This window comes from Platalea leucorodia (assembly GCF_965183815.1).
Source record: "Platalea leucorodia genome assembly, chromosome: 3".
Classification (NCBI taxonomy): domain Eukaryota; kingdom Metazoa; phylum Chordata; class Aves; order Pelecaniformes; family Threskiornithidae; genus Platalea; species Platalea leucorodia.
This window is the reverse complement of record NC_138825.1, coordinates 84,087,799-84,231,977: the sequence shown is the minus strand read 5'-3', so window position 1 is coordinate 84,231,977 and position 144,179 is coordinate 84,087,799. Positions and strand designations below refer to the sequence as shown.

General features: G+C 38.2%; 1 protein-coding gene across 2 annotated transcripts; it reads left to right on the top strand.

Moving 5' to 3' along the window:
• Positions 1-33,159: 33,159 nt before the first annotated feature.
• FUT9 (fucosyltransferase 9) lies at positions 33,160-138,283 on the top strand (the record flags this gene model as incomplete). 2 transcript variants are annotated; one of them, XM_082305455.1, is made up of 2 exons in its annotated part: positions 33,160-33,304; positions 137,196-138,283. In XM_082305455.1, 2 exons carry the CDS (start codon positions 33,160-33,162, stop codon positions 138,281-138,283), a joined length of 1,233 nt encoding a protein of 410 aa, XP_082161581.1. The 2 variants fall into 2 exon arrangements, with proteins under 2 accessions (XP_082161581.1, XP_082161582.1); XM_082305456.1 differs by lacking the exon at positions 33,160-33,304 and adding an exon at positions 112,773-112,840.
• Between the last annotated feature and the right edge of the window lie 5,896 nt (positions 138,284-144,179).

Here is a 144,179-nt window from a genome sequence, read left to right as displayed (position 1 = left end):
TCTTGTCTAACATTTACCTACATCACCCTTCATTTACTGTCTAGGAGTCCAATTAATTTTAAAAAGTCCAATTTTGTCTTCATTCATCTGTTCCTTATCATTTCTGTGCAAAAATTCAGGTCTGTATGAAATACCACATCCTTGATTTTAAACAAGTTAAGCATGCAGTTATAATTACTGATGTGCACGCTGGGTTTCTGAATGTGAAAATGATCATCATCCATTTGCATGTGCAATTATCCATTCTGCATATACCATCTGCAGGTGAAGGTTTCACAGACCACAGTGGTAATTTCACATGCAAATTAGACAGGTGACTACACTTGCATGTTTCACATGTAATTACTTGCCTAAGACACCTAAAAATCAAGACATAAAATAACTATTTATAATAAAGGTGACAAATGAATCCATCAATCTGAGGAAATTCTAATAATGATGTAACATTGTGAAATATTATGTGGCATATTATTATTGCATTTAGCAGCTATGCTATAGCTGCTGCCTTGCAAGTGAATAATGCAGAACTTTGTAGCAGATCTGTGGATGGATTAACACTTTTGAAGAAATAGTAGCTGATAAACAGACGGCTCTGATGCAAAGTTTGACTTCTTAAAAGCAGTTGAGGTTATGTCATGTGAAAGATCCAAGTTGAGAGCACAGGTTCAGTTTTAGGGGAGGGAGCTTTAACCTCTTGCTGAGTTGCGGAAGAGTTAAAGTTGTTGTGTTTAATCCACTGCAGAAGATGTTGATGGGCTTGGGCTAAGCTTAAATATGTGGCTGTTAGATCACTGACTCTTCACTGTTCAAGATGTCTGTATGGGAAGCTTAAGTCTCACACAAAGATCAATGACATAGATACTAATACCCAGAAGTGAGTGAGGTGAAATAATGGTTTTCATCCTCACTCAGAAGAATTACTTGAATTTCTATTCAGAAAAGAATGTCTTCACCAGTACCTGCAAAAGCAGCATGAAGAGAAAGGATTAACAGAGATGCCTCTGTGCTTTGCTGAAGGAATGGGAGTTTCTCCAAGGTGAACTCATCAGAGAAATTAGTTTCTTTCACTAAAATCCAGGGCTAATTTGATTAAGATTTGGAATTTGGGGTATGTATGGTTCCATTCATTTGAAACAACCTGTTCAAATTGTTAGTCCATTTGTGAGTGTGAGAATTCCTGCCTTACAGATAAGTTTTTTGTAAAGCATTTCATATTGAGCATTTGTATTTCAGTCAAATTATAACGTGCATTTCAACATTTTCTTTTCCATAATAAAAGTCTTTGACTTTCCAGAACTTCGTGACTTCTTTTGTTAGAGGCCAGTATGGTGTATGTTTTTGCTGACACCAAATTTATCCTTGTCAGAGTGTTTTAATTTTTCTGTGGCAAAAGGCTGGCTCGTTTTTGGAATATGGAGAAGCATATTGTGAAGATGGTCATTTTCATTTACTATCACTTTCATTATATGACTGTAAAGATTTCTTATGTTTTATGTAAGATGCAAAGAAATACAATTGTTTAGAGGATAAGATATGCAAAAAGTATCTGCTGCCAGCAACATTGCATTAGCAGTTTAGAAACACATAACTTCATGAAAGTTCAGCAGTGCAAGAGAATGTGTCAGGGCATCAGAAATTAATCCTCTGTACTGTTCAGTTATTAAAATAGTTCCTGGCAGAGTTTTGGCTCAGATCAACTATATAAATCCTAAGCAGCCCTTAGACATAATCTGGAGTAAGCAAAGTCCAAAGACCATTTGCCCTGTTTCAGTACCGTGGGTGCTGGCCACCCACAGATACCCTCCGAGCTACCCAGCAAGCCTCAGTAACACAGACATAGCCTAAGCTGCTGGTGCTCCTGAAAACTGAATTATGCTCTTGAGTTATTGAGTAGTAATGCTTTTATAGCACGAATAGTCTAAGGGTATGAGAGAGACAGGGTTTATAAGGAGAGGCAGTATTTTCTATCAGACCAATTCATGCAGTGGTGAAAAAAAAAGGGATACATTTGGGGCTCAGAATGCCTTAAAGCAGGCATTTTTGCAAATTTATTGACTGACCAGTGTCAAAAAGAAAAAAAAAAAAAAGATAGAACAATAAAACAATAACAATGCTTAAGAAGAAATACAGAAAAAAAAGAAAACAAACATGAGTTCATCTATTGATAGTCTGTCCTTGTCTATTCTGCTGCCTTACAGTGTACTCATCTTTGTGATATATGACAGCCTTGTTTTAATTTGTCAAGAAAGATGACTACAAAATAGAGGTATGGAACTACGTCAATCTGGGTCACCAAGTCCAGTCATCACTTTGTCAGGTAATCCCTTTCTTAAATATATCCCTTTTAAAACTGATTATGCTTCTTGCTTCCCCTTTTCCTGTCATTAAAGTGTGTTTCAGAAACCTGCTCCTCTGAAGCTTAGAAACTTGCTCCTAAATTCTACCCCAAATTGATTGATTGACCATTTTTGACACATTTGTCTTGTGCTAGCATAGCCTAAAATGCTTTTACCTTCCCCAAGTTGGTGGCTGACCTTCTTTTGTACTTGTAGAGAACAACCATATCTGGTAGTATTTTGCTCGCCTAAATAATCCAGACTTTTATAATTTTCCTTCTTGTAAGAAATAAATTAATTTCCCTGATTATCTCACAGCCCATTGCTGTGTCTTCTGAAGTTTAAAATAATCTTTGTTAAATATGGGGACCGGAATTGTGTATGCTGTGTCCGAGGAAGTCCTACTGCTGTCTCTATTGGTGTCTTACTTGTCTCTCCTGGAAAAACCTGACCTGCTGCATCTTGCAACTTCAGTTGTCTTTTTTTTTTTTTTTCATGACCACATCACATCAGTGACTCATAGTCATCTTGTGATTACTAATACACTCAGTGTATTATACATCTGTCGTGTTGTTTATTCATTCTCCGAGTCTTTTCCCAGGAGGAGAAGCATGTCCAGAGATGTGTTAGGCTTTAGTGGCATTTTCTTTTTTTGTTTTGGCCTTTGTTCTATGGTACATGTTCCTGCATATTTTTGTAATTGCAGTCTTAATTTTTCCGTTTGGATGAAAATGATATTGATGATTGTTGGTAGTTTCTGAAGAGTCAATCCAAAGTCTTAGACCAACCTTTAAGTTTCGTCCTACAGATAGAAAAAATGTGTTCCTGGTGCAAAGTGTTGAAGTACACTTGTCGACCATGGTCTTATCCTAATATTCTGTCGTGGCCATTTTAGGTACTTCGGCACAAAAGAAAAATTTGGCACCAAATTCTTGAAGATATAGACAGAGATCTAGCATCAAATACTGTATAGCCCACACAAAAGCTATAAGCTGCTCACAGAAGCCTTTATTAGTACAGAAAATAACCTACAGTATTTCATACCACCTGTGATTAACAGTAAAGACTTCATACCTTGTACCCCAATACACCTATATTGCCCTGATACGAACAAGAGAAGAGTAATGCATAAATAACTACAGTTAAATCATTCTGAAACAAAGGTCTTCGGTCTCTTTGGTGAGAGTTGATACAATTGGTCCTGCTTAAACAGGTAGCTCATTGATTTCAGCATGAGTGAGGGTAGAGAAAGGACACTGTTATCCACAGAGAAGAAGGGTGGCAGTTCTTGTGTTAACAGACAGAGAAGCCAAATGCTCTGAGCTCCTGGAACTTAAACTGAGGAGAGAAAAAAGGTCAGTTCGATATTTTTTTAATCTAAACCCCTCTTTTCAAGGAATATAAAGGAAAGTCATCTTTTCAGATGACTATCAGTTCTGGGGAAAAACATGAACTTTGATATTGGTAATGAGCATATCTAAGCACAGAGTTCTCAACATATTTTTAAATGATGATTTTTAAGTTGTTTCTTCCCAGACAGAAGAAAATCACTCAGAAATTCAAAACAAGTTAAAAATATGCAAAATAGTGAAAAAATACAATGATATGCAAACATAAGAAGAGATTATTTTAAAAATAATTAATAAAAAAAAATATGTAAAATACCTTGATGGGTTTGTTTTAAATATTGGGTGAATTATGCAGCCTGTTTTCTTGTTTTGTTAATGAAGCATGAGGACCTAAAATATATTTAGTGTTTCATGAATATGCAATGAAACATTAAATATATGCAATGAGGTTTGGCGGTGTGAACTTTCCTGAAAACTTACCAACCTGAACACTTAAAAATACTTTGAATTCACCAAGAAGTCAAACACAGGTGCTGATCAGCTAGTCTCTCTGCCTCGAGGCAGGATTTCTAGTGGCTTTTGTTCATTTGGTCAGGCAATGCAGAAGAACAGCCACTACAGATGAAGGAGTTCATGACCTCAGTCAAACAATGTCTTGACCAAATAGCAGATAGAGGCGTTCAAAGGTTCCGCAAATACACTGATAGGCTGGTAGAACTGAGTTGGAGTAATTATTACTATAAAACACAATTGCTTGTTTTGCAGCTGCCACCCAAAATAGGGCCTTTAGTGTGCTCAGCGAGTTTGAAAACATTTTTCAGCTCTGTTAAATGCCACCTTATTTATAAAAGATCAGTCATAAGTAGAATTAGACTAACCATAAAACACTGTAAAATGGAAGCAATTTTGCCAGACAGAAAAAAGAAAAAAAAAATCAACCTGCTTCATCATCTTGGAGCTCTTCCTTTACTTGGAAATATGATCAACCCAAAGAATGGACACAGGAGCTGCTTTTTGCGCCTGTCACTGTGTCAGCTCAATGCAGCACGGGGTCCGTCCCACGCTCGCTTTTAAGAATGGTCGGAAAATGATCTGGCCTCACCCTCTCTCACTAGTAAAACTGTAATCAAATCCTTTCAACAGTAAGTATTTTTAAGTCATAGCAACTATATTTCAAACTACTGCTGGTAGCAGTGTTGTAATTAGGGCTCTGAGTCATATCAGGGCTCTGTGTGGCCCCACTCCTGGAAAGAGGATGCGCTTCTGCTGCTGAAGTGTGCAGACTGCCTTGTTATTCCACGCTCCTGTCAATTGCTGTTCACACTGAAATCGTAGGCTGCAAACTGCAAGAGCTAAAAGGCAGATATTCGTCCTACTTCATTACGCTGCTGGAAGGGAGGCACAGCTTTTTAAGGAGAGCTGGAATGGGGAGCAGTAATCCTATCATCTGTCCCGCCCAAATTCCTCTGGGCACATATACCAGGGCTGGAGATGTGATGCTACGCAAGACAGTGTGATTACTTAGTTGACTTGGTTACAGGTAGAAAGCTGCCAGAAGCAGCTGCTTAAATGCCTCAGATCGTGCACTCCAGCTCCAAGTCCAGTGTCCACCATTAGACAAGTTGTTTTTCTTGGTGGTGCCAAGAGTTCCATCTGACTTGGGAAGATCTCAGGGTTTTTCCTCTAGTGTCCAAGTCAGAAGAGCAAATTGCATGGGTTTTGGCAAATATCTAATTTTTTATTATTATTATTTTTTTACTTTCAGATTTTAAGATTCTCCAGGTCAGCAAAAGTGAAGACAGTAAGAGTAAACAAAAAAGGTGGAGGCAGTATGTCTAAGCCCCAGTCTGTGAAAACATACACTTGTACTTGCCACTTCCTTCATTCAGAATAAAAAAGGACTTACAACTTAAAAAAAGGAACCAGCCTGAAGCCACAGTTACCCACTCTGTCGCAAACCTAACTAGTGTTTCCAAGCACATATTAAAAGTACAGAGACTGCAGCCTGAGATGAATACCAAGCATGTCCAAGGGATTAATGCAAAACCTGCCGAGTGTCACAGTTCAGGCCTGAAGCTGATCTTTGGTAGCCCTCTGAGGTTTGTATTGCTAAAGTAGACCAATTTTTATAGCAAATGGCAAACAGATAAGGAAATGTGACTAGCATTCAGAAAAGATCACTACTAACATTCAGCATACAGTGTCACCAATAATTATTTAAAACACCAGAAGTTTAACTTTTTTTATTCTTAAGTGTGCTGTGGTAGCACTAGAACTGTCAGTCAGGTATTAGGGTACCCGTGTACAAGCAGCTGCGCAACTTGTAATCAAAGGATGTTCTTTGCTGTATAGAGAAAATACATACAACAAGCTGACTGGATAACAGTAAGAAAACGATGATGGCATTGTAAGCTGTGGTTGCAGCTTTTTGCAAATTGTATTACGTCTTATCAGACAAGCATAATTTCTAATAACAAAAAAGGTATCTTCCTGTCCAAATCCCATTAGAAGATGATAGATGAAAAATAGTTAGCTGGTTTCTCTTGCATTCAAGGAGAATTTCAGGTTGTTCCTTTTTGTGTTATTGAAAGTTAGGTTTCTTGACAAATACGAAATTTTGGCAGAAGCTGATATGAAAAGTATTCGAGTGAAACCTTTAGTGCTTTCTTTTTCTGAACAGCCAGGGCAAATGATCCTCTTTGCATTTCTTGAAACCATTTTAGCTAAATTTAAAGCCAACTCAGGTCTCCCAAATTCAAACTCTGAAGATCCAGTGGAGGAGGAAATACCAAACAGTACTTGTAGACTGAATGAATTATCAGCAAAGAGCCTGATCCCGTAAAATGTTCAGTGACATTGATTCCTGTTTAAATCACAGTAAGCTGTGATTGTTCAGTGTAATTGGCCCCAGGTGTCTAAGGCACAAGATTGCCCTTTGGAATGAAATATTCCCATCCTTGTTAGCACTAGTGTAATGCTAGAAAGTTGTGTAATTCCATAACAGCTTCATTTTATGTACAACGGGAAGAAAAGAATGCTAAATCTTAGAAATCTATAGAGATTCAGTAATTGTGAAATTGGCTTTGGAAAAGAGTACATTTCAGGTTGGTAATATTTTTAGGAAGTGTCTATTTTCAATCTTCTTTCTTTACGCTAGTCTACCAGCATAAATTGCTGTGTCACTAGTCACCTAGAGGAATGTAGGAAAGATTTTGTTTGCTGTCCTCAAAGCTGTGAGCAAACAGGAAATATGAGACCGCTGTTTTTAATAGCATGCTACAAAATATTCTTCAATTTCTGAAATGCCTTATGTAACTTTAAAATGTTCTCATGTATGAACCCATAAACACTATAAATATTTCATTTAGCATTCCAAGTGTAAAAACACCATGATTTCCTCTGGTTAAGTAATGTATATTTGCAAGTCTGAGGGTCAGTGGTTGATGGACAGAGTATCAAAGGATTTACTTGAAAAATGTATGTGATTATATGCAGATTTCCCTGCATAATAGGAAAAATACAGTAACTTAACCAAATCACAGGAACACTCCCTTCTCATTTTCAGATATGTCATAAATCTTGCTATGGTACAGAAACTCATTAATAAGAAAAAAACCCAACCTCTATGAGCATAGCCACTCCACTTTGAATATCTGAGTTCAGATGTGATCAACAGTAAAATGAATAGTCTTTCCTTAGGAAGACTGATGTACTAAAATAATCAAGAGAATAGCAGGGTGGTATGATGATGGCATGCTTGTAAGATGTTGTTTGTACCAATCACACCTGAGATTTAATTGCTTCCATTTAAAGATATGAGGAATCTCACTGTCACTGAGGATGAAAAACATAATAATCACTAGCTGACGGCAGATCTTCAGCAGACATCTGCTGTCATAGCACCGCAGGACTCATTGGGGTATGTATTCAACTGGAAAATCTTCCCTTTGTTGTTCTATTTCACAGTTTCTGATTATGTTCTACTTTAAACCATGTTTTGGGGTAAAACAGGTACTAAAAGCAATGCAGCTTGGCTAGAATGTGTTCTGCCTGGGCTCAACACACCTGAGTCTTCTGTGTTGCTAACACGGTTGTGCAAGTCCAGTCTCTGAGGCAACTTGTTTTGTGATCGATTGCCCAATGCACCAGGCTCCACCGTGCCATACTGGCAGAGCTTCCCATTACAGCTGAGATGCAATGACTAGGACTGGAGATACGGGACAGTAGTTTTGGAAACTACTTCTATGCCAAACTCGGATGTGAATTCTGACTCTTTGAACAGTATGATGAACCGCGGCAGTTTTTTCCAGGTTCCTGGTGTATCCTGGTACCATTCATCAACTTTCCCTTTGTCCTTTGACAATGGAGTCTATATTTTTCCCCTGTAAGGAAACTTAGCGCTTCCACAGGATGCCATCTACACAGAAATGATTTCTCCTTATAGTGTGGTATATTATAGTAGTTAATTATATTGTAGCATTCAGGGACTATTAGGAAAGACATATGTCCCTCTCATGTCTAATTCAATTCTTTGCTTTCCAAAAGGTGCCAAAAGCTTGTTTCGTATAGGCAAATTATAAGAACTATGAGCTGCAGAAAAAAAAAAAAATAGAGAAAAGAAATGAAGAAATTTAGGGAAAACCAGAAAACCAAGTGAAACATGAAAAGGAAATTATACATTAGGTTTTCCACACAGTCTAAGCAGGGAAAATATACATAATGGATTATTGTGGTTCATTAAAAGCATCTTATAAGAATGACATGTATCAAACAAAGCAAGAAAATGCATACAAACATGCCTAAAAATAAAACTGGTAGACTGAGTGAATCAGTGACAAAGAAAAACTCCAAATAATGGGCAAACATGGCATTTGGATCTGAAGATGATATAGGGTATTTTATCAAGCACAAAGAATACATCTGAAAGAATGTGGAGACCAGTAAGCTTTCTGTCCAATCAGGAAAAATTGTCTGAGCATGAGCAGGATAGAACTGCATGAAATACTTGTAACTATTTAACATTATCAGTCAACAAAACCAGAGCAATAACAATGACTGCTTCCCAGCAGGTGGCAGTGAAGTTAATGTACTCTAATTCACCTCAGTATCTTTCTGCAATCTTCATAAAGATTGATAGATTTTCATACTGGAAGGTGTCCTCCTTCTCTTTCTAGAAAGTCCTTATCCAAGATCTCAAGGAATGATAGAACAAAATAGGAGCCAACAAAAAAAATTCAGGTATCGCAAAATGCTGCCACCTGACACTCTCTGGCTAAAAAGAAGGAGCCTTTTCTCTTATAAATACCAAGAAAGAAAATCGTTCAACATTAGAGAAACTTGGCTGTATTATCATTGCTTCAGAAGCCATACTTCGTGTTTTGCTGCCTAAAACTGCTGAGAACTTGAGGGTTTTTTCCCTAGTTAGTCTGCTTAATCTACTTTTCTTAAAAAGCTTTGAGATTCAGACTAATATCCACCTTTTATATTTTCAAAATCATAGGCAAAATATTTTTAACATGACTGCTGATGAAACCTCTTTAATATGGTTAGTGTGAGAAATATGGTGCAGCCCTGTGAAAGCATAGGGTGATAAATGGATGCTGTGCAGGCTTACCAGCCATCCTGATTTGTATGCAACGATTCTGTCCTCATTCTGAAACTCCTGCATTATGCCAGGGATTATGATTGTTCTGAGACTCCTGATCCCTAGGAGAGGTATGCAGAAAAATATTTAAAAGTGGTACAGTGAGGCAAAGTTGTAAAGGAACAGCTGGAGGGACCAGACATCAACAACAAAACAGGGAAAAGACAATCCCATAGGCCTTAGACAGCTAATTGAATGACATCCTCTGTCTCTAGCATTCCTGATATTCTACCATTCTTTCTTCCTTGTCTATTGCTATGTCAATGCAAATAATAACCCTCTCTTTAATAATACAGAAGAGATGTGTACTTGACTATTATAATGTTTTCTAAATCACTCTACCCTCAACATTTGTCTACTGCATCCTTGAGAATATAATGGATACTGAAAAATCCTCTTAGCTTACATGATCTGTTGTAAAGAAACGTTGTTTTTTCATTTGTGTTTGTTTAAATTTTAAAGTATTTGTTTTAAAAAATTATCTGTATGTCTCTCCCATAAATGAAATTGTTTAAATTTGAAAAGCAATTACAAATTACTGTTCTGTACTGTATGTATTAGTTCATTAATAATGGATTTCCATGTGATGCCTCCTTATTGCTTTTTTAATGGAAGAAATTCAGCCAGTTGCTTTTCTAATTGTGACTTGATTATATTCCAGTTTTTACAATAGACTCTCCTAAGCTGAAATTAAGCACAATTACCTCTCTTCAGTGTCAGATGCCCTGAAAATGTGTATCTAACTGGTACAGCAGGACGGCTGCTTGTGCATTCACACAAGAATCTGAAAGCAGCCCAGCAGAGAAATTATGAATTTGGGAGGCTATGTTTATTAGAACTGAATGCTGTGGAAAGTAACCAGGCATACTGGCAAAGAATAATATTTCAATCACAAAATAAGTCAGTGAAAAAAATCTTTTTTCAAGGTACTTTGCTGGGGAAAACAAATTGAAAAAAGCTCACAGAATTAGTCTAATTGATGGAAGAGTCTAACATTCAGTTGTCTGGAAAAAAATGGCTAAGGCTAGCTTCAAAGAAAATGCAGATAGTTGCAGAGATATACATATATTCTGACCAAAATTCTCTGCTAAAAATATTAAAATTGCAAATCAGAGTTTCTCAAAAGCTAGGAAATGACAGAAATAAGGTTTCCTGTGGAAGCCTGTGTATATATTATTCAAAGGGTTTTCCTGAAGGACCCTCCCTCATGAGCCTCCTCTTCATAGGATCAAGCAGGGATTCAGATATGCACCACAGTGCTCTCTAGCACTTAAAAGAAAAGATTAGGTGGTAGCTGCAGAAGGTTGTTCTTTTCTGTATGGGTCACCATGCAGAGAGGGACAGAAACATGCAGTTGGCAGTGTGGCAGCTATCTGTTACATGGCAAAGGAGTAGCCAGTGGTGTGATCAAAGAACTGCTCAGCTTCTGAAGGAGGGTGGTTTTGAGCTATTATCTACTCTTCTTCTCTTTAGCTTATCTTTATTCCTCTCCCCTGTTTCTTCTGTCTTTTCCTTTCTGCTCCTTTTCTAATCTCCTCCTTTCCTTTTTTATTAAACTCTCCTATCCCTTCCCACCTTCCTTGTGTCCATCCAGTTAAACGTGTTTTCTATATTTCTTCCTCATTACTCTGAGCCGATCCTAACATGGGAACTCAGTTACAGAGACTGGACCTACAGTGCTGCTGAAAAGGCAGAACCAACAATGGACATGGGAATATCCTCCTAAATGGGAATATCCTCCTAAATATCTAGGTACCAAGGCTGGACCATGCCTGGATGTTTGGGGTGGCAGGGGCAGGGCCATAGCTCAGGAGGCAACTAAGAAGCAGACTGAGGCAAGAGCATCTTCAGAGAACAGAAACAATGAGTTCTAAGAAGTCATACATAATGAAGTTCATAATATTTCAAAAGCTTATAGCTTATTCAAATTTGGAGTTTTCATAAAGTCAGGAATAAAAAAACTCATATTCTTATTACTTCAGAAATTAACCTGTCAAATGTCAAGTCCTTGCTCCATAGCACAGAGCTACCTTTAAGAAGACTTTTAAAATGTGCAAAATGATATCAGTCTTGCCCTCTGAAAATTTCCTAAGTATTTCAGCTGAAACTACCCTAAATAAAGAAACATACAAACCAGCCCACCTATAACATGAACAAAAATGTTTAAAGTTTGGCGATATTTTCAACAAATAGAAGGAGTCCTAGCCCAGAAATTACTGGGAAGCTTTAATAATTAACAGGTGTATAGTCTTGTCAATAGTTCTGAAGGGGGAAATGATCCATCACTAAGACTGACAAATGCAAAAATTACAAAAACTGTATCTATAGTATCTGCCTGTCCTGCAGGTCATGCAGGACAATGCCTAACCTGCACCCGTATCAGTACAAAACAGCATCTTTTGTTAGCTAAGTTATTTTTAAATACTAATTGATAAAGACCTTTCTGCTGTTGATGGTAAATAGTCAGTTACACTTGGATAATTCCCAGGCTCTAGAACAAAAATTTGTAGTAGGCCTTTGTATGGTCAAAATGACAAAAAAAGTACAAATGATAAAATACCAATGTATCTTTAAATTGTGTACAGCATTTGCAGACAACACTCTCATTTTTTTGATAAATATCAAAAGGATGTTATTTTTTTTTCTGCAGATTTGCCTCATAACAAGGAAGATACAGATATTACTCAACACAACAAAAATATGCTTTGGCTCACTCAAACCACTGGAACACCCCAGCAGAGGTTATTAACACATATGTTATGGTTTTGATTGGCTGTGGTCTCATAGCTCTGATCAATAAACTAATTGAGCTGTGTCAAATTAGTCTTCTGGGCTTTTACTCCTATTAGAAACAATTCATTCTCAAATTTGGAGTAAACACGTAGAGGAAACAGGCAGGGTGATGTCTTCTCTGTGAATAGCCTAGATATAATATACAGCTTCTCTCTCATCTCCCCTCATAGCTCATTCTGGAAGCATAAAGGCAATTTCTTTCCACAGTTCCCACTACCCTGATGTTGCTTAAACTCTTCCATGATTGTAGAGCAACTCTCTTTTTACCCTGCAACAGTTTTACACATGCTGTCCTGCTCTACTAGTATTCCTCACCTATTTTTCTGTGCTGAATCTTTCATTGCCTTCCTGAAGTTTTTTTCTTCAGTGCCACATTTTTCACTTTCATTTATGAAGCCTTGCAAAATGTCAGTCCTCTATTGCTTTCACCGTATGTTATTGTTCCTATACTGTGCATGTGAAATTCAAATGTGAGTATCAATAATCCTTGCATTTTGATAAAAAGGACTGGGGGAGATAATCATGTACATGAGATTTTTTTTTTTTTCTGATGGCTTTTAGTGGCGTTGAAATATCTCTGAACTGCATTTAGAAAATTTTACAGGCATCCCTGCTCCAGGACTAATGGTACCTTTTCCTTTCAGGTTCACTGTTGACTTTACAGTGTCTTGAGAGCTTTATTTCAAAACGAATTCCAGGAGACATGCACAGATTGTCAACTTCCAGTAACAGTAAAAGTAAATGCAACAACTTTAAATATGGATTTCAGGGAATCAATTCCTATATACGAGGTTGTACCTTCAGTTAGTTCAGCATCTGTCTAGGTCCTTTTTCATGCCACATACAGGTCCTGCTCACATTATCACTTCTTATAACCATGCAGAGTAAGTTTCTCTGGAGATATGCAGTCCTGTATGTACTATTGAGAAGCTCCCTTGAGAACTCGTTAGGCACCAGTGTCAGGATCTGGGTTTGTGCTTCTCTTTCTACTGATCCCCACTCATTAGTTTCATGTTTGAGGCGTCTTCTGCTGTTTTGCATCAGATGTACACAGAGAGATTTTAATTCCAAAGAATCTTGTGCAGTAGAGCAACAAAGAGATATGGGCAGATCCTCCTTAATAATCAAAATAACATCAAGATGAAAATAAAGTTTAGGAAGTACTCCATTAGCATTTTTTCTATTAACATCAAGAGGTTTTGTCCTTATCCTCAGCTAAGGCTTTAAATGTTAATTTTAATAATTACGCAGGAACACTTAACTTTTTATGCTGTCATAATGAGAGGAGACATATCACAGAATCATAGAATGCTTTGGGATGGAAGGGACCTTTAAAGGTCATCTAGTCCAACTCCCCTGCAATGGGCAGGGACATCTTCAACTAGATCAGGTTGCTCAGAGCCCCATCCAGCCTGGCCTTGAATGTTTCCAAGGATGGAGCATCTACCACCTCTCTGGGCAACCCCTTCCAGTGTTTCACCACTCTCATCGTGAAAAATTTTTTCCTTGTGTTCAGTCTAAATCTACCCTCCTTTAGTTTAAAACCATTACTCCTTGTCCTGTCGCAGCAGGCCTTGCTGAAAAGACTATCCCCATCTTTCTTGTAGGCCCCCTTTAAGCACTGAAAGGCTGCAATAAGGTCTCCCTGCAGCCTTCTCTTCTCCAGGCTGAAAAACCCCAGCTCTTTCAGCCTTTCCTCATAGGAGAGGTGTTCCATCCCTCTGATCATTTTTGTGGCCCTCCTCTGGACCCACTCCAACAGGTCCATGTCCTTCCTGTGCTGAGGACTCCAGAGCTGGATGCTGTACTCCAGGTGGGGTCTCACAAGAGCAGAGCAGAGGGGCAGAATCACCTCCCTCGACCTGCTGCCCATGCTTCTTTTGATGCAGCCCAGGATACCGTTGGCTTTCTGGGCTGTGAGAGCACATTGCTGGCTCATGTCCAGCTTTTCATCCACCAGTACCCCAAAGTCCTTCTCTGCAGGGCTGCTCTCAACCCCTTCATCCTCCAGCCTGTATTGATATCAGGGATTGCCCCAACCCATGTGCAGGACCCTGCACTTGGCCTTGTTGAATCTCATGAGGTTCACATAGGCCCACTTCTCGAGCTTGTCCAGGTCCCTCTGGATGGCATCCCAACCCTCAGGCATGTCAGCTGCACCACTCAGCTTGGTGTCATCTGCAAACTTGCTGAGGGTGCACTCGATCCCGCTGTCTATGTCATTGATGAAGATATTAAAGAGCACTGGCCCCAGTACAGACCCCTGCAGGACACCACTTGTCACTGATCTCCATCTGAACATTGAGCCATTGATCACTATCCTCTGGATGCGACCATCCAGCCAGTTTGCTATCCACTGAACAGTCCGCCCATCAAATCCATATCCTTCCAATTTAGAGAGAAAGATATTGTGGGGCACCATGTCAAAGGCCTTACACAAGTCCAGATAGATGACATCCATAGCTCTTCCCTTGTCCACTGATGTAGTCACTCCATCATAGAAGGCCACTAGGTTGGTCAGGCAGGACTTGCCCTTGCTGAAGTTGTGTTGACTGTCTTGAATCACCTCCCTATCCTCCATGTGCCTTAGTACAGCTTCCAGGAGGATCTGTTCCATGATCTTCCCAGGCACAGAAGTGAGGCTGATAGGTCGATAGTTCCCAGGGTCCTCCTTTATACGGCTTGTACTGCTGTAAGTTGTGCAAACCTTTGAGTATAAGATCATTAACACTTCAATTATTAGACATACAAGTTTTAAGGAAAGCAATTTTATTTATTTGCAAGTGTTCTTAGGATTTGGTGGTTGAAAAATACATGAAATGCTGTGACTTCGCTGGCAGCAAGGACAGTTGTTCAAATTGTAAACTTTTTTTGGAGAAGGGAGAGCACCTTTTGCACTTTGCACACTTAGGTTATGAACTTACTAGAAGTTCCTTTTAAGGCCACAGGTGGGAGGTAAAACTACTTTAATGACCATTTTTTTTTTCTCTCAGCTGCACTTTCCAGGTAAGATAAAGGTGCTATTTAGGAAATGCACTGTGGCATTTACTGCCCTGCCCATACTTAGTGATTCTTTCACTAAAGTGTTAACTGGGGCTTTTGCCAGTCAATACTACTACATTTCCTATCAACAAATAATAACCTTTAATCTGCTTTTAGAAGTGATTTAAACATGTGCTAACTGAAACTCTCACTAGCTAGAAAGACTGTGATGGGAAGGCCTCTGAATTATGCTCTGACAGAAGCACTTTTACCATGAACTGAGGACATGGGAAAAATCAATCAGCTGTCATTACTTCTTGAGAACATCCCATAATTCTTGCAAAGAACAGGTGAGTTGTCCTGTAATTGACCCAATTGATGGGAAAGGGTTCATAGGACATTTAACACAAAAAACTTTGGAATTGACCATCGAGGCATGTAAGCAGAAGCAATGAGAACATGGAAAGAATTTGTGGAGGAAACGTTTAAACTGGTGGTAAACTAAACCAGGTGGGTGCCGCTCACCCAGTTTACTCTGCATAGGAGATAGTCTTGTGGACTGGCTGTCTGAGCTACACTTTTTAGTATGTAAGCATTTTAGTAAGTATTTGCCAACACTTATCAGACTTTTCTCTTTGAGCATCTGGCAGCAGCTGATTAAAATGACTGAAAACCAGCATCTTAAAGTCAAAGTAGCATGTAATTGCTAAATAGGACATAAGATTTAGGAGTATATTAACACAACAAAGAGACCCAATGCATCTTTTTCTATATGAGCTCAGAGGGTCTGTCTATTGCTCTGGTATGGTCCAGCCTGTTTCTTTCCCTGGGCTGGGAAAACTAGGGTACTTGCTAGAGATAGCAGCCAGGTAGGAATCGATTGTGAATATTCTGTTATATATTAAACACTGAAATCAACTGATAACTAATACATCAAAGAATTTTTGAGTAATAAAATGTATATGGAATAATTCTTGGGGGGGCAAATACTTTTTGAAGAATTGAATAAAAACATGGCAAAAACGTTTAGGTTGTTAAATATTTTGTATCTAAAGAATCATGCTATATTTTCCTAAAGAACATGGTGTTTCAACATCGATATAGGTGGTAATTTCTCCCATAAATTTAGGATTAGGACCAGTCTCCATTCTTGTGTTCAATAAGTCTGTAATCAGAACCAGTGTAATGCCCAACATACTAGTCACGCCATAACTTCTGTCCCTTCTACATGTGTTCTTTATTAATGCATCAAAACTTTTCTCCTACAAACTGTTAAAAGACTGATAGTGAATAAACCATTCAAATAAACCATGCAACAGAGCACAATGTTAACTATAATAATCCATACTTGAATTTCCCTCAGGAAGAAATTCAGTCTATAAAGTTATTTGCTTTGGGAAGGATTTGGGCAACAGGCATTCTTGTTGCTTCAAACCAACGGCAGGGAGTCTGAAGCATACTGTTAACACCCTTTTGAGTAGATGTGACTACAGTTTCAATCTATTGAAATTCCTGCTGTGTTGCTTTGTATTAAATCACAATCTTTATTGGCATTTATTCATTGTAACTGTACTTTATTCATTTATTCACTTAAATGTTTATACAAAATTGAATATATAAAACTGTGGCAACATCTTTTATGAGCAACAAATAAAAATTAAGTCTGCTTGCATTGCATGTGCATATCTATTCAACAGATGCCCTGTTATTGTTTGATGGATGTCTGTGCCAGAAAAAGAGCTAGAAGCATATTCTGTTTAGTTCAGAAATAATTGGTCCTTAAAAGATTTTCAGTTTTCTATTCATCAGATACACACACATATGTATATGCATACACCCATTTTATAGTAAACATGTCATTTGTATTTGCCACTGTCAGAATTCTGATTAAAAGGAAGCACAACGGGTCAGAGTTTCCGTTGCTAAAAGTCAGTCTATTTTCGCTGCTGCCAGTCATAGCAACAGAGTAGTGCCAGTATGGGCTGACTGAGACTATGGCCAGCGTTTCTCATAATTCTGTCGAAAAAAGAGTAAGTTCTTAACTTTAAATTACTTTTTTTTCCCCTTGTAATTTTTTCCATGTCAGTCTAGGATATAGGTTTCCATTTTCTGTCAGGGAATAGAAACAGAAAAGTTTTCAAGTTCACACTCTTTATTATTCTGTTGTACTGAATTCTGCAGTAAAGTTCCCAGGATTGGTGTCAGTGAGACGGGAATAAGCCACCAAATTCTACTTGATGGGCCAGAGACTAGTTTCCCATGTGTGTGTTCTCAAAGAATCAGAGGTCACAGATATGCTGTCCCATTTTGAAAATATGTATATATAAGCAGTCAGAATGATATTCGTTCTCAAGTGAGAGGGACTCGGCCCACTACAAGCATCACTAAACATTCCCAAAAGGCATGGTTGGTTGCACCAACAGCAGGATGCCTTTTATTCTGCCAGCCAATGTTTCAAACTGGCCACTGGAGAGAGAGAGCATATTATATCTCCAATAATGAGACACATGAATTGTTTCTCTGCATGCAACTCCAGAGCCTTTTCTCTTACTTCTGTCCTCTGGAAGGATGTGTCTGGGAATTGTTTCTAGCACAATGCCTCTTTGTATCTGCAGAACTCTGGTCCCTCATCAGAATAGAGATGGTACAGGTACAGCAATTATCTCGGGTTTTAAATGCTGAGCTTAAAAGAGAATTTCAAGGTGGGGGCAGGATTCAAGAATCAAGAAAAGGGTTTTTGGTCAAACAGCTGCCTCTTCAGGCACTTAATTTTGAAATTGCCCTATGGGAGTCACTTAAAGACCCTCCTTTTTTTCAGCAAAACCCCTATGGCACTTAATTACTTAATTCTTGGCCACAGTTAACAGTTCTGTGTCTGTTTTGTGCCTAAAATGCTGTGGGACACACAAGTACCTTTACTCTTCCTTAGCTGTGGGGTTCTGATCTAGGGCATATGCTGCAACCACATGGAATAAACCCACAGGAGGAGATATCCCTGACCACTCGAGAGTCAACACATTTACTTTGCACTGACCTTGAGCCAGGGACAGTATGCATGAATTTGAGCATTGGCTTGGAATAAATATTTAAAATATTTATATAAATAAGAATGACATAATCACCAGAGACTAATATTAGTATGTCACACAGTCCTATAGCTTGATAGTGAAAATGGGATGGCAAATGGGGGACTGAAACTTCCACCTGCTCTATGAGTGGTTTAGCCCTTTACAAAAAGGTACTGACTTCAGTACCTAAACCCAGGAAAGAGTTAATGAGTGCACAAAGGTGTGTCTACCCGGTTTGGACTTAGGCATCTGTCTCACAAAGAAGGGGGCTTTAAGCCAAGTTCTTCACTTCAGCAACTCCTCCTAATTGCCTTAGAAGTTCTGTACACTGGGTTTTGTGAATCCTGTTCTGAGGTACCTTCCCAGTCATTAAAGTATTTCTTTAATCATTGTGTGGAAAATGTACTTACCTAACTTGTGGCTGGGGATGCTGCTAAGTAGAACTGAAGAGGTAGTTTGGCTCACTGCTGTACTGAGCCAAAATTCCCAGTGTAAGTAAGTCCAAGCCTCTGAGATTATCACTAAGTGGGGAAAAAGTCTTCTTTAAAATAGTATCATCTCATGCAGTAATTTCAGACTGATGGAACTAATTCTGAGAATTATAAATTACTCAAAGTAATGGTGATAAGGACTTAAGTGGCAACTAGAAGCAAGTTACAGACTCATATTTTAGGGACACTAGGGACCGCTAAGCTCATCTAGTCTGACCTGCTGCCTAGTGCAGGGCAAAGAATTTCTTCTAATAGTTCCTGCAATGAACAGAAATATTCTTCCCTACAGTGCAAGTTAACATTACTCAGTCCCTTAGCTTGTAGCTGAGCAAGAACGTAGCCCTTAAAAGAAGATCCAGTTTTGATTTAAACACTTCAAGCTTGAATAAACACTTTTCCAAATATAAAGAAAAAACAAAGAAAATACAGAGAAAACCAAGTCTACACATATTGCTTCTCACTGGAAGATAAAGAAACAGTAAGGACAGTGGTTTTGTGAATTACAAAATTGTGAGTTGCACAAGAAGCTGTACAAGTCCAGTCTCAGCCAAAGATGTATTTCTTTGTTTATTTCATTTCCTTTATTCTTCTATACATCACTGAGGTTTTAAAGTAGGTTAATCTGGAGGCTGAAAGGGTTTTCCTAGTGATTCCAGTCAATATAGCTTTGGACATATTCCAAAACCACTGCAACTAATAGAAATCTTTCATTGTCTTAGACATGTTTTGGAGCCAACTCAATGTCTAAAACATGCTCTAAAATATTGACCCACACAATGGGCTATAAGATGAACCCTCTATGACGAACTTTACACTTACCAATCACTAAGTATTAAAGTTAAGTGGCATCTTGAAACTCAATTTATATCCTACAAAAAATAAAGGAGAAAACCTTAACCTGAGTGCATGATAGGTAACTTTGAAAAAAGAAGCTTCCTTCTGCTGCCACTTATACTGAAAGAAATAAGAAAAGAAAATGCTAAGATAATCAAAGACTGATCATAAAATGGATCAACATCTATTGCAAATATATATATATGTAATACATATAGCAGCTGAATCTGAACTAATAATGGAGTGCATTTTATATTAGCAATTCAATGTCTCTCAGAAGATACAGTGGATAGGCTTTTGTCACAAAGAGACAGTCCTGAGACTGTTTCAGAAGACCAATTGGTCTATTGAACTGATGTAATGTGAGGTTACATGTCCAAAGGATCAAAAATAACACTCAGAGAAAAGTGCCAAGGTGATTTGACTCCCTCCTGGAATTTGTTCCAATGAGCTGAGAATAAATGGAGTTTCAAAAGCTTGGAGATAGCCTAACAAAATCTAAGTACATTCAAGAAGCTGTTGACTTCTTTTTTACCAAAGCTTAAGGCTCACTTCTCAACTACCATATTGCACCCCTGTGCAACCTCCCTCATCAATGGTCTGTGGTAGGATAGAGGGAAACTTCTATCCAGTGACTTTTCTCTATCACTCTAGTTTCAATCAGCATGAATAATCCAATATAGAAGGAAAAATAATTGGTATTAGGCTCAGGGCCATCTATCCCCGATTACCTCCTCTATGGAGTGGTTTAGGACCCAAATTACAAATGTTTCAGTCTCAAAATAATCACTGGTCTCCCTGATCAGAAAAATTGCCACCCTCCCCCATCACCATCCTTGGCTTTTGGTGCGTCATAATTGTTAATGGTAGCTCAAAAGCTGTCATGGAGTATATTTATGGTAATTTCAAATTAAGCAAAAAGTCATTTGCAAGGCTATATCCTGAGTTGGGAGCCACCCAACAAGCTCGTAGGAAATGCTAAGGAGAGAGCATCAAACTTCAGACAAGCTTGAAAAAATTTAAGCCTGATGATATTTTGTATCAGAAATGCCTCATGGTTTGGCTCTTAAGCAGAGTAGAGCTGACCTAAGTTGTTCCGGTGTGGAGCAATGTGGACCTTCAGTTACTGCATCATTGTTCTGTGGTAAAATGATGTCTTCTGTTGAGTAAAGGGATTTGGTTGGTAACAGAAAACAGTACAATGAGCAGAAGATCCACAGGAGAGCTCACAAAGAGCAGATAACGTTAGATGAATGTAGATAACAGCCTTCTTTCTTTGATAAAAACAACAGTTCGCATTTTTTAAATGTGCCAGAAAACATTCTTTCACTATTGTCAACCAGGAACCTAGGCTATTTTCATTAAGGCTTCATTTCTAGTATGAATATTTTTGTTAAAATATGTTACATGAAGGGAAGAAAATGTTATTTTCCATCCTCAAAAAAACCCAAGAAATTCTTAAGATGTGCCTCCAGTCCCTCCTATGAACAGATTTAACAGATGCACGCTGAGTGGTTGTCTCAGACTTCCAGATCTTCTGTACTTAGTTTTGCAACCGATTCCTAAGGAATTAAAGTTAAATAATTTCTTAATTATCACTGATTACTTTAAATCATGTTTTATTACTACCATGTATACCAAAATATTATTTTACAGTTGCATGTCTTTAAAGATGGCCTTCTGTTATTCATGTGTAAAGTGTAAAAAATAAGTACTTTTTAACATTCCTGTGTGCTTTCTGCAATATCTGTTCATTACTCAAGAGCAGCACGTTACATGAATTGTATGCTGTTACAGCATAAGACGGTTTACAGTCAATGCCATCAGCTGGAAAGTGTTTGATCCCAGCTCAATGGTTTGCTAGGGATTGTGTGATCCTCAGGGGTTTTGCAGGCTTGCAAGATTTGAAATACATAGACATTTTACAGAGTGCTTTGTGGTGCCTGCTGAGTGGTTTCCCGCAGGTTGTATCAATTCACCACACTAATCAAGTGATGGCAATAAACAAGAGTCATTTAATTACTATTAAAGACCACTTTCTGCCTCTGGATATAGATAGGTAACTGCCAGTGCCTTTAAAAGGAGGTGCTGATGTGAGCCTGAGCCTAGAATCTAATTCTATGCAGTTTGGTTTTACTCTCTTGCTTGATGGTTTGGCTGGAAGTCCAAAGACCTAGATCATGTTTTCAGGTGTCTTTCTCTGGCTGCAGCAAAACTGCTTTATCAAAATGCTCCACCAGCATGCTCGTGGCCTTATCTCCCAAATGCAGACATTTTCCAGTACTGGAGTACCCTCAGCATACTGGAGGTGAACATCAAAAAGAAAACTACTTCACTCCACATGCAGCCTTGGACAAGACTACGCCTGGAAACATTGATGCTGCAGACCCACTAAATCACAGCCTGCAAGGTAAGGACACCACTTCAGGGCACATGTTGCTTGGTTTCCCTCTTCTAAAATTTCGCAGTGCTGGCAGAGTTTGCTATTACTATTATACACTATTACTGTGGTCCACATGCAAACATGGAGCCAGAGCCTGCCCACACCATGCCGAACAGGGGACCACCCAGATGTCCTGGCATGGCTTATATTCCTCCCTGCAAGTTGCCTGGCAAAGACCCTCTTCCTCTCAGCCTCATGGTCCAATTTGCAATTATGTATTAATTTATAGCAGAGTGATCATTAACCAATCAACAGAGTCATTCCTTTGAGTAGTGAATTTAGACCGAGACTAAAAAAAAAAAAAAAAAAATCAGTCTAGCTGATGAGAAAATTATTCATATATATATATGAATATATATCTATACCCATAGAAAATTATTCAACACTAAAAATGAAAATGTTGGAAAGCTGATTATTCCTTTAGAATTTCAAACCATATGGGATTTGATGACTGGTACAACCCAAAGAGTGCTGAAGCTGTATCTTTACCATGATTAGAACAGCCGGCTGAGGAACACACCTTTTTGCTCCTCACCACTAGCAGCAGCCAGGTTGTAGCTCGGTCTCCAAAGCCTAGATTCACCTCATCTAATTTTAGATTCACAGATGAGGTAACTAGTATGTCCCTGTAGCCAAGAAAATGCAGTATCACCACGGCTAGTAACAGTCTACAGGCTTTTTAATAACTGCAAGGAATCAGGATGGGGCTTTTCAGACTCTCCTTGTCTGGACTTGGAAGTTTTGTTTCAGCTTGCTTAGTTGAAACTGCAATTGCCTAATGATCAGGTGGACATTACTTATTTTATTTTAGCCTTACTTAGCTTTGTATAACTTTGTGCTGCAGCACCTATTGCTGTTGTAATGTGAATATATTTCCTGTAATAGATACTGGTTACAGGTAGCTATTCTGGTAGTTAATCTGTGTAGTATGAATTATGTATGACTCCTGAATAGCAATATGGTGTAGTGCAATACAAGTGCAGGATGCTAGCAGGGGCCACAGAAGCGTGGGCCCAAGCCCAGAGGCTTCAGGGCTGTACACAATTTGCCCATTATTAGCTACTGAGCACTAAAGGAATGCAGCTGCTGAAGCTGGGTGAAACTGATTTTAGGAGTCACCAAGAGAACAAGGGAACAAGCATCTGACACGTCATACACACTATATAGAATAAATTCAAAAGTAATTTGAAATTGCAGGTCCGTGAAGAAAGAGCTCAATGTAGACTTTGGTAGAAAGCTAAAATAGCCCCAAGTGTACTGTCAGGTGAGGAGGAAGAAGCCATCATCATTCTCCTCCTGTCAAAGGCCTTGAGATGCTGAGTATTGCAGTAACCGGAGTATTGAAGTAAAGGGGAAAAGTAAAGAATGATGTACAATGACTGGAGAAAAAATGAAAGGTAAGTAAGAACAAAGAAATGTTGTAAATATTCAACCCAAGACATATGGGGACTGATTTATAAAAGTGCTGACTGCTCACATCTGCAAGTGAAGTGTACTTGAGCTGTGTCTTAGATATGCAAAGTGCTATAGCAATCCTAAGTACTCTGAAAATAAGTCCACCAGGGGTCATATTTCTAAATATATTTGGGCACCAAAAATTGCAAAAATCATGGCTACAGGGATTTTCAAAAGGACCTGAGAAATTAGGTGCCTAACACCCATGAGGAGGTATTAACATCTCCTTACGCTAATGATCTCCTCGGACTAATTTGCCTACCTGCACTTTTAAGGTTTCAGAAAATCTGTCTCTGAGTATCTGAAAGTTGGCAGCCTAAATGAACTGATATTTTTGACAGCATTTGTCTAAGTCACTCTGTGCCTCAGTTCCTTTTGTTTAAAAAAGATAATAATACTGTCTTGTGTCACAGGGCTGTCAGGAAGATACTTCGAACGAAAGGCTTTGAAACATTCAGAAACAAGGGTGAGAAAGCTATTGAAACATCTTAGCATCTGATCATGTGCAGGTTTACCCCACAGTGCAGTGTGTGGATAATGTAGACAAAACACAGCTCAAGCAAAACTAGTCAGGAGACTCACACTTGTTAAGAGAATTTTGAGGGATGGGATCTGTGCTTTTCTTTTTTCTTTTTTTTTTTTTAAGAATGTGTGATTACAATTAAAACGAATTATTAGAAAATATACAGACATCCTTAAGAAATTCTTCCAAATTTCACACCATCATCTGAGCCAAAGAGTGACTTCAGCACCTCAAGAGACCCACCATCAGGTCTGCTATCCTGATTCACAATCTACTTAGTGTATCAAACAGAAGTTTAAAAGGCAACTTGATCATGGTTCATAAGGACCCAGAGGACAAGATTTCTGATATTTGGGACACTTTAATTTGACAGACAACAGCATAACAAGGTTCAGTTTCTGGATAAGCTGCAGACAGAAAAGTACAAATTAGGAAGAAGAAACAAATTTTAGCAAGGAGGGTAATTAATCATTTTTGGTACAGCTTACTAAGGGAAGAGGCAAATTTATCATAACTAAGTCTTTAATTCAATATTGAATGCTTTTAAAAAAGGATAGGATGCAAATAATAAATTTTGGTGCTAGCTAGCAAGAGGGAAGAAAAACTCCTACCTGCCATCCAGACTAAGGCAGTGTCATGTCCTCTGGACTTAAAATGAATGTATCTATACTCAGCTGCCTTTCATGATGAACCAAAGATGGGCACATACCATAAGATGTACAGCATGAAGTCACTGAACTAAACATGCAGCAGCTATCTTTGGGGCATGTAGTGTGCCTTTTTTTTTCCCAGGAAAATTAACGACAGGTAATTATTAGGTACGATTTTTATAACATCATATATCTGCACTGCTTCTTAATGAATTGTGCTGGTTTTGGCTGGGATAGAGTTAATTTTCTTCGCAGTAGCTAGTATGGGGTTATGGTTTGGACTTGTGCTGGACACAGTGCTGATAACACAGGGATGTTTTAGTTATTGCTGAGCAGTGCTTACACAGAGTCAAGGCCTTTTCTGCTTTTCACATCATCCCACCAGCGAGTGGGCTCGGGGTGCACAAGAAGTTGGGAGGGGACACGGCTGGGACAGCTCACCCCAACTGACCAAAGGGATATTGCACACCATATCACCTCATACTCAGCATATATAAAGCTGGGGGAAGAAGAAGGAAGGGGGGGGATGTTTGGAGCGATGGCGTTTTTCTTCCCAAGTAACCATTATGCTTGATGGAGCCCTGCTTTCCTGGAGATGGCTGAACACCTGCCTGCCGATGAGAAGTAGTGAATGAATTCCTTATTTTGCTTTGCTTGCAAGCATGGCTTTTGCTTTACCTATTAAACTGTCTTTATCTCAACCCACGAGTGTTCTCACTTTTACCCTTCTGATTCTCTCCCCATCCCGCTGGGGGGGGAGTGAGCAAGCAGCTGTGTGGTGCTTAGTTGCCGGCTGGAGTTAAACCACAACATGAATATAAATTAAAATACTGTCCGGGACTTCTACTCTATTGTAAATTAAATAATAAACAGATCAAAGAAGAAGGAAAGAGTAACTACATTATAATGTGAAAATTGTTTACATTCAGGCATATGCAATGCCTTTTCTGTTTTTTGCTTTTGTTGTTATTTGCTTGCATTTGCTTTCAATGTCTTTATTTCAAAATAAATGAAGGTTTTGCATGTTCCAGAGACTATATTCCTCATCAAGGGTAATATAGATGATAAGAATAGATTTTGTAACTGTTTTTTTCCCCAACATTAAACATAAAAAAATACATAAATAAATGTATGCCATTAGTTTTGAAGGGGCTGTATCCATTTGTATCAACCATGAATTTACATCCTAATTTGTATGTTCCTACAGTTCAATACTTCTTAAAAGATAGCTAGAAAGCCTTGACAGAGAACAAGCCACTTTATATTGGACACTCAGTCTGGCACATGTTAGCCAGTTAAGAGTGATCATGATTTGAGATTTCAGTAGCAACTGAAAAAAGGAGCAGAGAAATTTCTTGTCATAGCCACTTTGAAACTCTCACGTTTCAAAAAAAATCGCATATCCATTGTTTTTTCTCTGAATAAAATTCCAGAGAGGAATTTATATAAATTCAGGCAGTAGCATCTAGACTCTGATTTGTAATAGATTATTCAGTTAGGCATTTAGAAAAAACATGACAGGACCTAATCTTGCCACTTATTATTCATGCTGCAAAGAGTCATGTTGCAGTCACATGACCCAGGTTCATCAGACACAGTATTTATATATTCAATATTATTCAAATAAAGGGGAGGTAATAAACTGGAGGTGGGGTGGGAGTACTGCTTCTTTTCCAAATCCATCAGCTAGCTTTGAAAGAGATGTTTCCTCTGTCCACAGACCTTGTCTTTCTTATGTCCCTAGACCATCACAGCCACAACAGTAATTACTCAAATTAATACTTTTTAATTTTAAAATATTTAAAATCTCATTTCTAACAAATAATCTTAAACCAATTTATAGCACTAGTCAATACCATGACTCATGCCTCAGATTAAAATAGTAATATATTTTAATACTGCCTTTCTGACTATAATCTGGAATATTCCGATTAATCTTTTGGTTTTGGATTTAGTACTAGCTGCTTGGTTTCTGCAAAGTGTTTTCTCAGAAGAGTGAATTAAACTGGACTTTATGAATATTGACATCCAGTGTGATTAATCATGTTCTGAATGCACCAATGGAGTTCTGGAGTTTGTTTGTACTCAAAATATGTTAATTACTGTATGGATTTTGCTCAAGTGGAACTTCATAGCAACAATTGTAATCACTATCCTACTTGTTCTTCAATCTTATGCCCTCACCAAAAAGCTGAAACTTTTCCAAATGTACTTTCTTAGAAGTTTCAATCTGTTAGATACAAGTGAGTTTTGTGACTATTGTTTCTCTAATGACTCATAAAGTATATGAATGATTTTATGTATTTAACTTCAACCAGCATAAACAATTCAAAATATTTTCCTACTTGCTCTGCAAATTTGAAAAAGAAGATTTGAACATTAACTTACCATTAACTAGAAAGAAAACCTTTGACTGTATACATACTTGAGGTGGGAATTTCCAAAGCACCGAGTGGCTTTTTTCACCTCATCTCCTGCAGTCAGCACAAAAGGAGCTTCTCAAATCCCTCTGTGGACTACTAACTTTGGCTTGTCTGCATACACAAACTTCCTACTCTGTTGCGTATTTTTTCTAACATCAAAGGAGTCTGAGGCTTTTCACATCTCTCAGCTGTCTAGCCTATGTGAATACACGATTTGGAGCCGATACATGATCATTATTACTAGCTGTTATCTGGAACCATACTAGTGGATCATGACTCTGTTGTCCTACATACTGTAAAATGTGAGAACAAAAAGACGGTTTGTGACTCCAGACAGCTTATGGTCCTTCCAGACAAAAGAATGAAATCAGGAATGTTAATGAGAAGCTCAAAAAGTAGACACAGATCTATAATTAATCATTAACAGTTGTAATGGATACTGAAGAAAAACACTCAGAGAGAACAGAGGATTAACTCTCACGTGGGTGAAAAGACTTTCAAAGCTTAATATGTCCCTGAAAGGACACTGTAAAAAGGGTTACTATGGAGTTTAATGCTTTGCTTGTCTCCGTTAGTTCGATCTCATATATACAGAACCATGTTTCAAATAGAAAACATGTTCATTCTTCTAACTGTAGGCTCTGCACAACCAGACTGGCCTCTAACATGAAAAGGGTGTATTTCTATTCCCCTCAGTGTTAGCAGTAAAAATTGCCAGACAAGCTGGGACCTCAGGTATTTTCTTCCAGTAATGCACCCAATAACATTTCCAATATTCTGCCATCTGTATCAATCTGAAACTAAGCTATGCCTGCGTTGTTGACTTCTGCGGGCATAGCTTTGTGAGCCACTGACATGAAAATGTCTTCCAGAAGTTCCTGTTATAAGCCCACTTGCATTTAAAAAAAAACCAAAAACAAAACCAAAAACCCCAGAGCTTTTAGCCATTTAACTCATTTAGCTATTTAGCTTAACTCAGGAGTAATCAGATAAAGTATGCAATATATAGCTTTCACAAGTTAAGCTGCATCCTTACTAGGAAATGCTGCTATGGTGCACTACTACAGGAATGCCTTTAAACCATTGCTGGTGAAGACACGGCCATTAGTGAACAATTCTGTTGATGATACACAGAATAGGGTTTGCAGCGTAGCTGTATTGACTTGGTAGCATTAGCCAATGTTCAAAGAAATTAGTACATTCTTTCTTTCCAAAATCACCAGATTTAATATTGAATTATTAAAGAAACAAATCCGTTGATGTGTTTATGCTCCTTTTTTCCTGCATTAAGTTTCATTTTAGTACACCACTGCTGGAATATATATGAAGTATCAACGATATAATACTGGCGCACAAGATAGATAGGAGTCAAGGCAGGAGAAATCCATAATTAGATTTTTCTCAGTACATCCATCTTCATTTATCCAAGAGGCCAAAGTCATTATTATTTACTCAAGAATCTCCTTGGAGAGTAGAACTGTAAAGATTTACTGCATATTATGAGAATCTGTAAGTATACTGAAGTCCCCTAGTTCAATTATTTGTCCCTTTTACATTTGATTAAAATAGGAAGAAAGTTATACCAGTGCCCACATGTTTGGTTTCTGATGATATCTTCCTTCTAAATTGTTCCTGTAATGGAAAAGGGGTAACTGTATTTCATTTCTCCTCTCACACTTTGTTTCTTTTTTCACCAGCTGATATCAGCTTACCTGTACAGTTCTTTGTGTTTGGTATGAGAAGATGATCAAATTTGTTAAGAAATTAGTGACAGAAAGTCTTAACTAGATAAGTTGTACTTTTCACAGCTGTCCTTTGTGCTCAGTGGAGATTGAGTCTTGGATGTAGCAAAGCAAGTCTCTCTTACAAATAGTGGTACTCCAGACCAGTTTGGATTCCTGAGTGAACACCTTGCTGTATCCTGGCCTGTTAAAGCAAAACACTTTTTCAGGATCAGTCCTATGAGCCACAGTGCAAAAGCATTTAATTTTAAATTTTAAATCTGATCGTCCTGTATAACGTGAAACTGCTCTTTAGCAAAGAGCCTTACTCAATAAAAATGGCACTATGCACATGTAAACACACACACACACAAAAAAAAAAAAACAAAACCAAACCCACCCTAGTTTACCATAGATTACTTAATCTCACTTAATCTTCTTTTTTCTTGATAAAACATATTGAGCAAATAAAATATACTGTGAATAAATTAAAGCTATAATAAAGCCCACTAGCTACATTTCCACATAGAAGATATTTTAATAAGTGTTTGATTTCATTTTCTCTAAAATAAAGGCATTAGCAGGTGCTATAAATGGGCCTAAGAATGGAGACTTAAACCACTCAGATATCAGAGTTAAATGTGTTCAACCTGCCATAGAAAGTAAAAACTGAGAACATACGATTCTTTCTCAGATTCAAATATTAGTAGCATTTTATGCTATTTTCTATCTTAATCTTATCCAAAGCTTTAGCCTGTGCTGAGGTCTCACTGTACAACACAGTTGCTGTCCGGATCTAGGATACTACTCCTCATCCCACAACTCTGCAAACTGCAACGGGCCACTGCGCTCATCAAGGTCATTAAGGCTGATTGCACAGCATCAGGTACTGGCATTAGTCAATCCAGCTATAGAATCAGGGCCAAGTTTAAGGCAAGCCATAACTAACGAACATCAAGAACAGTAAGCCAAAGGATGATAGATTTTTAAATGATACAGTTAACCCCCAAGCCAACAATCAATTAGAAATAGGAAAATGCACACAGGACTCCCACGAGCACGGGTTCTGGGTCCTCTAAAATGAATGCAGGTGAAAACAGAAGCCCTGCCCCTGCAAACACTGGTGGGACTAACTTTACAGAAACTGCATCAGTAGCACTGCACACATTTCGGTACTGCATGTCAGGTTTTAGTAAGCACTTAAATGTTCTTACTTTAAAAGTATGCCTGACATAAATGTTCAGACCATGTCAGGCAAAAAAATCTTCATCTTTTTTTTCATGATTTTGATAAATATCTACTTTTGGGGTTGGGGATCTGTTTACAGAGAGGATTGTTGTATTTTGGTTTCTTTTTGTAATTTTGTTCTGTTTCTTTTGACCTTTACAATATCCCAATATCAGTCTCTATCTACATTTTTTTACTTTTAAAATGTCTATTAATATCCACATTTTCCATTATGTGAATGAAACCTTTTATCAAACTGTGCTCTCTGAAAATATTTTGGAATCTTCAGAAAACAACATACACATATTTCCAGTCTAAGGTAGCAAGCTCAGCAGCCAGCTTTTGCAAAGGCAGTTTCTGTAAGCAATGGTATAATCGCAAAAGGCTTACATTTTCTCTCCAATGAGAAAAAAATGTTTACTGGTCTCGCACAAAGGTTTTATAGAAGAGATGTAACCTCATATTGAAGAATACACCAGTTAATGTGTATTAAGTTAAGTGTTAATGTGTATTAAGTTAAGTGTTAATGTTTGTATTCTTCATAAACAAAATGCTGATATAATTTAAAAGCAGAAAATCTTGATAAATCCTTGTACATAAACAGAAATCTTTGTACATATACATAAAAAGCATGCAATAATCTGCAAGAATCTGAAGCAAGCCCTGTAATTTCCTGAAGAACTGACAAATTTCAAGAAAAATTATTTTTGTGAAGGAAAATTTTTCTGTGGGCACATATGTATGTGCTTTGATGCAGACGAAATTTGTAGTCAAAGCTAGGAGAGAGCTAAAGTCATTCATCTGAGAACAGACAGGACCTCAGCGGTTCATTTCCTATTCTGAATCTCAGACAAAAAAAATGTTTACCCTCAGTCTCCGCTTCTCAGGAATCACTCTAACTACCAGGCTACCACTACACTGGGCTCAGTTGTCCCCGCTGGAGCTGTTCATCAGCAAATACAGAGCAAGAGAAGAGCAAAAAAAAAATTAACTGTATTAAAAACTATATTAAGTATACAAAACCCCTGTATTAACTATATTTAAAAATATAACCTAATTTCTGTGCCACTCAGGCTAGGTAAGTTCTTGCTCAAAGATGTCATTATCTATGCAGAGTCCAAATCTTTCCACTGCCCAGTTTCCCTTCCCTGGCTACTTCCATCTCTCTTAATAGCCTAGAGCCCTTGCTGGAGAAGGCAGAAGAGGGATGGAGGGGGGAAAAACCAGTACAGGGGAAATAACAGAAATCTGCAAGTTAAGGAGGAGCTCAGATCTAATCCCAGGACTGAGACCAGAGAAGACAAAAACACTGAAAGATTAATTTGTTGAGAATTTCCTTGTGAGCAGGAATGGCTCAAAATGAAATACTAAGTCCTGCTCCTGCTGGCTTTACAGATGTCCAAAATTGGAGCTAATAATTTTACAATGTCCCCTCTTTCCCTTCCCTTGCCTACTGTATTTGGTGGTTGCAGGACTTGGTTGAGCCTGCAGATACCAGAGGACATCCTCTAGCCAGGGGCTGTAACCTGTCTTTTAGTACCTATTTTAGCCAATAGCTGCAGGGGAACAGAAGCAGGTCCTTAACCTTCTCTCAACAGTTTTATGAAAAAAGATGCACATCTTAGTAATTTTTCTTTTCCCCAGGGAGTTCTTACTAGCTTTGAAGAATAGTGGCACTCAGAAATACCTGCATGCCATCGGTGAGCTCACAGTGGTTTCAACCAATTCCCACTACGGTTATAGAAATATTTGTATTGCCTTTAGTGAACTTTGGGTCAGGCCTCTCTTTTGGAATAAACCTGTTAGAAGACCAGACCAATTCTCTAAGTGGCTGTAGCCCTTACAGCAAATCAGCAGTTTGAAATGTGGAGCTACGTGGAAATCTACCCAATCTCTCTCTTGCCTGGCTTCACAAGTGGGAGCTGTTGATACCTGCACAGCTCTTGGTACAAGGCAGCGCAGAAGAGCATAGTAAGTTAATAATCCACAAGCCATTCAGAAACGCCTAGGACAGAGACCCTGACACCAGGGAATCATATATCTGCATTCAGCATCTCGTAAATTGTTTACTTGGAGGACTGATGAGAAACACACAGATGAACCTCTGAAACAACTACTTGGCAGGTAAGGCTACTAATGTGCTCTAATAAATAGTGCTATGTTCTCATCATCGCTCTATCTTTTCCCCAAACGTACTCGCAGCAGTTTATCAACATTATATAATGCAGGGAGAGTTCAGAGCAAGGATAAAGAGTTGATAGCCAGCTTTTGGTGTACTTGTTTATTTGACATACTTGATTTACAGGTCTCCTGTTTACACAATGCACTTTGAGCTGTTGTTTCTTTTATTTTTAATGTTAAAATAATTGCTCTTGATCCTAAATAAACATCCGGAAAGTCCTTTAGGTTTCAGGAACAGGCTTGAAAGACTGCTTTTAGGAACTACTCCCGTGTATGGCTTATTTCTCATACAGTGAATGATTATCGTACTCGCTCTGTTTTCCTCTTGTTTACCGCCTTTTTTCCATACCACAGCACGGTTTTGTTTTCTCCTGCCGGGTGGGGGAAAAGAAAGAAAAAAGGGAAGAGCAGGATAGGCAAGCGCTATCAGCACTTTTCCCCTCGGGGTTCAGGGGAGCGAGGAAGGGGGGCTGGGGACCTCCTGCCCTTCAGAGGAGCAAGTCGCCCTTCCCGGGCGGGGGGGGGGGACGCCGCGGGGACGCGCCGGCGGGGCAGCAGCGCTCCCGCGCCCACCGGCGCTGCCTGCGCGCCCGCCGCGGCCCCGGGGGGGTTCGGGGCCGCCCTGCGGCGGAGGGCGGGGGGGGACGGCGGGGAGGACCGCGGCTCCGCGGCCGGGGGAGCGGAGGGCTGGAGGGATGGCGGGATGGATGGATAACGGGTGGAGGGATGGAGGGGTGAGCGATAGACGGATGGAAAGATGGAGGGGTGAAGGACGCAGGGATGGGAGGACGCGCGATGGAGGGATGAGGGATGGACGGAGAAAGGATGGAAGAATGAGAAAACGAGGGACGAAGGGATGAAGGGCCGAGGGACGGAGGGCTGCAGGAGCGAGCGCCCGCGCTTCCCAGCTGCTCCCCCTCCGCTGCGCGCCCCCGCTCCGCTCCCCGCCCCCCCCCCCCCGCCGCCGCGCGTGCCCGCGCCCGGGGCTGACTCTCCCTCGCATCCTCCTCCGGCGGCGGCGGCGGCGGCAGCGCCGGGGATGGGCAGCGAGAGCGCGCCCAGGAGCAGCCCGGGCCCCGCCGCTCCCCCCTGCTCCCGCGCCCGCTGCTGCTCCTGCCCCGCCGCCCCCCGCGCCCCGGGGGCAGCGCCGCCGCCGCGCTACCCGCAGCCCCCGCCTCGGACGGGTGAGTCGCCGGGCCCTGCCCCCACACCCCAAAAAGCACCTGCCGTGCATCCCCCCCGCCTCCCATCCCGAGCGGCCCCGGGGATGAGGGCCGAGGGAGGGGGGGCGGTCTCGGGGGGAGGCACTGCGCTCACGCCTGCCCCCGCCCCCGGGGGAACGGAGGATCCCGGCCCGGGCTTGCGCCCTCCCCGCGGGGGCGGAAGGTCCGCGGGGCAGCAGGGGGGTCCCCGGGGCTCCGCGGGGGCTGCGGGGGAAGGGGCTCCCGCCCTGCTGCCCCTCCCGGGCACCGCTGCCCATTCCCACGCGGGTCTGGCACACGCACAGACACCCCGAGAGCCCCGCTCCCCAACCGGGGCCAGGAGCCCCTTGACCCCTCGCCCTCCGCAGCGCCCCCCCGCCCGGGGCGGCTCGGGGGAGGGGGCAGCGCCTTAACTTTTGCAAGGGACCATGTGAAGGTGGGGTGGACCAGGCTCAGCAGAGTTGGCTACTTCCCCGGAGTCTCCACCCGGGAGGCGGGGGAGGGTCCCGGTCCCCGTCCCGGTCCTGGTCCCGGTGCCCCTCCCGGGGCCGCCGGCTGCAGCGGAGCGCGGCCCTTCCCGCGGGGGACGGGGGGGAGGCTTCGTGCAGGACTCAGCGTTCAGATGGACTTTTCTGACGCTCCCCCTTCCCCCTCAGTAAATAATTAATTAAATAAAGCTTGGGGGTGCGTGGGGGAGAAGAAGTCTGTGCTTGTTTTGCTTTCGCTGCCCAGAGCCGAGAGTGCAAATGATGGGATGCTGTGGCTGAAAAGCGTTTTCTGGTTTTTATGTGTCATGATGCACACGGTTGGTTGTAGGTAGTGTAGTAACTCTCTGTATCCCAATAGTTCCCTGTCGAAGGGTTGTTATGGCAGCAGCGCTTCTCCCTTCTTTTATTTAGCATCTCTGGCTCAGAGTCATGTTAAAGACCTGGAAATTGCCTTTAAAAAAAAAAAAGAAAAAAAGAAAAAAAAGAGCAACCTCTTGCCTTTTTGCCAAATAGCCAACAAGTACGAATGTAAGATTCACACTAAATCTTCACTCCCTTCTCCAGAAGCTGGTGCTGTGATAACACTTAAGACTGAAGGAGTCTGGGGGGAAACGGCTTCTTTTTTTCTACAATTCCTGGTTTTTGTTAAATTTTGTTGGAGTTTTTGCTTGGGTTTGCATTGGTTTTTTTTCATGTGTTTCACTTATACTTTTTCCTAGTATTCTTTCTCACTTACAGAGGACTTCTTAGTCCTGCATTACACTGGGTAAAGGGATTCAAGTGGTTCTACATACAAGTAATGCACAACAGTTGTGGGAAGGGAAAGCTTGTAATTCTGTAGATTCAGTTTTTCTGTACAAAAGGGTGATGAGTTTTTTTCTTGCAACACAGAGCAGAATCTGTGTGAGACTCATCAGAAATGTTTCATCACATCTTAACTGCCATGGCTGGTGGCAGTCTGAAACAATAAGATTTAAAGGTTATTATGGAAATAAGTTATTCTGTCACCTGTAATGGTCAGCCTGTTCTCAGTCAAACCACAAATAGTTGTAAGGGAAACGTTCTGATTCTGATTTCAGTTTAGTCAGTAGTGTTTTTTGGAAACAGTGTTTAAACCATGAAGCCTTTGATGAGGATGAATGTTAAAAACACGACATTGGTAGAGGGCTATATTATTTTGCAGTTTTTACTCTGCACTTGTATAGGTACAATTTGTTGTCTTCAACTGGACTTTGCCTGAGTGAAGGTTGAGCAGTAAATGATAAGGACAGAAGGATTTTGTCCTGGAAGCTCCTGCATTTTTATTTCCGGCAGAATATTTGCAGACTGATATTGATATTGCAGGATGAAACGTTATTGAATTGTGATATCTTGTTTCTAACTGTACATTTTGAAATAAGTTTTGCTTATCAGTAGGACAGCAACACGAGCGTGTAACTGTTCATTCAAGAATGAAAAAGTGCAGTTCCGGGATGATTCACGTGTTGAAACAGACTAGATTCAGGTTAAATAGGTGAACTAAAACAATGTAGTGTAAGTAATCCGTAACTAATTCTCATCGCTTATAATGAAAACAGGCACTCTTGTCATCTTCAAATTGGAATAGAGAGATGTTAGAAGAGAGGTGAAGAACAGCAAAATAGAGATGTTAGAAGAGAGATGAAGAACAGCAACATTTATATTTTTAACGACGAACTAAACTCTTGAATAAACCTCAGATATTTCTGAGGAAATACAAGCACATTTCTTGGTATAACTGTGGTCATGATTCTGATCCCAGCTAAATCAGTATGAGATTCTCCCCAGGCACTGCTGTGAGCAGAATCAAAGACATCTTTGCTAAACCTTTTTGAGGAACCAGGACATGAAAAAATCATTTGTATTTTTCTCCATTGCCATAGCTGGAAGGATTTATTTCATGTCTCGTATGGAATATTCCACACTTTACCCTTCCGAGCTGTATTCAAGCCTATAGTTCTTACCTGCCCAGACAGCTCAGCTGAAGTAATTCTTGTGAGAAAGAATAACGTATGTATAGCTATGGGCAGTTTTATTGGGCCCAACTAGTTAAATAATAGTCATGTTTACTGGAAAAAGCAGTTGACTTTGAGTGATATTTTCATATCTGATACCACTAAAATTTCATTTTAGGTGGTGGGAATAGCATGTTTTTTAAAATGGCATTTTTTTTTTTATGGTTATGATATGAAAGGACTAGCTGAATTTAATCAAGCTGGAGAGCAGATGTTTCCAACTTTAGTCATTTAAAAATATCCTTTGTGATTTAAAAATAACCTTAAATTGTAATGAAGAAAAGACAAATTTGGTCACTCTCAAAAGGGTTACAGCTGAAGTTACTTGATACCAATGAACCAACAGATTGGACTTATTTAACATTAGACAGAGGTAAAATGGAACAAAAAAGAAAGCTGGCAGAACCCAGGCATGATAGGAAAATACACAATATAAACCCTGAAAGACAAGTGCAAAAATTACCCAAGAGATTTCAACTTTAAGGGTCTGACTCCCTTACGGGAGTCGAATGTAAAAACCCGACTGACTTCAGTAAGCATTAATAGCTGGAGTGTGTTCTAAGAGAAGGGATGGGCAAAGATAATTTAATTAAGTACCACAAGAATTCTGACAGATAGTTGCTAAAACCAGATTGGAAATGTATGGGTTTTCTCCAGTTAGGGGGAAGTCCTGGCTCCACCGAAACTGAATTGGAGTCTTGCCATCGATTTCACTGAGGCCAAAATATCATCCTGAGAATTATGTTTCAAGTGACTTTTGAAATACATTGTATGTTATATTTAATCTGGTTTTAATTTGTGTGATATTCTATTAAAATGAGGTTACCTTTGCCAAGTTTGAGTTATTAATTAGTTATTAGCAATCATTTTCCCCATCCTTTTAATTTTTTTTAAATGTCAGTTTTTCAGAAATGGCAAGAAATACAAAATAGTCTTCCTGTAAGAGTGCACTCATAAGCTGAATAATTCAAAGCCTGTACTGTCATTGTGCAATCAAATTTTTAATATGATGCTGTCAAAGTCATAGAAAAAGAAAATCAAATGTGACATCATAGAAGACAATGTATATAGCTGACATGACATCCAAATGTTTTAATTTCCCTACTTTATATTTAGTGGTTAATGAAGATAGGCTTTTCTTTCTTTCCTCTGGGGAAGCTCCTAATACAACTTATTAAATGTTCAGAAAAAGATGATGTGTATATTTTCTTAAAAAGAGATATACCTCTTGTGAAGAAAAGTCCCTAACGTAAAGGAAATGAAATCATATAGGAGACAATTTAAAGCCTTCGCTGGGAAACATAGAACTGAGATAATTTGTAGCTAATGAGAAAATAGGTTTCCTAGAATATGGTAGGTATGATCTTGACAAAGGACAATTTATTAACTGTTCCTAACTAGGTATGTACCTCTATGTAAAAGAAGAGACTTAATGCACTTTCGCACCTCAAAAAACATAGTTATTTCTGTGGTGTCTTTCTGCTGTTTTTCGTCCTAAACTAAGTATATTTAATGCTAATGAAAAGTACCAGATTAGCAGAAATGGAAAATGAAACTCCTTTTATACCCAGCATCTGTGGAGCATAGAAAGCAGCAGTACTATGTGGTGACCCCACACTGAGCTGCCATTTCAGCCCAGCTTGGCTGGGAACTCAACATGGAAAAAACGTTTGCCCACCAAGACCTTCCAAGGTGGCTAAGGACCTCTTTGCTCCAAGTGGTCAACATAGTGAGGAAATTTGCCTGGAATGGGATTTTATTTGTTAGCCTCGGCCTCTGCCATTCTCAAAAGAACCAGCCCCAGTTGTGGCTCTGTGGGGATCTGGCTGGATCCTGCGAGGAGCTCAATATTCTCAGCACCAGTGCTTTCGAAAGTGCCGAGTGCGTTTTCAAGATCCTCTAAGAAATAGAGTGAAATAACCAGTTCATTTCACACAAGCCACAAACCAGCTTTCAAAGCACAATGATTTTCCATCACTACTGCATGTTGGCTGTATTTGAATCAGTGAACTAGAGGTGAAAGGCTCCAAAAATGTGATTACCAGTCCCCTGAGATATTTAGTCCTTCAAGGATATCTTACTGGAAAGACGTATTTGTGTTTCACAAACTGGAGCAGAGAGAAATGAATTAATAACACACAAATATTTTTATTTTGTTTTAAGAAAAACTTTCACACATTTTTTTTTTTTTATTTTGTAGAGAGACTGTTAATTCCATGTTGTCAGATATTTGGTTCTGGAGTACATATATAATCCATGAGCAAAGAGCCTCATCCTTGTTCATATTTCATTACCACATAATGCTAAATTTTTGATCTGACAGTAGACAATGATTTAACCATGCACTCCCATACTTGCCTAAATTAAAACAATCCAATACTAATGTTTGGGGTGTTGTTTTTCCCCCGCAGCAGCAGAAAAAGTCAGAAAACAAATGAAAATACAAATACAAATCTATTATTTATAATTGATTTTTATGTATTATGGCTTATTTTGTATAAATTAAACCTACTACCCTTTTGAAACAAAAAAAACCCAAAACTTAAAACTATTGTAATTGTTTTATACTACAACCTAAACCTACTATGTAAGTAAAGCTACTGAACTAAGGGAAGCTGCCAACTGAACACTGAAAATGACTGTTTAAGTGATAATCCAGCTGTTCAAAGGTCTCTTATCTTTTCTGCAGATGTCTTCTTCCTTTTAGTTTATCCAGGACAGCAATTACAGCAGTTTCAAACTGAGAAAGTGTATTAGAACTGAAACCGCAGGAAAGCCTGTTTTCCCATTCCAGTGTTAGAATAGAGGTGAGAGGCAGAGATCTATAAGGTCTAAACTTTGAAGGACATGATGACGTAACACATATACTTCCTTTAATTTTTTTTTTCATTTAGGAAATGAGTGTGGGTTTTTTAAAATATGGAATGTATTTTTTACATTTTGTATTTACCTAACACCTTTGTTATTATTTTATTTACCTAATAAAACAATTCTAGAAAATATTTTCTGCACTTTATATATCAACTTCCATCCCAAAGCATCTAGCTACATCTGTCATTTGTTCAGATTTTTAATTTGGGCATTTTAACACGACAAATGATGATTAATGTTAGACTACTTTGTGATTAGCAAGAAATGGTATCAAATTTTATATAATGCTTATATTTGACTGTTGATTAGTATACTTTAACGGTTAAGAGTGAGTGATGCTTAAACATTCTTTAAGAAAATAACTAAAAAGTATAAATCTAGTCCAAGATTAAATAGAGTCACCTAATACATGGTGTCTTTCTTACTGATTTGAACTACAATTCAAGTTGGACATTTAAACCACTTGGAATGAAATCTGTCTATATTTACAATAAAGTAATCACTAAGCGTCTTGTTTATATTTTTGTCTTTACATTTCCTCACAGTTCCTCCTGCAGCTTTTTTTCACCCATTTTCTCACCCCAGGTGGAGAAACTGGGTGGGAGTTCAAAATATTTTTAAGTAGCTTCTAAATAATTAAGCAGCATTAACTCCCTGTATATTCAAAGACTTTCTTCGGGTGAGTCACCACATCTTAGGAAGTCAGGTACCAACAGCAGTACCCAGAGCAGATTACTAACCAAGGACAGATGGATGCAGGTGGCAAGTAGACCATGCCAGACACGACAGGCTGAAGCAGGCTCATGAAGCAACAAAACCAGCTTTCTCTACTTACCAGGGTGATATTTCAGAGGTTTTTGAAATTACAAATGTCTCCTTTTGAAATGAAAGACACAAATTTGTACATCCTCAACAAACTTTAATCCCCAAATTGTTTTGGATAGACTGAAATGTAAAATATTGTAATACACGTCCCAACGTATCAGAAACAATTTGAACATTTCTTTTTTTGAGGTTTTTCTTTCAAACCAAGACTTCAGCAAAATTAGTTCCATTTTGTGAAGCATTGTGATTTCAGTGGAACTGCATATTCTGACAGAATAGGATTTCAGTGAAGTTTCTTCAGTGGCTTAAACTACAGAAAAAGACAGACCTTCCTTAAAATTAAGGTTATGCTGAATGAAGGCATCAATCCTGAAATAATTTATGTAGATGCAGAGCTTTAGGAGTACGTGTATTCCAATAAATTGGCTGATTGTGTACACCAAGTTACTCATGTGACAAGTACTCTGACTTTGTCAGAATTGAGTCCTCACTACTCTTTGGCAAAGCAGTGGAAGTCTTGGCTAAGAGGGAGAGGGCAGAACTTGACTTGAAATCCTCCATCAAAATTATTTTTCAACAGAAATAATTAATGCTTTGAAATTAGAAGTGGCATTAGTATTGGTCAATAGTAGAAGATCCCTAATGTAATTTGAAAAATGGAAAATCATAAACTTTTGAAATTAAGAATTTGAAATGAGGAATATTTTATGGTCACTATTGCTGAATATTGCATTTAAATGGAATGGGAGGACATCGAACTACATTTAGAAAGCAAGCCAGTTATTATTATTGCCTGTATTCTTATGTTTGGAATAAAATTTATGAGTTAAACAGCCAAGGCTATCAACCTAGCCTACACCAATTTTACTATTTATTTAAGCTGGCAATACAAGATTTTCACAAACTAAGTGCTTAAGACTGTTATTCAGCAGTTCTAAATACCCATAGTTTAAAGGCCAGTGTTTAAGTATAACGAAGTAAGCCTGGTCTGACACAAATGCTAATTAGTTTCTTGCAACCACCAGACTTAAAAAAGAGTTTTTAAGCAACACTGTTTAGCTGAATGGAGAAAGAAAATGCAATAATATCCAACTAATGCCATTTCAGAGCGTAGCAAACTTGCTAATTCTAGAACTTGCAATAATTAGGAGAATTTTAAGTGAGAATGCTTACCCCAAACAACATTCACCTCAACCACCTACACTAAGAGACAACTGATGTCCTATATTAAATATTAGCACTGATACTAGAGTTGCAGGTGAGGAGATCAGGGAAGGAATTAAACTTCACTTCCCAAACAGTCTCCATGCCTCCACTACAGCTGCTTACCAGCCAGCCTTGCTCTGCAGCATGCATGGGGAGCAAAGCAATGACCAGCTGCCTCCCCAGCAAAGTTTCCTGGGGGACACAGCCAAAATTCCCCATGACTTGACCTCACTGAGCCCAGATGCTCTATACCTGCCTTCCTGCACTTTCTTCCCTCCTTCCCATAGCTAGATAAACTGTGTTTCCTTAAGGCCTCATTGAGATGAAGAGTCTTCTTTCCACAGGTACCTAGGGCAGGCAAGTGCAAGCAGTTGAGAGCATTCGTATTGCTAAAGGAATCATGACAAACAAAAACATTAACAACAATAATTACATCTGGTTTTTAGGTCTTTCCAGACAAGAGAAGTTTAAGCCTTGCATGACAAGCGGTACCAAAGTCAGTGGGAAGGAATTCCAAACTGATTGCACGTTGCGGCGAAACACAGCAACATTGCTATCAAACATGGGGCTGAGAATTTTTACCCAGTTGATAATATGCAGCATAAGCCTGGGAGCAATGTAAATTTATGCAATCAATTAAATAAATAGGAAAATGGTTGATATGTGCATGTATGTATAATCTACAGTATGAATGAGTCAACTCAATTCAGTAAAAGGAAAGAAGTAGTTGACCAAAACCTGTGAACTACAGCAGTGGGTAACCAAAGAAGATACCAGCAGTCACCATTTTTTCACATTTATAAGATATGATTACAAAAAATGTGGAGACAAATGCCAGTCTTAGAAGTACAACTTGAAGCTGGGAGACTACCTGTTATTAAAATAGGTTGCTTCATCCCACATCATCTTGACACTTTCAAATAGGCCTAAATTTAATTAGCTTTCACATCACCACATTCCTCTCAATCTTGTTATGAGGCAAAACAGACTAGCTGTGGAGAGAACTCACTTTCTCAAATAATGATTTTGCGACCATATTACGCACACTGTTCATCGCTGAGGAACAAATTCTGTTTTCCTTAACACCTAAGATACACAGGGAAAAATAAATGTTATGAGTCTGTTGTGTAGTTAGTAATGAAGCACTCAGTCATATGAAAATGTAATTTTGTTTATGGGAAATTTTACAGTTTTGCCAGTTTTCTATTCTGAAAAGAACAAAAACATAAATTGAATGTTTCTACAGATTAAGAAGTTATGTTTTTCAGTCAGTAATTCTGCTTGTAGGACAATCTAGCTGTAGATAAATGTAGAAGATTGATTATGATAAAACCAAAATCATTTATTATTTTGTATGATGAAAAAAACACTGCACTGGAAAGATATTTCAGAATAGAAATGAAAGATACATCTTTTTCACTTTTTCAAAACAATTTTTTCTTGAAATTTGCACAATTCCAGGAGATGTTTTAATGTAAAAATGTCAGATTTTCTTTCATTCTCCTCTGAAAAAAATTCATGCAGCTCTAGATCTACAGGAAAGAATATGATTCCCGTTGGATACCTGCGGCTTTCTGTGTTAAGGTATATAAAGGCAACAGCCTAATCTGCTGAACAGAATCACTGTGTCTTAACCGTATAATTTTTAAAGTATATATAGACACACTTCTATAGGAATATACATACATATATACACACATACATACATATATACTGCTATTCCTCCTGGTCCACAATAGTAGCTGAGCTACTCAGGCACCCTACCTGGTTAAAATCCTCCTCCCTGAAATTCAGCTTTTTTCTTTTTTTTTTTTTTTCCCCCTAATACAGCAATTTCCTGTGGTGTATTTATGAATTTATCTCTTTTCCTGAATTTTGTTGGATTGTCCTAATTTGTAATTCTTTTTGCTTGCATTACTATGCAGATAATATTTGTTCCTTTCACTGGGTTGTTATAGAATAAGTCATTTTGATGTTTGTGCCCCATTTTTGTCAGTGCTTAATGCTGTATAATGGTTATGGATTATCTGTAGTTTTCAGGTAAGTAGAAAAAATTACTCCAGAATTATGCCTCTCTGAAGATCAGAGATGCACAGCTAGATATGGAAGCCAAGGCACTAGGTTCCCAGTCCCCATCTCCAGCCATGCCGCCTCCTACAGTACAAAATTGTTTTAGCACAGATTTTCCCCAAAATATGGAGAAAGCTTTTGATGCCATGAAGGGAAGGTAATATGTGATAATAACAGGCTATTTCAGCAGCAATGAGAAAAGGCTGGTATAGACTTGAGAGAACAGTCACTGATCAGTCTAGATAGTAAACTATGCTGTCTACTGGTATATATTTTTTTAAGCTTTTTGCAAAGTATTGTTTCAAAATAGTATTTTCCTCCGGCTTCATTACCAGCTGTTTTTCTTTCTAGTCTGTTCCCTCTTAGTCATTACTGATCTTTCCTTAAGTTCTGTGACATTTTCTTCCTGCCTTTGTTTCTTTTATTCCTCAGATTTGTTTTATTTCAGTTCTTAATTTCCAACTTTGCATCATTTCCTAAATTGTCAGTTCTTACTGAATTATTGAAAAGTTATTTCATTTATCCGAGGAAAAAAGGAGGGAATTTGAAGTTTTCAGAAACAATTATCCATGATGATTGAGGGCAAAATCCACACAGAGACTTACAGCTAAATACACTAAGGGTTTTAGGCAGCAGAAATGTGACTTGGATGTATTTGTCTGTATTAGCAATTAATTCAGCACAATAGGAGCAGACTAGTAGATCAAAGCAGCTGGTGCTGAGGTCCTTATATTTAAGGTATGTGATCGATGTGTTTTTCCATGGACTAGATTTAATCTGGTGTCTTGGACCAAATGTTACTACAGTGCATGTAGTCTGAGGCTGTTCAAAGGACCAGTTAGTTTAGATCCTTTTGTCCCCACTGCAGGTTATACTACATTGGGTACAGACTGTAAGCAGAGCTTCCCATTTACTTTGCTTCAAGAGAAATCTAGTCTGTGCACACCAAGAGTGCTTTGCAACCCAAACCAATGTATGGTAATTGGGATTCATTGCACACTCACACTACTTCTCCCAGTCATATGGCAGTGCATTCTCCTAGGCTCTGAACAGCAAATTCCACCACCACTTTGCTCTGGAGTTGCCCATTCCTAACAGTTTTTAGTCTTAAAATTTTTATTTGTGTATGTCCACAGAAGAACCTTAAGTCTTCTGAAGACTGAACAAGTTCAAGGACTGTGTAAATCTTTCATTGTGCCACACATGGACTAAGTACTGCAACCGGGTACTCATTCCTTGCGCAGCCCTGTCAGGTACTAGGCTGAAGAGTCATTCACCTCTTCTCTGTGGGCAAATAAATATTTAATTCCCTCATTCTGACCATGTAGTGACATGGTTCCTACAGGTATGGCCAGTGTTTTATCTCAGAACAGTCTCTGGGAGTAGCAGGTTGCAGTGCCACAGCCAGAGCAGGGCATCAGCAGAACTGAATGCAGACTGCCAATATTTTGGACAGCAAATCTAATCACAGTGTTATTAGGGGAGCACCAGCGCATCTCTCTTCTTTTTATGTTAAAAGAAAAGCTCTATTCCATTTCCTTTTGTCTTCCCTCCAGTTTCTACAAAGAAAAAATAAATTATGTCTACTTTGCTAACAAAATCTGAAGCCTGGACAGATAGATGCACATCCTTCAAATCCTAAGTAGGGTGCTTAACTTCAGGCTGGGTGAAATTTAAAACAGACTTTGCGATTAGCATTCCCCTCTGTATCAAGCTGCCTGTTTAGTGTCATGACTTTACATAGCTCTCTGCTCTGTGCGCAGGTTGCCCTCTACCCAGTCTGTACTTCTTACCTTCCTGGGGGATGGTGTCCAGCTCATAAACACTTAAACATGGATGCTTCATCTAATATGGGGACAAGACACCAAAAGTAAAGTAATTAATTGCTCTGCCTTGTACTACCCCAACTTCTTTTTGGATGCAACTGTCAAGCATTGCAATGTCTAACTGACAGATACTTTGTTTATAAAGACTTGTTCTCTACCCTGAGTTAGGCTTCCCGTGCAAAGCATGGAAGTTAGATGAGTAAGAGTGGGATTCAGAGAAATCAGCAAGCAGAAGGAGGAAATATAGTGGGACAGTAATACACATACAACCTACACTTTAAAGGCACCTGGGTAATCAGGCACTGGAACAGGCTGCCCAGGGAAGTGGTTGAGTCCTCATCCCTGGAGGTATTTAAAAGACAGGTAGATGTTGTACTTAGGGACATGGCTTAGTGGTGGCCTTGGTAGTGCTAGGTTAATGGTTGGACCTGATGATCTTAAAGGTCTTTTCCAACCCAAATGCTTCTATGATTCTATCTACTTTCAGCACTGGGGAAATGTCTACTGTCCCCTGAAAGTAAGCATATAAGCTAGACCTGCCTTTTCTCCAAAATAATTAGAACATGCTGCTAATTGATGCCCAAATATCCAGTAATTAGAGCACTTACCATTTAGGTGGATGACCTTTTAAAAACATCATACCCACACTTCTGACTTGGAGAAAAAAAATCACTTGCAGGCACTTTCAGGTCAGAAATGTGCCCTGACTACTGACTGAATGGTTATTTTGGGATGAAGTGAGTGACTTTCTCCTCTTGAAACTTTGCCAATTTGGATAATTGATTAAATAGCTAATGGAGGCGGAACTTAAACCTGACCCCCTTTCTTCACAGAAGAGTGGACTAACATTGGTCTGTGGAGTCAATTGCTTGCTATTTGGCTGAATAAATATTTAAAAGCAAACTGAACAGTTCCAAGTGGGGAAAATGAAAAAGTTGTCTTGCCAAATAACAAGTACATTCTGGTTAATGGGAACCTCCTGGGAGGCAGACAGTCTCAAATCTAATACTCTCGATAGATCAAATGAAGTGGGATTGTCTGTCTCCCAAGATAGAATTTATTTTACTGCAGTTTTAGAAAGTCTTGCTTCCCACCTTTTTTTTTTCTTTTTTTCTTTTTTTTTTCTTTTTTATGATTGTGATGTCTGCTTTGTCAAGCATGTTCTCATAAAACATATTGGTGCTCTCTGCAGGGTGAGACTGCTGCCTCTTGCAAGCGAGTTCGCACTCTGAGAACCTTGGCAGGGTCAGAGCTTGAGCGACCTGGCATGTGAGCACCACAAGCTTGGACATACTGGGCTGCAGTTGCGTGAGGGCTGGAAAGCGTTAGTGGTGTCTGAACACTCAACTTAGCATTGTCCAAAGTGGCAACTAAATCCCTTGATAAGCTTTATCTTTATACTTCATTTTAGGGCATTAAAAAGCAATGCTTAGGAGCCTTTAGAAATACAGGGAGGTACTAATAATAGAAACCTTCAGTAAATTTAATGTTTTATAGAAAGTGCTTAGTAACTAGCTTGGGAAACTGAAGCTCTCTCTTCTTTCACATAATAGATATAGTGCAGTGAGCGATAACATAGCTTTCCCCCACTACGTCACCACTTTGTCTCCATTTGTTGTTAGAAGGTATTCAAGTCTGTGGCAAAGGCATAAAATAAGTTAATGTCCAAGGGAGTAGAAGAATGTGTTAGTTCAGGGAACTATGCTTCAGACGAAAGTAAATATCTATCACTTTCCCATAGATACTCATTTTTGACACATTATTTACTCAAAAAGACCTTTATTTTACCAGTCCTTTGTCACTCTTCCTATTTAAGATTTTTAAGTCTTCGTAACAGCGACTTTTATCATGTTTGCTCCTGTATCACTGAAAGCAACTATGTACTAACATGATAACTCAATCTAATCTAGATCTTACATCTTATTTTATAAAGCAAACCCTTACATAGGTTTCTGTAGCACTAAAAAGTCTTTGCCGAAGTCCTTAAAAATCTGATTTATTCAAGTTGAATTAGGCATTCATACTTCCTAATGCTCCTTGAGCCATTATCAAGTCATAGGTATGATTTCAGTGAAAGCCTTAATGTTTGTGGTAAGTCTTCTCTGGTATGGATAATGGAAGACCTTTGAAATGTATTACTCCCTATTTAGACTGAAACCTGTCTGAAGCAGGAGTAAGTTGACAAGAGCATTAGTATTTCCCAGATAATTATTTTGTCAATGGCTGCAAATCTGTTGGTGGTAGGCAGGCAGTAGGCTGTCTTTCCCTATTAACTTTTTATGACCTCCTCCAACACAAAGAAAAGTGTTTTTATGCAAAAATTTTATCGAAATTGTAACAAGCTGGAAAAGATTATTTTTCTAATTATAATCTGTAATTTCACAGTTGCATGTACAATTCCTTTTGGATGAGTAGCCTGCAATTCTTTGATAGACCAATTTTGACTTGGATTCTTCTTAGACTTACAGTCCAGTGACTAGAATAAATTTATTCCACAATATCATAATCTTAAAATTATTCTTGGGTTTACATCTCTTTCTGAGTTCTGGAAAGACTAGCTTTTCTTTCTGATGCATAGATATGCCAGAATGGTCATTGTTTCCGGTTAGAGTCAAATCCTTAGCTACTGATCAGTTGCACATTAATACACCTGGGAAAGCCAACTTCAAATATTTGCATTTTGAAATCCCTGAGTTTTCTTTAAAGGCAGTGAGTGAAACTAGAGATGTGCCTCTGACTGTGACATATTTAACTCATTTAAAACACAGCTTACCCTTCAGTGTGAAGCCACCTAAAATTTTAGGTTTAAGTACAGATATGGCACTGTATTTTAATTTCTGTATTTTTTCTCTTTTTTTGTCACTAATAATCTGCACCTTTTCCTCTCATCTTCTTCTATATTTTCCCATCTTCTTTAGCTGTATTTTATCACTTAGGGTCATGATTCTACTTGTAATACTATAAGCAACCTGAATTTGTGAGCCTGGAGAGGTTCAAAATGTACTCATGGGTGGCTTTCCTCTCACCTAACTTTAGTCACCAAAAACTAAGCTAACCTTCAAGGCTTCCTCTGTAATTATGAGAGAGAAAGACATCTCCAAAGAGCAATTCATTACACTTTCTGGACATCTCTCTTAGAATGGGAAGAATTACACTGCGATAGTACTTGTCCCTCCCTCTATATAGGAGAGAGACTTCAAAGGAGCTTCAGTGAGTACCATGGAGAGTATGTCCACATTTTTTTTAAAATATGACTGTATTAGTTAAGACTATAAATTATTTTTATATAGGACTTTCAGTTTCCGATATCATCACCTATGGTTGCCTTGGACAATGTGTAGAGAGCAGGAAAGGAGCCAGATGAGCTTGCTGTGCTACCCTTGCAGTTGGGAAAGTGGAGGAGTATGGTAAAGAGATATTTGTGCTGGCAGCACAGAAACCATTGTGGGACTGGGAGGAGCACAGCTGTGTTCATGCAACGCTGCACACTGAGTTAAGAAATGCTGCTGAAACCAGCTTAATGCACTGGCACAATACCTGAATTTATATGAAATTTGTTTACAGCAAATAGACCAGTAGAATAGTCTATATATTTAGGAAGGTTCTTCCAGTTTACCACTTTCTTCCAGTTTCTTACTTGGTTTTAAACAAATCATCACAAAAATTCAACAAACTTAGAGACATCTTATACAAGCCATTTATAGAATATATGCTCTCCTGAGAAGCAGTACAATCATTTGTTTTGTCCTGCCATTTCTGTATGTATGCACATCTATATTAAGGAATATGCCAATCAGGGAAAAAGTGAGAACATCCTGATACTCATTTCTGGAGTAGTAGTAGTAATGCAACTTAATTTAATTACAGAAAAGTCCTTTAATTAATTTCTGTGAATGAATACAAACTGAATGCTAATAGACGAGTGCATACCACTAATTACGGCTAAAACAAAAGGATACACAACCTAAATTTGGCAACAAATGCTCACAGCACTATTCCAAAGAAGATTTTCTGAACCTGTTTATGACATCAATGCTTCTTTTTAGAATTGCAAAGCTATGGAGGATAAAACTGCAATCTTCTCTGAAAGCCTGCAAAGCAAGTCTGACTTTCTGTGCAGTTATTATCATTTTGCCAGCTGAATGGATGTCATTTAAATTAGACTCTGTAATATTAATGCTACATACAGTTTTGTAAGAGGAAGTATTTTGACTGAGTAGAATCAAATTTGTCTTTGCCAAAGGAAATGTCTTTCACATTGGGCTGGAGACTGCTCCCCATTTTGGTTCACTACTCTTTTTCACAAGTATGTTGTTTCACCTAAAAGTCACAAGTATGTCGTTTCAGCTACAAGTCCTTCCTTTCACCTGTATGTTGTTTCACCTAAAAGTCCTTCCAGTTTGGGAAGTTATTGAAATCTATGTGTAAGGAAATCCTAAACCAATTAAATGTAGGGGTCAACTAATTTTAGCACTGTTATTCTCAGCAGATATGAGTCAGGAGCTGATCTGCTGAGAAGGAATCGCTAGTGCCCCTTCCTGTGAGCTGTCAGGTCAGCAAGAGCATTTGAACTTTTTCTACTTCCCTAACTTACCTTTGCTCCAAGACAACAGCATGGAGACAGCAGGTTTGAGATCTTGCTCTGTCTTCTTGAAGTAGAAAGTTGATTTCAGTTCTTTCATATATACACAAGTGCCTTACTGGACTTTTGGGTTAAATGTAACAAGACACTCAAAAAAAGGATCTAAAATTGGGTTTACAGCAGCAGTATCTTTACATTCACTTTACTCTTATAAATTCACTGCTTAATTTCCCTACTGCTTATGGGCACATGAAAGGGCTGGTGATATCTAATCTCATTATTTTATGATATGTGCTGTGAATTTTTTCTCTTAATGCTCCGACTTAGAAAATTAGAGAATTGCATGAAAATCTCAAATGCCATTAGACAGAAAAAAAGAGAAAACTAGGAACATACACAGTACACTTTCTATGCAAAATCCTTTCCAGCTTTTAAGCCTACTAAATATTATTGTCTTCTCAGTTCTGTTAGTAAACAGATACTATTTAAGGTATTTAGGTTAGACTAGATGTTTCAGCCTGAAACAAATTATAAGCAAAGTATATGAGTATATGCTAATGTGAGCATTAGAACTGCTGAATCACAGACATTATAACTTTCAGCTGCCAGGGTGATGAGGGTAGGTGGAAGTTAATCAAGTTAATCGTATCTGTAAACAGAGCTGTATGATGGTGTGTTTCCAAATCCCAAGTTTCTAGACATCATGAGTGTAGATGATAGCTTCAAAATACATCCCATAACAAAACAAAACAAAAAAGGAAAACATATTTTAAAAGTATCCACATATCTTTCTTTTTTAATCACATTATTTTTGAGCCTATCTCATAGTCTCATATGGCTTGAGTTACCATTTTTGAGCTCTTTTGGCAGTTCCACAAAACAATCATCTGTACCACTGGGGCAGTTAAGATGGAGCCTGGAGACTGACAATGATCTTGAGTGAATCCACTGAAGTCAGATAAATTTTTGCTTCAAAAATGAGGCAGGAGACTTTTCTGCTTTACACATACTCTTTATATAATTTGACAAATCTCCAATTAATTTTTTTTTCTCACCCCTTTTGAGAACTATGAAGTTGTGCAGAAATAAAGGCATCTTTTTTGGCTTATAGAAGTTTTACTTCTTGTGATAATAAAACAAGGGCAGTAGGTATAAAACCACTCCACTTCTACACAGAATAGTTTTCTTGGGCTAGCAGTTAAGAAATTATCTTTTCTTAGATATAACTTGAACAATCTTAACCTTGGTGAATCTTAATCCCAATTTACCTCCCATACGTTGATGATCATATACTTAGGCAGGTAGTATTGACATCAGTGTGACTACTCACCAGTAGGAATATAAATCAGGGTGAGTAACCAGCATGGAAACCTCTAATGCTATCTTTTGCAAAGTAGTACTCCCCTTCTTGCTCATCTTCTTGCTTCACACCTAAAGTTAAGCCTTACACTTGAATCTTTGGTTAGTCTGTGTGTCTTTCTGTTACGGGATGGGGTGTGGGGAATTGGTGATGCTGACTCATTATGATTTGATGCCTTGAGCTGCCGCTTTCCCAGAGCAGCTGCTTTTTCTGTCAAACATAATGCTCTACACTAGGCCTTTGATTTTCTGCATATTTTACTTGCTCATTAGGTCTTGCTCTTTGTATATTACTGCTTCATTCATTGTACTTATTCTACTGTATGTTCCCAGTCAAGTATTTTCATCTGTGTTTTCCATTTTGTTTTTGCAGAAGTTGCTGAAAGTTTTGATCGGCATGAGTGTATGCAGGTTTAAATTCTAATTTAAGAAAATAATGGGAGAAAGGGACTGAATCACTGGGTGCTCAACTATAACAGAAATAGCAGGGTGGGGACCAGAATACTAGAGGTATACACTTTTCTGCTGCAGTTTGGACAGCTAAATCAGTATTATGAAGAGCTAAAGGTCTGCACATGAGCACATGCCATTTACTGGAAATTGTTCCTCTGACTATCGCTTTCACTTGGAAAATACTCAAGTCCTTGGCTGTGTACTGCCAACATTCATCCTGGGCCCTCCATATGGACAGAGAAGGTATTGTTTAATATCTTGTGTATCTGATGATTTCCCACTTTCACAGAAGAGATTCTTGTTTGAGTTTTGCCTAAGAAAAAAAGGTAGTAGTATTTCTGTCACTTACACTTCATGTTTACTAAGTAATTTCTTTTATCATTAATCACAATGAATTGTATCTGCGTTCTAGCTTTGTGTGCTTTTTTACTGTTTTAGGAACTTGTCACCCCATAAGTATCTGTATATTCTTAATTTATTACCAACACAAATTAAATATATTAACTACTTGATATTTTTAGAAATTTATGACATTTTCATATTTTTCCTGGTAATAATACCCACAAACAGTAATCATTTCCATTTTGAATTTTATTGCTGTACTACATTCTAGACCATGGTATTCTAAAGACTTATAAAATCAGTGATTTCATGGCAATATGAAATACAGGAATTTGCTTCTTTCTAATATTTTCAGGAAAACTTTTGATTTGTTGTATTTTATTCAGATTATTGAATTTTAGGTCACACTGTGTTTGATTTTTTTATGTTTTTTTGTTACAGTCTCATTAAAATGGGGTCTGGTTCACAGGCTCTTTTTTTTTTTTTTTTTTTCTTTTGGCAAATGGATTTTGAAAATAGAAAACCTCAATTCATTTAATGTGATACCTAACTAGTTTGTAGCCCAACAGTGTATCCTCTGCATGACTCAAGGATCACTGTGCTCTTGTCCTATTATATCTGTTGAAGGATCATCAACTGACTATGCAAATAAATATAGATTTTTAGATAGATTTCACCCTTTTACTTCTGGTACAAGACTGAGAAAGTCCTTGAAGAATTTTGAGAACTGAGTTACCATCCTTTTGTGAGCCAATTCTTATAAGATGCCACTGGATGAGATTCAGAAGGCTAATGCTGGAGACCAGACTTCAGAGTAACTTAGAAAATATTTGGTTTCAGTATGTATTTTTAAAGATTTTATCTTCTTGAATGCTAGTTGTGGTTTGCAGTCAGCATAGTTTTGCTCCAGACATCGGCAAATAGTATCAAAGGAAGCATATTTTGCTTCATACTCTTTCTTTCAGTTTAGTAGTCTTCCATTTAGGGAGCCTTGCAAACAGAATAAGTGCCAGGCCTCTAGGAAACACCTCCATAGCATCATTCTCATTGCTCTGTGTGACCCAATTGCCTTGTGGAAAGTCAGAGCATCACAGATGTGTTGGAGCATCCAGAGAACGAAACAATCCTTGATGTCCTGAAGATTTGCTACTCCTTGCTGCTTTGAAGCTGGTAGTGCTGGGTCACAGCAGCCAGCAGCAGCCAGCACAGCTCTGCTGGGTGCCCTCAAGGTCTTGTCTGCAGACACCCATCAGCTGGGGAGCTGTCATGAGGAACTCACCACAGAGATGAAGCAAAAAGTTTTAACCTCACAGTCCTTCACTAACACCATGCCAGGCTCCCAAAACAGTCTTAGAAGGTGCAGGATAGTAGATCTGCTTCTTCACAGGGACCACAGAACCAACCCTTGTATATATGCCTATTTTAAAGGAAGTGAAAAGGCCCTGGTAACACCTGTCCTCCAAGAAATCCTGACCATCTACTGTTCACACCTGTTGAATAAAATTGCTTTCTAAACTATTTTCTAATTAAGGAAATGCATTTTTCCCAAAATCAAAAGAAACCCCATCCCCAAATTCCTAGCCAAAATATTCCACAATTGGCATTTGTCATCTTTGTAAATACACTGTTTAAGGGGACTTAACTCTTGCATTCAATGATGTGATTTGATTTCTGTGTATTACAGCCATAGTATAGTTATCCATCCATTCTCCAGAACTTGCCAAGACTTGGTAAAAACAATAAATTTCAGTCCTTGAAAACTGAGATTATTGAATTAAGATTATTGTTATGACTGTGTCAAGATGTGTTCATTGGATAAAAAAAGTGTTTTTTCTTCATACAGATGTGTAGTGAATGCTAAATGAAACTGGATTATGCTGAATATACGTATATTTACTTCAAATAATATGAATCTTTGCATGCATATAATTAGATCTTTAATGCTAATTTTACATAATTGCTTGGGTATGGTCAGCATAATCTACTTTTTATCAGCACTTCAAATTTATTCTGGCTTTGATTCTTACTATCTCTTTACAGCAACAATCATTTTTATTTATTTAAGAAAGTAATTAAACTCAGTTCAGCATATATTTTTGGAGGTAGTATAAAAAGCTCTTGCTGTGATACGAAATGTAAGCCATTTGTTTTCTCGGTGAAATTATTACACTAATGATTAAGAATCCATTTTTTAACTCTAACTTTAGAAATTTCTCATTTATACAAATAACATCATTAAAAAACACGGTTTCTTATAGAGTTCCTTTTGAATGGAGATAGTTTATGCTGCTGTTCACACAGGCTGATTTCCAAGACCTTTAAACTCCACTGACTGGTCTAGAAGAAAAGCAAATACAGCTTCAGTGATTTAAAGACTAGTTTTCTTACTCTTCATTTGTCTTGAATAAGTTTTGTAAGGAGCTTTTGCTTGGGTTTTTTTGCAAGGAACAGAATTTGTAGCAACTAAAGACAAGTTTAAGATGTGACTTTTTATTTTTCAGAGCTCTGTAGGTTAACCTGGACTCCTTTTACTGTTAGTTGAATGATTATGAACATGCCTGCTCTGCCATTTTCTCAGGGAGGTAACATATCCCTGTGAACCCAGCCTGATAAAGGTTTGGTTTGGTTTGTTTGCTTTTTACAAAGATTGAAAGAAACTCAGTTAGTGAATGACAACTTTATGTCCAAGAGGATTTGTCTCTTTATAATTAAAGATTTTTATCAGTAAGAAATTACAGTGAACTTATCATTCAAAGTGGATGATTTAATGATCTTTCAATGTTGTGCTAAGATGTACGGATAAAAATATTTTTTTACTGACTAGAAATAATAGCAGCACGTAACAGAGTGAGAACATTCATTCAGAGAAGAGTCTTAAAGAAAACAATTAAAGACAGAAAAAAATGAAATAAAATAGTTTTATACTTAGCAAAGAGAGAGAAGGAATAAGAAATATTGAAGAAGACTGCAACAGCCACTGCAGATAAATTGTTGAAAACACAATGGCTGAATTACCAAAATAATTTCTAAATGTGTTTCCAGTTAGAGAAATAGAAATTGCCTTTAAAATTAGTAAGAAAGGAAAGTAGATCTATACAAAAATTGATCTGTTGTTAGCATAAATTCTAAGGGGCAAATGATTTACGAAGAGATAGGTGCCACATACCTAGCTTTCACAGCCTGGTTTCTGAAGTATACAAGTGTCCCCCAAATTCCAGCCAAAATCTCCTTCTGGGGGTAGTCCCATATTAAGTACTTGAAAAGATTGAGCTAGACTTTGCTTAAAAAAAAAAAAAATGTGTTTTATGCTAAAAGTAGGTTGTTCTTTAGGAAAACAAGGAAGTGGGCATTGTCAGGGGATGGGAGCAGATATAATTTCCAGTTAGATGCACATCTTTAGTGTCTGTAGATATGGACCAATGCCAGTTTAAAGTGAAGGCTGTTCTCTGTGCATGTACAGAGTTTGATGAGCTACAAATTCCACACCAAATTTCTGCAGGGACCTGCAGTGTGTGAAGCCTAGCTGTGCAGCTAGAAAGACCTTCCAAACTCAGGGATCCCAGGACTCAACATATTTCTCTGTTCCAGAAAATCTAAGAAATCTTGTATATTCAAATATATTTAAAGAAATCATACATAATAAATCCAAAATTAATTTGGTAAACTTCTGAAAGTAGTCAAGGACATCACTTTCTCTATTAAGAGAATTAACCAAATTTTCAGATTATATGCTACACTGTTGCTGAAGTATAGCATTACATAAAAAACTATAATTTTTGTTTGCTTGTTTCATTTTGATGACATTAACAGTGAGTGGAACTTAAATTGCACAGATGAAGTTAAGTAAGAGGTAGAGACAGTCCTCTCTCTAGAGAACTTATGTGATCTGTTAGAATCTGTTTATGCTTCGATTTAGGGATCATCATTGTCAGACAGGAGGTGGCTGATACCCAGAATTGTAATTCTTGTGTCCTGGTCATGCGCACTAGGAAAATGTTAGACTGGCTGAAGAAAGGGGCATGGGAGGGAATTCTCCAAACAAAGGGGATCGTGTTTGACCCCATGAGATTTTATCCTTTAGCTTCTTGCAACAACATCTAACTCTATAGGACTAAAGCTAGCCAAACAAATTAATGAATAATAAAAATAATTTTCACTATGTTGTGGTTTAACCCCAGCTGGCAACTAAGCACCACACAGCCACTCACTCACTCCCACCAGAGTTGGATGGGGAGAGAATCAGAAAAGTGAGAACACTCTTGGGTTGAGATAAAGACAGTTTAATAGGTAAAGCAAAAGCTGAACACACAAGCAAAGCAAAAGAAGGAATTCGTTCACTACTTCCTATCAGCACGCAGGTGTTCAGCCATCTCCAGGGAAGGAGGGCTCCATCACACATAACAGTTACTTGGGAAGACAAATGCCATCACTCCAAGCATTCCCCCCTTCCCTCTTCTGCCCCCAGCTTTATATGCTGAGCATGGCATCATATGGTATGGAATCTCCCTTTGGTCAGTTGGGGTCAGCTGTCCCAGCCGTGTCCCCTCCCAGCTTCCTGTGCACCCCCAGCCTACTTTCTGGTGGGGTGGTGTGAGAAGCAGAAAAGGCCTGGACTCTGTGTAAGCACTGCTCAGCAATAACTAAAACATGCCTGTGTTATCCCTATATATGTGCTGTTTTCAGCACAAATCCAAAACATAGCCTCATACTAGCTACTATGAAGAAAATTCACTCTGCTTCAGCCAAACCCAGCACACACTAGTTCTATTTAAAGCCAAATGTAGCAGGTGGAGAATTGTTTCTTTTTAATCCTAAATGAGCAGCCAAATTAGCTCAAGGCAGGGGCTGTGTTTGGATACTGAATTAGCAAAATAGTAATTTCTAAGTCTTGACTTATTAGCAAAGACACGTAAATTTTTTCATCCCAATTTGAGTCTTGCTGATGTTCTTAGTAGCAGGGAACAATCTGTTTAATGTCTCTTCTGCAGTTATGACATTTTCAGTCTTCCTTTTTCTGTACCTTTTTTAATGATCATAGCATTAAAAGCTAAGAAGAGGAAATATCACATCATCTAGCCTGACCCACCTTCTTTTATTGTTTGATATTCAGCTTCATTATCTCCTACCTTTAAAGGGTCAATGCTAGAGCCTGTAACCGATCACTTTTGCTTTCAGCTTGAGAAATCTGAAGCACTGTTACTGCATTCAGTTTTGTTCTGTTTTGCTGCCCTTAGTTGTCACTAGGTAAAGCTTTTCCCATTCCCAAGAAACGAAGTGCCTCCTGTGAATAGTTCCCTTATACAAGCTCCCTTTGTCTGAGGTCTTCGCACTCAGCAGAATCAGCAGCATAATAAAAATGTCAGTTTAATTTTTAGTAGGAAATGCTTGACTTTTTTAACAAGAGACGGGCACTCACTTTTGAAGCAGTCGTGAAAGAAAAACCCTTTTCGTGACCACTGGAATTAGTGGACAGGGACAGTGAGGGAGAGAGCAAAGAGTGGGAAACTGGCTTTCGTCCAAAACAAGAAAAAGCTACATTTAAGGACATAATTGAATGATTTGGCATTACTTTGAAGAATTAATGCAGCATAACTTTTTTAAATAAATAAAACCTAAGTGTATAATAATCCCATGTGAAAAATATATAAATGAACGATTGAAGTACTAATGGATGAATTTACAAATATTTTAAACTGGGAAAACAAGTGACAACACAATTGCCGCCTGGGTTTAAAACTACAAACACATGCACACAAGGCCAATTATCTACAATGAAGTAGCATTAGACAAAGAATATGAGAAAACTAAAAAAAAATTAACATCTTGTCAGCACACTGACTTCACTGCTTGCTTAATAGAAAAGGGTGTTATCAGTTTTATTTCCTTTGAGGATAGGGAAGAAACTATTATAGTGCAGAATCCCTTGTGCCTATGAGAAAAGGGCTGAAAATAGATTCAAAAATGTGTGGGAAAAGCAGGCATAATCAAAACTAGTTACTCTACAGAAACATTTCATTTTTTTTATGTCCTGGCTAATGATACATTTTACACATTTTTCTGTTTACCTAAAGGAGCTGCTAATAGTATTTTATGTAAGCACAGAAAGGAGAGAAACTGAATTATGGCTAGTTTGCAGAGAACTCAAATTCAATAATTGCTACATAAAGCATGCTTAAGCAAAGATATTCAAACCCAATAAAAAGGCACATTCCTATAAATACTAACAGTGTCTAATTAACAGAGAATCATAGCTGAATCTATGACATAACCTGAAGGTTAAATATTGTTTTGTGTGCCTAGAAACAGGCGTGGGAGGCAAAAAATAAGAGCTGTTCATCACCAAGGCACAGTGAAACTTGTCAATAACAACCTCGCAAAGGCCACAACTTTCATCACCTTTATAACCGATGGCTGCATAATGTAGGATGATTAATGTAAAGCATGCCTCCTGGGAATGGAGGTTTGTAGTTAGGATAGGTAGAAGTGACTATCAAGTGACTGGCAATATTTATCTTGTTCTAAGACATGACTTTTCCCTTTTCACGAGCAGGCCTGACATAGCTGTGTGCTCCCAAATATTGAAAGCCTGTGTGATGCCCAGACTGGAGAAGGACAAGGTCAAAACATATTTTAAGGGGTGGTCAGCACCAAAATGGGAATTTGGGTCTATGTCACCAGGGAGGCAGAGATTTTTCTGCTGGTGATTAGGGCTTTTTACAGCAAGAATAAAACTGGAGTGTTGAAGAGGTATTTAGCAGGGAATGATAAGGGGAGGGATTTGGTACGTAACGGAAAGGCACACATACCTGCAGCGCCAAACTCATCATTCCCAACGAAGCCATCTCACTTCTTATTCCCGGATGGCTTTCTACATGAGGAAGTCAAACAGAACAGCTGTCTTTATCTTGATCTGTTGTGTTATTGCCTGGGTTGCTTCCTTTGGCTGCTTTCTCCTTCTCTTGGCTTATAATATATTTTCACTGCAAAGTTCATGATACCACAGGACATATAGCACAGAAGAACGTATGACATGGAAAAGTGATTGAAGAACTGTTGGCAATGAAGTCAAACTAGCATTGGGGAGAGAATAAGCAGGGAAAATGATCCAGACAGCTGATATCTGTCTTACCTACTGCTACTGAATAAATATCTTGTTTTGATTGGAAGTGGCCAGGAAACCAACACAATCCCTCAGAGAAGGCCCACTTTGGTTGCTCTTTTCCAAAGAACAAAGACAAAGTATGAGAATACCACAAATTATTTCCACTTCTTAGCTTTTATTACAGCTTTTCAAGTGCTCAAAATATGTTGTATCTTTTTTTCAAGTTAACGCATAGTGGCTTTTTGCTTTAGCCTGTTGTAGTGTTATTGCAGCACACTGCCCTTGCTAGCAAGTACAATATAAGCTGAATACAGCATCTTTGACCCAAATTACAATTGCTCCGATTCTCTGAACAGATGGAATCACTGTTGTATATCATCATTCTGTGAAGAGAAGCTCTTGAAATAAACCAATATAATAGCAAAGTTAATCTAATAAATGTAAAAAGACCAGATAAAGTTTTCTTTAACTGCCATCCTCTCCAAAATGCCCTGAATTTTTCCTTTCCCATACTTCATAGAAGTCATCCCAAATTCGCTGGAAATGGAAGCAATCACATCTTACACAAAATTTTATAAGATATATTCCTATTCATAAATATCTCTGTACTCTATTGCCAAACTTTTGGTGATTAGCATATATTTTTAAGTTTATGAATGATAGTTCTGTTTGATTACAGCATAAAGATCAACACAAGCTAACACAAAAAATGACGTCTTTGTTACTCAATTTTCAGTCTCTTCTCCAGCAGAACACTACTGAAGGTTCTGCTTTGCTGTTGGAGAGGCAAGGAGCCAGTGGTGTAGCTCCCATGGATTTCAGTGGAGTAAGATTTCATTTTTAGAACCCAAATTCCATGTGAGGTATGTGGCATAGGAGAGGATGTGTACTCTTCAAAACCTGCAGAGCCTGTTGTCTGAGTGTAAAAAGCCTACCACTTCCCAACAATCTTTTTCTCCTTCTAAGTTTGGCAAGATTAATTTTCTGACAGATACATCTGTACTGCTTGCCTAATAATAGCAATTGTCTGTGTAATTGGGAGCATAAAAAGAGGTGGGTAAGCCTTTGAGGAAAGCTAGCTAAGCATGCAAACACTGCTTGTAATTGGTACATAAATTTAGGTGATCTAGTTGCATATGTATTTCCTGCTTAATGCTGATATTTAGAAGCTCGATACTTGCTCTGCATCCCAACTTTCCAGGCTCTAAGCGGTGATCCTTCAATGCATTTGACTTTATATAGCTTTTACGAGGCCCTACACACAAAATTGACTGTTATAAATGAAACGTTATTTCATCCATCTGCCTTTTTCCACAAATAGTAATAATAAAAAAGCAGGACAATATGGAATAGTTTGTAGATAATTCACACCGTTTTCTCTTGTGTTGTTTCAAATTTAGGCTTGAGCTCCACAGATCAAGCTTTGTCTGGGCTGTCTTCTGCATAAAATGGTTTTGAGGATAGACTTCAGTTGACTACTCATATAAAACAGATCGCTTTTCTTGTTCAAAATTCAAGTTCAAGGTCACTTCCTCCCATAATTTTCCTTCATCCTCAGCACAAAGCAAGCTTAAGTAGTTCATATACTCTGATTTCAAGTTTTTTCAAGATTTTATTTTCACCAATTAAATATATTTCATCAGTCCCTGCTGAACTAATCAACAAGTTCTTCCAACTACAGCTCATTTTTATTCTAGTGCTAACTTTACTTAGTTCTAACTTTCTGGAATTCTCTTTCTCCTTCCATCCCATTTTTCCATTAAATTAATTAATTAATTCTTCTCTGCCTTCTTATCTGTCAGTTCTTCTTCTCTCTGCTTCACATCATGTAGCTTCCATGCTCTTTCATGCTGCTTCTAATCCCTCAGATCGTGGTCATATTGACTACGTACTTCTGTCATTACTGTTTCCAGTTTATCCAGGTCATTGAATTCTGGTAAATCCCAAAGTAGAAATGATAGTGAATCCTAGTCTGCTGTTGACTGGTCACATTGTCAGAAGGGTTAATCATAGAATTATAGAATGATAGAATTGTTTAGGTTGGAAAAGTCCTTTAAGATCATGGTAACATGATTTCTGAGGCAGTGACTGCAGGTCTGGCTCCATTTCTGGGCTGCAGAGGTAAATCACTTTCTGTGGCATTTTGAAGCACATGCAAGGAACAGCAATGCTTTGATGAAGCTGAACTCAAAAAAGAGATGGTTGGTTGTTAGCCAGCAATCTAAAATTGTGTTCACACCCTTTCTTATTGAAACTGAAGCCCATGCACACCGTAGGAGATTTGAAGAGCAAATGCTAAATTAGGATGCAGTCAACATGTACGGTGACAGTGCTTATGACCGCTTTTTATTACAATTTTTTACAGGTAGCAGCAGTTACAGATTTAGCCCTCATCATTATAACTCTTGACAGTAAGTGTCCCATTTAGTTTGTGTGCAGGTTTTAAATTGAGACATTGTCAGTTGATCAATAAATGTTCCACTAACATCTCAATTATATCAATCTTCACCGCATGCAATCATGAACATAATCGCATGCACGAATACTTGCGTTGCCATTAAAATGTGTGAAAACTGGATAACTTAGAAAAATATCAGAATGCCTGGTGTTTTATTTTACTACTTTTCACAGCTAACATCATTCTAGGAGTTTGTACTCTGCAACGATTCACAGGAGATTGTTGTTTGTAGTGTATCATGGCTGTACCATTCTATATGGTTTCCATTTGATTTGAAAAATACCTTCATAGTACTTGATTGTGGCATACATTTTAATTTTCTGAGTGAATAACATATCCACAGCCTCTTTCAGAAAGATAGAATCTCATTTTAATGTTGAGAAATGTGTAGGAGAAAGGAACAAGACACATATGCAGGAATAACAATACAACTTTTTATTCATAAACTTAATAACAAAATAAAATACAAAATATGTTATAATTAATAGTATTTGACTGAGTCTTTGCAAAACCTTTTTTACAGCAAGAGGTCATGACTGAGGTCCAAAGTTATAGCCCAATTCCCAGCTGAACTAAGAAGCAGCTTGGAACCTCAATTAAGAGAAAAGTAGAAGTCTTCCTGCTTGAATTAAGGATATGATAGGTACTTAGTGTAATTCATTAACTAAACTATCAATATGTCTATTATCCTTCAGTTTAAGTATTTCTTTTATCTCCCTTTTTTACTCTGATATATTTATAAAAAGTAACCACAAGCCCTCTCACTCTCATCTTTATTAGGCCTCTTAACTTTTCTTAAAGAACAACGAGCCCTCTTCAGATCATCATAATAAGGGTTTTCACATCCTTTTCGTGACTGAATAAATTTTATCTAAATGGGAGGGATCAAAATTTCTACCAAATTTCAAAATGTGTGTGAGGGGAACTTTACCAAGGAGAATTTTATTTCCTGAGATAGAAACATTGCCTGATATAAACAGGAAAAAAAAAATCATTAATTGTTTTTCAAACTGGGACAAATATGATGGCAAGTTTCCCCTGGAAAGGATCAAACCTAAAGATGACAGACAAATAAACACAGGAGGTTTAGGTGATCATCAATTCCAGTTTTTGAAGTCCCTAGAAAGGAAAAATGAAGCCATGTCAGATGTTATATAGATGTTACAAAAGTTGCTATTACAAGGAAGCTTTTGAAGGTGCGTGTTATAAAACAGACCCCAGTACAGGTAGATAGATTTTTTCTGGGATTAGTCCTCTGAGGCTGATGTTGCTACAACTGATATGAATCAGCTAAGAAATAGGAGAAAACTGAAATAAAATTAATTTCATTCATCCAGCTAAGAATGCAGTTAAGTATAAAGGCATATCAGAGAAGATAAGGAAAAGATAAGTCAGGTAAGGAAAAGAACAGCAGTAGATTTCTAGATTTCCAGTAAATTTCTTTTCTGAAGGCAGAGTACAGAGTAATTTTGACTTTTCCTCCTACATTTTTCCCCAGTACACATTTTTACCATTTGCTTTTTGGCAGCAAATTCTGTAGCACTGAAGTTGCAGTAAACTTTTCAACACTTCTGTTCAATCCTATGGCCCACAGCAACATTATTTAATTAAACCATGGGACCCATCTGCTCTACTGTAGTAAATGATAGGTCACTCACTGTCACCAATGGGATCAGGGTCAGATTTATTATCCGTGTTTGATTGACTTGTAACTAACTGGTGAGGTCACAAAAAATGCAATCTTAGAGAGATACGTTTACCAGCATCAAATTATATTTCCAGGTATAAGAAGATGCAAAAAGGAATCTTAATCTGCCTACATATATCCCATCGATGTTATGTTTTTAAACACAGGACATAAAAAGAGAACATTTTTTTTTTTTCTGTAGTGGAGTATAGTAGACAAAAGATTTATTTTTGTATTCTTTCAGAAGAGCAGGTATTTCAGATACAGTTTTGACAAACTATAATTAATATCCATTAAAATATAAAGAGAACACAGAAGAAAAAAATGTTAATCTCTTAGAGTAGTCATCACTTTTTTCCCTGAAAAATACCTGTAAAAATAGGTTTGATCCATTACTGTCTTTTGCATTTTAAAGATTATTGCAAGTTGCAAAGAAAAAAACATGAGAAGCTGTTTGCCATATGAAAAGGAAGACAAATAAGAGTGACATGTGTTAACAAAGAAACACTGATCCACTCATTGCTGCAAGCAGGTAGCCTTTTTTCCTGAATTTTATGACATCTGCTCAAACCTTTTATTTTCAGTTTCACCAATATGCAAATCTTGAACCTTGTGGCCATTCCGGATGTTCTAGGCTGGGCACATGGCCCTGATTGCCACAAAGCTGATCTCAAGAAGTTATGTCATACCTTTGGGGGCCCTTATGATGCTGCCTGCTACTGGGAAAGATGTTGCAATTGCTCTGAGAAACACTATATTCTCTGAAATATAAAATATACAGTAATGACAGTAATACAACTAAAGTATAAAAATACCATTAAGCATGAAGTAAGAATTTTATGACAAAATTCTACTATTTATAGAGTACATGTAAAATAAAGACAAACTGAAATCAGTATCTCTTTTATACTTTCCTTTTACAAAATTGCCTGCAGCTCACTACAACCTTAGCAGAGCAAAAACTTAAAATCAGAATCTAGTGGCTTATGGTTCATGGCATTAATTAACTATTAAATAATTCTACCTCGTATTGAAAAATTAGTAAAAAAGATCATTTAGAGAAGGTATGTCGTTCAGAAGTTTTCTACTTCAACCATATATCAAAACAAACAGAACCACAAATGCTTTCTTTTCCTTCCCGGCTCTTATTTTCTACAGGAATCTGATTTTCCTATGGGGGTCTAGATGCTGCCAATCCTTATATTTTTCATATTCAGAAGCTTCCTGCACAAATAAACATTACTCCTGAAGCATATACCATAGAAAACCACTTTTGATTAAAAGCATCCCTGGTTGCAGTGCCTTTGCAGGTCACAGCAACATTGTGTGGCAAGATGAACAGTCTGTCCAGTAGGAAAATGGTGAGCTGTGGGGAATTTTGAACTCTTCTAGCTGACAAGCAGCTGCTGTATTTTACAGTGTTATTTCCAGTCTCATCAGCTACTGAATTGGATTCAAAGTTGCACTGTTTTTCTGAGTCTTTTTGTGGCCAGGGCCCAGGGTATCTAAACCGAAGTCCCAGAATGAAAACACTGATTGACAATTTTGTTCTCCTGGCAAAGGGGAACCTTTGCAAGGATGGTAAATCTTACTAAACAGAAAACAGTTCTTTTGCTGGGGCCAGTCTGAGACTGAGAAATCGACTTCTCTAGGAGGCAAGGATCGGCACAAGTTTGAGTGCCACCTTCTTTTCCAAGCGCAAATTGGATTTTCTTAACCTTTCCTTCTGTAACATAAACATTTAGACAAACAGTCAGACAAGCATTATGTGTTGTAAAACAAAACATTGCACAGTAGACACATCTTCCCCTGGGGAGAGGAATGAAAGAATAAACATGTAACAAGCATTAGTCACATTGCTTAATGCACTACTGGAAGACACTCAAATATTCATTGTGAGTATGCTATGAAGATATATATAAAGTATAATAAATGTACTATATAACTTGTCAAATAATCGTCTACTGCATTCTGAAACAGCCTGAGTTAGAATGAATTTTAAGAGTAGTTCCATGTACAGTTGAGGAAGGCAGCAAAATCTTGTCAGAAAGACAATTTTGCACTTGTCTTACTAAGCACAGGTACAAAAAGCATTCCTGATCCTTTTTTAACAGAATTCCTTAGCAGTACCTGTAATTGACAAATCAGCAAAGGCAATCTTGATTGACAAACAGTAGAGAAATACCCCGCAGAAGAGAGGCCAGGATACTGTCATCATCATCATCATTATCATCTGGCTGTTTCCTAGCAACCTTTTAGTATCATCTCAGTTTTATTTCTATTTCCATAGGGACTGAGGCAGGACCAGTTAACAACTGCAGCACATAGACACAATCCACCTAGGAACAGAGAGCAGCCAGTGCAAGATGAACTGAAGGAAATCAGAAGTTACTTCTGTGCTCAGCAGAAAGTTCTTGGAAATACTTGCTGCTACACAGGTGAAGCTTCCATCTCTGGTTGAAAGTTCATATCTACAGTCAGTCACTTGCAGTCTATAGTTTATAAGCACTACTTTTTTAGAATAGAATAGATTATTTTAGTTGGAAGGGACCTGCAATGATTATCTCATCCAACTGCCTGACCCGTTCAGGGCTGACCAAGTTAAAGCATGTTATTAAGGGCATTGTCCAAATGCCTCTTAAACACTGACAGGCTTGGGGCATTCACCACCTCTCTAGGAAGCCTGTTCCAGTGTTTGACCGCCCTCTCAGTAAAGAAATGCTTCCTAATGTCCAGTCTAAACCTCCTCTGGCACAGCTTTGAACCATTCCCACACATCCTATCACAGGATACCAGGGAGAAGAGCTCAGCACCTCCCTCTCCACTTCCCCTCCTCAGGAAGCTGTAGAAAGCTGAGGTCGTCCCTCAGCCTCCTTTTCTCCAGGCTAGACAAACCCAAAGTCCTCAGCCACTCCTCATAGGACATTCCTTCCAGCCCTTTCACCAGCTTTGTTGCCCTCCTCTGGATGCATTCAAGGACCTTCACATCCTTCTTAAATTGTGGTGCCCAGAACTGCACACAGTATTCAAGGTGAGGCCACATCAACGCTGAATACAGTGGGATAATCACCTCCTTTGACTGGCTGGTGTCGCTGTGTTTGATGCACCCCAGGATGAGGTTTGCCCTCTTGGCTGCCAGGGCACCCTGCTGACTCATATTGAGCCTGCTGCCAACCAGCACCCCCAGATCCCTTTCTGCAGGGCTGCTTTCCAGCCACTCCTCTCCCAATTTATACTTGTGCCCAGTGTTACTCCATCCTAGGTGCAGAATCCGGCATCTTGACTCATTAAATTTCATCCCATTAATCATAACCCAATGCTCCAATCTATCTAGATCCCTCTGCAAGGCCTCTTGTCCTTCAAGAGAGTCAATAGCACCTCCCAGTTTGGTATCATCAGCAAACATGCTAATGGTGCATTCAACTCCTGAATCCAGATAGTTGATAAATATATTGAACAGGACTGGCCCTAGAATTGAACCCTGAGAAACACTTGTTTGTGATACTTAATTATTCTTTAGATACAACCACTAATAAAACCTCTACTCTCTCCACTTGGCCAGAGGAGTACCCTTCCAACCTTGTACATAATGGGCGTCAGCCCATTACACAAGTGTTTCATACCTCATGTTAATTAGTACAATAGGTTATGGTGAGCAGTTTTTCAGAAACACAAATTAGTTCTTCAGCCATATGAATTGGAGAGAGTAAACCCCTCACTGTCCTGAGTTCCTATGTCACACCAAGGCAAATTGATGGTCTTAGGTATGTAGTAGTCAGGATTAGGATATTGAGAATTCATTGGTGGTTACAGATAGACACTGTGGTCTATAACTGTGCTCTGCTGTCAGAATTAAATTTTCTGACATAATGATAAAGTTTGTTTGTGCTGAAAACAGCAGGTTTGCAGTAACTAGGTTCTATAATAGAGTTTTTCTAAATGTTTTGATTTTGTATGGATTTTTGTTCATTTGTTTGCTTATTTATTTTGCTTACATGGAATATTTCTCTGTTTCTCATCATTCCTTACCCCCTGGCGTGGGATTTTCAAACTGCATTAGACAGAAGTCAGCTCTGTCACAAGTGCTTCTTTAGACCAGTCAGTGGTGAAAGGTGAAGCATGTCACATCTTGCCGAGAGTGAATCCAGTCTGTCACAGTTTTCTACTTTTCTGAACACTTGCTTATGTGATGTCTTCTTTAATAGAGTTTAACTTCCGATGTGGGTTCCACTACAATCACTGGAAGTTGTTCAGTATCTTATTGTCATAATGTGTAGGGACAGAGACCATGAGCTGTCCCCAGAACTGGACACCAGGGCTGTGCAGACAAGTCTGCAGCATGCAGTCGAGCATGCTTCTCTAAGCATTCCTGGATACTCTGCAGCATGCTAGGGGTACAGACCTAACTTTTTGACTGCACAGTTTAGGGGGCCACTTGTGTTTCATAGATAAGAATTGCAGAATTTTATGTGGGGTCTCCAGTGCCCATTTGATTCTGCTCATTTGACTTTGTTGAGTGGTTGAGGGGTCTTGGCAAAGTTGTTGCCATGGTATGAGGAAGAATCCAGATGTACTATGCGGCTGCAGTGCTTCATTTCAGTGCTGAGTTCTACAGGCTGTGTGTTCAGTATTGTGGTGCTAACAGCGCTATAGTGGTGACACAGGAGTTTGTACAGGCTAGGACAGAGCTTTCCTGAGGCTGTGGAAAAGACAGAGTAAATCAGAAAGTGTACTCTCCACCAGGGAAGATGCACACACTAGTAGGACAACTTGAAAAGGAAGGGGAATGGGAGTAATCAATTCATTAAAATATTTACAGATGCACTATAGGAATTTCAACATATATGTGTAACCACACTTACTAGAGAGTAAATTATGCAAAGTCTGCCAGTCAGTGGCAAACCTTCCATAGACTTCAGTGCTTCCAAGATTTAATCAAGTCATCTCAAGCACAACAGAATTAATGCTTGTCTTTGAAAAGCAGTAATTCAGGCTTTGAGTAGGTAAAATGTTATACCTCTCACTTGTAATGCATGAAGTGAGTCACAAATTTTAGGCTTAAGTTTACCTTTCAATCCGTGTTATATCACTTTTTATTGGTATACATTATTTATATCAAAGATGCAAATTCTGAGAGTGAGGTTTTGTAGAAAACTGTAGGCCAAGGCAAAGAGCCTTGGACTTCTCTTGCTCCTTTGACGGTTCTGTTTTTATTACCTCTTTGGCTTTGCAGCACACCTGTGAATTGCCTCTTGTACAGAATCACTGAATCCTTTAGATTGGAAGGAACCTCTTGAGAACACCTAGTCCAACTCCCCTGCTCAAGTTCATCTTCCTTTACCACAACTGTGGCCACTTTCTATCCTCTTCTCTGAGCATTGTGAGCACATCATCCATACCAGAAGGGTTTGTGGCTTGGTCACAGCTAGCCACTGGCTCCATACAGGAGGTGACCCAGTTTAGGGCCTTTCCTGAGAGCCAGGAGTGAATGGTGCTGGGGGGGGGGGGGGGGGGGCTGATACCTGTTGTCCCCTGAGTAAAGCAGGGAGTATTAACCACATCTGATGGAGAAACCCTCATACCCTTGCTCAGTCAGTGTGGAAGGGTTGGGGGCAGCATGGGGCAAGGGCAGCTCTGGGTGCAGAGTTGGAGTCTGGAGGACAGCAGGGGCTATGGGACCACCATGGGGACCAGTCTCCATGGTGCCCAGCTCAGGGCTCAAGAAGGTCTGAGCTCACTGCCAGGATGCTGTGCAGGCCAGCAGCTTCCTCAGGGATGGGGTGCTGGGAGCCAAGGGCAGCCATGGTGCTGGGGGATAATGCCCACACCAATGGGGTACGCCTAAGCCAGCTGAGCCAAGCAGGGTGGTGATGGCAACAGGCCCTGCTGGCAGGCTGATGAACACCAGCCAAAACCAAGGTAACAATCCAGGGCCAAGGACAAGCCAGGAAATCCAAATAACTGTTCAGGAACAGGGCTGGAGACCCTGCAGCATCTTTGAAAGATGCTAAAATGGGGTCCTGGGTTGTGGGTAGGGTGGGGGTAGCCCTGGAGGAACTGGGCAGGGACAGTCAGGTCCACCAATGCTCTCACAGCCCTGAGAAGGATTCTGGCACCCAGCCCAGTTTGGGATGTCTCATGAATAAAAAATAATAAATGGCTGGTGCAAAGTAAAAGAGCTTTCACTCAAGCTGAGGAAAATTGAGCAATACCATTTCATTTTTGTTAACCAAAATAAACCATTGGGAAAAAAAAAAAAATATAACGGGATGGCTTGTACTGGCAAAATGAATAAATGATGTCAATGTAACTGCAAGGTGATCTCATTAACAGCATGATTTTGTGCAAGCTTTGCACAATAATTGTTGAAAGACTTCCAATATTATTTAGAAAGTTCAAACATACTTCTCTTAAAGTCTACTGGATTTTGGTTTAATAGTTTATTCCCTAGGGATCTGAATTATTTATTGATTTGTTAAGGAGAACAATGATCTAAATGCAAGAACTGAAGTGTATGTAATTGAGATCCAATTGGAGGGACATTAACCTACTCACTAAATTTAAGTGCAGACACTTAAATTGGCCCCAAGATTAAAAGAAATTCTTTTTCAGTTGGATTCTTTCTCTGCCAGAAAGTACATCTTAAGAATGAAAAGGCATAACTTTTCCCTTTTTTTTAATATCTCATTCTAAAAGTGGCAGAGCAACAGAATGTATTTTTAAAATGACCCAATGCTTGCTTACTTAAGACTATAACCTCAGACTGTATTGTAAGGACTGCTATAGCTAATATGATTCACTGATGTAGCTTTCCCAGCACGTCACATTAAAGCAGAAGTTCTATTAGAGTAAAGTGATGAAGGAATTTCAAGACCTGGGAAAAAAATTGTGAATCAGTACACTTTTTAGTCTGAGCATTGGGAGAGTTCAGCATATTTTGCTACAGTCAAGAAAAGAAATTTATTGTAAATGATATGCCATTAACCTTTAAAAGTAACTTTCCTTTAGCAGGAGTGGTATTCTACCAACATCTTATTATACTATCAGTTCCTCTGAGTAATTGAGGCTGTTAAACTACCTCTTAAAAATTAATTTCTCTCGCTGATAATGGGAGCATCACTGATCCCTGAAAGAATAAACTATACTTGAATTGACTCAGCCTGGAAGTACTGTCTTCTTCCAGTGCTGTGTTTTGTGAGTAAATAGTGAAAAAGTATTTGAGCTTTTTAAAAGAATAGTGTTCTCATCTGTTTGACTTCTACAAGATATAATTAACTGAATTCCCAGTTGGGCAGTTCGAACAGTTTCCTGTCTTCAAATTAAACACTGTCAGTAGGTTGGTATCCCTCTAAATAATTTGCGAGCCCTACAATGATGCTTGCTTTGCTGCTGTTTCCAAAGCTACTAGAATGCATCCAAAGTGGTACCGTGCATGATTAGTTTGGCTTTAAATGTTGTGCGTGGTCATTTATCTGGAACTATATGACTTTGTACTGGTAAATGATAAGCTCATATGAATGTCTTTTCACATGAAAAGTCACTCCATGGAAGACATTAAGTGTGGGCTTGGATATGCTCTCCTAAGCTTAATTTTTCTCTGTATTTTCATCTGCAATTCCATATATACTCAAGATAGAATCTGACATCAATTTGTTTTACATGGTGCCCTATATATCTATTGGATTGTGCAAATTCTAATAAAAGTTATAATATTTCCTTGAAAAAATAGAATGGTTTGTCTCCATGTAAGGTCACACTTGTAAATCCCTTATGAGCAAAAAGAAATAATAAATTCAAGCTCAGGGAATAGTGTTATTAAAAGCTTCTCTGTTTCTAACACGTATTCATTCTCCCTCCATCCCCCTCCTTTCTCTCTTTCCCCCTCCAGTTCTACCCCTTACTTCCTTTGTGCTCTTATGTGTCCTCTTTTTTTTTCTCTCCATATGTTGTTTTCTCTGTCCTTTTCCTTTGCTCATTTTCTTTATCTCTCTCCAGGGTATCTGGTGCGAAAATTTATTAGCAGTATAATTTGGACCTACTCAGCTAATTTTGCCATAAGGTTGCCAGAGATATGTGGAAATGCTTTTGTGCATGACCACAGAAATGGTCATACTTTGTTGTGGTGGTTCTAGCTGTTGTTTTTAAAGTATCGATCTCCTGTTTCTTTGAAGCAAACAAAATGAGAGTTAATTAGAAGCTTGGGATTCTCACAGTCCAGACCCAAATTTGAAGCACTCTTGTGTGTGATGTGTTGTAGTTAACAGAGATTTATTTCTGTTTTGTCTTCCATTTATGGTGGATTGGTTGCATGCTGTAGGGCCTCTCCTTGTCTTTAGTAAAGGACAAAACAACTTTATATTCCTCAGGTTACAGCTTTGTTTGACCAGTCAAAAACTGTAAGCGCAAAAACTCCTGTGGTCTTAAATCTGATTATAGAACTTGCCTGAGAAGATTTTTAGTGAATGTTGAGACAGGCATTATCACCAACATTCTTCGTAATTGGTTATTTCTTTTGGCTGATCTGATTTATGTTTGCTTTGAGACCCCAACCAAGATATTATGCAAAATTTTAAAAAAACTTTTTTTTTTTTTAAGGAAATAGGAAAAAAATCCAAAACAATGTATTTGTAGATGTTTTAATTTATATATCATAGAACCATAGAATCATAGAATCGTTAAGATTGGAAAAGATCCTTAAGATCATCAAGTCCAATCGTGAACCTATCACTGCCAAGTCCACCACTAAACCATGTCCTCAAGCACCACATCTACCTGTCTTTTAAATACCTCCAGGGATGGAGACTCAACCACTTCCCTGCGCAGCCTGTTCCAATGCCTGACTACCCTTTCGGTGAAGAAGTTTTTCCTAATATCCAACCTAAACTTCCCCTGGCACAGCCTGAGGCCGGTTCGTCTTGTCCTATCACTTGTTACTAGGGAGAAGAGACCAACGCCCACCTCGCTACAACCTCCTTTCAGGTAGTTGTAGAGAGCAATAAGGTCCCCCCTCAGCCTCCTCTTCTCCAAACTAAGCAACCCCTATATGTCTAGATATGTGATATTTTCTTTATTTTATTTTACTTTATTTTTGACTCTTCAAAACTCTTCTCAAGCTGGATTTTAAACATTTTGATTACAAGGCAATGGCTGTAGTCCTGTGTTGGATAATGACATCCTTAATTTTAAAAAACAGTGGTTAAAGGCTAATTAAAGCAAAAATGACATGACTTTGCATGTTCAGTATAGAGTACAGTATTTTTGATTTTGAGAGTGTGGAATTCAGTCTCAGGAACAGCCCTAAAGCAGCTTGCTATCTGCTGCACTTTGGCCTTAGAAACATCTACACCTACCTTAAAGATGGTATCAGAGCCTAGGACCAGAACTGCAATCATTGTAGCCATGCCTGGAAGATATAGGCTTTCCTTCAACCACTCAAGTGTGTTAGAGTTAGTTGATTTGATCAGCTTTCAAAAAGTGACCCCCCTTCTTTTTTGCTCTCCTCTATTCTCTGCACTGCTTCTGCACAGTTTCGATACAGTAACAGAAAAAAAAAGTGCCCAAGTCAGTACTGACTCATCTATAGAGCAGTTCGCTAACGCTTACTGTCATATTCATTTTCATGTGGGTAACAGGAAACATTGGGATTTTTGCCCTAAAAAAAATATGAAGAATACAAAACTGCAAAGCACTTAAGTGAACTGAGAATTTTTGCCGTTTTTTACTTTACTTTTATCACACTTACTAAGGTTATAGATTCAAACACCAATGACAGGGAATCAGGATTTGACAATAAGAATTATGATTTATTAGGAATATCTAAAGAAACATGACTTCCTGCAAAGGTATGAAAAGCTTTCAACAAACTATATACCAGCTCTAATGAAAACGTATCTTACTTCTTTCCAGCTTAGTTTGCAAGCTGCTAGCAATTCCTTGTCATTCTCCATTCTAGAAGAACCACTCCTAAAAAAAATGAATTCTTCTGGCCAAACCTGGAGAAAATGGAATAGTTTCAGAAGGAAAAATTCAGATGACTGTGATTAATGAGCTCTCCTGATTCTTGGTGACATATTTTGAGAAACTGCTGTCCTTATTTATTTGCTCCAGATTTTTTCTGCCTTAGTAGTAGAAGTAAATGTATATTATCCTCTTGGTCATGACACCTTGTGTCTCAGCATATCACCCTAAACTGAGATGAAAGGCTTTTATATTGATGTCATAGGTTATGAACTGTGGCAACTCAGAAGACTTCCACTTTTGTTAGCAATAATAGCCAGCAGTAGGTCAATATGCATAGGAAGACAATAATATCTTCAAAAAACGCTGTTAATCGGTTAGAGCCTTGACTCCATACTGATATAATGAAATGAAAATAAGTCTCAAGCACCTGTTGCAATGGTAATTATTAATATAGAGAAGTCAGCATGAGCAGGAAAGCAGTAAAAGACTCATCCCATGAAGGATATTTTCACTATGCAGAAGATATTGGGCATCTGGGAGCAAAATTGCTTGGAGAAGAAGTGGTGGGTGTCTCACATGCACAAAACCGAAACGAGAGAAAACTTGAGGAGGAGAATCATCCTCCAGTCCATCCAGCAGTATGACAGCTCATGAACTATGTTACATGTCAAAAACCGTAAGGAGTAGGACTGGGGGAGAGATGTGGAGAAAGAAGCAGCTTTCAGACAGACATCTTTTGTCATCAGTGAGTTTCCTGAAATCCTTGAGCATCTCAGCTAAACTGCTATTTTAGAGGGTACTGTTGCCAACCGCTTCCATGAGCTATCATAGCACATATGTATATTAATTGCCAAAGGTGTCAAATAAATCCTTCTGCATCTTGGCTTTCTTACACATGACAGCCTGCACAGAATGTGTTTTTATTTTGTTATAGGCTGCTATACTTCAAGTGAAATAATATACTGAGTTTGTGCCATTGACTTACACCCTGTGCATCCTACTTATGCCAGTAGATTTATGCATTCCTGACAGTAGGCACAGACCATAATCATATATTTCCCCCTTTCATTTTAGTGGAGTAAAATTAATGTGTCTGATTAAAATATCTTCACAGACTGACAGGGACAGCAGTATCACTACAAGGGAGGTTCTCCTTGTGTTTGAAAATTACCTGAGGGGTTTCAGATGGTCTTTTAATTAATTTGTAATAACTTCTGAGTATAAATGACAATACAAAATCAAGTTATTGAGAAAAAATGCCCACATGCCATTTGAATTTTATTCAGTAATTCGACAGGCCTACTGAATTGGGATTGCCTCAGCATATGGCAAAGATTCAAGAAATTTCCAATGTAGAATAGATCACTGAGATGGCGTTTTACACATTACACTACTTGAGACATTAATCTACTGGAACATATGTATTACTACAGGCCTAATTTTAAAGAACGTGTGTTTGCCCTTGTTTCATCATTACCTGCACATTTGAAAGATGATGCCAAAATTACCTTTGTGAATACATTTACAGGCAGATCTTTATACCAATTTTGAACATACCAAAGGTGCCTGCCTGCACAGTGGTGCAAATATAATTATACATGCAAAGCAAATAGCAGAAATGTTACATGTGCAAATTTATTTTAAAATTAGATTTCTGGCAAGTACATGAAAAGGGATTCAGAGTATGTTAGAATATCTGAAAATAATTGCCACTAAATTTAATCAGTTATGTGGAATGTGAAGAAGTCAACCCAAGGTCAGCTTAAAAAGGAAATGAAGAATTTAAGCAGCCATTGCACAGGACCAGATGGCATGACTGGGAGGTTAAAAACAAGAAAGGACAGTGTTCTTCAAAGTTGTGTTAATTTGTTAATGTATGTATACTAGAATCATGTAAATGAAAGGTTCACTGATTATTTACAAATTAAATTTACTAATTTCCTAATTGCTGAAGGGAAAGAATGGAGATAAGAGGCTTAAGACACATAATTTTTTTTTCTATTTCTATGAATAAAAAGTCTGTATCTTTTCTTCAAAATTTTCATATTGTTCATAGACATCTCCAGTTCTCCAGGCTCCCTCTACTCATTTCAGACTGTAAAGAAGAACAGGCAGGCTGCGTGTCTGCTCCTGCCACTTTCTGCTAGCCTCTTTACAGAGATCTTCAAGTCTATTCCCATCTTATATCTATTTATCCTACATTTAACAGAGATAGGAAAATACTCATCTAAGAATTAAACACGCATAATTTATCCTTGTCTATCAGGTTTCCTTTCAGGCTATCAGTTCCCCTTGTTGTGCTCATCTCATCATCTCACATCTGTACTCCAGACAATAACTTTCTTTATATTCCTTGAAATGATTCTTGACTTTGCTGTCACTTAAGACATTTGTCTTTCTTGACACCAAAGGACACTGCATTTGTAATTTAACCACTCTTCTATTAATGGATTAATAGCTCATAGTTGTAAGGGGCTAAAAGCCAAATGCTAGTCAGAGACGTCTGTAAGAGCATTGGACCTGAAGCCAAGTGCTGCTTTGGAAACCTGCATATAAGATATGGGAGAAATAGGCACTGTTTGAATAAAGCATGACCAGCAGCACCTTGGTCCTTGAATTTTTTGCTGATTAGGCTGTTATGTAGGATGATAATTTTCAAGGAAGACCATCTGATAAAGGTAAAGGATAGTCCAGTGTCTATAGAAGTAGCCTAGAAACCAAGAGAGCAAAGTCCTTCTGGGTCTCATGTCCCCATCCATAAACAGTGAGTTATAGTAACCTCCTGCTCACTGAGGTAAGTAAAATAGGCATAAATATACAATTCAGAAACTAGAGGGAAGTGCTGATACTGCTGCTGCATTATTAGTGTATGTGTGAGTGTGTGGGTGAAGGAGGAAGATATAGAAATACCTATGACAGGAATTTACAGAAAATGGCTTCTCCAAGGGAAAAGACTTTTGGTCACTATTATAAGGGTGAGATTGGAGAATTGGCTTGTCATTTAAGAGTCCTTTTCTATGATTAGTATTATCACTCAGTCAGTTTGTTAGCTGCATTTATGTTCCTTAATAGGATGACATTCCAATTTAGGATCGGTACCTTAAAAATCAGGCATCTTAACCCAAGCAAGGCTCTTTCCATAGCAGTTTAGGCACCTTGTGAGGGCAATTAGCTCTTATGAAGAGTTAAAAATCATAGGATAATTCAGGATGGAAGGGGCCTCAGAACATCTCCAGTCCAACCTGCTGTTTCTCAGGGCTTTATGCAGTTGGGCCTGGAAAACCTCCAAGGATGGAGACAGCATAACCTCTCCAGGCAACCCATTCCACTGTCTGGCTGTCCTCAGCAGAAAACATTTCTCCTTATATCTAGTCTGAACCTCTCTTGTTTCAGCCTATGCCCATTGTCTCTCATCCTTTCACTGTTCATCACTGTGAAGAGACTAGCTCCACCTTCTCAATAACCTCCTGTACCTACTAGTGGGCTGCTGTTCGGTCCCCCCAAAGCTGCCTCTTCTCCAGCTGAGCTCTCTCAAACTCTCCTCACAGGGCAAGTTCTCCAGCTCCCTGAGCATCTTGGTGGCCTCTGCTGGGCTTTCTCCAGGTTATTGATGCCTTTCCTGGACTGTGGGGGTGGGGGATGAGGGGAGGAGAAGGAAGACCCTCAAAAATGGACACTGTATCTAGATGTTGTCTATTAAATATTGAGTAAAGAAGAGTAATCAATTCCATTGATCTCCTGGCTGAGCTCCTGTTAATACAGCCTCCAATGCTGTTGGCCTTTGCTGCCAGGTCACACTGCTGTCTCACGTTCAGCTTGCTGTCTTCCAGGATCCCCAGGTCTTTTTCCAGGACTACTCCCCAGCCATTCAGTTTCCAGCCTGTAAGGGGTTCTTCCTTCCTAGGTGCAGGACTTCGCATTTTCATTTAATTTCAAAGGTTCCTGCTGGCCCATTCCTTCAGCCCATCTAGGTCCCTCTGGGTGGCAGCCCTGCTTTCAAGTGAACTAACTTGTGCCCGCAGTTTGGTGACACCTGCAAACTTGATGAGAGTGCACCCCATCACCTCCTCCAGGTCACAGATAAAAATGTTAAAGAAGACAGGTCCCTATTTAGGCCCTGTGATGCTCACTTGTTACTGGCCTTCAAATAGACTATGACCTATTAAATGCCATCCTCTGGGTATAACCTTCCAGCCATCTTTCTATCCATACAGTTTTCCACCCAAACAGACCATAATGTCCTAACTTAGGTACAATAACACTGTGAGACACAGTCAAAAGCCTTGCTAAAACCCATGCTAATGACATCCACTGCTCTCCCCTTGTCCACAGATCCATTCACTTTACTATAGAAAGCAATCAGGTTAGTCATGTGTGATTCACCATTTCCCTTCATTGACTCTAGATGTTTATGTGGATTACTGCTTAGATTAGATGTTTTTATACTGCTAAAATAAGATTAAACAAATCCTAAAATTGGTCTTTCATAGTTCTAGAAATTTTTATTCACGTTGCCCTTTGTAGACACAGGACTGTTTTCCTCACCAAGTATTTGAACGCTATCCATCAGCTGTTACAGGAAATGAAATAAAGAGGGTTCAAGTGATAAAAATGTGGCATTGCTTTCAAAAAAGAAGGGCTTCTGACAGACTGGATGGTACTTGCAGCATCAGGTATGCTGCCAGTTCTAGGTTGGCTCCTCGATACAACTCAACTTGGCAGAGCTAGCATAGACACAAAAGCTGATTAGTTATGGTTAGAATTTTTTTCAAGTTTGCCGTTTTATCTTCTGTTAGAACAACAGATAAAGCTCCCATTGCCTTTTGTGGAAACTAGCTTATGCTATCAGAACTATTCAGAAAATCCAGCATGACTCATTTGGTTTTGAGGTGCTTGAGAACAATGGCTTAAACTGGAAGTTGGGTTGTTCTGAAAGAAGAGAGAAAGCTTTACTCAGAAAATTACTGTTCAAAATCTAGAAACTGATTTCCAAACCTAGATTAGAGAATTTATTGTTCCTTGTGAAATTGGATCTCTACAATAAATTTGAGGAGAGTATAAGGATAGAAAACTAGCCAATGCATTTATCTGAAGAGTTGCTAAGAACATTTCAAGCTTAGACCTAATTTCTAGCACTTAATAATACAAAAAAACCCCAGATTTTAAAGTGTATACTAAACAAAAAAGATAAATTTTGCATTTCTAACAATGTTAAATACAGACGAAGGTGAGCTGCAATCAGAATGATGTTGCCCGTGCCAATGCAGTAAATATTATGGTCCAGAAAATATTACATATTTTGGTAATCTCTAACCTCTTCCCTCCTGGGAATCTCTGTTTCCGCAGCCTGTTGGATAGTTCAGACTGGTAAGGAAACATCTTCAGACTATATAACTTTAATATAGTTTGTTTTCTTCATACTCAGCTGTCTCTGAATTCTACCCTATTTGCCAGTCTGCAGGTGCTGTGTCCCTATTAAGACAAACATTTGCAAAGTCCACAATCATCTTCGTAAGGTCATTAGAACAGATATTGGGTTAAATTATTTGTGTACATACAGCTAAGTACCAAACAAGACTCAAAAGCTTATATTGTCTCTATACATGAAAGATCTCTAGTTCACAGTTCCAAAGAGTAGGCTGAAAACCCAACTTCTAGCTCTGTTACTCAAAAGAATGAATCATGGGGCTCAAAGCCTGCCTCACAAGCAAATATTTGAGGAAGTAATCTGTCTATCAGGGGGAGAGTAAAGAGGCTGACCTATAACGTAATAATAAAATAGGAGTATGCAATAGGAGAGGGCTAATGGATGCCATGTTATTTATAACTACAACAAAAACCACTGCCTACAGTTTATGGATAGGCACATTCAAAGTGGAAATATGAGATACATTTCTATCAGTGAGAGAAAATAACCATTGCATCAATTTATGAAGGAAAGTAGTAGATTTTCTGTCCATCATACAACATTTTAAAATCAATATTGGTTTCTTTCTAAAAGGTGTACTGTATTCAACCATAAATTATTGGACTTCATGTAGATGTTATTGGGTGAGGTCTTACCGCCTGTGTCACATCGCAGGTCAGCCTAAATGACTGCAGTGTTCTCTTCTGGCCTTAAAATCTATGAAGTGATCAATGACTGTTACAGGATTGCAGCTGTGGAAAGAAGTAATGATTACTTGTGGTTGAAAGGAAAAGGAGACACCATGTGATCTGCTAGGCCTATTCAGTCAATACCAGCCTATGGAGACTTCTAATACTCATAAGGCAAAAAGTGACCATATCTAGCCACCCCGTGCTTTCTGCTTTTAGATTCAAATTCAGTATTTTATCATTTTCACTCTCCCACATAGAATGTAATGGGTTCAGTTAAGATGTCATTTCATTTCATGGAAATAGACACAAGCACTCAAATAGGACTGGCATTTTAATATACATAAACAATGGGTGCTTTTCCTTCCTTTACTTTGTGATCACTGCTCTATTTTACCAGTTTTCTGATGTGTCTCTTTCCTTCTGAATACCATTTCTCATTTTTTCTCACCCCCTGCTCCACCCTTTGGACTAATGCATCATTAACAACGACTTTACATTTAGTTATGATTTAAGGAAAAGATAGCTGAAAAAACAGAAAAAAAAATTATGATTGAATGACAGAACTCATCACTTCTCACAGTCATGAGTTCAGTATGATCTCCTTTGCACTTACACAATACCAATGGCTTCTCCAAGAAACAAATGAAAGATTTTTTTTTTTTTGAGGTTGGAATTAAAGTGCTTTTGAGATTCATTATTCTTTGCTTTCCTAAATCTTTTGCATGTCTTGGGACACAGAGAAGTACTATTTTTTTTAAAGAATAAAATTAAGCATTATTTTCTTGTTCAGACAGAAAAACTCTGGAAAGACCACAGTCTGCCCTTGTATATTATGTGCTATCTTAATTAATTTAGCTGTAAATTAGCCTTCAGGATTTCCATGCAGTCTGTCTAAAAGGTCACTAGAATACTAATAAATTCTCTTGTCTTCTTTAACTATTCTACGTACAATAGGCCATGTACTGAGAAGTTACTGAACTTTGAGACGTTTACTCCAAAACATTTTTTCTGTTTTTCTTATCAGAACTATGTGTTACATGGAGTTTAAGGAAAGTGCATGTTTTAAAAATATGAGTAAGTTCTGGATGCTACTTATGAGGAAACTTCATTTTGTTTTCACGATGAATATCAATTTCGCCTATTGAGTGCAGAGCACTCTGACAAGATGCTAGTGGAAGATGGGTTTATATATATATATGTGTATATATACACACACACACACATATATATATATACACACACACGTATAATTCCAGGATCATGAGGGGAAAGGAGACAGGAGGATGGAAGGAATATCTCATATCTCTCTATTACAACATGTTGCTGGATGGGGAAGACTGTTCCTGGTCCAATCTCATTCAAAAACTCTGTTTCAAAAATTAAGTACATGGGCTACCCCTCTGAGTTGATATCTCTTCATATTTTGTACTTCACAAAAATTTTTCTCAAGCGGCTGTATAAAAGGATCTTGTACATGCATGGGAACTACTTAAAATTACATTCTTTTCATGATGTACAGGTATAACGATCACACCAAAATCCTGTCAGTCTTAAAATAACTGACAATTCAGACAGGATTTATAGAAGTGCAGGTAAAATGCTACAATCTTATTCTGTGGCATTGTGTCAGTGATGTGTAGATTAAATGATGCTTAAAAATATGCTTTGCTGTAGTACAAGATTACAGGTCTTCTTATAAGGATTACAAAGTTTTGTATGAATCTATGCTGTTACCATCTACATAAAGTGACATGCCATTAAACTGCCAAAGTAAGATGTAGCTCATCTGCCTGGTCTCACACCAAAAGAATTCATAGAACTCCTTGAAAAGTCGGGCAGAGTTGTTTTGCCTTCATTTAATCTTAAAGCCTTTTCCTTTCCACAATATGTATTGCAAAAAAGAAAAGAGGCATGAAAAAGCTGTATAAAAATGTTGGGTTTGTCCTGCTAGATTATGAACCCATATAGTTCAAATTCTGAAGAACTAAATTAAAAGAATAAGCACAAGTGCATTATCTGATGAATTATCCAATATTTCTTATACCTTTTGTTTGTAATTGTAACTTTACTTAGCATCTGTAATAATGATTTGGGAAAAAAAAAAAAAAAAAAAAGGTATATTCATAGCTGTTGCTATTAAGGGTACCAAGAGAGAAATTTAAAACCTGAACCTTGTGAAACCTGATAAATGTGTGTAAAAGATCAACACAAATTCATCTTGGAAGAAAAAATTATCTAAGAAAACATCATCACAGATGAGATTACTTAGTAGAAAGGAAATACTTAAAAAGTTGTCCAATCAAAATACATGTGTGGTCAATAATTTGAATATATTATGATACCCATTTTTAAAAAGCAGCTTCAGATGTGGTCATGCATCTAAAACCAGTACCTAAAAGACTAATTAGAACACATTGTCTCACTATAAGCATGAGCAGTAGCATCAGCTTAAATCATACTCTAGTGATTTCAGTCCTGAGCATTTGGTTATGAAGACACTGGTACTCAAAGGAGAAAACAACATATGCATCCTTATACACCATATAGCGCTGTAGGGTAGCCATCTGTGTCACAGCGCTATTTCAACCAATACTAGGAAGGGTATGTCTGCAGCTCACTGCTGCATCGTATAGAGGTTCCCAGCTCCAACAAGCAAGCTCCAGAACAGGGAACGTCAGAGCAGCAGCATCCGTTTAGCCAAGCGCCTGAGTAACTGGCACTGCAAATCAGAAGAGTAAAAGGGATATTCTCTGCTATTGAAAGCATCATACTAAGACCACTAAATAAGGGAGAGAGGTGAGTCACATGGATGTTTGTTGACTTGTGACAGATTTCTTTATAACAGCTGTCGAAAACTAGGCTAAGGCCTTTCTCAGTACTGACTTGACTTTGGTCAAAATGAACACCATCATTCTTCTTCTCTCCTGCTTCATATACTTTGTTGCCAGTGCCTTTGTACTCAGGGATTTAGAACTGACTGTACTGAAGTGTCTTGAGCTGATCTTCTCATGCCCTTTTCTATTGAGAGCGAATATTTACATTTTGCTGAACTTCTAAAAATAATAACCCTGAAAATGAAGGGAAGACTGGAACACAGGACACTAAGGCTACATCAGCACTAGTAAAACAAGCAAGTCACTAGCATAATCTTGCAGTGCTCAGTTTTTAGCATGTTTCCTGGCTTGATTTTCTCTGGTGCTAAGAAATTTTGAAACATGGTTCAGGGTCTGGCAAAACACACAGAATCAGTTCAACTGGCCATATTGACAAATCTGTCCCATTTCAGGAGAAATAAGTTTGTACATAGCCATACCATAAGCCATGCTCAGGCTCTGGCTTGGTTTTTGTTCTAGACATGTGACCTTAGATTCATTGCCATCAGCTGTCTTTTTTGAATCAGATACTTGAATTGGATCTTCGATATCTGACCTTAATCCTCCCATCCTGGATTAAAGATCATTTAGACAGGAGGAGTCTGGTCATGCTCATGGTTTTGACCAGAGGTTTCATTCCAGATTGCAGACCACTTCCCTAAAAAAACATTTCATTGAATATGTTGTTTCGCCAAACAGTTTTGGTTCTGACAACTGATGATTTTCTTATAGAAAAATATTGAATCCAATACTGCTCCAAAGAGCTTCCTGTTTTGTTCCAAGAGCAAAACATTACTTACCTTTGAAGTATAGGTTCTTCCTTCTCTCTGTCCATATTTACTCCAGTTTTATTGTGCGCAGGAAGCAAAAATGTATTTTACACTATGTCTCTGTTTTTGAATCATGCACTACACACTTATTTCTAAGTATTATTGATCAACCACAACTCATTTTGAAAAAGAAAATAAAATACATGAGGTCTTCACTAATACTGTTTTTTGATTGAGCATTTATACACACTCAACAGTCAGAAGCTGGCTTTCAAAGTTGTTGCAACACTACCATATCCTAATTTAAGACCCGGTTTGGTGAAGCCATAGGTATGTGCTTATATGTGCAACCGCCGAATATGATTCTAATGTAAGAAATACGGAAAATACTAGTGCATTCCATCAGCTACTTCCATTAATCTGCTATATTAAAGTCAGAGCTCATTCCTCTATAGATCTCTATTACTGAGTTAACATCTAAGGACAACATGCCTATCTACCAGCATTAGAAATACACAGCATCCAAAACTAGAGTACCGCATGCATTCTCTTCTAATGTCTCTTTTGTTCAGGTGACCCAGTATTTCATATCTCCCCCAGCAGTTCTCATTCCTACCCTTCCATCTCTTTTATCTACTAGTTATTTCCTCCTGCCTGACAAGACTTACTACATTCTACTACTCATGGCAAGTCTTGTTAAAAGTAGTTTGGACATCACAAAAACTATGCTAGGTTGTTTCTAAGTCAAGTTCTACCCTTTGTAGTGAAGTCACTTTACAGTTTAGATCTAGAGCAAATCTACAGTGTATCTACAAGATCTACAGTCTACATCTAGTTCCAGTCTAGGTACCTCAGAACTGAACTTAAACTCTCCAGGTTGCCAGCCAATGTTGATCATAATGTTGGTTCTTAAAGAATACCTCTCCTCCTCCACTTCAGGAGATTCTCCTCATTCCTTCCGTAAATTTCCATGAGATTTAAAAAAAATCTTGTGGTTGGTTCTACTTGTACATGTTTTTCTCTATGGGTCATATCCACCAAGTAAATGGTACTACCACCTTGGAGCAGTTCTTCCTTCATTCTCCAGATTCTGCCTCCTTCTGGCCAAGCTGAAATCTTTGTCCCTTTGAAGTCTCTTTATAGATAAAAGTAGTGTATTTAGGAGTCCTGGCAAATAGATGCAGTTTGTCAGGAGTAGCATAGCATAGCACAGGTAGCATAGAAACGGAACCTTACGAAATTTCACATCTTCATCAGCTTTAGCTCTGATACTTCCCAATCCAAAGATGATGGAATTTACATTCACACAGAGCTCAAGGCTTCAGAAAATACCCAGAAGTAGAGAACTATGGACGCATCCTAGTATCTCACATTTAAACTCCAGTTGTATCTTCATATTCAAATAATACACCTACCAGTACACATACCTTGGTTTCATATGTATGTCTTTTATCAGTACACACATTTACAGAGAATGTATCTTAAGCATAAAAGAGATGAGTCCAGAAATTGATGTTATTAAACAAATTTATTATTTTAAGACTGCTAGAATTTACCCTGCACCACTGAAGCAAATGAAGTTTTGCCTTAGACTCTCCTGAGGGCAATTCTGTAGGCTGTGTCAGTTAGTAATTGGGGGAAAATGAGGAGAATTCGAGTTACATATCAGAACAGGCCAAAGATTTCAGTGAGACTGGGATGAAATAATAAATAGTGCATTTTAGCACGTCAGTCATGGCAGTAATTTAATTCACATCGTATTCATACAACTAGAGTATTCCACAGCCTCGGAAGTATTGATCTCAAAGTTTTACAGAAATAGAGCTGATATTATATTTATTTAGAGCTTAAATTATATTTATTTCTCAGGCAGCCAGTTTATTTGAAATTTACTGGTAATATTCCAGGAGAAAGTTGTGATTGATAATTATATGTTGATATGGATTATTTGAATAAAAAACCATATTTGTCAAAATATATGCTATGAAATATGGTGTAAATTAATCCAGATCAGTTAGACTAATAACTGTTGGCTCTGGACTGGAAGAGAACTTCAAAAACAGCAAAAAGAACAACCCTGGGTATAGAATACACAGCACACACAGTGAGATTTAATTTTAAAGGGTGAGTGGTTTCTTTCTCTGTTGGTTACCCTTCGGCATGTTCAACTAATGCGCTTCCCCCTCTGCCCGTCCCTTTCACTGTTCAAGACATTTTCTCCTGATGCAGAATGAAAATTGCAAGGCTTTTTGAATAGTTAAGTGAGTCTATTTGACAACAAGTCTAAAATAATTTCCAATAATCCACATTATAAAGGAATCTTATTTCTATCAAGTTAGAAACATATATTTTGTATTGTAAGGAAAAAGGAATCAGTTTCTAAATTTTATCCACGAAATGGAATTTAGTAGGCAGTTATCTCACGGGATCTTAGGCACTTAGATTATTTGGATCATAAGTTACAGGAATTCAGTTATGATCCAAAATTAAACTCTGTTGAGACTGGGGAGGTCTGATTCTCTCTCTTCTCTCCCCCTTACCTTTACCAGTGCATGTGTTTACCAATGCAAAGTAATTCCAGAACGGACATAGACCAGCAAGATTCTGATGTTGTAGGCTTTTACACCAACTTAGCAGAGTTGTGAGTGGTTACACGAGACATAATATAGTGAGAACAATCCTGAGATGACTGTTTGCATTATATGTTGTGTCATTCAATAAAAAGGGAATAAAAAACAAGACCTACCATAATTATTACCATTACTACTTACAAACATTATGAAAAGTCCTGAGGCTTCATGTTTTGAGGCTTAAACAAGTCTCTAGGTGTGAGATATGGAAAAAAGACCTAACTGAGGAAAGCACATATTTAGAAAAAACAATGGGAGTTTCTAAAATCTTTCTCTAAGTACTATAACGTTGGTTGTAAAAAGAGGCAACAGCTTGCAGTAGAGTGCCTAGGAATCTGCTATAGAACAGTAATTCCTGTTTCATCTGAAAGTGCTTTAGAGTTGTAAAGGTCATTTCTGCAAACTGTTACTCTTATGACTGGATAGCCCAGGTAAGTAAAGAATATATATGTGAATCAAATAAAGAGTATAGATGTGAATTTAAGATGAAGGATCAGCCTTTTATTTAATGAACACTGAATTAATTGCAGCCACAAAAAAAAATCATCTTGGAGTGAAAATGTGGCATCAGATCAATGGCACATAGCAACAAAATAGAGAAGTTAAAAGGTGAAAAAGAAGCATATCTTTTCCAGTTGGAATTGCAAAAGCAATGTAGACAGGTATTACCCACATGCAAATTGGCTAAGGCACTGACATTAATTTTGTAAACTCAGCCTGTGTTGAACCTCTTTCTGGTTATTCCTTTGCTTGTTTTTGCTAAACTCATTAGATAGGCACTTGAGAAAATTTGCACTCGATAATTAAGTGCTCAGTAAATTGCTCAGTCCCCATGACGTGTTATGGCCTACAACCAGAGTTAAAGATGAAATAGGATTTTGGAGCTTTTGAACAACTGAAAATGTGTTCTTGAATTCTTTAACAATGTTGTTTCAATTAATAGAACTTACTTGCTGGAACCAAAGTTTTTAGGCAGGTGCACAAGTTAGACTTACCCTTCGTATCTCCATACTCACAACTCAGAAGGGCTGGGACAGGAACCAGGCATTGGCTCTGCACCTGGGGTTCACTGAGCAGGCAAATAACTTCATCCCCATTAGCAGCAAAGCAAAGGTGATTGCAGAATCCAGACAGGTGTGAAGATGCTTGTTTGAATTCACAAGTTCAGGCTCTTGACCTGAATGAACACAGGACTGTGTCACTTTTTGCTCTTCATTTTTTTCAAGAAGTAGCACAGACCTAGATAAAGTCCCTTCTTTGGATACTTTTTAGGTTTCTGTTCTCTGGTAAATTAGCATGGAAAATGAAACTAAATTATCTGAAATTAAATATTACAGTTGTAAAGATTCCACAGGCTGAAACTACTCATACATGCCAGAATTATTGCATTACAAGATTTGTGTGGTTTTGTAATGATTTGCATTTGAATAACATTGCTCAAATCAAACATAATCTCAGGCACTATCTCCTCTTTATCCTATAGGCAGTCATTTGTGTATGTTCTCAGAGGACTGTACTTTATTCTGTGTCCAGTAAACCATTTCTGTGAAAAACCTCAATAGTCAGTCTGTAAGGAAACACAGCTCCAAGTCACCATATAGACCTGTAACACAGTATCTATTATCTATCTACCTGTAACACAGCACATTTTAACTACAGAGAGCAATGCATTTAGAAATAAATTGCAACTGTATCTTCTCCAGGAGCTATTTTCCTTGGTACAACCTTCTTCCTAAAACCTGAAAATTAAATCATGTTGTGTCTTGCACTGTTTATTTCTGTTTCTGTTTTTGTCATACAAATTAAAAATCTACAAGCGTTTGTCCCTGTCTGTATTTATTGTTACTCCTTCAGTTCCAATTCTTCTTTGCCATTCACAAGTTTTGTGTGCTTTTTCACTGCCATTAGGATTATACATATGTGTACACTCCCTCCACTTCACTAGCCAATCCTTCAGGTGCAGAATTTAGTGGTAATTCTGTCTGCATGCTCTGTGGATACCTCAACTTCTTCAACGTGGGTACCTCAATCTCAACTTCTTTTTCCCGTTTCTTCCATGACCATTTCTTTCCTTTATGTTCTGCCTATACATCGTTCTAGAAATAGCTACAGATCTTCTACTCTTTCCTTTAAATCCCTTCTGAATAGCCTATCCTTTTGTGATGCCCACAAGAATCTCATCAGTCATTTATCTACTTAGGTATGTTTTATCCATTTATCTAGATAGCATAATAAATAATCCTGACTTGGATCTATCCTGCCAAACATTAGCCAAGTTGTGACAAGAGTCTGATTGTGGTGTGAAGGGAACTCCTCTACTTCTATCCTTCTGCCCTCATTTCTTATTCTCATATTCATTATCTTACATGCAGAATAATTTGACATATTTTCCTTGGGTAAGGATCCTTGTGTTTCAGCACAAATATTGTATCATTATTGAGCATCATTAAATTACAATATTAATTACCTTTTTGCAACAGGAAACACAAACATGTCAACTTCAAAGATTAAAAAGTACATTTTCCCCTATATTTGTATTCCTCTAGTTATAAATATGGTACTAAGTATATATTTTTAAAGACTTTCCATTCATTAAATAGTTTAATAATATTTTGAAGACATATTCAGTACTTGGAGAAAGAAGTATTTACTGGTTTCAGTCTTGAGAATAGACAGCAAAGAAATGCGAAATAATTATACTCGGGCTTTGAGCTACACAAAAAAGAGTTATGAAATAGTATATGAATAGATTACAAGTCAGATAGGGATTTATCTGCAAAAAAAAGAAACGTTTTCTGCTAATAGCATAATGAATGTACACAGTGACAATTACTAAAACACATGCATCAGAACAAAGGGAAGATCACATAAAAGCGTGATCAATATAAATTGTAAAAAATGTGGTTCAATATAAAATGTATTTAGAATTATGAAATGTAGCACTAGCCTAAAAACAAAACAAAACAAAAAAAGGAACTAAGAAAAATGAATGACCTAATTACAAGATCATCTGTGCAGGATTGGAGATATATTAGCATTTTATCTGGGAAATGGCATGTGATCTTACAAATGAAGACACCTATTGTGGCACTTGAGAGAACACAGAATTATAGCATCTAACTCCAAGAACCCAATTCAAAATGTAAAAGTGCTTTTGAAGCATTGCTTCACCTCATAGAGGTCTTTCCCTTTTGGGATCACAAAATCGTAATTAAAATGTCTCTGCCTACACATACTCCAAAATGCGTCAGGAATAAAATTTTAAGAGGTAATTTCCTTTTAGTAAAGTGTGTGTTGAGTCACACAACAAAAGTGTCTTTTCTTCCTCTTTGCCTGCTTTTTGTTAGCGTGGACTACCAGTGGGATGGCTTTTGTAGAATCTCTTAGTTAGCAGGACAGGATCTGTCCCTTCCTCCCCTGCATTGTCAAAAGTCTCTGTTATCCCTTGTGATTATGAGGGAAGAAACACATGGAAAGAAAGGGAAACTGAGGTATTTTGGACCATCACATAACCAGTAGTTCTTGGCAGAATATCAAACCCCCGTGCACAAGCACTGAAAGCAAAGAAGCTGTTGAGAGTCTGGGATAATTTGTGTATGATGGCACACATTGATGTCTCATCTTCCTCCTGTATAAAGATGTTCATAGAATATTAATGAATGAAAAAAGATGGCTATTAAGGATCTTAAAAACAAGAGCCAAACAGCATATTTGATTAAGGTCTACTGTGCAGGGCAGCTGTTTGCAAACATCTCTGTGGAGTTATGTTGTGTTTCTCCATTCTGAGCTGTAACTTCCTCACTATTCTGAGCATTTCATGCTTAAAAAGCTCTCTGTTTATGGCATGTTGTCCCACACCCGCTCATTTCATTCATTTTTAAAACCAAATTACATTCCTGTTGTGAAATTTCAGTACCATATGGCCTACACAGTGTACCTGTAATGGGCAGTATTTCTTTCTTTCAGGTATTTGCTTGCCACCTTATTCTAATTTTGTTGAAGCGTGATCCCAAATTCTCTTGAGAAGTCTGGGTAATATAACTCATCAGACCTAGGGGTTTATGTTATACCCATGGCAGTAGGGTATGACCATCTATTCTGTTAAACTGGCAAAAATGAGGATTCAAATCTTTGTGCCTTAATACCAAACGTGGAAGAACACGCTCCATGTTTTAAAATCACAGCAGGTCACTATATTAAAAAACCTCAGTTTGAGACAGAAATCATGCATGGTGACTTATGTAGACCAATACAACCTGTTTTCCTCTAACTTAGTTTATTTCAATATTTTAATCAGAAAGCATGCAGTATTTCTGTAATAACTTTTGTATTATGCATAAGTACTTCATATCCTCATAAAAAGTATCTTTTTCTTTTCACCCCCCAGTAAAAATCATTTCTTCCTGTCCTGAATAAATCTTAGTAAATGTTTATATTTTGCAGTCAAAATATCCTCACTACTTGTGAGGATGACTCATGTTATTCTTAATTGCCTGATGGATTTTTTTAAAATTCTAAGGTATATAGTTTGGAAACTACCCAACTGTAAAAAAATTAGATGTCACCATCTTTAATGTGATATGAAATTAATTTCAGTTTAAGAAAATTGATATTTTTTGTCATTTTACAATGCAGGTGATTTCATATAGTAACTGTTTCATCAAAACACTGAAATATCATATCTCTTCTGATAAAAAGTATATAGCCTTGTGTTTTAATATAATTTCAGAAGCATGTTTCTAATATGACTTCTGAACATAGCTGTAATAAATAGTTTGATACCTGTTTTTTGTGTATAACTTGTATGTAATTACACAGTCTTGTTCTTAGAATGGAAGTTAAGTAGTGTTCTGACTTGTTTACTTTTACGCTTTCATATTCCAAGGGCATGAATTTCATAATTAGAAGTTTTTAACATCTTCCACAGACAATTTAATTTGCGTGTTGCTCATTATTTTAGGATAGTCACAATAGTCTCTTAATTATGCAGCCTGTGGTGAAAGCATGCAGTTGATAAATGAAGCACAGTGTTTAAAAAGAGATCAGTTCTGATATCAAAATATACAGAAAAGAATATTTGAGATTTTCTAGCTCTGAAACCAGAAACACAAAGAAAGGAAACATAATAGCAATGATGGCACATATATAGAGAGATAGATAGATATGTATTTGTCTTGAACAAGGCCATCACAACAGCCACTCTCTGCTGATGTTTCATCACACAACAGTTCCATCTATTAGTCCTGGACTCCTGATATCTAAGGGACAGTAAGAACTGCCTGCATGTTCTCTTCTCAGGTCAGCTGCCCTCCCATACTGAATTTTTCTCCATTTCTTTTTTCAATAGGTTGCATGCTTCTGCTGCTCCATACAATCAACTCTCATGAGATATTACAGATTCCATGACATCCGCTCTTAAGAGTAACAAATGTCAAGTCATGGATTGGAATAAAAGGGAGATGAATCTGTACCAAAGAAGGCAAAGGCAGGAGGGAGTTAGAGAACAAGTAGAAAAGAAATGTGCGGTTCAAATATAGAGATAACTTGGATAACTTCGAGAAGGTAAAAGGAGGAAAAGAGAAAATACACGTAATAAAGGAGACATTCAAAAGGTAAAAGGAAAGTGAATACACAAAAAGATAATTTTAAACCGTATCTATTATTGATACAGAGATTCTTAACCCAGCACAGCAAACAAAAATGAAAATCTGTGTCCACTGTTACACCAAGTTAATCCAGTTCATAACAAATTTGCTTTTATTGTACCTTTGTTATAAAAATAATGTATGTTAATATAGATAGTGTGTACAGATTTTAAATGTAGATTTTCCACATGTACTGTGAGTGGCTTTCATTTCAAATATAATATCTTTGGCAGCAGAGAAGATAACCAGGAAAAAAAAATCAGCAGCTTTTTGTTGGCAAAGCCCAGGTATAAAATTGGCAACCTTGACAAAGGTAATTGCAGGACAAAACTGATGTATTTCTATTTAAAATAATTTTGTGGATGGAAGTTAAATTTTAGAGTTTCTGGAGTATGTACAGTTTCTTCCCCACTACATCTTTACTTAAACTAGAAAAGACTGCCTTGCCTGATGCATTGTTATGTTTGTTGGATTAAAATAATTAGATTCAAAATGAAGCCTGGGGAAAGTGCTGCTGTATTGTCAGTCACTTGAGCGTGATTAACTTGTTCTTTAAAATGGCTTGGTAGCATAACAAGAGTTCTGTATTGCTTGATTAAATAATACATAGAATTAATGGGATGAATCTTGTTCTGGGGTGCAATCCATTAAAAAGTATACTTTTTTTTTTTTTTCTGCTAAAACTTTTATTTGTTTGTTTTTTAGAGATTTTATAAATCATACAGGTAAACCAGAAAAGAGTAATATCAATTCCATGTGCACCTCATTTTCCTTTGGTTGTACACTAAATCATTATATTTTAGGTGTTACTGTTACAGGATATCAGTGAACATACTCCTCTTTGCATATGCAAAAATGTGGAAAAGCAAGCACTTAAGTCAGTGTAACTGTGAGCAAAAATTAGCTTACTCCATTTTTTTTAAATAAGGTGGAACTGAAGTCCTGCTGAAATTATTTAAGAATTCTGTGATACATTTCAACAGATTTAGGTATTAAATCTAGTGCTCTAGTAAAATAATTAGCTACAGTCCTCTCTGATTTCAGTTCAGTGTAGTACTCTCATTTAAATCCTTCAGTAGATTCCAATTGCCTGTACTATGCAAGATGGCCCAAGTGAACTGGCAATTTCACCTGAACGAAGACTACAGGAGTCAGCCTACAGACTATTTTCTGGTCGTACCATAAATATTCTCACCTAATCCTTCCCATGCTTCATATACTTCCTCAATATTTATTGAGGAAGAACCCTAGGGTAATTCAGGTAGGAATGTACCTCACGACATTTCTAGTCCAATCTCCTACTCAAAGTAGTCTCGGATCTGAGGTCAGGCCAGGTTGCTCAGGGTTGTGTCCAGTTGGGTCTTGAAAACCTCCAAGGATAGAGACTTTACAAAATCTCTGAGCAGCCTGCTCCATTGCCTGGCTATCTTCAGGATGAAAAAGTTTCTCTTTGTATCTAGTTTGAACCTCTCTTTTCAGTTTATGTCCGTTGTCACTTGTTCTCTCACCATGTACAACCAGAGAGGATCATGGCTTAGTCTTCTCAATGACCTCCTCATACGTCTGGGGGGCTGCTAAGTGCTCCCAAAGCCACCTCTTCCCCAGGCTGAAAAAGCACCAGTCCCTCAGCTTCTCCTCACAGGGCAAGTGCTCCAGCTCCCTGAGCATCTTGGTGGTCCTTCACTGAACTGACTCCAGTTTATCAGTGTGTTTTGTACTGGGGGACCCAAAACCTAGCCACAGAATCTAGGTGTCATCTGAGTGCTGAATAGTGGGGGATAATCACTTCCCTTGATCTACTGGCTGTTCTCCCACGCAGCCTCAGATGCTGCTGGCCTTCTTTCCTGCCAGGGCACACTGATGGATCATGTTCAGCTTGCTCTCTGCCAAGATCCCCAGGTCCTTTTTGGCAGAGCTGTTCCCCAACCAGGGAGTCCCCAGTCTATATCATTGCAAGGGATCTACTTCCCAGGTGCAGGACTTGGCATTTGTTGTTGAATTTTGAAACCTTCCTGCTGGCCCATTCCTCCAGCCTTTTTAGGCCCCTCTGGATTGTAACCCTGCCCATTAACACTTACTTACATGTTCCCCAAGGCAAAAAAAACATCTTACCAAAACATCCCTCACCAAGAAACACCTTAGCCATCTAAAGACAGAAGTCTTCAAAAGTTTTTCCAGTCGAAGAGATGACGGGGAGTTATCTTCTCATATGAAATTTGGTCAAGTGTCTGGCTTTTTTGATACCCAGCTCATACAGATTCTGTGCGTTAAATGTGAAAACGTTCAGCCCTGAAAGAACTTTATTTAGGTTATGATCTGGGGCACAAATATGGCTTTATGGCTTTACAGGCACAAGAGACCCCTGGAGAAGAAGCTGTGTCCTGTGTGAAGTGCAGCAGCTTCATAGCTGGTATAAGTGGTGCTGGTGGGTGATGGTCGTTCACGAGTCAACCTAACAGTCAGATCCAGAGACCTCATGAAGGCTAAGCCATTCTTAGTCCACACTAACATGAATTTTTATTGAAAGGGCCATTTTTGGTGCCCTCACGTGACCTTCACTGCTGATTTAGTGCAACTTTGGGGTTTGCTTTCCTTCTGAATAGGGCTGCTTCAGAAGAACACAGGACATGAAATGCCTTTGTTGAAAGTAGTATCAAGTTTGTTTGAAACTTCAGATGATAATTTTTCTCTCTTTCCTGATATGCTAAATCCCACTCATTGGTTTGTCAGTGCCAGAAATCCTGGAGCCAGGCTTGTCATTGGCAGGCAGGTCCCATTGATATACATGCTGTGTTTTTCCCTCACTAGAGTATCCAGGGAGTTTCATCTCATCCAAAAGAGAAAAAGTGAACATCTTACTCCTGGCTTTTTTCCCCTACAGATGTACCTGCCAAATGCTGTAATTCATATGATAACCTCGGGAGAGCCCTTTTGGAGGCTTGTATCAAGACCTTTCCATCAACTCATACACCAGAAAAGCCCTTCAGTATTTCATTTCAGGTCACCAAAAGGTTTTTTTCCAAGTGGATTGCAGTACGTCCGTGGTCACTAGAGTGAGAGGTCATTCATCTGTCCTCATACAATGGCTGATTAAGGCAGATGAATTCAGAGAGTCAGGCACTAATTATAGTGAGCAAGGTTCAATTCTTTCCACAGCCCCATGCACTGAATTTAAGCTGAATGAAGGTTTTGTATCATCTTTCCTGCCACACAAGCAACTTAGCATCACAGATATACATGATCCTTATGTTTTCCTTGCCCAGTGTGATAGAGGTGATCACTGAAAAAAGGCAAATTATGTAGGCTGAGGCTAGCCACTATAGCAGCCAGCATCACCAATTCTTTCTCCAGTTTAGCATTAATATGCTACCAAATTTGAAATTAAAAATCTAGTCCTGTTGTTTCTGTTATCTGTATCCAATCACTACCTTTGTTTCCTCCCATTGTTTTTCTAATTTTAGTCAGCCTACTGAGCTCTTCTACCAGCTCATGTTGGAATGAGTTCACAGGGCTACCATTCCCCAGAACCCCCATATTATGCCAGTAACATTTTCCTGCATGGCTATAAAGCATGCCAAATTCTATTGCTCTCTTTTATCCTTAGTCACTGCTTAGCTATAGATTCATTTTACCTTTTTGATCTTTCTCATAAATCAGTTCCTCCAGGACTCTTTATCGCTTTGCTTCCATTTCATGGTCTCACTCTGTTTTTATCAATATCCTCTGAAGCCTTCCTGTCCAGGACTGTGTCCTCCCCTGAGTGGTACAAAGAGGTATTGTCTCTTTTTTTCTTCTTTCTCATGATGCATCTTCAAAAACAGCCCTTTGTTACATATTATTTTATTTGAGTTTATTTATGAATATCTTAACATGAAAAGAGGCTTTAACTACAAAACCAAAAACATCTAAAGAAATCCTGAACTGGAACACATTTTCTTAGTTCTCTAGTAACCCTGAAAATTCTGGCAGCTTGTATTCTCTTCACGATGGATCACAGCCTTGTTCTTCTGTTTTCAAAACAAACACTTTATTTGTTTGTTGGCTGGTCAAACATGTTAATAGCAATTCAGGAGAACATTGCACGAATAAACACAGTTATACTGATGGAGAACTGAGATAGCAGTGTTGACTTTGCATGATCATTCTAACCTGGATCTTGCATTAGCTTTATTCCAGATTCTAGAACCATTAACCAAACATCTAATGCCAGCTCACAAAACTCAAACAAACTGAAAAAGAGACCTGAGACTTTTTGCCATTCAGGTTTTGAGGAGTGGCTGATATTTTCAAATTTCTTGCTTGTCATTTCATAGATTTCCAATTAAAATTTTAAGGAAATCAAACTTAAAAAAAAAAAAAAAAAAAAAAAAAGACCCCAAATGAAAAAGATTCCAAGGGACTCTGTCATGTTTAGACATTCAATTTCTGGCAGACTGTCCAGGATCATATAAGTCTTCTTCATGATCAAAGAGGAAGACTGTGTCAAAGTTCTGAACAGAAATCAGAACAGCTAGTTTTCTATTTTGTTCAAAACACCATTCCTCTGAATCTGGATCTACTGGCCAGAACAATGTTTTTCTAAATCTACTTGCACCTGGTTCTTTTTTTCTATTACTAGAAAACATTTTATTGGAAAGTCTGAAATTGTTCCTGCTGCATCTTTGAACAGATGAGGGTAACAGCACCTCATTAGTTCATAGTGAGGAGTGGACAACCTCAGACGCTCAAGTGAATACAATAAAGCTAAAATTTATGCAGTGTCTCACAAAATGAAATAGAAATATTATGGTTAACGTGTTGACAATTCTTATTCCAAACCTAATGATTTTACAATAATTTGTAAAGATTTTACAATAATTTCTTCTTCTTAAACTAGTCTTCTGACTAATTTAAAGTGTCATCCATGAATTCCTTCCATCTCCTTTTTTAGAGCTGTTTGCTGCCATCCATTTTACACATGAAGTCAGTACCGTGTCATCTTTGTCACAAGCTCCAAACCTCACAGTTGCCTGAGATCCTATCAGGTAGTGCAGTTTCTCCTAAAGCTGCCAAGGACCTCTGTGCAGTTGATCAGTTCAGCAACAGCATACTTTCTAGCTTTTAAGTGTTTGAAATCACAACCTTAACATTGCCTTTTTCTATGCACAGAATTATTAATTTTCAGTGAAAATGGAAAAAATGTCAGATATCTTTTATCTCTATTAACATTTGTTTTCTTCTGCTTGGTGCTCTATTTTTTTCTTCTTTGTGTTTCCTTGCTGCTCCATGTTTTATAGCACACCACACACAATAATGGTCATATGCCTCACACCTGATTATTTCCATGTTCAAATTTGCTGGAACATTTGCTGGAAACTTTCCAGGATTACAAGGGCAACAAATAATCTTCATAAAACAGAACAGATGGCAAGCACCTTTGTCTTTATTATGGCATTGTTGCTTTAGAAATCTACAGGTCCAGATGCTAAGAAAAGGATGGAGCTTTGTTCACTGAGACCAATATCCGCTGCTTGTTTCACACTGTGTTAAAATTATGGTAAATATGTCATCCTTTTATGACCCAGTAGCTTCGTTTTATATGTGCAATTGCCTGTGTACTTTTATTTTCCCACTTAATTTTAATAAGACAATTGCAGACTCAAATGTAATTTCAGAGTGGTAGCAGTCAAAAATCCCATCCTTTTGGTGTATGTTCACAGCTAACGAACTCATATTCAGTTAATATCCATCAAGTTGCTGGGGTGAGTGATGAGAACTGAGCAAGGGTTCCTTATCAGACAAGGTCTCAGTTTCCTCAAGGCAGGATAGACCCAATAGTGGAACTGAAAAAGAAATGAGAGACTGTATGATTCTTAGGATCTAGCTTCCATCGATATTTCTAGGAGTATATTTTTTACTTTAGAATGCAGCCCATTGCACCAAACAGGGTCTCATCTACCAAAAACTAGCATAGCTGAGTAACAGCGTATAAGAATCCCTCCAAAGTTGCTATCACCCTGTCTTTAAACTACCAACGTTCAAATACTTATCTACTGTCGACTAACTTGGAAATTCAATCAAGTCACTTCTTTAACCTGCAAGCTGAATATATAGATAGCCATAGATAAACATACCTGGGAAGAAGATAAGTAATTACATGCTATGATGAAAAGCAGAGGAGTTGCCTCAGAGGCACAAAAGGATATAAAGTAACATGATGATGTCAAGTCAATGCATTATGAGAGCAAAGTAGGAATAGTTTCTTAGTCTACATGATGCACAATGAAATCACCTTCATCGGGAATTTGTGCAACATGTGAATTTAGTTTAGACTATTCCTTTCTTTATCTGAATCACACCTCCTATAAATGTCACTCACATAAATCAACTTGTTACCAACAAAAAATAAATTGAAGAATGTTACTCGGGTTGAAAATCCAAAACATTGTGAGCTAGGAAATGCCAGAACCAAGCCTGTTTGCCAGTCTTCAGTCTACTCTCACGTAAACGTGCATATTAAATCTTTAATTACATGATCACATACTATTTTTCGCAAAGGACCTCTGACTCACTCAGCGTAAAAGTTGGAAAATGCTCAGCGAATGAGGAAAATAAAGGGTCAGCTATTCAAAAGGCACCATTATCTTGAAAGAAAGCTAAAGACTTTTTGGCCAATAGTACAAAACTGATACAAAAGAAATTGATTTTCACTTGACAGAGGTGAAGTGGGTGAATACTTAGGAGTGGCATCAAGGTGTCTAAATACTGATAAATATTTGACATGGAAGTTGATTGGAAGTATCCTGTTTTCCTAAGCAATTTGCAGAATATTTAACTACTTAAATTCCAGCAAGCTTTAAAAGGATCAAGCTGTGTGACTTCTATTAATGTCGATAGCAGTTGCACAACTAAATTCCTCTGCACCACCACAAATTTTCCTCCATATCATATTTGATAACAGAGATTATCATGCACAGTTTGAAACAAATGAAAAGAGAGCCCAGTTACAGAGATGAATTATAAAGTAAGTAATTGTCTTTAGTTGTATTTAATTGCTAGTCAGTAGAGCAGCTGGAGAAACAAAAGTGCTGCTAATTTCAGTGCTAGGAAGATAGAGCATGGCAACAATAGGATAAGTATATTTTGGATGAGCAGGTAGTTCCAGTATATGGAGCATAGTTGGGAGATCATTAGGCACAGGAAACCACACTGTTCCCGTTCAGCCTCAGACTGCAGTATTTTTCTCTTATTATGATTTATTGTCTTATCTTATGAAGATTATTCACCATCTGGAAGAGTCCATAGATCACCAAAACCAGGAGACAGGAGGCAGGATCTAAGAAAGAATGCCAAGTACTTCAATTACTTACTCCAGAAGAAATCTTGGATAACTCAAAAGCAATCAGTGCCACCACCCATGATTTTTGACAATGTCTTCTGAAGGAAAAAAAAAGAAGTGAAGCAGTGGCCTAAAAGTCAGCTTCCAAACTCTCACGGGTATGTTATTTATGATAGGCAGAGCTAATACTTGATATATTCATGTAAAAGGGTTTTTTTCCAGTTCCTTGCCACTTTGTAACATTTCGATCATTTGAACTGGATTTTTCTGTTTCTGTTCATACACGCTCAATAGTGTAGGTACTCACTTCGCTGAAAAACCTAGCTGAACTGACAATGTGACATGCCAGACCTGTGCAGACTGAAAAGGACTTTCCCTACAGTTTTTTCTCCCAGATTCTACAGGTCACTCTGTCACCTCACACTGGGGACCAAGAACACAAAGACCGTCTATCTTGTGTGTAATATTCTGCAAGCTAATCAAGTTGAAAGTTTATCGGACTGAAAAAGAGTCAAGATAAATCCAAATTAGATTATTATAGCCATTTCGTAAACTATGGACATTTCTAAGCTATTAGATGCTGTGCCAGCCAATAAAACTTACTTCTATCTGTAATTAATCAGCAGTTTAACCTCCATCATAGACAGGCCTGGTCAAATTGATTCATGACTGCCTGACATAAAGTCTGACTACTGTCCCTTGTATCTGCAAAGCAAAGCTCCCAAATCAGAAAGTCAGTTTTAAAGACATTGACTTTTCTGCCTAGCAGACCAGTATGATACGAACATGCAAAGTAGGTCTAAATGAAAGGAAGAAAAATCTCAGGTGAGAGAGTCATGTGGTAAGGTTCCTGAAAATGATCTAAAATATAAGGCACATAAGTCTCATTGGGTTGCCTGCACTTTCAGACTCTGTTAGAGGGAAACAAGTAAATTTTTTTACTGCATTACTCCATTACTTATTTTATGTCCAGTTATGGAGCTATTCCAGGCTTTGAAAAATAACTATGTTATGCACTAAACTGAAATAGCTGGGCAATCTTTGCATTGTGCAATTTGTAGGCACTTAATCTGGGGGAAAACAATTTTGTTTCTGTCTTTCCAGTATCATTCTAAGATTTCTTATGCATGTGTCTTTAATTAAGTCTCAGGCTTTCCTTATTGCTACTTGACCTGTTGTTTTGGTTTTATTTTGCCTGCAAAAATTTTGACCTTCTTTACTCATTCTGTGTTTTTCTGTCAAAACCAGTTACCCAGCACAGCTAGCTTCAGTTTTATTTTAATAAATTGCTAAGTAAGTACGAGTTTCAATTACAACTTTAATTATGCAAGGTAGGATAAAGAACAGAGTACTTAACAAAAACAACTACAGAAACAGATTGTTGAAAGAGAAGAAAAGTTTGACCTAGGCATGTCATGGTATTATTGTTTGAAATTTGAAGCAGCTAAGCTTTGATCCTGCAAAGGCAGGATCAGAGGCTTAACTTAACTCACTAAAATCAATGGGGCTTTGTGCAATGCAAAATGGCAAGTAGGTCCATACACCTTTCTAGTACTGTAGCCTAAATGTGCCTATAATCAAAACTTCACGTGAAAGGCCACAGCGTCACTGTTTAACAGTTTTTAGAGAAAGCAATGGAAATCACATGTTAATCTGAACTCAACGTAGTTCTCAGCTCATTTTATTTGTTAAAGCTAAAAAAATGCCAAGTTTGAAGGAAAAAGAGAGAAGAGAACTTTGGTAAAAATAAGGCAATGATTGTCACAGTGTTGATTCTGACCATGCTTAGTCTCTGCTTGTAGTTACCTGTTTCCATCTGATTAGTTCTCAGTATCTTAAAGGTAGCAGATAGGAAGGGTTTAGTAGCCAAGCCAAATAATTTTCTCACTCAAGTCTGTGGGCAAATACACATTGGTGCTAGTGAAATTAGACTTTGGCTTCTGTTTTTGTTTTTTACTTTGTTTTCTTAGCTTCTGGCAGAAATCTCAAGCAATAATCTTGGTTTATGAAGATAATGAGACTTGAGTGGTATGACTACAAAGAGGTCCAAACCAGCATTTCATGCAGCCACCAAACAGTTTAGATTTTTAATTTGCAGCTTAGTAATGTATCATGAATACTGGTGAGTATAAATCTATCAAGAGATTATCTATAAGCTAACAGGATTTTTAAAAATTTATTTCAGTCTTTTATTTAAAACTAAGCATCCCTACTCTGAAAGAGTTGGCAGACACAGAGAAGTGCTGCTTATAGGTGGATTTGCAAAGCTGAATCATAGAGATCTTTACTATTAGTTCTTGTAACTGATGTGTTCATAATTTTGTAATTTTAAAAATGAATTAACAATTTTTTAAACTTTTTTTAACTTAAACGTTGTGTTTTATGCATTTATTTATTCTCCCTCACTACTCCCTTTCCCATCCTCCGCTGCCAGATTATAATGAAATACCGATGTATTTCTTTCCCCACAAGATTAAGGAACATTTTGATTTTTTTTAATTATGGATAATCTCCCTTACCCATTCCATCCATGCATTTGAATTTGGATTCTTCTATAGGGCAATAGTGTCTTCTTTGGTAGTGTAATATTGTCAGGTAGGAACAAGGTTCTTTTTGTCAGTTTTCATAGTGGTGGAATACTCTAATTCCTGTGCATATACACAGAAAAATATCCTTTTTGCAATGCAACTATTTTGTTTGGATAAGTGTTACAGACTGCATTAGCTATATCATTCTTTTAGTGGCATAAATCACTTCTATGTGAAGGACACACTAACAAAAGGACAGACATGACCACGTTGGAACTGCCCATTTGTAATATTAAGAGCATTTCACGTCAGAGAAAAGTTTCATACAAGTGGATTTAAACATTTTATAATTCTCTGCAAGAAATGTCTTCTGCATATAAAATCTATGCTACATCACTTAATCTTCTTAGGTGAATGAGAGAGAAATGCAGCAAAAAGTCACTTATCTTGTGCTAGTTCTAATACTGCCAACTCATGTGTGTCACATGTCCCTGTTTTAAGGAATAATAACACAAAACAGTGAGCTGGGAATAGCTGTGATGTATACGGTTTGCCCTAATACATACAGCTGAAAATTCTAGGGCCCAACACAGGTCAGGCTTGTAGTGTGTAACACTGCAGAAATATAGCAGAAGTATATCCCTGAGACAACAGCTCTCAAATTCTAAAATAATATTTTCCATAAATCTCAGCCTGTCTTCACTGTTTGCGTATTCTTTCCCTCTAAGGTCCTGTAGCCTTGGATGGTTGCCAGCCTGCTAGTAAATAACCTGATCATGCAATCCTTATTCAAACAAATCTGTTGTTGATTTTTATTAAGCCTGTTCTGCTATCTATCATATTTACCTACACGTAGCTGCAGTTTATTCAAAGGATACAGAATACAAACATGTATGCTGGGACCAATATTCTTATAAGCCTTGATTTGGGAATTGATCACAAATTCTTCATTCAAGCAGAACCTCCAGAAGGAAATCTCATATCATTTTAATATATTATATAGACAAGCTACAATGATATTGTCCACATTACAGCTATCTAAGCTGATGTTCATTTTGTTTAGATGGAGGTGTCAAAAATTTTAGTACTCATATGCAGGTGTGAAGAAAGATGTGCATGTGTCTTAGTTTTGCCTTTCGCATACCAAAAATCTGGCACTTGAATCCAAATTGTTCCAGAACAATACTCTCTAAATATCTACACAAAGATGATTATTATCTTAAAATTATTCCTGTGAAATGCTTTTGCATGTACTTAACTCTACACATGTGAGTAATAGTTCAGTAGAATTACCAGCATGCATTAGCATAAATGATTGTTATAGCTCTTTTAGAAACTTTGTACATTAAGGAATGCTAACAAACATCTTTATAGTATTTTGAATTGTGGAGAAACAGAGTGATTCTAGCTATTCATCTATACAAAATTTTTGGCTTATATTGCAAACTATATTAAAATCTATTATTTTGTGTCTTGAAGTAAGTCAGTTAAGAAAGTATTGTTAAACTGGCTTTTTAGTGAGCTGAGTAGATTTATATATCATAACTAGTTAAATAAAAACATATGAAAGAGCATAAGAAAAAATATATTACTATATGAAATAGCAAAAAGACCAGTTCTAGAAAAAAAAAAAAAAAACCCACACAACAGTGGCATCAGAATAAATTGGGACAGTGGAAAAGAAGCAGAAAACTGACAAAAAAAAGGTCAAATTAGGACAACTAGTAGATAACAAATGCAAAAAAAAAATCTTAGATATGCTGAATGCCATTTCAGATAGACAGAAAGGTAAAGGAAGTTATCTGATCTTTTAAAAGTAACAGAGGAGAACTTGTGGTGGAAATGGCTCTCTCAGCTTTTCTGATGAACAATGTGGATTGGCTGCCAATCATCTTAAGGATGCTGAAAGAGAAACTACCTAAGGTTGAAGCAGCAGATTTGTTTTATAAAAAGACTAGATGTTCACTTTAGTCATAAATTTCTAAATTACTTAATTTTATACACCATCTGAACTTATAGGCAGCAAAAGGAGACAAAATGTTATACAGTTGTGAAGCATATTAGTTCTTAATAAAGACAATTATGTAGTATAGTGTAACTTCCTGTAATAGAACACTTGTAAGTCTTGATCAGTTTTTCAGTGGTATTTAGAACCTTACTGGAATTTACAGAGGTGATCATTGGTACTTTTGTGCCTATGTGACCCAACAAAGAAACAATCAACAACCAGCACTTTATTGTAGAAGGACTTTCAGGTCTTGAGAGACTAGTCCCATTCTAGAAAGTATCATGCAGCCTGATTCCCAACAAGATGACTTACATAGTGTCAAAATCAAAAGCAAATAGGTTTTCTTGGATGAAGCTGGAGAAAGTTTTAAAAAGGGATGCAAGACTTGCAAAGATCTTTCCTGAAGAGAAGGGCTTTCCCAGCAGGTCAGAAACAGCTAGGGACCTCATCATTTGGAGCCAAAGTATCCATGCCAGCTGTATATGTGAGTTAGAAAAGTAAGGGAGACAAGTCTGTACTATCTGGATAGGTGTTCCTGAAAATCCCATCTCCATTACTGAGCACCTAGGCACCATCATATATCTGACTTTGTGTCTGTGGCCATCCAAATACTTTGCATGTTCTCAGTGCTAAGTTCATGAGTTGTTCTGCTGAGTTTAAGTGTGCACACTCAGAAGGTTCAAATGGAAAAAAAATATTTCCAAGTCTAAATTCAAGGTAGCATCCAAGCTTCACAGAAGGTTTCTTCTGTTTTGAAGATGAATGTTTTAAGGCAACATAACTATGCTGGCTTTATGCCTACACAACACAAGGAGAATTTACTTCTTATCTTTTCAATTATCTCCAGGTCAAACAATATGTTTACTGAGTAACTACAATTAAAGCAAATGTCTCCTGCCAAAGCACATTGGCAGGAGACCTCCAGCACACTCTTTCTCTGGTGAATGTTGCAAACAAAGCTCTGTGCTCCCAAGATATGCAAGATACAAGCCTTTCAGGCTTTAGTCTCGAACTGACTCCATGTCTTTCACATTCTTCGCTGACAAGCTGCAATGGGGAAAAAAAGAAAAGTTATCATCTCACCAACTTCTTTCCGCAATGAGTTACTGCTTGTTGGTTGGACACTCTTCTGAGATTACTCACTGCAGCTGAGTGTTGTACTCAGTCATTTGTCCTTCCCATCATAGGAAGCAAAGATCAGTCAACATGAAATTTGGTAGCCAAGTTCAGGAACTGGGCTTCAGGGTCTATATTCTAGTTTAAGACACATGACTACCTACCACCTTAAGATGCTTATTTGTAACAGAAACAGAATTGCAGATTCAGCCTCCTCTGGACTGGTTTAAGCATCAAAGTGTTTCACCTGCTGACCGGTGCAAATCCCTGTTGTAGGCTTCCAGACGTCCCATTCATTCAAGGGAACATGGACACCTGACTTTATATTGCAAACCCCACTCCAGGTGCTCCACTTCTCAGTAGCACAGTGCACTTAGTGCAAACATTACACTTGGCTCTGAGTGTGCAAGTTTTAGCATTAAAACATAGTTGCCTGAACCCTTTTCTAATTCTTAAGACAAGTGACACTGAGCGCTGTATTCTCCCATTCTCCAGTTTTCCCTTTCACTAGAAAAAAATAATGACAAAAATTGCCCTGAGATTTGGATTACAATGAACCTACTACTGAAAGAAAAAGCATAGTTCTACTGAGAAAAGCCAGAAAAAGGTAGCCACTCGGCTGCCTGTGAAAATGCATAGAGGATGTATATGAGTTCTGCGCAGAGGAAATTACACTTAACTCCTGTGCAGGATTTATTTCAAAAAGTGTTTAAGATGATTTCACCGCAAAGATTAATGTTTAAAGTGAAGAGAAGTGAGTAGCTGCAAGATGGAAAGCTGATTTGTGAAATGTAATCTGGGATGGAAACTTTCAGTTTGGGAAAGTATTGTAGTATGCTAGGGTAATTTTAGGGCTATTTTGCATTTAGATAATGTACCTGTGATTTGATGGAGAAAACTGATGGAAAGATGGGTAAGGAAATGATTTAACTCAGGAGCAATGCAATTACCGAGACACAATTCATACAAGTGGAATCCCCGGGATTGGCAATACGTGCCTTTTAACTCCTATGTTGAGTATAAACACATTTTATAAAGCTCCCTCCTCACCTGTGCTTAAAGAAGACATAGCCTGTAGAGAATGTCCCTTCATTAAAAGGATCAGTGCGAGAGCAGCTTCGTTGTGGTGGCCACACTGCAGAAGGGAAAAGAGAAGATGATGCTGGCCTCTGTGGCAGACAAAACACTATACTCATATGTTCTAACACCTCAGAGGCTATGTGCAAACTTAGTTGTCTACTCAAAAAGCACTAAGCTAATAAATAATGCTATTAGATTTAAAGAATTTGGATCATTCAGGGGATTCAGCACTGTGCAAATAGAAATCAGCCTGGGGAGACTTAAGACTATGCTGGGAAATATTTGCTAAATAAAACAATTGTAAAGTACACCAGGAATAAAGGGAATTAACTAAGGAGCAGTAGTGAAAACATTGACTTAGTGTGTGGACATAGGGATACTCTGTGTTTCTCTTACCCAGATGGTCCACCGTTAGACTGGATCGCCATGAGGCACTACTTGCAGAGTGTTCGGACAATCCAAATGGTATAAAAAACAGTGACTCCTTAACTTGCTAGAGAAAATTTTCAGATCCTCCTTTTCCATTGCCTTTGCTGCCATGATAAGACCACCTATGGCTGCCTGGTCCTCCTAAGGGATTTACATTGTGTTTTCCTGCTATTGTTGCTAAAGCCCTGACCTGCTGTCTTGGGTTTTTAACCAGTAGCCTCACTGCACTCCTCTGTTCATATAAAATACAGCTGCCAAAGTAGTCATGTCAGTTGTTATGGCATGCTTTCCTCTGTTGTGAAGCTCTGTCTTCCTACCCTGTGACAGGAGACAGCTTCCTACCACATCAGAGTCAGCCTTTGTGTTTTTACCATTGCACATCACCTTGGAACATGTCCATCTTTATTCATTCTGCTGCTACGGTGGCAAACATCTTTCAAGTTCCTTCTAGGTAGCCCCTTAATGCTACAATAGATTCCTAAATTTGATCCATAAATTGATCCTATTCTCTTTGCATTTAACACCTAAGGACACACTGTTTGGAAAGAAAAAAAAACAAACAAAAAAGTACAAAAAAAAAAGTACCCAAAAAAGTAAAAAAAAAAAAAAAAAAAGATTTTAAAAAAAAGAAAGTACTCTGATATGAATTCACCAGCAAACAGGATGGCTGATCTATTTTAAGCTTTCTAAAGAGATTTGGACATGCATACTTCAACACATGATCTTACTTCTGCTATCTTTGTCTTTCTTCTTACCTTTCTTCTTATCTTTTGCTGCAATCATTTCTTGTATCTTGGCTCAGGCAAAATACTCCTTGTGGCAAATTTTCCACCTGCATGTGAATGTTCATAATGTAAATACAATCAAATTTCTGTTCTGATGGGGTCCTCTAGGAACCTGCCAAAAGATGTGTTATTTCTATACTATTTTAGAAACTATAACTAAGTGGCACATCAGTCAGCCAAACCCATACACCTTTATAAAGGAGACGTTTCTGTGCTTATGTGTTTTTTGCAAAGTATTAAAGAAGTTTGAGCCACCCTCATGACCCATCATCTATTACCTAAGCAAGACGTCACTCTGAACAGAAAAGTGCAAGGCAAATTCCACTGAACTAATGGCATTCATAATAAAATATATTGTATACAAAAAAACATTACAGGAGAAAAAAAAAAAAATGACAGTTTTTCTGGTGATATATAGCAGCACAGATTAGAGCCATCAGTAAATGACAACTTCCATTTGCAGTCTTAACCTTACTCTTTTCTACATATATTTTATAGTACAGCCACTACTTACATGTATTTCAGTATTTCTCAGATAATTTAATGCCCTCTAATATGATGTCTTTTCTATACATATTAGCTAACATTTTTTTTAAAAATTGTCTTTAAAACAACAACAAAAAATCTTAAAAGTCCAGTCTGAAAACCCAGGTTTGCACATGCAGCTGAAGAAACTTACCTTTAATTATTCCATTTATGATCTCTGAGAACATCGAGCTTGCTAACCCAGTCCCCAAGCTCACATTTGCAGGAAGAAAGTCAAAAACACCTGAACAAATGCATATGTTAAGCAACCTGACCTTGACTCTGTACTACATACATTATACTAGTGATGTCTTTGTAAACTCTTGTTTCAGGTGAGTTAATCAGTACGATTCCTAGACAAGATCAGACTGAGAGCTCATGAGAATGTGGGTGACTGAGAGCTAATGCAATATAAGATGGAGCAAAAGAGAACAAAGACACACACTCACTTTTGATTTCCCTGAGCAGGTGAACAGAAACACTGAGAGAAAGGTCTGCTGGAGGAGAGGCAGTGCAAAAAAATGCCATTGGTAACTGTAGAGAGTTGAGAGGTTTTGTGCTGCTATCTATTTTCAATATTTTCTGTAAGAAACTGCTCAGGGTATCCAGGAGAGTCCCTCACTGGGAAATCTCACTGTCGCAAGTAGCTGTTAATTCCATTTTAAGTTGGTATGTTTTCCTGCAGTACAATTTTGGCCTTATAAGTACATATCTAATAAATGCTCTAACTCAAGAGTTCTTCAACTGCTTGAAGTTCAGGGTGTGCAGCATGATTGTTATCTCCTGGAGCTGTGCTCCAAAACCTGCTGTGTATTTGGCACAGGCCTAGCTGTATCCTTAGCAGACCAAACAGACAGTTTTAATGCAAGCTACAACACTCGGTTGAAATCCTGGCCCTACACAGCAGCAAGCTGGGAATATTCAAAAAAGGTTTTGACCTCAGTGTTGAAGCAGAATTTGGCATAATCCAGAGAAAACCAGAGGCTAATCAAGAGCAACACTGAGGCATTTACTGAGATAGTCAATGACAGTGAACTAAGTGAAATCTTTTAGTGTGTATGAAGCATATAAAAATCAACTTTTTTTCACATTTGTAACCTTTACAAAACAAGAAACTCTTTTGTTTAAGTTTGAAAAGACCTAAAAAAACCCTCAATTATTTAATGGTTTCAAACTGGCTAGGAAAGGGGGAAAAAGGCTATAAGTCTACAGAATAAGACACCTCATGTTTTGCAAGTTTGGTTGTTTTTCCTGGAGTTCGGACCAGAGAGGTGTGACAGACACATGGGAAAGTTGGATAGAATGGCATGCAAAAAATGGCTAAACATGTGGTGCCTTTTTGGTATTCTAATTGCATTGCTTCCTTCTGTTGCTTCAAATCACATCTGACACTTACTTAGTTAGATTAATCTGATAGATTGAAAATGTGTATCCAGGGTTGTAAATGTAAGTGACGTGTTAAAAATATAATCATATTGGTCTGAAGTATCTGCATCTTGACCACCTAAGGGCATTCCCAATTTTTTGACCTCTAAGTCAGAAATAGTGGGTTTTTTTTCCTTGCATTCTTAGTTTACCCAATGTTTTTGGATTTTATTTATTACATGATTCAGATTTGTCATTTTGAGTTGTCTTGGCCAGTGGCTGTGATGTCTGTAGCTGTCATTCAATAATATGAAATTGTACTTTTTCCTCCCTATATCATTTTTTGTGAATTTAAAAATGTTCATATTGACAAATGTTTAGTTCTCTTTGAGCTTGACAGAAGAAATTATGATTCTGTCCTAAAATACATTAGTTTTCTTCACCACTATAAAACTTATTTATAGTTTGGCATGTTACTAACATGACTTTAAATGACAAAGATTAAATTCTCATTTTAACCAAATAAGTAAACAGCAATCTTTCCTCCCTACTATCATTACTATTTTATTCCGGTATTTTCTTTGCCATAACGCCTTTATAAACTGTGTTTGGATCTGTGTTTATTGTGGACAGACTTTATTTTCTGGGTTTTTTTTTTCATTTCATGTTTGCAATGGTCTGTTTTCATGGTGGAATTTAGATCCTGGGTTGGTGTTGGCAATTGACCAATAAAGAGCTCCTCATAGTCTGCAGTGTCCTAGCCCGTGATGCTGTCCTTTAGATCCTTATAGTGAAAGAAGGTAGAAAAGACATGCACAGACAAGAGGTGTATATACACTGCCCTGCACCCTGTTTATACCAGTTCAGATTATACAGTCAAACTTAAGTCTATAAATGAGGTATACAAGATTTCTGATGTCATTGCATTTCATACTTACTGCTCATGACAATACATCTATGCAAATTCCACAGAACAGAGATTAAATATAGACAGGAAAATGTCCTAATCCATTGGGTTTATTTTTTGTTACATATTTTGTGTGATATCATTAGATTTTTCTCCATGCTAAAGAAAATGCTTTTTATAATGATATTAGGCTTTTCTGCTTGAACATGTGGATTCTTTTTTCTCTTTACTGGTCAAAAAGATCTTAGCGCTAGGATGACTTTTTCACATTGGGGATCATCACATCAAGGATCTTGTTCTCAAGAAGTAAAGAGGGGGCAGGATGTACCTAAGAGTTTTTGATCCTCCAATTTCTCTGCCTTTCATATATCCTGTCAGGTTATAGTAAGATTTTGTAAGGTGATTGACTAAGACCAACAGCCAGATCAGAAAACTTGGTTCTGTCATTTAAGATAATTGTTGGGGGAGGGCAGGGGGTGGTGGGTGTGCTGCTTTTATTTTAGATTGGTAGATCAGGCTTTTCTTACTGTTATGAGTTGGAATAAGGCTCTATAGGGGGTTTAGCTGGCCTCAAAACATTTATTTCTGTTCTATGTGAGGAAAATGTAGTGTAATTTTTTTGTTAATTTTTCTAGCTGCCTAATGTGTGATTCTGTCTCTGAGCAGCAGTCACCTCAGAACTGAGGTGCTTCAGAGCTACTCCTGCTTTTACTCTTTTTCATGTTGTAGAACTAGCAGGACTTTCATTTGCTCATCAAGACCAAGAAATACAATCTTCCCCAGGCAGGTGGGGTTGATAATGCTTGTTTATAGCAAGGCGGGCTCTAGGGTTACTCAGAAACAAAGTTTCCAACTCCAAAGGTGATACATAAAGTATCAGGAGAGATTCAAGCCACAGGTGGAAGATCTTTGCTGTATGACATTCATATAGGTTAGGGTATTTAAAATTATGTATGTTTATACTGCCACACTCAGAAATGGAGTTCACAGAAAGTGAGGAAATAAGTCATTTAGACAGTTTATTCAAGCTTCAAGAACCCTTACAGACTACTTCTTGCACATATTGTAAGCTTTGCGTCTAGCGTCATTGCAAGATCATAGGCTAATTCATGACTATTACCCCTGGGTTAAAAACCACAGCGGATGGTCTCCCAAGGCCCATGCAATTAATCTTTCTTTCACAGGGGACCTCTTTGTTCATGAAGACATGAATCAAATGCATTTGTAAAAATTTCATATTAAGCTATGAGGTTGATATACTCCCCTTTTAGTGGTATCATCCTCAGACATAAGAATAGCATAGATAGAATCATTGCATTTCTCTCTTGTCTATTCTAAATCTGTTGGGTGCCTTGCTAGAAAAGAATGGAGTTTTACTCTCTTTTTCTCTCCAAAGTATTTGCATGCTCTTTGTTCTTCAAACTGTGTCTCAGCTTTACAGTTAAAATCACTTTTCCTTCACATATGTAGGGAGAGACCACAGCTGAGCTGTGAGCTAATGGGCTTTGCTGTGTGCCCTGCCTGTGATCAGGAGTAGACGTTGGTATGCAGGACTTCTATCTTAGGGTACAGTCACAGGGGTGGCAATCACCTACTCAATCCCTCATTCCTTTTAATAGCAGAAAGGATACATGCCACCTTCTTCTAGTTTGTGTTGACAAATAAATCAGGTGGAAAGTTCAACTTGCTCAGCTGCATCAGATATTTAAAGAACTTGAAGACCTTTGTTAGCACACCGCAATTCAAAGTAATAATTCATGAAGTACAGCCAATAACAGGAAGAAAGTATCTGAATTAAAAAGACCATTTACCTCTGTATATTGAATAGAACTATGTAGGAAATTTTTAAAGACATTTGTTGGTAATTACTTGTTGATTCAAAATGGCAGTACTTGCACATCATGAATGTTACTCTGTAATTTCTCCAAACAATTCATCAGCATCAATTAGAGTGTATTATTTGGCACACCTCTGGGGCCTATATGCAGCCCTTTTCTAACTACTGCTTGAGAGGTTTGCTTAATATGCTATCTGAGGTAGCCAGATTCAGCAGCTGTGTGGGCCAGACCTGTGCTTCAGGAGCCCATCACCTTCAAAGTAAGTCTTGTCTGTTGCCTGTAAGCATAGTATCCAGCTCTGACCAGAAGCAGAAAGTTGTTTGGTTTGTTTTTTTTTTCAGTCTCCAGGACCTGCATGCTAAGCCGGCAGTCAATATGCTCTGTGTTTGTTTTGGGCTTTTTTAAACTATCAGGTTGTTGCAAATACACATTATCTGGAAGATACCCTTTACTCATCCTTCTGTGGAACTGGCAGGTGCGAGCAACAAAGGTAGACTTGCACATTTAAGTGGTTGAGTCTCCATCCCTGGAGGTATTTAAAGAATGGATAGATACGGTGCTCGAAAATACGGTATAGATGGACTTGGCAGTGATAGGTTAATGGTTGGACTCGATGATCTTAAGGGTCTTTTCCAACCTTGACGATTCTATGATTCTATGATTATTGTCCTCTGCTACTTCTGAGAGTAGTTTGGGCATTAATCAGATGTAAGAGCCAAGAAAAGGACTTTACATTTGTTGCATAATACATTTCAGGCAGGGTAGTTTTTGGATGCAGGACTATAAAAGTGAAGATTTTTGTACAATAAAATGGCCAGGCTATAATCTCAGAGCTTGGTAATAGCAAAATAATGTTAATCATTCATCATACTCTGCAATTCTATCTGTATTCTATCTGAAGATATAAATATTAAATAATTAACCCCCACAACATCTCAGCAAGTTGACTGTCATCGTTTCCATTTCATAGATAAACTGCAGAGCAGAATAATTAAACACTTCTGTTAAGGTCACACAGTAAGCCTGCTGAAGATATGAAAATGGAATCAAACTCTGCTGATTCCCAGTTTGGTTCTTTAGCCACAGAACAGCCTTTTTTTGCAACATCTCTCTCACTCATGATACATCTCATGCATAGTCTGAATTAGAAGCATCATTAAGAAGTGAAGTTAATTACCTTCTCTCCTTTAAAAACTATTTGCTGATTTTTATATTGAATACATTCAAGCAGTTTTCTCATGTGATTATTATGGCAAAAAATCTAAACACAAATCTGAAAATAATCATGCTGTTTCTCCATGTTTTCATGGTATAAACAGCCGATAACAGCCACAGGAACTTTATTAAGACAAAGATTAGCAAGTATGGGGGTTTAATTGGATTTCATTTTCAAACATATCAAAGCCCTAAAAGACTAGCATTTACATTCTCCTTCTTCTTTATTTCTTCTCCATGACATTTTAAGCAAACCTGTTGTTATGAAAATTAAGGCACTGTTTGAACCAACAAAAACTCTGCATTTTTCTAGAGAAATGGGAGGGCAGTTTTTAAAAGCACCTTGCACAACAATTTTTAAAATCTCATTTTCAAAAGCGAGTACAAGGTATGGAGAGGGCAGAATTTGAAGGTATGAATGTTAATCACTGAACAATACCCAGAAACTTTAGAAAATTCCCCTGGCATATTAGCTGAATTTTTAGGTTCTGATATAAAAGGAAAACATTTGACCTGTAGGCACTTCTGGAAATTTTTCATATAGAGCCCAAAGAGTCAAAGTCTCATTGAAAATTACTGATTCTAAACCTAAAGCAACAGGGGGACTTAGGCATCTACTTCATGTTCTTAAATGCAAATATTTAGGCACCTGTGAGACACTACACCCCCCTCAGCTCCCACATAGGCTTCCCATGTCTGGAGACCTCTTCATCCAAGTTTTTGTCAGTGAAGTCTTCAGCATAAAAGTCCACTGTCTCCCGGGCTCTGAGGAAACCACGCAGCTTTCTACTATGACTGAGCTGTCCAAAGCCCAGGGGTATCCCATTACCCTGCTAGGACCCTCAGATCAAAATGGGTTCTCCCTGTGCTACCTGCACGCTCGGACCCCTTCACCATATTTGGAGCATGCCTGAACTTCACATGAGTCAGAATGGAGAGAGGGGAAGGGTATCTATTTGGCATGTAGCTGAAATACCTACGATATTGCAAGATGTGGTTAAAATGTATTTCGTCTGAAGTTTTGAAGCAGAGATTTACACCTTCTACAGGCTTTCACATGAAGCTGCTGTGTTCTAGGATGCATCACAGATGGAGGATGTCTATCTTCACAACCACAGTGTTTTGGTCAGGTTCACATTCTGCTTACAGTAGTCAAGTATTTAAATTTTACCCTGGGATGCACCTTTATTTCTGAATGCCTCCTTACACCTTAGTTGTTAGGGCTCTTTCCTAGAAGACAGGAAACCAGATCAAACACAGAAGGGATTTGGATTTGATTCCGCTGTTTTCCAGAAGAGTGTTATAGACAGCTGCTCCTTACATCTCCAACCTGCCAACCCAGAAAGGACTGACCTTGCTTTATCCACTTGACTCCAAAAGAGGATTAATGACTCTACATCCTAAGGAGAAATAAGAAATAAGCATCTACTCTCCCTCCCAGACATTTATCTTATGATGAGCTGAATTATTTACTGGGATATCTATCTCTCCCTTTTAATATGAGAAGCAGATTATACAACCAGCTTAGAACAGATATCTTTTAGGGGATCGAGGTCCCAACTAAAATGCCTAGGTTAGTTTTGAAAATGGTGATGGATTTCTAAAGCATATAGATGATAGCTGCTTTTGAAAAGTGTGCCCTTAGCACTTCTGCAAATAGGACCCTAGTGCATTTCACTGAGCTTACTTTTTAACTTGGGACTTTGCAGAATTGTGTAAGCTAAATTCAGTATTTCCATTTTTCAAGGAAGGATTCTATGAGAAAGTGAAGATGTATAGCCATAGCTTAAATTATACGTGTTTTCAAAACCATTAGGATGTATTAAATGAGGAATTTTAACGTGACCATCATTATGAGATGCAAATTGTAAGAGTTAACAATTTTTCCTGCGTAGAGGAGTTCCGTTATAATTCATTGTATTTATTTAATTTCTAGCCTAAAATTCAGTGATTTGCTTATACTCTGTGTAAAACTGTTATAAAATACTATGCAAAACACAGTTATAAAATACTATCTAAGAAGCTTTAAGAAGCTAATTTTATGTGTAAGTCTCTGCAGAGAGGAATGGAAACACCTGCTGACCCTTAATATTTAATCTTCTGGTTGTCACAACATTGTTTTTTTTCTTAGCTCTTCCTTTTTTTGGCTCCAACATAGAAGGGATTCTGGAAGAAAATAGAAATAAGGGGCTTCACTCATCCTTATTGTCATTGTGACTAGGTTTATAAAACAATATTACGAGTTTACAAAGAGCATGTTCTTACAGATTTGCAATGGACAATTTCAAAGCTACTATACAGAAAAAGGGGTTACCTGTGGTCACAGCTGTAATTAGTATGTCATAAAAAACTAGCTCTGAAGTGGAAATCATAATTTGGGGAAATAATCTGAAGTATCTGAGAGAACTAAGGAAGGAAGGAAGGGTAAATTTTACCTGGGGGATAGCAGAGTTCATCGCAAGCAGAAAATTTATAATCCTTTCCAAAATATTTTTTTTTAAATTTTGTCTTAAAAGCAACATGCCACAATGACATAATACAACAGTAACAGGCAGTAAGGAGTTAACATGGGACAGACCTCTATAAATAAATATTTTTTTCACTAATGCATAACTGTCACAGTCTCCTTTTTTTTGTTAGTTTCTTTTTTTTTTTTAGATCCATGCCAGCTAAAAAGCACTTGAAACATCTCTGAAAGTAATGAACAGATGAACAGAGACTGCTGATACGCCCTACTACTCTATTTCAGAAAATGGAATGAAAGACTGGGTCATTTTCCTGTGATGAATATATCTTTACTTAACATTTGCTTTTTTATATCATATTGATTGTCTTTTCACAAAGTCTCTAAACATACAGTATACAAAGGGAGAGGAAATGTAAAAATAATAGCTGTACTGCATGTCAGCTTGGAGTGTATTTACTTTGCTCTTCCTCTGTATCCATCAGTTCCATCCATCCGTTCTTTATATCATCTCAAGACTAAGAACTGCTTCTTCCAGATATTCAAGTCACACCAGAATAGAGGTTGGTTTTTACCAACCTAAAAACTTGGTGTCCATCAAAGAAAGTGCATGGCAATCTCTCAGATGGCAACGCCTTTACACACAAGTGCTATGCGGTGTATTATTACCTATACGTGCCTTCTGTGAGCAAAGTTCTGACCTCATTGTCCTTTTGCACAAGTTAATAGGCAAACAGTTCATAAGGACTGTCACAATGTCTATGCTGTGTAAAATCTATGCTGTGTAACTGCTCTGGCCATACTCCAGAACTAAGCCAGCTCTGCTCTTGGCTGTGTTTAAGGGCATCAGCGCAGCCAGTCCTCCTGAAGTCATGCTGAAAGGTTGGGCACGTTAGCACAGATAGATTACAGCTCGTGCTCACATGATATCTGAATTAAAGTGATTTACTTTGGGCTTATTTAGAGGTCAAACATGCTGAGGCTATAGTCTGATCATAGGGACCTACCAGTGGTGCAAATCAGAGTTTCTTCTGCAATCAGTACAACCAACTTCGTGCACTTGACATGACACTGATATTAGAAAGTAACTTGATAGATCACATTTCGCTTTTTATTTTTCCAGTCTGCTGGATCTCATCTGTGCTGATTTGCAAGCCCAAAGCCATCACAGATCCCAATTACTCGCCTAACAGAGGACTCAGTCAGTACAAGGGAACCTGTCTTAGTTACATGATAATTTCTGTACGTAATTTGAGAATACTGTACAAAGAAGGTGAGTCTCTTTAACTCCATTTTCTGTTTGAGGAAACTAAATCAGGCATAAGATCTGACTTGCCAGTGTCACCGTCACCTGTCCCACCACTCAAGCAAACCAAGTACAATGACATCCACACTGAAATTAGGAGTATCCTCCTAATATGTTGCTCTCATTTCCAATCTGTGTCCAAACTACCGTCATAGTTTCTCTTTTATGGTAGTCTAAAGTGTGCTTGTCTATGTAAAGGGATTAAATGATATTTTAAATGTGTAAATGAGTTTACACTGAGATAAACCTCTCCTTGTTGGTCCAGAGGAAGATTTTATTTGTATAAGATAAATTTAATACCAACCCAGTCATTATGCTTTCCACATTTATTCTGAAAAGGAGGCTTGTTTACAGGCAACAGCTCTGTCTGACTATGCCTTAGAGATACTGGCATTTCCAAACCTATGCTGTAACAGTCAGCAATCCTTGGGGAGCAATGTTAAAAGCTGATACCTTGATTGAGTATTAAGATCGAGAATCAGAGGAAAATCTGTGGAAGAGACTAGAATGTGAATGGGGAGTACATGTGCATTTGGGAAGACTTGCTGCAGATCACCTTCCTATTCCAAACTGACAGTTCTGGTGGTTGAGGAAGAGGTTCTTGCACAAGAACAGATTCCAGATCCGAGAGCTCTGTAAGCATCCTGGCTTCTTTTTTGAACAAAATAAGAGGAGAGACACTTTTAGCTTTTTATAGCCTAAGTAGCTCTGAAACATTTTTTTTCATTTCAGCATATCTTCCCCCAGCAGAATAAAAGTTTTATGTATTTTGGCACTACCACAAAATAAACCTGTTCTTCATCTTTCTTCATGTTTTAGCAGTAGAGACAGTGATTTTAGAGTTGCTGGCAAACCACAGGCGTTTCTTTCTTTACCAAATGGCAATCCTGTACAGACAGCAGTGATATACCATTGTCAGGGAAGAGACAAGCCTAAGCAGGAGTCTTTGTTTTACCAGTGTCATAGTCCTGGAGTACTTAAGAGAGGATGGGACTCTCTGCTACTAATATTCATGTATCATTTTAGGAGAAAAACAAAAAAACAAAAAAATATAAAAAAAAAAAAAACACACACACACAAAAAAAAAAAAAACAACTGTGCAGAAAATACCTCACAGCACATACTAACTAGCATAAACCTAACATCCAGTAAAACAGCACGGGAGCATCTAGTCAATGGCAAATTTCTCTAAATTATAGCAGTCATCCTATGAGAGTAAGAGAGCTAGAGCAGTTCAGACCATATCCATTCCACATCTCTGATGAGTTCCAAAATACAGAGAATATCACCCAAGCATTTTTCTGCTCTGGGCCTACTCAATTGCTAAACCAGTTCCTAATGAAGCATTGCAGCCAAGTGTATTCAGCATAATTTTTCTCCAGACACAAAGTAGTCTGCAGTCATGTGGCATCAAAAGAAAAAAAAAAAAAAAGTAAAAAAAAAAGAGCATTTGTTTGAGACTATTTGAAACCTTCCACATTAAAAGTCCTCTGCCTTGAGAGAACAAGAAGTGAGTTCTGTAAACCAGATTGGAAATACCAAACCGTGAAACTCAGGAGCTGCTTTCCCACAGTGCCATAATAGGATTTCTTGCAATCAGTACTGTATTTATTTCATCTTAGTTTTTGGAGGACACCAGGTTACTTTTTCAAGCTCCGCTCTACAGCTGTGAATCCTAGAAATGTATTTCCTTGGAAAAATGGAAGCTCTGTGCATTCACAGTGCTGCGGTACCTAGGAACCTAAGGCTTCCTGGGTTTAGGCTTCCCACACACTTGAATAAAAAAAAATGGTGAAAACATTTCTAATAAGGCTATGGTGTGAGAATTTTTTTCGTGTGAATTCATATGCACGTATGCAAGCATACAGGGAAGTACTAATAGGCAAAAATTACATTGTTTTGCTGTTTCTTTACCATCATTCAATGGTATGGGGTGAGGTGCACTGAAGTCTGGCAATTCTCATCCATATTTCAATATGTTCCTCAATAGCTATCTAAGCCAGAGCAGTTCACAGTGATGTGTACTTTCCTGCCATGTTTAGCTGTTCAGATTAATGTTCTACAGTGCAGTTGGGATGTTGAACAAGCTACGATTATTTAGAGATGTTGTTCTGCTTCTTGATTGCCATAATGCTACTTCCCTCATCAGAGACATTTTGATTGGAAATCTGCAGTATGAGTCACAAAGGACAATGTTGATGTAATTAGGATGCTAAAATGACAGTGACAGAGTGTTAGTCGAGCTGTGGGAATGACATTCAAATACTGGGTTTCATACTCTGTATTTACAATGGAAATATACCTTCAGACTTATGATGCAGAGTAGCAAACATCTGCCACCGTTATTACAGAGAAAATGGGACTTATTATTCAGGGAGTAACAACAGCTTTCAAAGCTGCTAAGCAAAAGGCAAAGTGCTGATGAGTGAGGACCAGGAAAGCCCATATTTGTGGGATATGGGCCCATATCCTTTTGCCCTTAGAAGAAAACCCTTCTGTTACCCCTCTTCAAACTTCCATTTGGAATTATTCTGCTTAAGAGGCTTTTCCATTAAAGTCAAAAGACAGGGCTAAAAATTGCCTTCACTGTATCATTTATTTACCAAGCCTCCTTTGCTTTGCTCTAAGTGATTTTTCTTCTCGGCAGCTACAGCAGGAATGCCTTTAGTGTGCTGTATTCAGTTTACTATTGGTATGAGTTATTCTCTATATCATTCTGTGGGTTTGTTTATTATGCTGCCTTTTATGGCATTATAGTATGATGGGTTTGGAGTATAGACATCTTGATAGCTTAGTGGTCGTATTTATACTGTAGCCAACCATTAGGGAAACTTCAAGAACAGTGATTCCCAATTGGTAAGGTAAAAAACATGTTAAAAGTGAGGCCCAGCATGGAGCCCCACTAAACATCAGAGCAGGACCTCTGTTGGCTGGATGTTGGGCCAGAGCAGGGCTCTGGAACTAGCATACTGAGGAACACAGGAAAAAGGGACTTGGTGGTTCAGAGCAGCATCATTTGCTGGCAGTGTTGTCACCTGCATCCAGAGTCTTCCAGAAGACCTGAGAAGCAGGGCAGGGAGGGAACTGGGGTTGGAGGCAGACAGAGCTGAACACATTTGGAACAACATAATGCTTCTTATTTCAAATGAGGCATTTACATAGTAATCTACACGAAGCCTGCAATCATAGGTCCAGAAAATGTATGCAAAACACCAGTGTTATAACCAAATTCATGGGATTTTGATTCATGCTCATTAATTGGACGAAGGTTTCACCTGAAAACATCAGTGATCTGGATCCAGCAGACATTTTTAATTCAGAGTGTCTGGTGCTGGGGGAACAAGGAATAACTCTAATAATGAGTAATGAGCAGAGTGAGGCTGGTATGAAATGCATGTAAGATTAAGAAAGAAGTCTTCAGAAAATGTCAGGGATGTAATACATGCTGTACCACATCTCCATGAAGGTAACTGTAGCACCCTTAGTCAAGTATACACTTGTAGGCATGGAAATTAATCCCGCATAGCACATAACACAGTAAAGCCATGGTTCTTCAATTCTGAACCCATTTTAAATAACACAGTAGGACATGTATATAATATAAAACGTATTTAACAAACAAACAGTAATAACTAAATAACACTATCAAGAAACTGCCTTTATTCTGCAGTCTTTACTCTGGCCAAGTCTGGAGGTCCTGCCTTTCCTGAACACACTCGAAGTCCTAAGGCTTCCAGTTCCTTATCTAGCATTAGTTGTCTAAGCACTGATAATCCTTCCCCTCCTCAGAGGAGCAGAGTACCAGAATAAAAAATGCACTGCTTCCAGGTGCTTTTCTCCCAGTCCCCTCATGGGCTTTTATTCAGCAATTTCCATTTATGTAATAATTGCTGGGCCCTATCCAGAACACTCAAAGTTCTGTTGATCTGCCTTAAAATACGCAAATGCACAGAAACTAGCAAACTCTAAATGAGGACAAAGGACAGGAAAAGCAACATTGGCAGTACTACTTGGTTAGTTCAATAAGTTGTTAGGATGTTGCTGGAGCTGCTGGATCCCCCTAATTGTTGCTAACTCTGAGAAATGAAAACGGTGTGACATTGCCCCAAAAAGGAAGTAAAGATGGAAACAGGGTCAGAGGATGAAGAAAAGGGAACAGTATAAGGAAAAAAAGGAGAGAGAGGCAATTAAGAGTGTGGGTTGAGGCTGTTCTCAGTAGGAATCATGATGTCTGAGACTGAGACCATGAAGGTCTCACCATGGTCATGCTGTTAGTAGAGATGACTAGTATAGGACCAGTGAGGAAATAATTGAAATTTTCATAAGGTATCTTACATGTGCATGTTACAGGTACAATCTCTTTGAGGCAGATCCTTCAAGGTATCCTTACATAAAAGCTTAGGGGACACTGGGAAGCATGGTACTCCTCTGGGTGCCTGCTGCTAGAGCAACGGTTACTGGATTGTCTCCTGATGGAAACTACTAATTACTCAGGCTGTGTTTGTATCAAGGTGAGGTGTATTTCTTCCATCCTTGCTCTTCTTTAGAAAGTAATCCAGTTGTACAGCTCAGGAGAAAGATGTGATGCTGTTGTCATATCCCATCCCGTCAGTATGTGACAGTGTGTACCTGTCCTCCAGGCTTGACACAGGACAAGAAATCTTCCAGCCATTAAGGGTATCATAAATTGGTAGCTGGAATGATTTCTTGTCCTCTTCAAATTTTTGTGATGTTGAAAATGTTCTCATTTTTATCAGGGCAAAACCGAAATCTTTCAAACTATTCCCTCCCTAATGAGGTCCGCTGGTATTAAAGCAGCTATAGGCTTCCCTGAAAATTTGTTCAAAATCTGACAAAAAAATATCCCTGAGAAAATGTTAAAAAACCCAGCATTCTCAAGATAAGTTTTTGTTTTGACAAACTGATAATGGACACGAAAAAAAATATTAAAAGTTTTGTGATCAAGTGTCTTTGAACTTTCATGGATCAAAATATAGTTTTATGCCCAATGCACCAGAATCCAAAGTCATTTGAGAACCAATGTATGGAGAAAGAATAGGAAACAAGGGGCACTTAATTCATCTTTTCCAATGAAAACAAGAAAGCCATTTCCACCATAGTTTATAGTTACTGTCCAGTAAATCTGAGTTTGTCCTCCACTAGCAGAGACCAACAGCTCATACACTGCAGGAATTTATAAAAGAAATAAAAAATCTTTCCTCTGTATTTCAAACAATAGCAGCAATGGAAACATTTCTATTGCTCTTAGGTTTTGTAAACCAAGGTATTCCAAACTTAATTCTGTGCCATATATGCCTGAACACTATCCTTTTATGTAATTTCTCTTATATGTGGCAGTCAAATAAAACAATGATGTAAAATCCCAATGGAAAAATAAATCTAGCTAGAGCAATCATACTATCAACACATCAGCTCTGCAAAACTCTGTCTTGCTTCCTTGCACAAAATGACAATTTAAAGTATCTTTCCAGAAGTCTCCTGGGAGATTATCGTATTTTATTCTCTATTTAGAAAAAAAAAATAAAAATCTTTGAGAACCTATTAGAAGTCTCCTAGTGAAATACTTACAGTTCAGTTCAGCATTATATGCCACTTTCAGAGAGGCTGAAATGCAATTTATTTCATTTTACTTTTATCAGCAAGTAAAGGTCATCCATCCAAGACCAGCTTTTCCAGATGCACACATTTCATTTGTTATCATCTTAAATAACACAGAAGTGCAGTCAATTTCCAATATCTGTCAATCGCACACAAGTTCTGTTAAGTAATCATCTTTTATTTTCTGTTTAAATGCTTATACCATAGACATTGAATAAATGCTTGCTTGGCATTCAAACAGCTTAAAGCAAGAAGACTTCCTTTAAACTGTAAGGAATTTTCTAAATATTTCATGAGTACCTGAAAAACTATATTTTCCAGTTAGTATTACATTATTTGGAATCTAGAAAAAATATTCTGCATGAAGTTACATCTCTAAATATCCAAAGTAACTCAGTTTTTAAAAGTACTCCTTCTCTGATCCTTAAACATAGTCTTTCTCCTCTTCTATTGTATCAATTGCTAATAACTGGTGTCATTGGGAGCTCACTAGGAACTACAAACAAGCACAGAAATAACCTGCAGATACACTAACTATGAGAATATACCATTAGGCATACAGCTAATATGTGAGGTTATTTCTGTTCCTTTGGCAAACATGCCAGGTCTTGGCATATTTTACTGTTGAGATGGCAAAAAACAGAATCAAGCATGGTTAATTATTCTTGTAACTTTGTTGCTGTGGTCATTGTCTGTATTAGTCAACTGCTTTGAAGCTGTATCGCAATTCTGAAATGGATTCCCTGACTGCTTCCCCTCACTGTCTGTTGGTTCAGTTCTTAAAGAGATTTAGGTGTGCACAAAATATTTTACTTTCCAAGAGGTAATCAGGGGCTTCATTTCAAAACTGCTCCAGAGCTTCATGAGAATATTCAGCTCCAAACCAAGGTGAGGGCTGGACCACCCTGGGGTCCTTCAGCATGAACCCTACCTGCATTCAGCAACAGGGCTTCCAAGACAGCCAGAGCTCCTACAGCAGCCTGAAATGGTTCTCATGCTTTATAAAGGGTCATCCACTTTATAACATGCTATGTATGTTTCCCTATGTATGTCTCCACTGCCAGCTGCTGCCAGCAACTACATCTTCTCTTTGCCACTCCTTCACCATCCAAGAAATAAAATCATTAATTCATTTCAAATACATGCTTGAACAGATTGACATAAGGTAGAAATGACTCACAGCTAGGTTTCCAGCCTCTGGTTTCTAATGAATATTTCTAGCTTCCAACAATTTGAAACAAGAATTTTTTTTGTTATAGTTGTTTAAAGGAAGCAAAATAGTTAATATATACATTACATATATGTATATGTATATGTATATGTATATACGTATACGTATACGTATACGTATATGTGTATGTATATATGTAATATGTATATTACATATACATATACATAATACATATATTACATATGTATATGTATATGTATATATGTAATATGTATATTACATATACATATACATAATACATATATTACATATGTATATTATGTATATTACATATGATGTATTTATCTCTTACACAAACACATATTAGCTGCCACCTGCTGATTATCCCATAATGAACGCCCAAGACTGAGTTACAAAATCTCCTTCTGTGTTCATATATATTCATACAATGCCTTCCTTGTTCTGACTTGGCCAAATTTTCTCTAGTGGCAAATCAGTCTGCAGAACGAATAAAGCTCTGCGAAACAGACCCTCTCTATTGCTGAAGGTCCCACAATAGGAGCAGGTCAGTAAGAGACTGATCCTACACAGAAGCCGAGTTCTGCTGAAGATACATTTTCCCAGCCAGGCAGCTAGTCTCAGCAGTGTTAAGGAAGCAAATTGGATGTGTGCACTCAGGTCACCCTTCTCTCATTCTGACATGCAGAACAGAGCAAAACAACAACCTCCATGAGTAGAGAATCATTTAAATAGAATAAATTCCCATGTATTCTACTTACATTTTAATCTTCCCTTTTGGAATTGCAGAGCATAATTTCAGAACAATACATAACAAAACCAGATGCTAAGGTGTCGGGCATGACATAGGAACCTGAGCAGAATAACTCAGAAAATAAACAGAAGATATATGGGAAAAAAACCCTTGAAAGAGTTTACTCTAAAATGTCCTTTAAAATGTTTATTGTTTTTAAAAAAACACACACGTAAATCTTAGACCTTTGTATTGGAAGTTAAAATTAAACCACTAGAAATAGCTGCTTGAAAATAATTATCATATTTGTCATATTCATGACTCAAAACCTAAAAGCACAGAAAACTTGAAAGAAACTGACTGGTAATAAAAATGTAGGTGATAATCATTGCTGACACTGAAAATGCAAAAAGGGACAGAATACAAATGAAAACTAAATTGGATTTTAAGAATCCTTTATCTTTAAAGCTTTCTATTCATATCAACTATGTCAATAAACATGTTTGCTTATTAGGAAAGATTCTTGAGTAAATCCACCCCATTCCCCCATAACATATTTCATCAGCATTCTAGCCTAAGTGACTGCCTTCTCTTCCTTGCCAGAGTTTTTCCAAAAGTCTAAAGGGAGATTTCCCATCTCCAGATATGTATACAGAGGTCTCATGCATCTTATGCTGTAAATAATCTTCAGGATTACAGGATTCAGCCTGCTGCTGTGCTTCTTGCTGAAGGAACTGTTTGGGAGCAATGCTTTCTTTCATGTCATGTCCTCTCTGATAAAAGGGTTAAGGTATATAAGAAATAAAAAGATTTTATTTCTCATATAATAGTAATCCCCGTCTCCGCCTCCTCGTCCCATCCACCCCTCCCTGGTTCAGTGCCTCAGTGAATTCAATGCTGTTTCTCTCCGTCCCATTTGCCAGTATGGCAGTAGTAGTCGCTCCATTGCCTTCTGCACCTACTGGCTGTCAGATTACAAAGCAGTAGCACATCTCATTAGGACCACTGCCTCTGCTCACATCCAGCAGGCTGGGCAGTAGTTTCCTATATATCCATAAGTACATGTGTTTACGCATATATACTTACCTACATATAGATGTATGTAAGGGCATGGATACAAAGAAATATAAAGCAGAATTGATAAGACACATTTCAGGGAATCTAAGAAATGAAATGTGTTACAAATACCACATAAACAGTGTGTATTTATATACGTGTGTGTGTGTGTATGTAAGTATATATTTATATTTATAAAATGTTGCAGGTGTGAAAACTGAGACAAACTTTCAGTAGGTGATTAAATCTTTCCTAAGGTTACAGATTGTGTGTCTGTGTATATGGGAGAGTGTTTATTATTTGTAACTTGTTCCAGCGTTTAGACTCCCTGAGCTCTGACTTACATCTGTCTTGCTGTCTCCTGAGTTGCCTTAGGTTTTTCATTTCTAAGTTAACTTTAATCACAAAAGAATAGTTTTTGAGCTCTTTTTCTCACTTCTTACATGTTGCTGCAATCAACGGAAAGAACAAAAGCCTAACCATACTGAAATTAATAGAAGGTTTTCCAGTGTTTCTGTGAGCAAGATTTCATCTCTGATACTTCTTGTCTTTCAGCAAATCCAGCTTTGCTGACAGAGTTTCGACTATAGTTCTGAAAAAGGCTTGTAGTTTTTCTTATTGTACAGATCAAGGGGTCATTGACTTAAATCTGATTAAATCTTCCATTTCCCTTTACTAACTTACCACAATCAAGAAGATTAGGATGTGTTTTCAGAGATTTGAAACAAAGATACATGCCAGAGATACCTGATCTGAATAAACATGGTATGACTAGTTTCTGGTGACATTTGTTTGAAGGAAAATATTCTATCCCACAGACTGAACTATTTTGATGTAAATTGAAATCATCCTTGTCAAATATATGTTAAAATCTTTATGATATTGTGGAAATTACTTTATCATTCTGGGACTTCATTTCCACCCCTCCTTTACTCCCCATAAAGCAGTTTCAGTAATAATTTTCTGACTGTGCTGTGATTAAAAGTTAATTAATGCTTGTAAAAGTCCAAAAGATTCTTTAAGGGAAGGCATTTCAGAAGTGGTAGTATTGTTATTACTAGAGCAACATTTTATTTTGCTTGTATGGTACTTTTAATTTGTAGTTTTTAAAGTATTTTATTAAAGGAGGGAAAATGTCATTAGTCTCATGCTATAGGTATTGAAAATGAGATAAAAAGTGATTAACACTTAAATTAACACAAATTAAATTCAACACAACTAAACTGAAGTTAAACTGACAGAACAGCCAGGAAGGCCTCCTACCACTTTGTTCTCTGCCCCACATATGAGACTTGCCAGGCACCAGCAGGCTCTAATTGCCCTGGCAAAACTGTGCTGTCCTTCGTCAGATCAAGATGCTGGTCAGTAAGATCAAGATTTCCTATTATTATTATTATTGCTTTTGATTTCACTTCCTTTATGAGAACTTATATGTATTCTAGCAGAAATTCCATTTAATTTGGCTGGGAGGGAGACTTTGCGGTATTTTCGTCTTTGTTTTGTGTGACGTCTGACTGCACCTGATCATGCAGACCATAGGCTGCACTTAAAAACCAGCTTGTGCATTGAGCATTAGTATGTCTGGCTGTCAGTCCAAAAGTCTCCTTAGGGTGCCTAGACCACCTACCTAATGCAGGAAATTAGTTAGGCACCTAAGGATGGAGACACACAGCACAAGCAGTGGAAGAGGTTGCCCAGAAAAGAACTGGAATGTGTCTTCCTCCATCCATCACCAAGGCACATCCAGCGCTCTGAAGGAGTGGGTCATTCTTGGAATTCGGAGCTGGGAATCCTCCCTTGAGATCAGGGAGGTAGCCCCTTTCTTTTATGAAGAAATTAGGGAATTACACCTTTTGAAACACAGCCAGAAGAGGATTCACCCAGAATACAAATCAGGTTTTTGTGATCTTTCCAACAAAGGAGATTCAAACCGCCTCTGCCACCTTCCCTTTACAAGGTTGTAAACTGCACAGGGAAGGAAGCTGACTCCATCCTCTACTACTGCAGATGTGCCCCTGGGCATAAATCATTAGGGAGTCAATAGGCAAGAGACAGAAAGAGGTCAAGGGAAAATAGTAGTGTCTCGATTAGCAGCTAGGGCACCAATAAGGAGGAAAGGATTCTTCGTCTCTAATGAGAAAACTCTTCACACATTTTAAAATCGACAGCCGTTGTCGCCTAGGAGCTAGGCAATCTTTAAGGAAAGTGAAATATCTAGGTCTGAATCACTTCAGGCTGAGGCAGGATTCATATCTAATAGGTCATAGCTTCAACTGCTGCATAAAGGAACTTCTCCTATGCCTGTTTCTTTAAAATCAGACAAACAAAAAGCAGCTGCTACCACTGCATTTAAGATGGAGTCTGCTCTTATAGGCACATCTACATCCTTAGGGCTGAGAGCTGGGGGAATAGCTAGTTTATCGATTTTGAATGGGCCTTCCCTGTGAAGAATGAGCTCCTTCTGGGGACATGTTGGCACCAGGCTGCTAAGTGCGCAGGAGCCTGAAAGGCAGAGGGTGAGAGACCTTAAGCATGACCAGCATTAAGAGACAAACGAACGGAGGTTTTTCAGGGTTGCAGTTTCAGAGCCAGATACTAGCGTTTCCCCTGAACCCTATTAATAGTGCTTTCTTCTGGTTTGGGGATCCTTAGGACTTGTGGTAGCCTTTGCTAAACTGTGTTAAATGCAGGGATTCACAGACTGTTTGCAAAGGCAACTGCCTGCCATCATTGTTTTTTACACCAATGTCCTCAAAGCAGAGGAATACAGAATTAGAGTGCTGCTGACCTCATATCTAACTCCTTTTCCCCCCCTTTTCCAATTTATTTAACTCGCTCTCTCTCTTTCTCCTTGTATTTCCTCCTAGCTATATCTGCTGACTTTCTTTAGAAAGTGACTTTCTGAGTAAGATGGCTATATAAAGTCTTCCTCATGTAGCAGGAACAAATGAGAACACTTTCTTTCCCCTGTTTAAATGCCTCTTTTTAATAGGTACAGTAGGGTCGTTCCAGAGAAAGACTATGGGCTGCAAACCTTAGGATGGGAAGAAGACTGCTTGGCAAATTGTATTTCCAAGATATAGTAAATCATTTTACATTAACTTGTTACTGTAGTGGTAAAAATTTTATTAATTCATTATGGAATTTTTGCTCTATTAAGAGTAGAATAATGTATGACAGTAAAAACCAGTAATTGAACATCAGAATGAACTGCTTTAACTTCGACTGCAAATATTTAACTTCTCTTTTTAACAAGCATAAAAGGAAGACAATAAGCTAAGAAATAGCAAGTAGCTTGAGTCTTTTCAAATGAAGTATGATCTCTGCACTAAGTACTGATCTGCTTTGTACAATGTACTGTCAACACCCTGTGTAGAATATTTTTATTCCCGTATTCTAACCTTGAGAGTCGCTCTCAGAGGCATCAGTGCATATGTTAACCCGGACAGTAAGTAGTAACAAGAAAACATCATCTTCGAATGTGTAGGTGTTTGTAATTACTGGAGGATTTTTTCCAGACTATTGTTCCTTCAACCCATTCCTCTTATGTATTTGCTATTTCTTGAGTGAAGGATTTCTTTTTTTTCTTTTCTACAGAAAAAGTCTTTTCAGTGACTTTTTGTTAAGCTTTGTATTTCTCAGCTTGTTATGCTAGTAGTTCCAGCTCTCTGCTCTTCCTTTTGTTATGCACACAAAGAGACACTCCAAGAAATTAACCACTGGTTTCTCTCAACTGCGATTTTGTTTTCTCAGAGGAGTGTGCAGTTTGAGAGGTTTAGGGATTGTTATTTTTGCTGGTTTTACAATATGTACTATCTAAAATATATATTCAATTTAAATTATGCTTTTGTTCTTGCTATTTAATGTTTTAGGTTTTGGGGTATTACGTTTTTTTTCTGTTCCTGTGTGTGCATATGTTTAAACTTCTTATAATAGTATTAGGAATTATTCTGAATTTACTTTGTATGTATCTTGCTCTTTGTGCATGAGTAAGAAGCCACTTGGATTGGACTCTTAAAAGCCTTCCGTTCTTGTTTTCAGTGTCCAAACTTGGCTAATCTTTATAGTGACTTACTAATTTGTTTGCTCCAGCAAGACAAAGCACTTCATTTAAGAGTCTCGCTTTATAATCACCTTCTAGCTTACATCTACCAGCCTCTTTCTTTAAAATGTTTGGCACTATCAAGACAAGTCACCTTGAAAAAATAGCTGTCGGTGCGCAATGGGAAAATGATTGGTGCTATTCTTCCATTTTTCCAATTTTCCATAAAGTTAGTGCTGATGTCCTTACACTCACAAGCACTCTACATTACATCACTTACCTGAATTGCACTTTTCCCAGATGGAAAATAAGGAACCATCATCTTTGGCACTCAGTGTCTTATGATATGAAGGATTTGCACTCTCTATACACAAACTCTAACATGAAGCTTTGAGTCACTGATGCTCTTTCATGAAAGCTAGAGCAGTGAGGAGCTGTGCTCAAGTCAACTAGACAACAGCTAGCAGAACCTGGATAAGGACTCTTGGCCATCATGAGTCCTGTTGACCAACACGTAGTTACTTCTTTGTTCAGAATAGTCAAGAAATCCAATTCAGTGGGCTGGATTTCTAAAACAAATGTCCACCCTTCCACCCTGTGAGAAGTCTTATTTGCAAAGAATATGGACATATTTCAAAAAAATAGGCCTATAAATCATTAACTCTCTTCCCCACTTTCCTTCTGACTGTATTAGTAAATGCCATTCTCTCTTTCAGCCATAGAGCAGATTGCAACAGATTTGAGCGCTTCAGTTTCTCCCTTTTCTCTCTAGGGCAGTTGTCGTCTCTCTGGCAACTAGTATCCATAGCACTTAAGACTTCCCAAATTAAAGCAACATTGACCTGCATCCTAAAAAAACAGCTACATCAGTACAGATCCCAAACCCAGAGGTATAATGAGTTTCTTAAGGAAAAGATGCTAGGCAGGCAGAGAAGTGAAATGTTAAGTAGAGATCAGATTACGAGGATTTTATGGTATTTTTTAGAGGCCTCTCAGGCTTTCTTTCTAGGCTACAGAGCTGTCTCAGGAGTTATGCTGCTACTGGCAGAATCCTCCAGATCTATGCAGTTGTATCTGCAAAAAAGCAGCATTAAATCCCAATTAAATTTTTCGAGCTTGCCTATGCAGCAAGATTCAGCAGTGTAACTATTGCACACAGCCTCTAATCATATCTACACAAACAGCTGGTGCTTAGAGCTCCAAAAGTCTTGCTTTGCCACAGAAGTAATGTCCCCTACAGCAAGTGTTCACTATTATAAGCAGGCATCCTCTGCTCTTTCATGATTCTGATTTGTCTGCTTTGCATGGAGAGGTGTTTTTCCATTGTACTAGGGAACTACATGCTAGGAAATCAGCCAGAAGCAACTGTGATTCTGGGATGTGGAGTTTAGCACACAGGCAGAGCAAAGCCTATGAATCTTCTGCCACTTCATGCTTCACCTCTGTTTAGCTTAGCTCACACCATTTTCACAGCTACTGTGAGTTAACTAGGGCTTTCTGGTGGGCTAGTGGCCATCACAAATACATAGCTCGTGCAGGTATGTTATTCATATTTCAGCTGGTCGGCTGCAGTTTTACAAGCCAGCCACAAAGCTACTGAAAAGCTCTTTCTGCAGTTCTGGCAGAATCAGAGAGAACAGCAGTTTGCTGTCCCCAAACCACATGGAAAGAAGGGAGAAAGAGACCACTTGCTTCTGGAGCAACTTTTCTTTGATCAGCTTCATTTGGTGCAGAGCCTTTTCAGGGCTTTTGAAAGAAGTGCGGACTGGTTTGTGCTGCATAGCTAGGATGAGCTTTATCTTCAGGAAGATAAAAAGCACTTTCCTGGCAAGCCAGATAAAGTTTGCTACTAAGCTACAGTGGTGAAGAACTCCCTTTTCTGTAGCTAGCACAGTATGGAAAGCCACCACCCCTTTCACAGGACGCTATCGGTCATAAACTAGCTGTGATGTGGACAAGCCAACGTGGAAGTTAAGGTAAAAAAGGTCATGTCTCTGCATGTTACCAAGGCTGGCAATGCTGCTGAGGTTTCTGATAGCTTTGCATGCATGTATTTTCCAGCCGTGCCAGGGAGGGAATGGAGAGTACTCATGTTCCCTCTGAGACAAACCTAAAAGCTCATAATTAGAAAGCGACACAGCTGCAGTGTGAAGTGGGGTGTCCTGACACTAATGCCAGATTGCCTGGAAAAGTTCCTTGCTGATAGGATTTTTAGGTAATTCCACTTCTTTTTTCTTTTTTCTTTTTTTCATATGTGGCAGTGGGGCTGGAGATAGGGTCACTCCAGTATGCACAGCAGTGCTGCTGCTATTTTCCTCTGTTATTCTGAGAGACTCTGTGTCCCTGGCTAATGCCTTTTGCTGTACAGTTGGACTGCAGAAAGGAACCACTGAGCTGTTGCCTAAGCAGCTGGAGAGTGACAGTGTGTGACTGCCATGGGGAGAAGGAGAGGATGGATGACAATCACAGGGGAAGGCTGGGGGCTGCTGAGCCATAGCAGCATGCTGTGTGTTGCACAGCAATTGAGAGAAGGGAGCTGAGAATAGGGTTTTCCTCAGCAAGGCCTGAGGGGACAAGATTCAGAGATTCTCAAAAAAGCAGCAGTACTCCAGCTAGCAATTGACAGGAAGCTTTACGTTTTGCTTTTGAAAATAGGGACTTTGTTGTTGTTGTCCATGCAATTTTTCAGTTTCCTTCACATTTTCACTGTGTACAGTATGGCTATTTCATAGTTTGCAAGACAAGTGTCAAGATGGGGGATTTTTTTACTCATTTATTCAGCAATTCTTTGCAGTTTTAGACTGCCAGCCTGTGTTTTTATTAGGTGCATTTTACAAGAATCTGTGTTTAATATTATCACTGAGCACAAGGCTGGAAGGAATCAAGTGAGGTCATCTAGCCCAGCCCCAGGACCTGGGGGCAGAATCTGATCTCTCATTGCTTAGTGGTGCTTGTCTAACCTGTTCTTAACAGTCTCCAGTGATAGGTTCAGCACCATCCCTAAGCAATCTGTCTTAATGGCTACCTGTCCTCGGGGTGCTCTTCGATTGTTTTGCTAAAACTGTTCAAAATAAAGATTACCACTGTTGAATAAAATGATGCTATACTGTTCTCAAAGTGCAAATACACAAAACTGTAGTCTGAGGAATTGAACTAATAACCCAAAAGCAAAGGAGGTGGAGAGGGGAAGAAAAAGAATGTTGCAAACAATAGAATAAAAATATGCAGTCTGAGATTAGCAGCTCATTCAGCTTTCAGCCTTTAACTGTATGCAGCTCTGTTGAGCCTTTTCATACTGGGCTGCTTTCAGAAATCCGTGGGACAGGCACAGAAAGGCATGGAAGCAAGCCCATGTTTGGACAGTGGGGGAAAAAAATCCACCATTCCAGCTGCGACAGAGGAGGCATAAGCGGGAGCAGTGAGAGTTAATTCCAAAAAAAAGAATCATTCTTCAGTCTCAGGGAGCTAAAGCAAAGGCATTTTGGGGCACGTCCACACAGCAGTGACCTGGAGATAAGAAGTCACACTCAGGCTATCCTGAGGCAATCAGTTTTCTTTTAATACTGCAGGTGAAAAAGCTCCAGCTAATTGGAAATGAGGTCTAAGAAAACACAGCTCTTAACATAAGTGCAGATATGGCCAAGGCTGGGGAAACATGCCAGAGGACAGGGAGAGCAATTTCAAATGAGCCTTCTTTCTAACAATAACAATTGTTTGCTTGTGATTCCTATCAGTTCCCACTGCATCGACTGGCCTTTTAATAGTCCCAGAGTGTCTACCTAGCTAGCTGTCTGCCCCTAAATGGGCCTACTTCTGACACCTCTGTTTGCCTCCTGTGTCCTTCTGCTCCTCAATCTTGATAAGTGCTCTGTGCCAGAAATGCCCAGTCTGATCCCAGGAGTGATCCTCAGAGACTATCTTGAGGTTGTTAAGTATTTCTTCTTGAGTTATCCTGAGACAAAGTGATGATGAAGATAAGCGTTAGCCCTGGACACTTAAGAATTCTAAGATGAGAAAAGTAACAAGCGATTTTTTTTATTCATTATTCAGTGTCCATGATTTCAAAAATCTTTCTCCAGCTTAATTTTAAAATACTGTCCTTTTCCTTTGGAAAATCTCAGTACTAGACTAGTAATGAAAGTTATACCTCTGCCAGTAGTGATATATTTTGGGCTACTGGCAAAACGTTGAGCGTATACCAGAGAAACTGGTGTAAAAATATACCAAGGCATTGATATTATTGACTAAAAAGGTTACATTTTCTCCCTCCTGCAGTGTTGCATAACCAGAAAAAAACATATCTATCCCTTCTGGAATGATTGAGAAGTCACTCTTGTAATGAAGCCATGATAAAACAGTTTCCATGAACTTCCACTTTATTTCTTAGTGAACATGATACATTCACAAAATAGATATATTTTTGCAAGTCTTGCCTGGTGTACTTGGGGTTAACGTTGCTGGTACCCTGTTACTATCTCCCTGTTTGTGTTGTTACTAAATGGAGTTGTTTGCTGATGGAATGCCAAGTTTTGCACTTAAAAAGGAGCCTTGCTAAGTTTTGTCCGAGAAAAATAGTCTTGTATTGATGAAATACTATACTTTCAACTTGGAAAAAAGGCACCTAGAAAATACTTACTATGCCACAACACTCTGAAATGTACTTTATAACAAAACTATCAAAAGTACTGAATTCTTCCAGTTGGCAAAGTCTCAGTAAACACATTTCTTTGACAAAGTTTTCTTTTCAGAGTCTGGCACACCAGAGATTGATGGGGGAGGGGATCCACAAAAAGGAAATTTGTGATTCTGTGGTAGAAGGAAAGCCATGAAAGAGGAAGGGTGAGCTAAGGTTACTTGGCTGGATGTCTTGTAACAAATATCTCCTTAGCATCACCTTTATAGTGAGAATTACAGCTGGAGATCAATGCCTATCTTGGGCACAAAAGAGAAGAAGGAAATAAATAAATATGGAAAAGACTCCACATTTTGGAGAATACTGTGAAAAAAAAAAATTCCATGAATTCTAGTGGACAAACAAAAAAAATGCAACCTATACTTCCTAGCAGTATGGACAAGCTACTTCTCAAGAAAATAGTATTTGTCAACACGTGCTTATCACATACCTTCACTGTACTGCTGCCTGACCATGTACAGGACTCAGTCCCAAAAGCCATGAAGGCAGAGTTTGCTGGTCCATTCCATAGGTTGCTCAATCTGCTTTATGAAGCACAGAAGTTATTGCATCTGAGGTTAGCACTTCATCCTGAAAAATTACTGCTATTCCCAGTGCACGTCTTTATAGTTATTACTGGAGTTAACACAAAATGGAACAGAAAAATAGAATTCCATGACAAAATCCTGTCCAGCTCCTCGGGCTATAGGTAAGTGGTATTTTTAGGAGTCTGCTCAGGTCTGCTTCCTTGCAAGCCTCTCGTTCCAGGTTTTAATGGGTCTTGCTTTTACAACCCTTTTCCACCATCCCATTAGCAGTAGCTTCAAAGTGAAGCATGCCAGTGATGCCGATAGATCTAATTGATGTATGAGTCTGCATAATGAATGGTTAGTTCTCTGAATCCAAAGGATGGAAAACTAGAAAGGACTATCCTGACTGTAGGCTAGTGTTTTGGTGAAAGGCAAAATCTAAGAACCATGATCCCAGATCAGGAAGGGCACATGAGTTCACAGGGCAGCAAAGAAATGTGAGGAAACAGATCTGGAAGGAATAAAACAGGTAAACTCACCTCTCTAGTGTTGTGAGATGTTAATATTCGTACTCTGGGTAGCACAAACAGCAAGTGCTTATCGTCACATTGGCACTACAATTCAAAAGCTTCCTACACAAACGCAACATGTGGACACACTAGAATTTCAAGCAGAGAACAGAATACATAATACCTAGTCATGTAGCAAGAATTGCCATTAGATGATGCAGGGTTTTTTATTAGTTCACAGAAGAGCTTAGTGTAAAATAATCCCTATCAGAGAGGCTTGTGTCAAAGGGCTTTTAACTGGAGGGTGACTAAGTTACAAGGCATGATGTTAAGGTCCTTTTCTGATTTCTCATCCATTTCAATCCCTAGAAAATGAACAGTCTCTGTGAATAAACACCTTTGCCAACCTATTGTTCAAACTCAGCTCACACTATCTGTTCAGTGAAAAGTTATACTTATTCTGTGTGTTGGTTTCAATAGCACAGAAACGAAAAGAGTTATATGAAGATCAGCTCAGCCTCTTGTTTTTCCCTTGAGCTTCATGTCCTAGGGCTGCTCAACCTAACTCCCTTCTTCCTCAGAGATCCCATTCTGACTTTCACTGTAGTAAGGCAGGGAAGCAGCCTTCTGCTCTTGTGGGTCATAACCGCCCCTCTAGACATATTTTTTAGCAAAAATCAACATAGGCTTAAAAAAGCCAGTGTGATGTTGCTGTAAAACCACATTATTTCATTCGGAGGGATTTAACCTGATGAGGGTAAATGGAAAATCCATGGACACAAGAGTTCATCCCCTTTACTCCCTTCAGGATCATTTTGCTGAAAGCACAGAGGACCTGCTAAACTATGTCCTAAAGAAAGGGGCCAAGACAAAAGAGTCATACTCAACATACCACTATATTTTAAGTAACTGTATTGGGTGTTCGTGCCCAGGTATTGGCAGCAGGGGCTTCAGGGTGGCCTCTGTGAGGAGAGGCTAGGGCTGCCCCATGCCAGACACAGCCGGCTCCAGCTGACTCCAACCAACCCACTGCAGGGCACAGCTCAGCCCGGCAGCCAAGATGGTGGCACCCCTGGGAAAGCATATTTAAGAAAGGGACAGGCAGTGAGGAATGAGGGGAAAAAATGTGAGAAACAACCCTGTGAGCACCAAGGTCAGAGAAGGAGGATGGAAGGAAGTGGTCCAGGCACTAGCGCAGAGATTCCCCTGCAGCCCACGGAGGACCATGGTGGAGCCCAGGGAGGACCCCATGCAAGAGCAGGGGGATATGCCCTGAAGGAACTGCAGCCCATGGCCAACCCACACAGGAGCCGAGGTTTTTTTCCTGAAGGGACTCTATCCCATGGGAAGCACCCATGTTGGAGCAGGGGAAAAGTGTGAGGAGGAAGGAGTGGCCGAGAGAAATCATTGTGGACTGACCACAAACCTCCATTCTCTATCTCTCTGTGCTGCTCAGGGGCAGGGAGGAGGTAGAGGAGTTGGGAATGAAGGAGGAAGTTGAGCCTGGGAAGAAGTTGGGGGGGAAGGTATTATTTTAATTTTTGTCTTTGTTTCTCACTATCCAAATCTATTTTAATTGGCAATAAATTGCATTAATTTTCCCCAAGCAAGGTGAGTCTGTTTTGCCTGTGACAGTAACTGGTGAGTGATCTCCCTGTCCTTACCTCAACCCACGAGATTTTAATCTTATTTTCTCCCCCTGTCCTGCTGAGGGGGGGGGAGTGAGAGAGCGGCTGAGTGGGTGTCTGACAGCCAGCCAAGGCTAACACACCACAATAATTAAAACCAGAATTAAGACCATCTACCTTCCCAAAACAGGGGAGACATTATGGAAAATTCCTTTTTCCTTAAGATTTAATGTTAGAGTAAAGCTGAGCATGGTGTTCCCTTCTTTTTCCTTTCCTCAGCAACAAATGTGAAAAAATTTTTGTTGTAACTGTAACTACACTCACACATTAGTTTTTACACTCACAAAGCAGCAAAGTTATCTTGCATTAATGGACCTCTGAATCACATTCTACCATGTCTCCATTCTGAATTTAACTACTTATTTCACAGGTTAGAGGAAATGACCTATGAAACTGGCTTAAAAGGCCTGAAATTCTCTTTCTGCTTTCTGTGACTTTGAATTTTTTTTAATTTATTCATATATATATTATATATATTTAAGTATGTATTTAGGGGTGGGATTTTTATAAAAATTTTTGTGGAGCTAGCTAGTAAAGATTACAAAAACCCAAATAATTGAAAATTATGCAGAAAAAGAAAGCCAGACAAATTTTATAGTCATTGAAATGCACAGTAGACTTACCTTTCTACAGTAGGCTAGTATATTCAGAACACTTCTTTTTGGTAACTAATTTCCACCCCTTTTTCCTTGTATGTCATAGTGCTCTTTACAGAGTTAACTGTTTTTATTTTTAGAACACCTCTGAGTGCCAGGGCTACATTCAGGAGCGAAGGTTATCAATAAGCAACCCCTAACCTTGCTAGGTTTCACAAGAACCATATGGAAGAAAAGTTCTGGAAAGAGATTCTCTCAGGAAGAGACAAACAGAGAGAGGACAAAGGAGGCTATATGAACTCCTCACCCCTTTTTCCCCATGGAAAAAATGGTACCTCAAAAAGATACAGCTTATATCTACTTTTTCTAATTTTTAACATAAGTCTGTGACATAAAAACATAATCAAATATTTAAAGACACCTTTTTACTTATTTTTCTTTATGTGGGAACCATGCGAGGCTGCATATGGGAACAGAGGACCTGAGAACCTCTATTGCTGCTTTTCTTCCCTAGATATTTTAGGAGTCCTCTGGCGAAGGCAGGAATGTTCACCCCCATATAGCCATCAGGCATGAACTAGTTTTCTAACAGTCTTATTGATTACAGAATTAAAGTTCCAGTCCCTTCCTTTTTCATTCCTCTAATCCTATATCCTCCATACGTTTATAGACACAAATCTGCAACATGTTATCCCTTACACAGACACAAGGACAGAATCAAAGGGTGATTTTGTCTGTCTTGTGTGTCTCTTAAACTCTTGGCCTAGGTTATAAGCAAAAATACTTCTCAAGATATATACTGATTTATATCAAGTATGAGTTGTCATAAAATCCTGCTTTTAATTTATGTCAATTAACTTTTAATGTGAAGAGGAGAAATATTGTCACTTTGTCATGAATAGCATGCAAGAACCTATACCTTCTCCACTCAGAGGAAATCTCTGAGGTTACAGCTCAGTGATATTTACGTTCTATCCATTTTGATGCCTGATATCTAATTGGTTTAAAAGGACATATATATGTAATTTAATACCTGATGTTATTTTCTCTCTTTCTCTTCCTCTCTTTCTTCTCAGAACAAATTATGACATCGACGTCTAAAGGAATTTTCCGGCCATTTTTTATTATCTTCATTGTCCTTGGTTGTTTCATGGCATTTATACTAATTTATATCAAACCAACAAATAGCTGGATCTCTGGTCCTATAGAATCAGCCAGTTCAGTTTTGAAAATGAAGAGCTTCTTTTCTTCCAAAACTGACAATCTTAACGAAACTACTATTTTGATCTGGGTTTGGCCATTTGGTCAGACATTCGATCTAACATCCTGCCAAACGATGTTCAATATCCACGGGTGCCATCTGACTATTGACCGCTCACTATATAACAAATCCCATGCTGTTCTCATTCATCACAGGGACATTAGCTGGGATCTGACTAATTTACCTCAGCAAGCCAGGCCACCATTCCAGAAGTGGATTTGGATGAACTTGGAGTCTCCAACTCATACTCCACAAAAGAGTGGCATTGAACACCTCTTTAACCTGACCCTGACTTATCGGCGTGATTCGGATATTCAGGTGCCTTATGGCTTCATGATGGTCGGTACAAGTTCCTTTACATTTGAAGTGCCAAGTAAGGAAAACCTGGTCTGTTGGGTTGTAAGTAACTGGAACCCTGAGCACGCTCGAGTCAAGTATTACAATGAGCTTAGCAAATACATTGAAATCCATACCTACGGACAAGCCTTTGGAGACTATGTCAATGATAAAAACTTGATTCCAACTATCTCCACTTGCAAATTCTACCTTTCCTTTGAAAATTCAATCCACAAAGATTACATTACTGAGAAACTTTACAATGCTCTTCTGGCTGGATCAGTACCAGTTGTTCTAGGCCCTTCCAGAGAAAACTATGAGAATTACATTCCAGCAGACTCTTTCATACACGTGGAAGATTTTCTCTCCCCCAGAGAGCTGGCAGAATATCTTCTGATGCTTGACAAAAATAACAAGATGTACCTTAGTTATTTCAACTGGAAGAAGGATTTCTCAGTGCATCTTCCTAGGTTCTGGGAATCGCATGCATGTCTTGCTTGTGATCATGTGAAAAGACACCAGGAATATAAGTCCATTGGAAATTTAGAAAAATGGTTTTGGAATTAATTTGCGTGTGTGTGTGTGTGTATGCACTTTTTTGAAGAAGCCAGAAGAAACTTCAGTCCAAGTGGAGAGGAAAGGAAAAGAGAAAAAAAAAAAAAAAAAAAAAAGGAAGGAAAAGAGAACCTTATGTCATGGTTTATCAGCTGTCCTCTCTTGGCTATCCTATTTATATTTTGTAAGAGATTTTAAAAGATCATCATCAGCAGTCACCAATACTCAGTTTTAAATTATAATGTACATACTAATTATGTGCACTGAAGAATATTTGATTGTTTACTATAATTTTTAAACAAGATTTTCCACATTTTCTGTGAAATGTGTCCCAGTCTTACACTTAAAGTAGTCATTTTAACACTTCTTTTTTATTTTTATCATTACATTTGCTGTTTAACCTATTTGGAAAATGAGGACACAACTTTTAAATGCCAGAGAGAACTTTAAGAACATAATTTGCTGTTCCAATCTGAAATGTGTGTAATATTTCAAAAGACAGTAAAGTTTTTTATGGTTCATCTTACATTTTAAGAAGACAGGAAGGTTCAATGCCTACCATTATTCCAGTGTGATCAATTGCACCCCTTTTTAAGGGTGATGAACCTAGAAATATAGTTTTTAAAAGGTATTACAATAGTAGACAGTCTTTGTTTCTAAAAATAAGATGTTTCCTAACAAATAGCTCCATTAAGTTACTTTAGGAATATGTCTGTTCTTACCCTCCGAAGAATAAAGAAGTCAGATACAGAGAAGATGAACACCCTTAGTGACAAAAGCCCAGATTCATTCAATATTTGAGTGTGTTTAAATGCAGTATGTCCTTACGTCTCATTGTGTCTCAAGTATTGTTTACCTGAACCAGGGCCATAAGTGGTGTTATACTGATACAGAGATAAACAGATTTTAACATAGGCGTTTGATTACATCAGCCTCATGCACTGAATTCAGCTGGTAATAATGGATTTTTAGAAATATCTTGTTGAGACATTTTAGCAATTTCTCTCATATAATTTCTTGAGTAATTGTGCATTTGTCCCCAATGCTGTAAAGATCTGTTGAACTTCAGTTGTAGCTGGACAACTTGCTGTTATGACTCACAAATGTGGAAAAAAAATGACCAAACAGTTTATTTTCTGAAAGAAATATGCTGAAATTTAGTAAATAAGTTATCAGGCTGACATATTCAACCATTCAACTCATTAAGCTAATGAATTTTGTTTTTTGGAAATATTTTATGTGACAGGTATAAACAAATGCACTCTTAAGAGCAGCAGTTGCTATCAAAATTTGAATATATAAATAGGTTCTTAAGTATTAAATTTGCTCTTATAGCAAATACGAAAATGTGATGATTGTCATGATTGTTTAAAATGTCTGCTTTTAACATGTGTCATTTGATTTTATTACTTTTTTCTTTCAGCTAAGACTTCAATATCTGATTGTTATATATTCATATGTACAAGGCTGGTTTAATGACATAATGTATGGATGTGTTTTGATATCAAGTGAAAGCCAATCAATCAGCTTGGTTTTTCAGGTCAAAATGTTACAAATCACACCTTCTACTGAAAAAAAAAAAAAAAAAAGTTTAACTGGAAAAACTTCAGCTTATGTGATGTATAAAACCCTGATCAAGCATAGTTGATCAAGCACTTAAGATTAAACTTTCAGACAACGACATTGCTGAAGTAAGGGAATAAGGGATAAACAATGATGAATATTTAACAAAAGACAGGGTGATTTGTTAGATTTTTTTTTTACCCCAGGCTGGAACAGAAACACAGAATTCTGTAAGAGTAATGTAGTTAAATTTCTAAAACGGGAAACTCCACAGAAAGGTTACAGAAACACTTGTGCTCTCGCTATGGCTTTGAAAGCTGGATTCTGATCCAGATATTTATTTATACTATTTAGTGCTGTCTTTAAAACCTAGTTTGCAATATACTGTGAACCTCCTAAACTCACCAGCATTCCAGTACAAAACAAGATGAGCTTACCTTGCAAATTAATGCAATATAATGAAACCCAGTCTTCTAAAAACAGAGTGCTGACATGGATGTAAAGTGAATAGTATTTCTGTCATTTTGAAGGCAAGTGGCTACTGCCTACAGTCTGTCCTGTAGGACATCATACCTTTTGTTTTCAGGAGGGCTGTGAAATTCTCAGTCACTGAATATGCCACTGCTTTGGCTGGATAATTTGGAAGTTCTTTGCATTGATCTCAGTGGAAGTACATGCACCCCTCGGTGAACGTGCACAGTCCCTTATTTCATTCCTCATTTGAGATAGTGGGAGTTGTGCTGAGTGCTACAAGGTCTTATGTCAAATCAGGCTGGTTTCTTGGCATCAAGATTCAGCCGATAAATCCTTATATTAATAACAAATAAGCACAATAATAAGATATATGACTTGTTACTACAAATATCAATCAATGTATACACAAGAAAGTTTTGAAATACATGCTAAATTTTAAGCCTGTAAGCAATGTCATTAACTCCATGAGCACTGGATCCAGTCAGCATGGCTAATCTTGGGGTGAATTTCAAGAAATGTCTTTTGATGGGACTGGAAAGAGAGTTGTTCTCTTCACAGAAACTGCACACAAGGCTTGTATACTTTGCATTCAGGATGCATTGCTAAAATTGTTTCAAAGATTAATAAAACAGGAAAGAAATCTAATCCAGATTGAAATGACCAAGAATCATGACCAAATCCTAAACAAGAGACATGACCCTAATGCCTCACTGACATTCTTGAAGAGCATGGGCTGGAACATAAGTGAGCCAGCCATTTTATGAAGATTTTAAGGTGATCTACAGGTATCAAGCCTTAAGCAGTTCTGGATATAAAGAGCTTTTCTGACAGAAGATGAAGCATCTTCGGGCATGTCCAGCCTCGGTGGTAAAAGATGTGAAGCAATGGATGTAAAACATCTGGACTCCATGCATGCATAAAGGCAGTCTACCTAGACCTACACACCTAACTCACAGATTGATTCCAGTCTATATATAACATTAAGCATTGTGATGTCTGTGCTTCTTCAGTGAGCTACCCTACATGAACAGCTAACATAAACTCAAACAGTAAATCACTGTGAAGGAGAATGGGCAAAACCAATTAAATATGGAAGGGTAAATTACATGGAATTAGTTAAAATAGAGAACAAGGTATGTCTTGGTACCACTGGCCTTTATGCCTTGGTACCACGGGCAAAAGAAGATAGTTGTACAAAAAAAAGAGAAATGAAAGATGAGAAATCACTGAAGACACAGAGTAATCAGTAAAAGAGTAACTTTCTTTTACAATGGCTTCTTTTGGATGTTTTTAGGCTCTCTGTCATGCACTGAGCTATCAACATTACTGCTTTTCTCAGTGTGGAAAATAAGACCCAAAACAGATAAAATACTAACTGCAGATGCATTGCTATCCCACTGAATGTGAACAGATATCAGACAAAACTGGCAGCAGATCCTCCTAAAGGAGAATTTTCCTTTCATTTCACAGACACTCAATGACCGCAGCAGCTCTTGCTCAGTATGAGATCTCCATTCCTTAGTGAATCCTGGTTGCCAGTTTCTTTGAATACCTCTTGCCATCCGAGATGACTGTAGTCACAATGAACAAGCAGTCCGAGCGAGGCCCACAGAATGTGCAAGACACATCTAGCAACATATTTGTCATTTAAGAAACAGATCGAATAAATGAAAGTTGGACTGAGAGAGCAGGAATGTAGGAATTTGTAGAGTTTATGCAGGCTGAGCAAGATATGAGAAATTGGCACTAGTGAGCACAGTAAACAGCTACTTACTGTTTCTAGCTACTCATGTTTGTTTCTCAAACTGGGCTTTAAAAAAGAAAAAAACATAACACATCATTTTCTCCCATCTCTAATCAAGCAAGCTTCAGTTAAATAACCAATAACTGTTGCTGATTATTCAAGAATGGGACTCCTGTTGGCCTTGTATTATCTCTTTTATTAGACAAAAAATAACATTCAAGGGAAGAGTGAAGTCTGCCAGTAAGCTAATCATATTTCTTATTTGACTTCAAGAATCCTTATTCTTATTTTCTTTTCTTTTTTGATTTTGAAGTAAATCTTCATGTCCTCATGCAACAATACTTTCTGGACTTAATTCATGAAAGACCTTAAGCACATGCATATGACTACGAGACTCAAGCACATGCTTAAATTTAAGAGCATCTTAAATGCTTTAATGCACTGGGGCCTCAAACAGTATGTTTTTATTGCCTTTGGGAATTGTGCCACAGTCTATAGCCAACAGAGGCCAATTTGTGCGGCCTCTTTTGCATCATATGTGTCCATCCTGTGAGTGGACTGGCTACTCCACACTGAAAACTCTTTGGACTAATTCTGGCTTGGTGTCTATCCAATATACCTTGGCCTTACTCTTCTGCTTCAGCGTACTATATGCGCCACCATCACCTCATGCCATCCACTCAGCATGGCACTCCACCTTACAGCCTGCCTGTGCTGTGCAGGGTGAGTGAACTTGCATGTGGTATAAGGAGATGAGAGGGGCTGAGGCTTGCTGAGATAGTATTTCGAGGACTGTCCTAGGAAGAAAGCATAAAACTTGGTCATGTGTGCATCCTTTTAATCTGGACTGCACGTGCCCTAGAGAGGTCAGTCTCGGCCATACCTGCTTTTTCCTTTTGGAGATAATTATTTGGTTCAGTCTAGCTGAGACTGTGAGTGATGAGCTGTGTGCAAAGAGGGAACAAGAGGTGTGTCTGTGCAGGCTGACAAGGAGGCTTCTGACCTATTTAAACCTAACGGTGAAAGTTAATCAAACACTCAAGTGTTTCCTTGGTCAAAACTAGTACATTACTGAGAAGAGAGTTCAGGGGAAGTATTTGTTTATCTACCAGTTGGTGGACTTTTTCATTAATATTGGCTGACAGTTCTGTTTTGTTTGTTTGTTTTTAATATAAGTGATTTTTAAATGTTAGAAATCAATCAATATGATTCATAAAAGGTAGTTATTTCAGCTTCATCTTTTGCTCCTTGCTCAGGCAAATCTTCCACCAGAGTCAGCAGGTGATCCGGGAGATTCCCATGCTAGTAATAACAGATTGAGCCAAGGCTGGAACGGCTGGGGTAAAAAACAACCTTCTTATTCATGGATGTTTCCCTTTCAATGTTTGAATAACTAGTTCTAGTGCTATAGCCGATTCTACCTTCAGAGAATCAGTGTAAAATTCATACTGGTTAGATATGTTCATAAAAGGTACAGAAACACCAAGAAATTGATTAAATAAACCATGCAGTAGTAATTTTAATTCATGGCACAAATGCCACAGAGTGATATACATGATAAAACCATAAACTCATGAGAAATAATTAGGCCTAGAGACATCACCCTGCAGTTTTCGTATTGGAAAAAGTCACTTCATTACTCTGTTGGAAAGGTAATTAATTGGGAATCTTTTATGTTGCCATATTCTCTATGCAATTAACTGAAACCAACAGTCTCTGTGCAGTGAATAGTTCAGAGATTTGCTCGTGTGGCAGAGAGCCTTTCACCTCCAGGTTAATAACCTGAATTATGAGTAGGTTGGTACAGACAGCTGTTTGGCAACCTCTAGTAGATGACTCGACGATCTCAGTCAGGTTTCTTACTCCTGCTTTCAGCCAAAGAGGCAAAGAACTGACCTGAGACTCATCTGACATCTTCTGTGCATTTCTCAGCACGCTCACGGGGTGGCTTAGGACACACTCAGTCCTGCAGCCTGTACCATGCCTGTTTATCATTACGCAGAAGACTTTACTGTTCCAAGTAATAAGAGTACTGGCATTTTTTTGAGGTATGGTGCCAGTATGTACAAATGAAGTATTCATACATGGGGGAACTCTTCATTAACATTCCTAAGTAAATAATTAGTA